The sequence below is a fragment of the Salvia hispanica genome, chromosome 1, assembly GCF_029641045.1.
Source record: "Salvia hispanica isolate PSC_SH4W2 chromosome 1, Shi_PSC_v1, whole genome shotgun sequence".
Classification (NCBI taxonomy): Eukaryota; Viridiplantae; Streptophyta; class Magnoliopsida; order Lamiales; family Lamiaceae; genus Salvia; species Salvia hispanica.
The window spans coordinates 26,300,535-26,421,794 of record NC_142692.1 but is presented as its reverse complement, the minus strand read 5'-3'; the positions used below and the strand labels follow the sequence as shown (position 1 = coordinate 26,421,794).

At 36.0% G+C, this 121,260-nt stretch overlaps 14 protein-coding genes, 1 non-coding gene and 1 pseudogene across 17 annotated transcripts; 6 read left to right on the top strand and 10 right to left on the bottom strand.

Moving 5' to 3' along the window:
• The first annotated feature begins 438 nt into the window (after positions 1 to 438).
• LOC125220973 (kunitz trypsin inhibitor 5-like) lies at positions 439 to 1,370 on the top strand. Its single transcript, XM_048123098.2, has one exon. The coding sequence runs from the start codon at positions 439 to 441 to the stop codon at positions 1,063 to 1,065; it is 627 nt and encodes a 208-aa protein (XP_047979055.2). The 3' UTR covers positions 1,066 to 1,370.
• A 1,266-nt stretch (positions 1,371 to 2,636) lies between these two features.
• Positions 2,637 to 4,012, bottom strand: LOC125223949 (translationally-controlled tumor protein homolog). Its single transcript, XM_048127270.2, has 4 exons — positions 3,933 to 4,012; positions 3,499 to 3,572; positions 3,091 to 3,377; positions 2,637 to 2,945 (listed from the first exon to the last, which is right to left on the bottom strand). Exons 1-4 carry the CDS (start codon positions 3,958 to 3,960, stop codon positions 2,828 to 2,830), a joined length of 507 nt encoding a protein of 168 aa, XP_047983227.2. The 5' UTR covers positions 3,961 to 4,012; the 3' UTR covers positions 2,637 to 2,827.
• Positions 4,013 to 6,702: 2,690 nt separating this feature from the next.
• Positions 6,703 to 12,407, top strand: LOC125222374 (RING/U-box superfamily protein). Of its 2 annotated transcripts, none has more exons than XM_048124933.2 (6): positions 6,703 to 7,059; positions 8,104 to 8,273; positions 9,578 to 9,636; positions 11,025 to 11,050; positions 11,296 to 11,500; positions 11,595 to 12,407. In XM_048124933.2, the coding sequence occupies exons 1-6, from the start codon at positions 6,909 to 6,911 to the stop codon at positions 12,061 to 12,063; spliced, it is 1,080 nt and encodes a 359-aa protein (XP_047980890.1). In that variant the 5' UTR covers positions 6,703 to 6,908; the 3' UTR covers positions 12,064 to 12,407. The 2 variants fall into 2 exon arrangements, with proteins under 2 accessions (XP_047980890.1, XP_047980889.1); XM_048124932.2 differs by having other exon boundaries at positions 6,704 to 7,059; positions 11,125 to 11,500.
• Positions 12,408 to 20,033: 7,626 nt separating this feature from the next.
• LOC125218603 (serine/threonine-protein phosphatase PP1 isozyme 9) lies at positions 20,034 to 22,312 on the top strand. The gene is made up of 4 exons (XM_048120298.2): positions 20,034 to 20,329; positions 21,008 to 21,567; positions 21,644 to 21,823; positions 21,931 to 22,312. The coding sequence occupies exons 1-4, from the start codon at positions 20,140 to 20,142 to the stop codon at positions 21,955 to 21,957; spliced, it is 957 nt and encodes a 318-aa protein (XP_047976255.1). The 5' UTR covers positions 20,034 to 20,139; the 3' UTR covers positions 21,958 to 22,312.
• A 4,477-nt stretch (positions 22,313 to 26,789) lies between these two features.
• LOC125218329 (bidirectional sugar transporter SWEET16-like) lies at positions 26,790 to 28,378 on the bottom strand. Its single transcript, XM_048119980.2, has 6 exons — positions 28,256 to 28,378; positions 28,089 to 28,125; positions 27,799 to 28,009; positions 27,551 to 27,712; positions 27,274 to 27,393; positions 26,790 to 27,197 (listed from the first exon to the last, which is right to left on the bottom strand). Exons 1-6 carry the CDS (start codon positions 28,287 to 28,289, stop codon positions 26,913 to 26,915), a joined length of 849 nt encoding a protein of 282 aa, XP_047975937.1. The 5' UTR covers positions 28,290 to 28,378; the 3' UTR covers positions 26,790 to 26,912.
• A 2,116-nt stretch (positions 28,379 to 30,494) lies between these two features.
• LOC125219828 (alpha/beta-Hydrolases superfamily protein) lies at positions 30,495 to 33,186 on the bottom strand. The gene is made up of 3 exons (XM_048121901.2): positions 32,527 to 33,186; positions 31,004 to 31,242; positions 30,495 to 30,927 (listed from the first exon to the last, which is right to left on the bottom strand). The coding sequence occupies exons 1-3, from the start codon at positions 32,992 to 32,994 to the stop codon at positions 30,675 to 30,677; spliced, it is 960 nt and encodes a 319-aa protein (XP_047977858.1). The 5' UTR covers positions 32,995 to 33,186; the 3' UTR covers positions 30,495 to 30,674.
• A 4,836-nt stretch (positions 33,187 to 38,022) lies between these two features.
• On the bottom strand, positions 38,023 to 41,529 carry LOC125218562 (uncharacterized). The gene is made up of 6 exons (XM_048120250.2): positions 41,286 to 41,529; positions 39,782 to 39,851; positions 39,627 to 39,689; positions 39,307 to 39,345; positions 39,136 to 39,192; positions 38,023 to 38,366 (listed from the first exon to the last, which is right to left on the bottom strand). The coding sequence occupies exons 1-6, from the start codon at positions 41,480 to 41,482 to the stop codon at positions 38,274 to 38,276; spliced, it is 519 nt and encodes a 172-aa protein (XP_047976207.1). The 5' UTR covers positions 41,483 to 41,529; the 3' UTR covers positions 38,023 to 38,273.
• Positions 41,530 to 45,047: 3,518 nt separating this feature from the next.
• LOC125220974 (putative pectinesterase/pectinesterase inhibitor 58) lies at positions 45,048 to 47,574 on the bottom strand. Its single transcript, XM_048123100.2, has 2 exons — positions 46,549 to 47,574; positions 45,048 to 46,473 (listed from the first exon to the last, which is right to left on the bottom strand). The coding sequence occupies exons 1-2, from the start codon at positions 47,537 to 47,539 to the stop codon at positions 45,098 to 45,100; spliced, it is 2,367 nt and encodes a 788-aa protein (XP_047979057.1). The 5' UTR covers positions 47,540 to 47,574; the 3' UTR covers positions 45,048 to 45,097.
• A 191-nt stretch (positions 47,575 to 47,765) lies between these two features.
• On the bottom strand, positions 47,766 to 49,751 carry LOC125219425 (Plant invertase/pectin methylesterase inhibitor superfamily). Its single transcript, XM_048121400.2, has 2 exons — positions 48,787 to 49,751; positions 47,766 to 48,624 (listed from the first exon to the last, which is right to left on the bottom strand). The coding sequence occupies exons 1-2, from the start codon at positions 49,721 to 49,723 to the stop codon at positions 47,954 to 47,956; spliced, it is 1,608 nt and encodes a 535-aa protein (XP_047977357.1). The 5' UTR covers positions 49,724 to 49,751; the 3' UTR covers positions 47,766 to 47,953.
• Positions 49,752 to 53,872: 4,121 nt separating this feature from the next.
• LOC125185788 (small nucleolar RNA snoR69Y) lies at positions 53,873 to 53,978 on the bottom strand. The gene has a single exon (XR_007170286.1). It is a non-coding gene; the product is annotated as a small nucleolar RNA snoR69Y (small nucleolar RNA).
• A 6,349-nt stretch (positions 53,979 to 60,327) lies between these two features.
• LOC125219008 (Tetratricopeptide repeat (TPR)-like superfamily protein) lies at positions 60,328 to 63,392 on the bottom strand. The gene is made up of 9 exons (XM_048120845.2): positions 62,996 to 63,392; positions 62,839 to 62,905; positions 62,550 to 62,589; positions 62,331 to 62,463; positions 61,955 to 62,026; positions 61,472 to 61,552; positions 61,031 to 61,092; positions 60,889 to 60,958; positions 60,328 to 60,592 (listed from the first exon to the last, which is right to left on the bottom strand). The coding sequence occupies exons 1-8, from the start codon at positions 63,275 to 63,277 to the stop codon at positions 60,892 to 60,894; spliced, it is 804 nt and encodes a 267-aa protein (XP_047976802.1). The 5' UTR covers positions 63,278 to 63,392; the 3' UTR covers positions 60,328 to 60,592; positions 60,889 to 60,891.
• A 2,377-nt stretch (positions 63,393 to 65,769) lies between these two features.
• LOC125218721 (phospholipase D zeta 1-like) lies at positions 65,770 to 75,895 on the top strand. The gene is made up of 20 exons (XM_089063212.1): positions 65,770 to 66,073; positions 66,938 to 67,039; positions 67,186 to 67,301; positions 67,394 to 67,532; positions 68,067 to 68,231; positions 68,735 to 68,908; positions 69,525 to 69,767; positions 69,849 to 69,965; positions 70,532 to 70,671; positions 70,804 to 70,953; positions 71,564 to 71,720; positions 71,792 to 72,250; positions 72,421 to 72,531; positions 73,376 to 73,522; positions 73,599 to 73,796; positions 74,002 to 74,103; positions 74,561 to 74,692; positions 74,924 to 74,989; positions 75,299 to 75,360; positions 75,448 to 75,895. The coding sequence occupies exons 1-20, from the start codon at positions 65,840 to 65,842 to the stop codon at positions 75,698 to 75,700; spliced, it is 3,267 nt and encodes a 1,088-aa protein (XP_088919338.1). The 5' UTR covers positions 65,770 to 65,839; the 3' UTR covers positions 75,701 to 75,895.
• A 355-nt stretch (positions 75,896 to 76,250) lies between these two features.
• On the bottom strand, positions 76,251 to 78,580 carry LOC125185423 (putative protein phosphatase 2C 34). 2 transcript variants are annotated; one of them, XM_048081944.2, is made up of 6 exons: positions 78,424 to 78,580; positions 77,585 to 77,866; positions 77,189 to 77,497; positions 76,955 to 77,072; positions 76,652 to 76,875; positions 76,251 to 76,568 (listed from the first exon to the last, which is right to left on the bottom strand). In XM_048081944.2, exons 2-6 carry the CDS (start codon positions 77,831 to 77,833, stop codon positions 76,353 to 76,355), a joined length of 1,116 nt encoding a protein of 371 aa, XP_047937901.1. In that variant the 5' UTR covers positions 77,834 to 77,866; positions 78,424 to 78,580; the 3' UTR covers positions 76,251 to 76,352. The 2 variants fall into 2 exon arrangements, with proteins under 2 accessions (XP_047937901.1, XP_047937902.1); XM_048081945.2 differs by lacking the exon at positions 78,424 to 78,580 and adding an exon at positions 78,110 to 78,395.
• A 25,153-nt stretch (positions 78,581 to 103,733) lies between these two features.
• Positions 103,734 to 105,706, top strand: LOC125220975 (uncharacterized; annotated as a pseudogene).
• Positions 105,707 to 109,398: 3,692 nt separating this feature from the next.
• LOC148933512 (uncharacterized) lies at positions 109,399 to 109,755 on the bottom strand. The gene has a single exon (XM_089060441.1). It carries the CDS (start codon positions 109,753 to 109,755, stop codon positions 109,399 to 109,401), a length of 357 nt encoding a protein of 118 aa, XP_088916567.1.
• Positions 109,756 to 115,276: 5,521 nt separating this feature from the next.
• LOC125220976 (uncharacterized) lies at positions 115,277 to 115,983 on the top strand. The gene is made up of 3 exons (XM_048123102.1): positions 115,277 to 115,359; positions 115,476 to 115,643; positions 115,752 to 115,983. Exons 1-3 carry the CDS (start codon positions 115,277 to 115,279, stop codon positions 115,981 to 115,983), a joined length of 483 nt encoding a protein of 160 aa, XP_047979059.1.
• Positions 115,984 to 121,260: the final 5,277 nt, after the last annotated feature.

The following is a 121,260-nucleotide window of genomic DNA, read 5'->3' as shown; positions in this document are numbered from 1 at the left end:
AGAACAATATGGTTGTTTTGGCAGCTTGTTTATGGAAGGATTAGTTAAAATATAGTAATTGGGTATTTATCTGTTACGATCGTGATCTATTTTAATTAGCAGTATTAACTTCACGGGATCATAAAATTTAGCAATTGTGTGTACGTCTATTCGAAATGGTATATCCACAAAGATATAGTAATTCAATGATAGCATCACAAATGTTAAAATAGAGTTCAATTAAATATTAAACTCATCAATCTTGTGATGCTATAAGTATCAGAAGACAATTTCACGTACCACAAATTCAACAAATATGACTACCAAAACTATAATATTATTAATTCAATTCAATGATAGCATCACAAATGTTAAAATAGAGTTAAAAATAATAAACTCACGGATTTTGTGCTGCTATAAGTATCACAAGACAATTTCACATACCACAAATTCAAGAAAATGACTACCAAAATACAAGTACTACTATTATTCTTAATCCACACCGTTGTTTATGTTGTTGGAGAAGAAGCCGCCACCGCCGTCGTAGACGTCGACGGCAATCAAGTGCAAGCCAACACCAAATACTACATTTTCACGCCACGCGGTGGCAGTGGCGGTGGCGGTCTCGGCCTCTCGGTGAGGGACCGGCGCCAGCCATGCCCTCCCAACGTCATGCAAGAGGCCGACGGAGGTTCCATGGGCCTCCCTCTGAAGATATTTCCGGCGGACGGGAAAGCGGAGATAGATTTGGAGAGTGATTTGAACTTGGCGTTCGTGGCGGCCACTACCTGCGTGCAGCGGACCGTGTGGCGGCTGGGAGACACCGACTGGAATACGGGGCAGCGGTATGTGAGGAGCGACGGTGTGGTGGGGAAGGCCGGGGCGGAGACGGTGAGGAACTGGTTCAAGATAGAGAGAGTCGGGCAGGGTTACAAGATTGTGTACTGCCCGGGCGTGTGCAGAGAGTGTAGAGTAGAGTGCGGAGATGTGGGAGTGTTTGTGGAGAGTGGAAGGATGTGGCTTGCTTTGGGTGGTCAGCCCCTTTTCATTGCTTTCAACAAACTCAACCAATCCCCCTCTCACTAGAACTATAGTACTAGAGTATCATAATAAATATCTGTATATACCATGAATTCTTATACAATAAGACTGCTCTGCTCTATCTTGGTTTTCTTTTCAAGCTGGCCCCGTTTTTCTGCACAGCTTAGGATGTGTATTTATTCTTTCCTAAAACAAGGCTTCTCTTAGCGGTCTCGATCTCGTCTCTCCGCATAGAGACGGCGATGCAGCCTCCCATCTCGTCTCCATCATGCTCCGGTTCGTGACTGACGCCCACTCGCTAGTGGGCGTCGTTTATATCCGTTTGAAAATGTTTTTTTTTTGTTTTTTTTTTAATTCAGGAAAATTCGAAATAAAATAAAAATATTGTAATTTTTAATTTTTGTATTTCTTAATATTGTAATAAAAATTGAAAATAAAAAAATAAAAATACTCCATAGGATTTCAATTATGTAATTTTCGTAATTTCGGATGTTGTAATTTTCGTAGTTTTTAATGATTTAATGAATTATTAGTATTAATTTAATATTTCAATAAAATATTAATTGAATTTGTTGGAAATTAAAATAAAAAAATGAAATTGAATGAATAGTTAAGGGATGAGATGATTAAAAGATGGAGGAATGCAGGTGTTGTCTTTTAGTTAAGAGATGGGGTGAAAAGTACAGTGGTGCCCATGAATAGTGAAGAGATGAGACGGTTAAGAGACGGATAAGAGACAGGGATGCAGATGGTCTAACTCTTTTTTTGGTTGCATATACTGCTTCTTTATGCTCAGTACCGCAGAGTCATTTGTTTGGTAATGCTACTATTGCTCTCACTGCAGTAACTTACTAGCGATTAATTTGAATTACAGCTTAACTTCGTATCCAACTTAAGAGATAAAACACCAATTCTTTACAGTTTTTATAACATTATTGTTTGACACAACGGATGGCACAGCACCAGAAACAAATCAGTCAATAAATACAATTATAGAAAGAAAGAAAGAAGTAAATATACTACTACTTGACATGGAAACCGGATTTTCTCATTATGCTGCCCTTCTAATCATCTTAAGTTCACATAGTAAGATTTATTAGATTACTATAAACAGTTGGATTCAAATTGAGCCCCATTGCAACAAGCTTTTTGTGCCCTTTTAGCCTCTGAAGCTGCTGTAAGATCAAGTTTGTGAATAATTTTCTGTTGGACAACATGAAAACTCTTTTAACAAATTAATCCATTGTCTCATCAATTTTCCTAGACTTACAGAATCCTTCATTACAGGTTTTATTTGAATTACTCTTATCGTTTAATTTATTTTTTATTTTTTGGATCACGGTTTAGTTTGCTAATGCATGTTCTGAGAGGGCAAATATGCATGCAGATACACCATTCCAAATATCAATGCATAACATCCAGAAGTCAGGATGAAATAATTTACATTCGATATATGTTTATGATAGATTTATAGACTATAGCAAGTTATTTTGGTTGTTTGTAATCAATCCATTATATAGTATTGAATTATAGTAGTATACTTTTGCTATATATATACCACAACAGAAAATTATATTTAATGCAGATGACATCAAATGCACTTTGCCATGGCTTCGAAAACATAAACAGAAATATACAAAAGTAGATATTGCTGTGCATGACACAAGATTTAGCAAACACTAGTAAATTTTTATTATTATAAACTAAAACAACACAACTCAAAAATTCAAACAAAAAATAACATCAAAACTTGACAATTAAATTAAAACTAATGTTAACTATAACCATAAGTTGAATCTCTGTTTGATCAGCACTTGACCTCCTTCAAGCCATGAGCCAGATATAGAAAAGTTGGATCAGTCGCTCCTTCCTTGTAGTATGCAAACACCATCGTCCCGTCATCATGCATGCTCTCCCCAACAAAGCTGTAATATCACCCCAAACACCGCATCATCAGACAAAAGATTAATTACGTCTATATTTACGTGTTCACTAATGAAAGAACAATATTACAAAACAAAGTCACACACATTGCAGAACTGAGCATCTGAAAAAATTGAATCTACTTACTATTGGAAGTCCTTGAGCTTTGAGACAAGGTATTTAGTAGCTCCTTCGATGCCTTTCTTGAACTGATCTTGCTTCTCAGGTTGAAGCTTGGGAGTCAAGTTCTTGATATATTTCTTGACATATGCTATCAACTGTTTCTTGTCGAAAGGAGGCTGCTCCTGAAGCCTGAAAGTGTCCACAACATCGACAACCTTGACAGCTTGATCGTCAACACCTTCTTCGTCATCAGCGCCTTCAGCAGAGGGGTTGGCCCCAATATCCACACTAACTGCCCCTTGAACAACCCACTGCAGATACAAAACCAACTTCAGTTAGATTTGTCACACCAAAAAACTAATAATTAGTATTAACCAAAACACATGCACAAACCGCATATATAGCTTTTTTAATGTAGATGAATGATCATACCTTGCCTTCTACTTCCCACAGCATTCCATTCTCAATTTCCTTGCATGTGAATGAGTCAGAGAGAAGCTCATCACCTACAATATAAAGTCAGCAGATTTAGCAAATAGACAAATTAATCAGATCAAGAATCAACTTACATTGCTTTCAAAACAGATTAGTTTGTGAACATCACATGAAACTTCTTGAAACTTATGGCAAAACATGATGTTTCAAACAAATTCAAACTTAAAACACAAATCTTTCAAGTCCAAGTTTCCACAATAGAAAATCAGCCACACAAAATAACCAAAACTCGAGTTTCATACAGAAAACGAAAAAAAAGGTTCAATCTTGAGACAGAAACAAAGCCCTTCATATAACTAGCATCCTAAAGAAATCAAATTATAGAGCATGCTAATTGCTAAAATCTGTATAGGAGATGACAAGAAAAATACCTGAGAGAAGATCCTGATAAACCAACATGATTAACGCCTTGTAGAAAGACTCGAATTTCTTTAAGGGTGGGAAACGAGAGTATGAGATTGATGAAGTAATAATGAGTGAGGCCACCATATTTTATAGCAGACCGAATTGTTACCTTTTATTTGGATTTTCCTTTTTCTGTTCATTGAATCCGCTGCATCGACTTACCATGCTAATTCGATAATTTTCTATAAATTTTAATTCCATATTTAAATTGAATCTATATTTTGTTAGTTTCTTGGTTGCATGATTAAATTAGGAAACTTTGTCCAAGTAGGACTCACGCTACATTATTCATGGCTACTTAGGATTTTAGTAATGGTCGGAGTTTGAAATTTTGAATTACGATATTCTGTTTTCGTCCATCCAAGAGTTTGGGATTTTATACTTCCTCCATAACAAAACAACTTAAAAGATACAGTAAATTCGAAATATAGTAGCATAAGAGTCTCTGAGTCTAGCTTTTTTGGTTTTATCCTTGCATTATTTATGCAACATATAGTCTCTCAGTATCTGTTTTAACCTTGCATCATTTATGCAACACACATTTACTTTTTGCAACAGAGAGTATTGAATCTATTGAAATATTGGTCATTCATTTATCATTATCCATGACCGCCATCACTCATTTTTAATTTTTTAGTAGTATTTTATCTACTCCCTTCGATACAACTAAGTCGAGTTACTTTTTTTTGCACTTGTTTTAAAAAAATCGTAATAAATTGTTAAAATGGATATACAGTAAAATAAAAACCAGAATAATGTAGATATGAAAGTGACTCAACTTAGTTGGGACAGAGAAAGTAATTTGTACGTAACTATGAACATTTATTTATATATCTTAATTAACTTGAGAAATAAATAATTCAAAAAATAATACTCAATAAAGAAAAATGAGAAGGAAAAAAACTAGACAAGTAGGGAGGATAAAAATGCTACTTTTCCATTTCTATGTTTTGTACTAGTACTACTATACTTTTCCATTACTATGTTTTGTACTAGTACTACTAATTTACAGACACTCTCACACAAATTTCGTTTGACAAAATGTGAATTAGCATTGTCCTCTCTTCTCCCCAGATGGGCAAACAAAACCTAGTTGAACAGTGCCACAACCCAAAAGAACTTGTCAACACCATTTAACCCAAGTGGTAGGAGGTATGATATGTTAGAAAAGAAAAAGATAATCTAACCAAGAATGCTTAATTAGTATCCAAGATTACTCGAGTACCGAGTACAAGTCTAATACTTGGTACCCAAGAATATTTAGAGCACAAGCTTTGTACTCCCCTGTCCGTAAATAGGAGTCCCATTTTTATACTTTGGTCTGTCCGCAAATATGAATCCCAATTCATAATTACTATAAATGGTAAAGAATTTCACTAACCCATTTCACTCGGATATTATTTTAAACTAATATGGTGACATATTATTTAATATAACCTAGCCATGTATCACAATGTAGTCTTCAAATTTCTCCGATTACATTTTCGCATTTCAATTCTATTTTTCAACATGGTATCAAAGCAGGTACGATCACATGGATCGATTCGCTGTCTCTATAGCCAAAAAAAAAAAAAACTCCCAAAATAGCCGACAAATTTGCCACAACAAGTTATCCAATACTTACCCATAGAAAAAAACAGATATCCACATCTGCGTGACATGATGACTTCAGCTGTAGTCTTCTCGACATTATTCTCTCTCTTACTTCACCATTTCTCCACTTTAACTATTTATTACTCCGTCTCCCTCCGTCCCCAATTAAGAGTCTCACTTTGACCGGGCACGAGTTTTAAGAAATGTAAAGAAAAGTTGGTTGAAAATGTTAGTGGAATGTGAGACCCATTTTTTATATTGGTTTTATAATAAAATGTGAGTGAATTGAGTTAGTGGAATGTGAGACCTACTTACTATTTATGGTAAAAATGAAGTGTGACTCTTAACGTGAGTGAATTGAGTTAGTGGAATGTGAGACCTACTTACTATTTATGGTAAAAATGAAGTGTGACTCTTAATTGGGGACGGACCGAAATGGAAAAGTGTGACTCTTAATCGGTGACGGAGGGAGTATCATTTTTATAAAATGAGGCGCAAAAGTGACCGGGACTCCTAATGGCGGACGAAGGAAGTACTATATATAGAAATGACTTAACTATGAGGGGACTTTTCAAAATAAAATAAAAAATAACTCAACTATGAGGAAATGAAAAAAACATTATAATAGATTTGAACCCTAAACATTTGGCTCCGGACATTACTACTTTACCACTAGGTTTAGCTCACATACGTGCATCTATCAGCCGGTGATACTTTGATTAAGTAGAGCTGTACTAATCACATTTCTTAATATATCAAATGATTTTGTATGACAAGACTTAGGTATGAAAAGAAATAAAAATAAGTTATACTGTACTACAAAGTATAAAATGACGAAATGACAGCAAAGCGCCTCCTTATTCGAATGTGTCCGGATACATATGTATCGCGCAAATAAATAGTACTCTGTCTCCTTCAAATATTTGAATTGGTAAACATAATTAATTGTTTCATAGGAGTATAAAATTGTCATATAATTTTGCAGGCGAATTTAGCCAATATTTGAAAGCAATGCAGTAATTGTACAATTCAAATTGAAATCAAACAAAATATATTTCAAAGTTGCGTTCAATGTATAAATAATTAGAAAAAAAAAAAAACATTTATAATTCTCTTACCGAAGAAAATAATCTTTAATTTCAACGGTGAGAGATGAAGAAAATTGATAGAAAAGAAAGGGAAAGAAGGTTGACACTCTTTATTGTTTCTCTCTCCTCTTTCCCAACTCCTCCGTTTCCTTCAATCGTTTTAGGAGTAACTTACTTTACCAGAGCTTCAATTCAATCTGGCCTACCCATACTTTGTTAGATTCTATAATTATTCAGGGTTTCTGGAAATCGGTTTAGATTATGGGATTGGGAGATGCAGATCTTCTCGACGACGGGGATAGAGGAGGATGCAAAGCGGCGCCGGTATCGTGCTCTATTTGCTTGGATGCTGTCACCGACAATGGAGATAGATCTTGGGCTAAGCTTCAATGTGGCCATCAATTTCACTTAGGTGACTTAATTTTATAATCTAGCTGATTCTATTTTCTACCTGTCCAATGTTTTGCAATTGATCAATTTCAGATCAGCATATTTGGTTGATCTTTTTTGCCCCAGTTAGGCACTGCTATTGATTGAATTTGATGACCTGGGAGTAAGTTGTTGCCTAGGAAAGTTGAATTACTACAGTTCTTCTGGGTAATTGACTTTTGGGTGCTTTAATTGTAAATTTCTGAGTTGGTCCTTAATTGGTTGCTCTCAATTTTGTTTAGATATAGTGCAGAATACACATGCAGTGCAATTTAGTTCTTCTTGGAGACTTGGTCCATTGTGGGGTTTTGAATGTACTAAAATTGTTGCAACCTTAACCACTCCTAGTTAAGTATAATGTAATTCTCCTGGTGTAAATTTGTAGGACCAACAAACAAACTGTTTATATGTGTGTGCCAGTAAATTTTGGAATCAGATTAGCAGTGGATACATATTTGCAATACATTCTTTAGAGGCAATAAGAAAAAATAATCTATGGTGATTGTTTCTACTATCCTATTCGCAGAGAAACTTTTGTTAATTGGAGCATTGATATATGGTGACCTGACTTCTTTTTTTGTTGACCGGTGAAGCCCCTAACTGATTGACAGGGGCTGAAGTTATACCTTGTTAGCTGTCTGAACAACGCGTTGCCAATAAATTAATAATGACCTAACACCCAAAGTGTGTAGGGTCTGTAGCCTAAATTTGTCATAGGTTTATACTAATGGATGGTTTTTGCTATCTTTCTAAGCTGTTGTTTCACCAACTTATGTAGCTTGATGGTAATCGTTTGTCATCTGTCTTCGCTTCTGTTTCAAAGCTCGAGTTAGCTTTAGCCATGATATTAATTAAATCTGATTTGGTACATATTTCCTTATGGAGATATTTTTGTTAGGCCTGATACATTACTCTTATGCTTTTAAGTTATACTCATCCCAAACTTTGTTTATCAGTGAGATGAATCAAATGAGAGGAACCACATTACGTTTCTTACTCCATATGTTGTTGCATGAAAAAAAAACAGATTGCATTGGTTCAGCATTCAACAGTAAGGGAGCTATGCAGTGCCCCAACTGTCGGAAAATTGAGAAAGGACAATGGCTATATGCTAATGGTAGTCGTCCACTGCCTGAGTTTAGCATGGATGACTGGGCCCATGACGAGGATCTTTATGATCTAAATTATTCTGAAATGGTAATTTTCTAGATTTATCATCTAACTTTTTTTCTTCAGTGGTACTTGTATATATATGTGTCTAAAGAGCATGTTGAAGCATTCCATGTTATGTAACTTATTTTCACCTGTTCCTCTTTTAGATGCCTTCTTATATGCCATTCATTTCAAATAAGGGCAACCATGTGTAACGTGCACTGCATTCTCTTACAGCCTTCAGAAATATATGTGCAAGTTGTGACCATATCAATGAGATTCATTTGCTTAAAATTTCATCTGTATTGGAATTGTGGGGGGTTATAAGCGCAACCATCAAATATTATCATATAGTGGAAGAATGTTATGTTGCCTGATGTTCATTCACTTTGAAGCTACAAAGCTTATTTAGAGAATGGCTTCCTTCATAAAAATTATGTAAACTTGTCTTGATTGAATATTGTCTAATCTAACCATTTGGGCTTCTTTTAGCTTGGTTTCATATTTTTTCCCCTGGCTTGAGTTTCTTCGTATCAGCATAAATTCTACCTTAGACAAACTATTTCTTTCCCTTGTTATCCATCTATCACAAAAATAATTGATTCAGCCGAGATTAGCTATTTATGTGGGATCTGTCTTGGGTTACTTGTGTTGAGTAATGTGAGGAAACCATGGGAAGAGCAGTCAGGAACGCTAGAGGACATACTTGGAGCAAAGTTTGTCTTATCCTGGGTTATTTGGTATGAACTACTTGATGGTCAGATAGAGGATACCTGTCTGTAGCATCATATGGCTGTTTCAGCAGCTTAGATTATCATGAGCTTATCCTCAATTCGCCATACCTAGAGGTTAAATGTGAAGCATTATATGGACTATGGTTGTACATATGAGCTATCAGATTAATTCGATCAAGTTTGACCTACCATTCTCTCCCTCAAGATATTCATCAGTTGACATCCCAGAAGCTTCTGTGAACTTTAGTCACTGTGTTAATGTGTTTTCAGCTATTAATGAAGTATGAACAGAATCCCTATTCATTCCCCACTGACTTTTACTCTCCTTTTTCTTTCTGCCTTGTACTTACCAGTATGTTTTGGAACAATCTTTTTCCAAGACTGACAGTTCAGGGAACAGTTTCAGTTCAGAGAACCAGTTTTTCCCCTAAAGTGGCTGTATTTCTATCCAGAATGTATACTAAATATGACTAACCTGATTTTGGGGATCTTAATTTCTGAATTAACCATGGAGGGCATTCATAGTTGGCTTCAATATTATGACTTCATGTTTGTAAATAAGCTTAATTTCTATGTTGCTAAAGTTTTCTGAACACTTTAAAATAACTGTTTCAGTCATTTGGAGTGCATTGGTGTCCGTTCAGTGGGATAACAAGGCTCCCTTCATCTTTTGAGTAAGCCTCTATCTTACCTTTTGTAATTTTTGACATAGTATTAAATGCAATTACTAGTGAACTTTATTTCTTTTCTGACGTATAGATCATGTAGGTGAAAAATATTTGAACGAATACGATATTCTCATAATTTAGCTCATATGCCTTAATAATCAAAGAAAGCTAACACCTTGTTAACCATCCATAATGTTTGGAATTCCCTAGGCACAAATTTGGCACACACATTTATTCATTTGTTTTTATGTATTTCTCTATATGTGACATTTTCAATCGTAAGTTCGGCGAAACTTTCTGAAAGACATGAAGATAATCTTTGATTAAGTTCAGGATGATTACTATTGTTTACAGCCAAATCTTATACTAACAAAATATTACCCTGGCACCCTAGGAGTGCATAGCTTTGGTCCACAGGCTAGAAATGGTGCCTTGGAGAACCTTTTGATTATTGTCACCTGATGCATTTTGCTTCGGCCTAGGGGCCCGGCTGTGGGTGGCTGCCTATGGAGACTTTTACAGCAGTGACTTCCTGGTATCTAGTATCTACCACATAGCCTGCGCCCAACTAGCTTTACCCAAAATTCACATTCACTACATCCCCTCTGAGAAACAGCGACCAAATTATGTAGGTCCTTTGTACAAGTCCTAGGTTTGTAAGCCCTGTTAACTGGTGGGCATCTAGAAAGTATAAAAGGTACCTCTAGGGGCTTGGAGCTGTCCATTTCTTCTGTTAGTTTGGCTAGTTTGTCAGCTTAACCATTGTGATCTTGAAGCTTAGGTTGGTGGGTGAGTAAGTAGCTGACTGTGACAAATAGTATTTTTTTTGTGAAGCCTTGTTTAGATCTCCAGCTGAGAAGAGTTGCTGGTTCGCTGAATAGTAGGCCTGTGCTCATCACAAATATTATGCTCTGGCCAATTCTTTTGTTTTAGTGTAATTTGCTTTTAATGTGTTACTTTGGAATCTCTAGCATTCTAGGCAAACACAACTATGTTTTCTAAAATTGTTCGCTGAGCTTCACCTGTAGCGAAATATTAGGAGTCTCTTTTGGTCTGTAAGACTGTAAAAATTTGACCTCTTGACAATGTTTAATTACCTTATTTATGGATCCTTATGGGCTTTCCAGATGTTGCTTCATAAGGTGCCGTGTAAGCCAAACTTGTAATCTGGATGATTTTATTTTTTTATCATCATTATTATCTACAATTTGGACAGACATTCTCTCAGGTGCTTGGCGCTGTATATTGTTTGACTAGCCTTAACAGATGTAAGAGAATGAGTATTTATTATGCTATATGTTACTACTATATTTTTGCTATATTTGATCTCCTTATACTTTTTTTTTTCTATTATATTCTAATTTTTCTGAGTTAATGATACATTCCTATTGCAGTGAAGGAGAGTTTTCATCAAGCACATGTAAGACTACATTTCTCTACCTTCCTGCTAACGCTTAGATCAAGTTTGTAATTGGTCTATTTGATATCTCATAGATCATGATCTTGTTGGACATACGCCTGTCTTTGAACATACGCCTGTTTCATCCGCAACTCATCCTTGCCCTTATATTGCTTATTTTGGGCCAATACATGCATCTTCTACAACATCAAGTACTAGTGTTTCAGATGGATCTAATTATAGTAACCATTGGACTGGCCCATCAGTTCCTAGTGAAGTTCCCAACTCATACACTTTTCCTTCAATGGATGTGCACTATCACAATTGGGACCATTCTTCTCAATTCGCTCCAAGCAACCGGATTGCTGGAGCAGACCAGACCCTGATTGCACCCATGTCACAGAGAACAGCGAGGAATAGCTCTGATATCCCAAGAGCTGGAATGCATCCACCCTTCATGCTTGGTCACAGGTCAGTATGTTGTTTTGCCTGATATTTCTGATCAAATCTGTTCAGCATCGCATGATTACCAGAATGAGTAAATTTTGGCACTTTTATGTTACAGTTCTGCCAGCAGAGCCCCCAGCTCAGCAACCTCCTCAGTCCTTCCACCATACCCTGGAACTGTAGCTCGGACACGTGACCGTCCATCTTTTCAAGCATACTTCCAGCAGTCTAGTAGTAACCCTTCGGCACGCAACCCTGTTTTACCCACTGGACGAAGATCCAGCAGTCATAGAGGTTTAGCTCAAGCTGCGCCCCCAATTGCCTCGTCATCCGACCAGTCTGGTGGTTTCTACTTCTTCTCATCAAACTCTTCAGGGAGAAACTTCCATGAAATGGAAAATCCCCACCGAGAACCGTTCCATGGTTGGGAGCGAGAACACCAACCTTCATTTCCTTCAAGCCAGGTCGATAGAGATTCAATCTGGGGGCCCTTCCACCCACCGGGTCCTGCATCTGAGACTGGAATCAGACACAGCAGTTTCCGGCTGAGACATGGATCCGAGAGGATGCCATCTCAAAATCGGTGATAGGGCATGTTATTATGTTCTGGTGAAAAAACTGTGACCACCACGAATTAAACCAGACAATATATGTTTGTGCAACGATCTATAATGGTTGGTATCTGCCTTGCACGGCAGCCCTGAAACTACCGTGGCATTGAAATTATCGCTTTCAATCGCCACCAGCTTGTGTGATGGACTTTGGCTTCCTCTTGTTTGTATGCCCCCTGGGGCAATAAGATCACTGTTTAACATAAAGAGGGTCGCCGGTAGCCTTCTCCGAGGCTGCCCACCTTATTCTTTTTTAAAATCTAAATTTGATACTTTTAAAGAAGGGTTTTTGGCTTTTTAAACCAAAACCTTTTCCCGAATTCTTGTTTTTCCCATGAACTATGAGATTTGTTTTTAAAACCACGAACTTTCATTTCGTTAGTATTTTCCCAACCCGACCCGAATAACATATTTCTGGTAGAGAAGTTGTCGAAAAAATGACATGGACGCCGGATATAGGAGCCTAAAACGACGTCGTTTTACGACTCAATCACATTTAAACATTACCCAACTCACCTAAAATCGAATTCAGCCAGCCAATTAAATCCTAAAATCGGATTCCGGCATCTTCGTTCATCTGCTCACTTCGAAATCAGGCGTCTTCGTTCTATCTCAGGTAGGTGGGGAAGTTGCTTTTGGGCGTCCTCGCTTTGGGCGTGCTGGCTGCGGATGTCCTGGCAGTGGGCGACCTGACCGTTAATGACAAATAGGATTAAAATTGACACATAGACAACCCGGGTTTCGCCGTTGACTCGCCAGGGGAAAATCCTAACGAAATGAAAGTTCGTGGTTTTAAAAACAAATCTCATAGTTCATAGGAAAAATCGTAATTCGGAGAAAGGTTTTGGTTTAAAAAGCCAAAAACCCTTTAAAGAATTATTTGTTGGGCTGTAATCATTTTTGGGTATTTTTTTTGTCATAGACGATGCACATAAAACCTTTGCGATGCTAACACAACCTGGAAAACAAAAAACCTTTTTATGTGCAACTACAGCAGTTTTCAGTAGTTTTTTTCGCTTGAAATATCTGATCTTTCATTTGCACCCAAAACCTCATCTCCCCAGTTTCATACCTCAAGAAATTTGTTCTTGTGTGATCCATCAAATGTGTGTGTAGACAACTTTAAATTTTTAGAAAGAGATGTATCTGGTCATATAAGAATTGGTTGGTACTTTGGATCAAGGAGACGGTGGGTGTTTGTGATAACATGACATTAATAGAAGTAGCATATAATAGCAAAGAGCAGAAGCCCCATTTAACATGCAATATAGTAGCCTATGCAAAAATATGCTTAAATCAGCAAAACACTGATCTAGCACATGTCACCTCATAACTTTCAAATTCAACACAAGTTCACTAATATAGCAGCTCCCCATCTCCTGGATCTAGTCCATTCGATGTATCTGAAGTAGATGGTGAATAAAGTAAGAGACGAGTTATTTTTTGCCAAAAATAGAAATGACTCAATTATCTTGAAACTTCTCAAAATAGAAAAATAACTCAATTAATATGGAACAGAGGGAGTATAAATTTCTTTACATGATTTTGATTTAGGTTTGTAAAATGTCCACTTGAAGTTGTTTTTAAGTTGCGATCTAGACTTAGTGATTGGAACTCATTTTTAACCCTTTGTTTCTTTCAAAACTCAACAAAAACAAATCAAACAACCAATTGGTAGAATATTAAACAAAAACATATATGCTTCAAAATTAAACGCCTAAATGCATATGAATTCCAAGTTATCATGTACAACTACAAGGACATGCTCGCCGACATCATGTACACACGTACTATTATGCTATACAATATGATCGTCGAGAACAAATGTGAAAACACCCCTAATTGGAGCCGCAAAGTCTCGTGGTGCGCCCCTGACATTTTGATAATACTATAGTATTGTGAGCCTAAGTAGATTTAATTGAAAATTTATGGTGTATTTCAATCTTCTGAACAAATTCAAATCGATAACTTTTTAAAATTTTAATAAACATTTATACTTAAAGATGATTTGCATATGAATTTAAGGTTATTTAGCATTGTAAAATGGTACTACTAATATAATGAGAAAATAAGAAAGAATTATAAAAATAAGATAAGAGAGGAAAATTTGAGGCACGCTGTTGTGGATAATAAATAATGTAAAGAAAAAAGTAAGGTGAGTGAACCGATTTGATGGAGCAGGCGTGGTGAATGGTAAAGAAAAATAATTACACACGATGCTAAAATACAAAGAGGAACTCGCGTAGAACACGCAACCCTCAAAACTCGCTCCATCTATTAGCTCTTGCTTACTCTTTCTGCTTTTCTTCTGCACTTATTTTCCCATCCATTGCTACTTTTTTTTTCCCGGTCAAAGCTTTGATCATTGTTACCAAAGTCCACTTTTTCTTCACAACTCATGCTTTATGTACTTGCTCCCCTAAATTTTAGCCACCGCATTTAATATGGCTAATTTTCTAACGACGCCCTCTCTTCTGTTGTAATTAGACGGACAGCTCACGTGTGCGTGTCTTGGCCAAGCATGGTTAATCTTTGGATCAAATCCACCGTGACGTGTCCTTTAAAATGTATGTTTATTTGTCAATCCAAAAGAAGACAGAGACACTTCTTTTTGCAAAATAATTTCATTAAAAACAAATATTACCAAGTTTAATACTACTAGTACTATAATTTGTATGATTAAGTGTGGTGGGATACACAAATACATGAACTATCAATTCAATTATTTTCAAGAAAATACATAACCTATACACTTTTTTCGTCTACTAATAGCATGCAATATTTGATGAGTACAAGTTAAAAAAAGAGAAATTGTATTAGATATTCATATTGAGGAAGTGTTTTTACTTTCTAGTGGATAAAACCACTGTAGAAAAAATGTACTTATTGTTTTTTTTTTAAAAGAAATTTTGTAAAATTGAAATGTATAAGTAGATTATGAGTCTATGTATGGACATCCAATGTAGAACATGGCATGAATTTTGTGGATAACGGATATAAGTATATATAATTATGTCCTACTAATAGAAAAAGTGTTTTTTAATAAAATAAGAAGTATTTATACTATTGTTTAATTATAAAGTGATTGTATCATGTCCTGTAAAAGATCTGCATATTTTTGGTCGAAACCTAATTAAAATATATACAGTAACAAAATATTGCATAATTTTGTGACTTAGGTTTTAGGAAGTAATAGGAGTAGTTCTTAATAAGAAACATGATTAGCTCTTATCCTCTTATGAAGAAGCATGTGAGTAATTAAAATCATTAAATGATGGAGTAGTAATTGTGCAGCGTAATTAGTAGATTCGTGGGTGGAGCTCTGTCAGAAAATTAGAGACGCAAATAGGAAGGTAAACATTGATGCAAAATGTCAAAAGAAGAAGATAAAGATTTACTGGAACAGTGTCAAGTAGAGGTCAAATCTTGAGGGGTAAAAGATAGAGTTTTTTCTCATCATTTCATTGCTCATTTTGAATTTTAACTCTGTTTCTCATCATGCAACCAAGGAAAACATTTATGAGTTTGCATGGGCAAAAATACACATGCCTTTAATTTTCCTTCACTCCAACCCCAAAACAATCAATAATGCTTGAAATCAATCAAAAGATATATATATGTAGATCACTTTTCTTGCGTGATCATGATGACAATTTAAAGAATGGCCACTCTAAGACTCCATTGCTTTAACTCTCTCTCTCTCCACTTCTCCTATATAAATACAAGTGCTATATGCCTTCCCTTTCATCTTGAAGATTTGTAGTTTGATAGTTATGGGTGTGTAGCCCTTGTTGGAGAAGCAGGGCACGTGCATGTTTATGTGATATGTTCGTATCAATTTGCACGTGGTCTCCTTCTCCAACATGTGTTGCCCACTCTCTCCGAAGACGTGGCCAATTTAGTACTTCTCTAACAACTTTATATTAATTGTGTGTTTTGATTAATCCATATCTTTAAGCTTACATGCTAGTATATCCTTACAATTTGTTTTTTATGGAACTAGTTAATTTTTGTTTTATTTATGTTCGAGCTCTCGAACTATATATATCTTAAGAAATTCTTAAGATTATTATGAGATAGCACTAGATTCTTGTCCAGGCGAATTTCTTATGATATTGTGTTGCAGTAATGATAAACAACCAAATTTTGTATAACCAAAATAAGATTATATTAAGAATTTGATGTATTAATTATATATTAAAATAATAAATGTAGTAAGTGGACAAGTTAAAAGGACTTATTAGCCTTTAATCTCATTTTTTATTTTTATATTTGAATTTTTTTTCTATTATTTTTAAAATTTGAATTAAAGTATGCACTAATTACATTTATGGTTCTAAAATATTAAAAAATTATACACAAATCATATATATATATATGACCACAATATTATGCACTTCTCATGTACTCCCTCCGTCCCGCTTTAGGAGTCCCGGTTGATCAATTTTGGGCGTCCCGCTTTAGGAGTCTCGGTTGAGATAAATTAATAAAAAATACCTATAAAGTGTTAAAAGTGGGTCCCAACATCCACTACAACAAATAAAAAAGTGTTAAAAGTGGGTCCCAACAACCACTGTAACATTTATTCATTGGACACTCAATTAAAAGTGGGTCCCAACATCCACTACAATATTTATTTATTACACACTCAAACACTTTTTTCTTAAAACATGTGTCAGACTCAACCAGGACTCCTAAAGCGGGACGGAGGGAGTACTATATATACATCCATATATTTTAATTAAGTACATAAATAAACCTTTTTCTTTTCAAATAAACTAGTTTTGATCGTATAAAATTTGGTCACGTAAATTGACGGGGTCGTACGATGCAAATTGTGATTCATTTAAATGAATCATGTAGCGTTCGCCATCTTTTATTGATGGAGGTGTCAGATGTGAGTGGTTAGCACACTTTTATTCGTTGTAAATTGCTATAAATTTAATTTATTTGTGTTTGGAAACATAATTTTCATCATGCTCCATTTTATTGTGAAGTAGTGGGACTGTTTCACAATAAAATTTCAGTATGGGCTTGTAATTATTTTTGTTTTATTGCTAATCATTGGACTTTGGGGAGTAATAATTTTTAGAGTTTATTCGCTAAGCCCAAGTTGAATTTTATGGTAGGTTATTTTCCTGCAAAAGTTTTTTATTTGGGGATCTCTCATTTAGTCATTTTGAAGCTTAATTAATTTGTTCCACTAATCATGAAAAAAAATTAGTGCATAAATAACTATATTTTCATATACTATAATGAATTAATTTAACACAATTTCTGGAGCAAAAAAAATGTTTATATACAACTAAACACCTCCAGGTTTCGACTTTCGAACAGAAGGAAAGTTATACTATAATGCATATTTGTTTTTTAAATAAATAAATAGGAACTTTCAAGTCACCATGCATTAATTGCATAAGATGTTTTTGCTGCCTTGTTTAATTAGATAATTCAATTAAATTTCGAATCTAGTATGGCACCAGATCTATTATTTGGGATTGTGTTTAATAAGAAAATGGTTTTGGATAATTATGAAACTAATCAATAAACCCAAAATTTTTTAAGACCGAATTCGATCCAAACTGAAAATTCCAAAAAGTTCAAAAACTATCCTTATAGAAATTAGAATTTTGAAGAAATTAGAATTTTGAATTAAAAAAAAATCTAATTTACAGTGTACACATTCTACACAATTGTGAGAGAATAGCAAGAAATTAAATTGCGAGGATAATAGAAATTAGATTTTTGAATGAAAAAGAGGTCAATAATAACATGCAATTTCCTGCGAAAATGCAAACAAATAACCTATTCACTCCTTTACCTCACTTAAATTCAATAAATTGAAACTTGGTGTCAGGCGGCAGGCAACCTCTAGGGTAATACTAATTAGAATAAAAAACCCAAATGCAATCTAGGCAAAACTTATAATGAACCGAAAATTCAAAAAAATATGAACCAAAATCCAAATTTTAATTTGGTTCAGGTCAAGTAGTTGATTTTCGAGCATTTTACTCGCTCTTTAACTTTCGTTATAATGTGCATCATTTTCGTGCTACTGTGTGACATGCATGGATGCTTATTTATTTTGCTAAAATAAATATTCCATTTTCATTACCACCAGGTATGTTCTGGTAATCATGTTTAGTGAGCAACAACTGTGTTTTATAGAACACGTCCTTAAAGATGATGCTTAAAAGAACCGAATTTAATAGAGTTTTATAGCCATGTTGAACTATGGTGTGTCGTTGTCCAGTCGATTTTACTTGAATACATCACAGTTAGCAGCAACTACAAATATCGAATTTAATAGAATTATAAAATCATGGCAGAACATGATATGACAACAACTTGAAAAACTGAATTTAAGATGATGATAGGAAATAAAACAAAATCAGTTCAATTATTCAGCCGGTCCCATTATAAATGATTCCATTTATTTTTGTAGACTTTTACTTAGGGCCGCTATACATTTAACTTTTGGTTCGGGAGTTTATTGTTGATAAGTGTATGAACGTTGGGTTCTGAAAAAATAAGTTCGATCGGTTATTGATTTTTAGTTTTAATTGATTGGATTAGTTTTATTTTTAAGAAATAGATGAGTATTTGACCGAGTATCATCATGAAGAACATTGTGGGGTGTGTGTCATGTCTTATTTTGCTGTGTGCTTATTTTCTTTTTAATCATTTTTGTGGAGTATTTTTTATGTTGTATTGTTGTTGGTTTTTCAAGTTTCGTCATGGGCGTCAAACTCATTTTACTTTGTAAAATCTTTCTTGATTTTAGATTTAGATTAATACTTAATCAACTAATAATTTATTAAGAAAATTTTCTAATTATTTAAATATGCATAATAATAATTAATATAACAATATAATCATTACCATTATATTTTTTGTATTAATAATTTATTGAGAAAATCTTAAATTAATATAAATTAATTACTATATTATTTTATCAATAAAATTTTATTTATTATTACATCAATTTGATAATTGAGTTATTATCTCAATTACTAGATTGAATTTAATGTAATTGAGCTATTATCTAAAATTCTAACAACTTTTCTTGATATTTTCAAACATAAGATAAATAATCTATTAGGATCAAATCAGTTGACTTTATATTGTAAATCTTAATTTGTTTTCTGTTTATTGTCATTGCCAATTTAAGGATTGTTTTGTTACTTATTGTTATATTATTTTAGTTAAATGCAATTGATAATTTCAAGTAATTGTGTTGTATTATATACGTTTTTTTAAATTTACTAAATAATTTGAAATACATAAAACCGTAACTTTATATTAATGAAATATATTATAGTATCATAATAATAGTTGATATTACTGTCATTATAAAGGTATCCGTAGTTGGGGCGTTTCTTTTGGACGTGAAATTTAAGAAATTAATGCATTAGAAGTTAAAGTGGGAAGAGTATAGTAAAAGAGAGAAAAGTATGGGTGAGGATAAAGTTTTTACCAAAAAAAGAAATGACTCAACTATCTTGGGATAACTCAAAATGAAATACGACTCAAGAGACGAAGTGATTATATCCAATACTTGTAGTATATAACAAATGATTATTATTATAATTTTAGTATAGTGTTTAATTTAAATATAGAAAATTTGTAATTTCGATAACTATCCAAGCATAAGAAAATAAAATTGTTATGATTAATGACAAACATACCGTATTGCCTTTTGATTTGGTGCAAAAATTGTGTAAAATGAAATGTTAGATTAGATGAGTGATAAAGTAAACTAAAAATAATGACAGCGGACCAATTTTAATTGGATTGATAAGAAGTGAACATTGATATATAGTAATAAATGAAATAAAAAAGAAAGCGAAAGTAATCCGCTCCGTAACGAGGAGAGCACGCATCAAATGAAAATGACAACATGTCGAATATTATGCCTTCAAATGCAAGTTTTACTTTGCTTCATAATCATTAATGTAATCATCTCTCATTTCCCTTTCAACCCCAAAAATCCAATCCAATCCAATCCAATCCAATCGACTAGATGGTTTTACATTGAATTGTAGAGAAAAGATGATGACAATGGAGGGTATGATGGATACGGGGGTGCTGGACGACATAATCAGGCGCCTATTGGAAGGGAAAGGAGGGAAGCAGGTGCAGCTCTCCGAGGTCGAAATTCGCCAGCTCTGCGTCAACGCCCGCCAAATCTTCCTCTCTCACCCCAATCTCGTCCCTGTCCATGCTCCTATCAGGATCTGCGGTCTCTCTCTCTCCCTCTCTCAATATTGGATCATGTGCTTTTTATTGGGGAATGTAGATTTCTTAGGTCGTGTTGAAAACTAGATTTATTTATTGTTGGGAATATGTGCGGAAATTGCGATGCATATGGCCGGAATCATGGAGTAAAAAACATAAATTATTACTTGTTTGGTGAAATTGAGGTTGTGTGGAGTCAATCTGATCAGCTTTAAATCTAGTAGTATAATGTGTTAGGTATAATGAGGTTTATCTTATTATTTGGTTGTTGTTTACCAAAAAATATGCTGAATGGCAATGGATTGAAATGAGGTTTAGATGAGATGGTTGCATTTGTGATCAATAGGTCTCAACATTGTCTGTAGAAGTTCACATCTTTTGGTGTTATTGAGATTAGATTTGATGTTTGTGATTTCTCAGTGATGACACTCCTATAGCTGTTATTCGGATCATTAAAGATCACTAATTCTAGAACCTGTAAATGAGGGAAAATGATTGGTATTTCCACCACTAATACTGCTTTTGTAATGTTGAACATACATACTTGTAAGATTTTATTAAGAGAAAAGGAGAAAGAATGCACTGAAACAAAACATTAAACTTTAAAATTTTATTTTCCGTCCATCTGGTGTCATTTTTTGTACTTGTATATTTATTATAGATATTTGTATCTTTTGTACAGGTGACATACACGGCCAGTACCAAGACCTTCTGAGGCTCTTGGAGTATGGTGGACATCCCCCAGCTGTAACTTACCTCTTCCTTGGAGATTATGTTGATAGAGGCAAGCAGAGTTTGGAAACGATATGCTTACTTTTGGCTTACAAAATAAGGTATCCCGGTAAAGTTTACCTCTTGCGGGGAAACCATGAAGATGCGAAGATCAACCGTGTTTATGGATTTTATGATGAATGTAAGAGGAGATTCAATGTCCGGCTTTGGAAGATATTCACCGACTGCTTTAATTGTTTGCCCGTTGCTGCACTCATAGATGAAAAGATACTTTGCATGCACGGAGGACTATCTCCGGAACTCAAAAATTTGGACCAGATTAGAGAGCTTTCGAGGCCAACTGAGATTCCTGACAGTGGTCTACTGTGTGATTTGCTTTGGTCTGATCCTGATTCCAAGATTGACGGATGGGCTGATAGTGATAGGGGCGTCTCTTGCACTTTCGGTGCTGGTGCAGTTGCTGAATTTTTGGCTAACAATGACTTGGACCTCATTTGCAGGGGTCATCAGGTATATACTACCTTTAAAGCCCATTTTTGCTGTCTCTTGTCATGTTTTTATGATGAATGATTTTAATTTCTTGAAGGTGGTGGAGGATGGATATGAATTCTTTGCCCATAGAAGACTTGTGACTATATTTTCCGCCCCAAACTATGGTGGAGAGTTCGACAATGCTGGTGCCCTTTTAAATGTTGATGAATCGCTAATATGTTCGTTTGAGATACTAAAACCTGCACCAAGCAATTCAAAGGTTCCTCTAAAGAAGGTATGTGCGTCCCGTTTCTTAAGAAGAAAATTTATCCTTTGATGGCCTCATGACATATGTGACTTAGCATGTATTCATTCCATTTTCTTTGCATTCTGTTTCGACAGCCTCCCAAACTTGGACGCAGCATGTAAACCAGAAATCGTAGATAGAGAAGTAGGACGAGGAGAAGGCTGCTTTTCTTTATCTGTTGTGTACATATATAACCTCAGCATTAAAGAAACGATCTGCAAAATCGGGAGAGAAGGAAGGTGCTGATATCAGTTGCTTGAGGAGAAACTTATTATATGTAAGCACTGTTGCATTTGGTTAAAGCGAATACTAAATATTTGGTGTTGAGAAACTTGAAAACAGTGGAATGTGTTTGTGAATCCCTTTCTGACTCATTGTATTTTATTTTTATCAATATTCTCACTCATCCATAAATCTACTTTTAGAATGTATTCACAGTAATTGTTTCGTCTTAATATATTTCGTACAATTGATCTCTGTAGTTGATTATACATTCAAGGTTAATTTGGCCTTCAAATGTTACCTCTCTTACTATCTCACAACTTTCAAGGTTAATTTGGCTTTCAAATGAATCCTCTCTTCACTTTCTTGCTTTTTATACTCCATTTTTTCTGAATTGGATTAATTGCAGAAAAATTCTATTGTGCTGTGTTATACAAATCTTTCTACACTTTGTATATCATCTTCAAGCATACCTCCAATTGTTTTAGGGTCATAGTACTCGTGTGAGCATACTTCCGCAACACATCGCCACCTGAATGTCTGATTGAATTGTCGGGGGAGCCGGAGCCGCGCTGATCGATCATAGAGCCGATAACTCTCCTCTTTGATTTGCTCTTTGCTGCCTTCACTCCAATCGGACGACGCCTCAACTCAAAGTCCACTCCCTCACTTGCACACGCAGATGCGGATCAGGACTCACCGTCGCTCGAGGTGTGCTTTGTGTGCTTCGACCACAATCTCGACTCTAGGCCACCCGATCACTTGTTGACGTGACAAACAAATAAACGAATATGTATGACTTTAGAACATTGTTGGCAATTGAAACATAAAATGAATGTAAAAAAATATCCCACATCGGTGTACTAAAAGAGCTTAATCCACTGTATAAGTCTCATGGGCCCCTCCTCCTATCACCAATTGGTTTTAGGATGGAACCCATGGATTTCTATCAAACATAATTAACATTCAAATGTATTCGAGTACTCGCTTTACGAAAACTAATGGACTTAAATACTTACCTACGATGCTAGTACATTTGATCCTGCAGCAGCAACACGTTTGCAGTGGATATGAACAAAACACTAACTGCAACTGCAATAGAAAATCTGGGAGCATAAGAGCACTTGTGTGTTAAAACTAAATTTTCAAAATTAACAATTAAGTACCACTATCAGTTAAGCTGATATAGTTACATGAGATAAATTTCAGACTAATATTACCTTACCAACATTTTTCATGTTCTATAAAATAGTCTAATATGCATACCCACATCAGTGTCTAACTCCACGTCAGCCAATCTAGACCTACTAACGAATTTGTCCGTCAGCAAATATATAATCCATAGAAATGTCTGAAAGTTGTAAGGGGTACGATTTCGTTAATAATTCCATCAGTAAATCTCTTTTTTCCCCCCCAGTGAATACAAAAATATATGCAGGCTATAAGCATATGTAGAGTTAACATTTTAGCAACCTAGTTGACTGTTGGGAGGAATGACCTAATTCTGAGGCGCGCAGCGGATAAACAAACCTCCCCAATTGCAATAATATAATAGGAGCACAATATAATAGCAACTAATGTGGACGAATCAATAATATGATAATGAGAAACGATAATGAAAATATCAACACCAAGATTTTACGTGGAACACTCTCTTCAATGTGAAGAGATAAAAACCACGAGACCCACCGGTCTATCAAATCCACTATCACCAAGGAGAGAATACAACCAAGAAGTTTACAATGATATCTAATCCTTAACAACACAACGAAGGCACTAGATAATCAATAAAACTTCAAAATGCCACGTCAGCTGCTCGTGCTCTTGCCGTCGGTACGACGGTGCTCTTGGCTAAGAGCAGGGTCGTGCCGTCGGCAAGAGCACAGCGGCGAGCAGGGTGTTGGCCGCGCCGTCGGCACGACGCTTGCTCTTAGCTAAGAGTACCGATGCAGATGCTCTTAGCCTCTTCTTTTTCAGTTGACTTTTTCTAATTTATTTAAATAATTTCAGTTGACTTTTTATCGTTTATGTTAATTTTATTACTAAAACAACTAGTGATAGACTTTCCAACTATTCAAAACATGATGCAAAAACATATGTAGGCTTTTATGTCATCCATGTGTAGAGATAGCATTTTCGACTAGATGCGACATCCTTTTAACATTGTAGATATAATTGGGTTATCCTCTCCTCGCTGGTTAGGCAGTTTCCTCTGCTCAATTACTTTTTCTAATATATTTCAATTTTCCTTTTTAGCTCACATTTTTCTCATTTATCGCAATTTTATTGTATAAAACAACAGTGACAAAATTTGCACCTATTCAAAATCATAATATAAAAATATATAATGGCCTATATTCATAAGTAGAATTAACATTTTCAACGAGATGCGACAATCTTTTAATGTAAACTTGAAGAGAGAAGTCTAATTGTGTTAGTTACCAAGCTAATTACTCGGCCACTTGTTTTACAATTGACAATTTTCTAATTCATTAACAATTTTCCTTTTCAGATGTCTTTCTCTAATTTAATCTATCTTTATTCTATAAGCAATAGGTGATAAAATTTCCACCTATTCAAAATCCTATAACAAGAAGATATGTAGGCCTAAAAGAATATCCTACTCTTTTTCAATTTAATTTTTTAGTCTCCCCCAAAACCAAAAATCTAAGTCTTTAAAAGGTTTTTATATACAAAATATTGCATCAATAAGAATCTGCAGCTTATTGCATAGAACATGGCTTAAACAGGTGGATGCAAATTGAAGGTAGGCCTGTCAGATCGGGTATCCACGCCGAAAATTTCGGGTTTCCGATCCTGAATTTTCCAAAATCTAATATCCGATCCGAAAATGATTTCGGGTACCCAGTTACCCGACTCGGGTATCTAGTCCCGAAAAATCGGGCATCCAGTCCCGATTTTGGATTTTAATTTTAATTTTGATTTTATTTTTTTTAACAAAATTAACTACAAACTTGTAATAGTTTGAATTTGATACAAACTTGAATTACTTCGATTAAGAGAAAAAAAACTACTACTAATTTTTAGCAATAAAAAAATCATAAGTTATAGCATCCATCATTTATCTATAATAAACATCACAATTCATATATTAACCCTAAATTTGACTTAAGAGTGAAAGGTTTTTGGGACTAGTTTATTAAATTTATTTTAAAAAAAAAATCGAGTAATTCGGGTATACCCAATCGGGTATTGGATAACCCGATACCCGATAATTCAAAAAATCCTATACCCGAACCCGATCCCGAAACCCGAAAAATCGGATATTGGATATCCAATTACCCGATATTTTGGGTTATGATATCGGGTATCCAATACCCGATATCCATTTTGACACCCCTAGTAGCCGGTACACATAGTTGCTTGTTTGGTTATCTGGTTCCCGGTTACTGGGGAACCGAATCGATTTTAATTGGTTATTTTAAGCATATAATCAAATACCTGTTTTTCAGTCCTAATCATATGATCCTGTACTATATATATATATATGGTTTGGATCTATAAAGACCAGATTTAAATACAGAAATGCAGAACACGGTCATACGTAAGACATTTTTAGGTCATAGTTAGTTTATTTTTAGGTCATGCTAACAAAGCATGACCTAAAATGATCTTAACATGATATAATCCCAAATCTTATAATATGACCTAAAACTACTTAATTATGACCTTCCGTGTTTTGGGTTAATTATTGACCATTAGATCATCTAATCCTAGGGCCAAGATTTGGGCTGCATTTCTGGATTTAAACACATACTTGTTTTGATCATCTCCCTATATATATATATATAGGGGAGCACTAGGGTGCCCCCTTATTTAGAGTCACAACGTACATCCAATCTGGTGCTGCCATGTGGCACAAAACATGCAATATTTTAAACACAAAAATACAATCTAGTTGTACATGCATTTTCGCATATTGCATTTTTGTTGTATGTAAATTGCATTTTATAGTGTTGAGTTTTGCATTTTCACATAAATTGCATTTTTTATTGTTAAGTTTTGCATTTTCACATATAAAAATGCAATCCGTCTATATATAAAATGCAATTTAAACAGTCAATATCTAAAATGCAAAACTTAACAATAAAAAATGCAATCTGCATATAACAAAAATGCAATCTGCCGAAATTCCATTATAGCTTCTACAAACACGTATTGCATTTTTCTGTGTACAATATTGCATTTTTCGTGCCATGTGGCAGCACGTGGTTGGATGTACGTTGTAACTTTAAAATTAGTTGTTATACTAGTACACCCCTATATATATATACATGTTTTTTATTTTAACTGAGTTAGTATTAAATTTGAATTTTATTTTTACATTTTATAAATTTTATTCAAATAAAAGTATCATATGTAATGTAATATTTGGCTTAGGGATATGTTGTTTCAACGAATTATTTGAAGGAGAAAATAGCCTTTTGAATTAAAGCATTATTAATCAAATTATTTAATTTTGAAATAATAAAATCAAAGGAGAAATCAATTTTTTTCGGTTTTTAAACTAAGCCTCTGGTTATTAACTAAACCGTTTGAACGGTAGAACCAAAACCGACCGGATAAGCAAGTCTTAGGTACACATATAATTTGTTGTTATGGTCGCTTAGAATTTATACATCATTACAAAAAAAAGGGCATACGCCAAATTAAATCTTAATTGTGACTAATATGTAGAGTTTGGTAATTAATCCTAATTGAGAGGGATATATTGTGCCAACTTTTGGTAAAAGAAGTAAAAACATAACACAAGGAAAACAGAAAGGGAGCATAAAATATCGTCATTAGTAGTAATATGGTTGTGTATTAGTTGAAGTGGGATTCAACCCCAATATTAATTGTGTGGAGCCTCATTAAAAGCCGTTTGGTCCGTTTCGACGTCTCCTTGAAGGAATTTCTCCAATTCAAAAGGTGCCAAAGAACGTGTTTTGATAATATTCTGGCTATACTGACGGATGATTGATGCCTCCGGTAGGCTAATGCCTTTGTGTAGCTTATAACTCCCATTTCTCATGCTCTCAACCCCCTCTTCCAACTCTACCGACTTCGACTTATTTTTGTACATCATGTATAATGTTAATTGGATCGACCCCAATATGAATCCAATCCCATTTGGTACCTACATTATTTTTCAATTCCCAATTAGTTAAATAAAAAAGTTGGGTGCGATTGAAATTGAGATTGAAGAAACTTACCCCAATATAGTAATCTTTAACCACTAGGGCATAGGCCGACCAAACTCCTCCGTTGAGAAATTGGAAAAAGGAAAGGAAGAATGGCATATACTTTACACTTTTCATCGCAATCACTCTCCTCTGTAATATAAACTCATTTCAATCACTAACCATATAATACTTAATTACTACTTAGTATATTGTAAATGAAAAGTACAGTGGTCTGAACATATTATCACATGATAAGTCCAACTAATTACAATTAAAGAACGATCGATGAAGATAGGTACGCGCGTACCATGGCGGAGAGAGGTGCAGCATACATCCCAATAGTTAGTCCAGTGCATAATAGTCCAACCAGTGTGATCCGAATTTCTCCCTTCAAAGCTAATAGGGTTATCATTACGACAACCCCAAGAAATCCAATATTCACTACCGCTACCAATTTCACCGATTTAATCTGTAATTCAACATGCATGTATTATTAAATAACTATATTTGATGACCCTCAATTAATTAGGAGAATATATATGTACAATTTGTAACCTTGATGTTTTGGGGGGCGTAGATGAGGAAGATGATGATGTAGATGACGTGCAGAGCAGCACCGGCCCCATTGACGGTGACCACAAGCAAACCGTCTGTCTTAAGGAGTCCGTAAAATGTCCATAAACATGTGCTCAATAATGTGGTTATGTAAGGGAGTCCATCGTAGTCCTCTGTTGATTTCTTTTTCACTACCTGCTTGAATGTTTTTCTAATACAACACCCTAATTAATCATTTGTATATACTCCATGTTTTAGTTTATATTAGGAAGAATTGAAAGAAGACTTACATTGGAGACGCAAACATAAGCATAGCGATCACATTTCCTGCATCCCAAAAAAACAACAACTCGTGAGTTATAAAATTTGATATCATCATGCAAAAATCATGGCATGTTGGTGAAAATGAATAAAAAGGAAAATTGATATACATGATAAACATAGAACCGATAATTACCAATTATCCCAAGAATTAAGCTTAAGCTAGCCATGGAGAACTATATTAATGAAAGGAACAAAACTTGGAGAATAAAAATTAATGTTTCTTCTTTCGTGTTAGTATTTTGATATATGTATGGGCAAAAATAAAGCATTACAGATTCATAGTGGTAGGATATGCAGATATGGGAGAATGTAACTAAGCTAAAAAAAAGTAAGCTTAGCAATAAATGAATGTGTAGCTCTTGTAGGGTTTGGAAGGTCTTAAATATTGTTCAACAAATTATTGCCACGTCTAACATTATTATTTTATTGTACATGTCACTAATTCCACTATCGAAAAAGTGTTACGTTTCGGCACCTCCTTTAATTTTCTACTATCTTTTTGCCTTACCTTAAGCATGTATCATTAATCACTCTCAATATTTCATGTTAGAAAGGTTTTTCTGTTTCGTGTGTATAATCATATACTATGATTATAATCTTGCTACTTATTTATTTCTAGTTTTAAGGGAAATTTTGTGGAATTGTTAATTTCATTCGACAACACAATAAAATAAAAGAATTTTATGTTGAACATGGATAACTCAAATCATGACTTGGGCTGAATTTAATTTCTCCACAATTTTTACAATAATCAATTGTTTTCATTACTCCATAAATAAGCGGTTAAGTGAGATGTGAGTCATGTGACCCCTAATAGTCCATTCTTATTCCAGTAATATCACACCTTCAACGCCCACTACTGATACATGTGAACGGCAAAATTCACTTTTAGGCAATCTGATTTTTTAAAATTGGTTTATATATTGACAATAGGTATTTTTTGTATACAATTGAGTAACAGCAAAACTATAATTTTTTACGATGATTTGCATGTAACACCAAAACAGATTATAATCTCATGTGAAAAATCAAATAATACCGAGTGAACGCGCACCGGAAATGCAACATTTGAAGTATCCTAGTACAACTAATCCCGAGCGAATGCCCCTACAAAAGAAAAAAAACATTTTGATCTATTATACCATGTTCAAGTACAAATAGTCTACCCTAAACTATAAATGCAACATTTCGCCAACACATTCAACAACCCAAACAGTACAACAATCATCTCATATAATTCATCAAATTTATAGTTTGGTCCGATTCGTGCTCTAAAACCAGTATAGTTATGCAGTTTCAACCGATTCAGCCGCGACTCGACACCAATTGTACCGAAATTTTGAATTCTTAAGGTTTTTTCAAAACAAAATTGTACTCTACCGGAATTGAACTCTTGACCTATAATTATATCTATAGCATGAATTTTCAGTGTTCTAGATAGCTAACCATGTGTAATACAAATGAAATTAAAGATAAATAGTTATGTATAGAACGAGAGTAATTCATTATCGTTATAGGTCATGATCTGTAATTGCTAGTAGTATATAATTCATCCTTATTCCATAGAAAATAGAAATTATGTTGTGCGGACAAAAGATAGACAAATGATCAACATCTTATTCTTATTTTGATATACGCTTCAAATACATCACCAATTTTCCTAAACATGAAAGAAAATATGGTTGTTTAATTAGTTTAGAAAGGGTAATTGAATTTGTCAACATATAACACCGTGGCTTTCGCCTTTTGTTTGAAGTTTTCCTAATCCACACATCATTTTTTAAATTACTTTACCCAAAAAATATAAGTACTCTCATTGTATCTAGTCACTACCATTTTAGTAAAATGGACTCGTTTAAATGTAAGTGGATTAGTATTTTTGAACAAATGTAGATATGGATCATATTATTTCTTCTTTTGTGTTCATCATTTATTGAAGATTGCATTTGTTTGCAAATCCTCCGCTTACATTCAGTTTCCTCCATGAAAATGCAAATCGAGACATGATTTGATACTGATAAAAAAAAAATGAAATCCAAAATACAGGAACTAATTTGATGCTTTGGTTTGGTGCCAAATTCGTGGTAGGCTCCCTAGTAGTGCGGATGAATCGATGCAAATAAAAAAAAAAAAAGATTAACAAGGATTATAAGTTCCGAGTTTCAAATTGAATCTGAAATTTGATTTTGGTGATGCTTTTATAGGCTGTTTCATCATGGATGCCAATATTAATTTGGATGTTTCCACTCCCACTAAGTTTTAAAATGTAGTAGTAGTATCGAAAAAGATCAAACAATTTCTTGTGATTACTCCATGTTGAAGCGAAGAGTAATAACAATAGTAGTAACAATTAAGAGGAATAGAGAATCGAAGAATCAAAGCAACACTCCTTGCATGTTGAAGCTGTGAAGTTGTTTAATACATTAATTTACCAACCAAGAAAAAAGAAAGGTCCAAAAAACAAAACAACATGGAATTGGAAAAGGTCTAGGCTATGGTAACTCAATCTGGTTCGGATAGTAGTAGAAGATTGGAGAATAGTAGGTAGCTAATTAAGCTACAAACTTGGTGAAAAATTCATGAAGACAAGCATTAACCTCTTGAGGTCTCTCCTGGTTGATGAAGTGGCCAGTATCCTCCACCACCACACACTCCTCCAGCAACGGCACATCATTCTTGAACCCGCCTCCGTGCACGTACTCCTTCACTCCCGGTGTAGTATACACCATGTCCAAATCTCCCACCATGAACTTCACCGGTACTCTCACCTTCGCTCCCGCCCATGCAGCCGTCAGCTCCCAGTTCCTGCAGCCCATAACATTTTTATTAGGATTTATTCTAAATAAAACTAATCGCGCTACTTAAGTGATTAAGCACGTACAAATCCAGTGCGCGGTAGTAATTGAGTCCGCCAGTGAAGCCCTTCTGATCGTATTTATTGGCATAGTATTTCAGGTCTTCTTCAGTAAACCAATGTGGCAGCTTGATGCTCTTCGGGTCCTCTCCGAAAGGCTTTTCTTTAGGTAGACGGGGCGGCCCGGGTGTGCGGTCCGTTAGGATCTTCTTTATCACTGCTTCCGCTCCGTATTCTGCCATTTCTGATTCGACTTTTCCGACTTCCTAAATGCGAAACATTCGACTTTGTTTGATCATTTTAAGATTTAACAATAATATTTCAATCTTAGATTATAACGAAGATGTACCTAACGTTTCAATCTCCTAAAATATTATGAATGAAATTTGCCTCCGGAGTTTCAGAAGAAAATATAAAAATTTACTCTATTAGTAGTATTTATGACTTATCAGTTCAGTTTGAAATTTGGCTAAGCAGATAAGCCATATCGAAGTTCAACTAAAAAATGCTCTTACGTTGGATTTGACACCATCCAAAAACTTATGTAAGACCAAGGTACACAATCATGGTAAATATATACAGCAAAGAAAAAGTGAAAATAATATTTAACGAAAGTAGGAGTACCTTATTATATATACTATGTCAACTTAGACGTACATGATTATTAACTAGGTCTTATAAGTAATTGCTAAATATTTAAGAGCAATAAACCATTATCAACTGCTCCACAATGAGTCATCCACATTTGAAGATTGAAACAAAAAAAAAAGAAGACGATACTTTATATGCTAGTACAACTACTTGAAGAAAATTTGCCCACACAAGTATTAATGTGAGGTAGGTAGTAAAAATTAAATAGCCAACACTAGGAAATAAGTATATGCATAATTAAAAGTGGTTAACATTTTAAATGGTTCCTGGATGGCCGAATAGATACAGGTGAATGTGAAAGTTATCAATCTGGAAATCATTAAATGTGTGTATTAGTATTATACGGGAAATTATTGAGAAGATGGTAGTTGTTGTGGATATTCATTTATTTAGCGATGTACTCCACAAAATAGAGCGACATAGACAGACAACACACAGAACCTAATTTGGCTTTGCCAGCTGTCGCTTTAATGTGGAAGACCTGCCTCCCTAATTCACCAATTACACCTTTTAACTTTTAATTTCCCAACATTAATGTCACCTATTCCAAACCATCCACTATTTCATTTTCTTTTCTTTTTTCATGAGAAATAAAAGAAAATAATGTGATTCCATCAGTTTCTATTGGTACGGCTATGATTGCAAATTACAATCATAATCATACGGAATTAAATGTTAAGAAAACGTACAAAAACATAAAAACCAAAGATCTTAAGAAATGAGTGAATGTTTGGTTCTTCAAATCTAGATTAATTATTTTAATATTGACAATTAAGACTGTCCTAGTAATTAAGAAATGCTAATTAACACCTGAAAAGAAATGGTACGTAAATTTTCATCTTAGTTAAAATATATTATTATAAAATAGGTAGTGGATTATTGAAGAAGAAAAAAAGAACCTGAAATCTGCACATGTAGTATTCATGACCAAAGAAAGCCCGCATGGCGGCGATGGGCTTGACGGTGGGATGGCGGGGGCGAAACGGAAGCGTTAGAGAGACGAATGCCCTGACCAAATCAGGGCGGAAAAGGCAGAGGTACCAAGCCACCATGGCGCCCCAGTCGTGAGCCACCAGGAAGACCGGGTCGCCGCCGCTGAGGGACTCAATGAGCGCCACAATGTCGCCGGCCACGTGGAGGCACGAGTAGCTGGGGGAATCTGGCGGCGCGTCGGAGTCGCCGAAGCCGCGGAGGTCGGGGGCGAGGGCGCGGTAGCCGAGGGCGGAGAGGGCGACAATCTGGTGGCGCCAGGTGTACCAGAGCTCGGGGAAGCCGTGGAGGAGGAGGACGGTGGGGCCATGGCCCTTCTCGGCCACGTGCATGTTTATGCCATTTACGCTCACCATTCTGTGCGATATTCCCTCCATCTCTCTCCAAAGAATGCACACCAGGACTCTGTGAAAAATCAAGATATGCCTTACCTTACTATTTATTTGTGCTGTCTTTCTTTTCTTCTTTTATTCTGCTCTACTTCGCATATGCATATGCCCTACTGCTACACTGCTGTATTTTAGGTCAAAATACTAACCTTTATATTTCATTCATGCCATAACAATACTATTCTTTTTTTACAAAACAGATACGACTACTATGTACTACTCCCCCCTTCCACACTAATACTAATACACTCATTTTGCCATTTTGGTATGTTCCATAATAATATAGTCATTTCTCTTTTTAGTAAAAGTCAACACATTTTTCCACACCATTTTACTCTCTCTTACTTTATTCTTTCTACCTTTTTCATTTTCCACTTTACTCTTCCTTTACTTAACTTACTTAACACAATTTTTTTTAATCTCATGCTAAAAAGAAACGCCTCTATTACTATGGAACGGAGGGAGTACTAATTAACGAACTAAGAAATATGAGTATATGAAAGAGAGTTTAATACTCTTATACTTTATCCACTCAAAGAAAAATTTAGTTTTATTTTGTATTCATAGAAAATTTCTCACCTTTTTTTTAATCAATAAATGAATAGAAATTTAAAGGTTATGTCACTGGACTCTCACCTACTTATAAATTTTTCTCTTTTATCTCTCATATTTTATCAACTTTTCCACTTGTTGTCTTTTACTTTACGAGTTTTGTATTGCGCACTGAAACTCTTAACATTCACAAATAAGATTATTTTTGTTGACCATTGACGTATATAAGATATAATTATAGTTAAAAATAATTGAATGTTATCGCTGATCAATTTGTATAGTGTATATTAGGTTTGATTGTTTTTATTCTAATTTTTGAAAAAAATTTATTCTCTAAGTTCATGTAAATCTATTTAAAATTGTGTAAATTAGATTTAATTATGTAAAATAGATTTGATCCTGTATATCACGTCTCATTGTGTAATATGGAATTTTAAAGAATAAGAATATAAAAAATAAGGTGTGAATGAAGTGGGAAAAACGATTATTTATAGAAGACGTGCGTAAAAAAGATTACATATGAAGGGGACAAAAGGGCGCAGAGAAAAATTGGTTAAATCAAAGCGTGTTTCGATTTAAAAAAAATGTTATAAGTATCGTTATAGCCATAGAGCACTCCCAATGGTTTGGGGATAAACTCCCTTATTTCTCCCTAACTCCTGCCACATCAGCGCCATATCAGCACCAAAATTTATCCCCAGTTTTTAGCCAACTTTTAGCCAACCTCTGCAATGGTTTCTCCCTTATTTCTCCCTTATTTCTCCCTAACTCAACATTTCATTTTTACATCATCACTAATTTAATTGTTTTATTTTTATATATAATAAAGCTAGTTTATTTAATTTATAAGATAAAACAAATAATAGTAATAAAGTTCGTTGTATTAAACACGGGTACACATTACAACGAAGAAAATTAAAAAAAAAAAAAAAAGTACACGAATGGAAAAAAAAAATCAAAAAAAAAAATCAAAGAAAAAAAAATTCAAGGGCGGTAGGCGCGGTTTCTATTTGCCCACAATTCTTCGATGATATCGTGTTGTAGTGCTTGATGGGCCTCCTTCTGGTGTATGTCCATGAACGCCTGGAACCGTTCATGTTCGTTGTGCGGTACACCCTGGCGGGCAGACTCGGTTGAGACACCGTGACTCGATGATGCAACACTTGGGTCGTTGGTGACGTCGAGGACGCCTTCGTGTTCATCATCGATGATCATGTTATGCATGATGATGCACGCATACATGATATCGGCAATATCCCCCTGGTAGAAAAAGCGCGTCGGGCCCTTTACCAGTGCAAATCGCGATTGGAGCACCCCAAATGCCCTCTCCACATCCTTGCGCGCAGACTCTTGCCGATGGGCAAAATACCTTCTTCTATCTCCGAGTGGGCATCTGATCGTCTTCAGAAACACGGGCCATTGCGGATAGATGCCGTCAGCCAGGTAGTACCCCATGTTATGCACATTGCCATTGGCCGTGAATTCGATGGAGGGGCCTAACCCGTTGATCCGCTCGTTGAAAAGGGGCGAGGAATTGAGAAAATTTAGGTCGTTGTTCGACCCGGCTATACCAAAATAAGCATGCCAAATCCAAAGCCGTTGGTCGGCAACGGCTTCAAGAATGATGGTGGGATGCGTACCTTTGTAGCCGGTGGTGAACTGGCCTCGCCACGCGGTTGGGCAGTTCTTCCACTGTCAGTGCATACAGTCGATGCTGCCGAGCATCCCCGGAAAGCCGTGGGTCCTCCAGTGCCAATCCAGTAGGAACTGGCAGTCAGCTGCGTCCGGCGAGCGAAGGTAGTGCTCCCCAAATATCTCTCGCACGCCCTGACAGAAATTCTTCAGGCACTCGTTGCCAGTCGTCTCGCCGCATTGCAGATACTCATCGAACATGTCGGCGGACCCTCCGTATGCCAACTGCCGGATGGCAACAGTGCATTTCTGTAGGGGCGATAGTCCGGGCTTCCCTGCTGCGTCTCGCTGGAGCCGGAACTCGGGGTAACGCGCGGACAACGCATTAACAATGCGCAGGAAGAGGGAGCGGCGCATTCTGAACCGGCGACGAAATACATCTGTCGGATAACGTGGTTCCTCCGCGAAATAATCGGTGAACAGCAGATCGTGCGCACCAGTGTGGTTGCGAGGGATGTATCGGCGCCGCCGGCGGATTGGCCGTTGGGGGGTGGCTACTACATTCGAGCGATCTCGCTTTGTATGCGGCGGGAGATATAGTTGTTGATTGGGTTGTTGGCGAAACCCGCTACATCCCATCCGGTGGGAGCGGGAGGTACCTCTTCTTCGGAAGAAGAATGTGATATTTCCTCGTCGGATGGAGCACGAGACGATGAATCAGAACTCATTTAATAAAGATGGAGAGAAAAAAGATTGAAAATTTGTGTGAATGAAGTTTGTGGGTGATGAATGGAGGAAGAGGATGAAATATTTATAGGGGTGGAAATTAGAATATGACCGTTGAGGAAAAAAAAAAAAAAAAAAATTGATCATCGCCGGATTATCGCCGAACAGCTCCCCACAGTGGCCGGCGATGATCCGGCGATAACCAGGCGTTAAAACGCCGTTTGGCGTAATTTCGGTAGGAATTTCGCCGGATTATCGCCGAACTCCTCCCAATGGCCGGCGATAAGTCGGCGATATCCGGCGAAAAATCGCCGGATTTTCGCCGTCGCCATTGGGAGTGCTCTTAGTGGCCTTAGCTGGGGTGCAGCTGAAAATGTGTTAATAAATGGCCTTAGCTTATTTGCAGTCAGCAATGTTAATAAATGTAGTGCAAATACGGGAGATTAAGAGGCAGCCGTGCAGTAAGCCAGTAAATGTTTCAACAGCACTGTGTATGTTTTAAATTTGTCAGGTCACGCCAACTACCATCTTACAAATACTCAATGCTACTCTTTATTTTCATCAACAAAACCATGTTCAAATGTACTACTGTACTAAATAATTAACGCAATTGATGATCATAATTATCGCACAAATTAATTTTGCAGTAACAAGTTGTTTCCATCAAGGCGCTGACTTTTGATACTCAGTACAAAATTCAAATGGAAGTACATCAACCGAATTTTTATACGTATTTCAATAATAAAAATGGAAAATATCAATATAGATAAAAAAAAATCAATACTTAGCTTGATCATCAACTTTATTTAAATAAATTGACTAATTTTAGATTTCAACCTTCGGTCAAATTACATTGTTGACTGCATTGAGCCATTTACTCATTTCTCTTTCATTCTGAAGTTTTAAATTTCCATCATAAAATTCAAAAGTCAAAATTTTATCTCTACAACAAAGGGATTAACTTAACAGATATTTGTTGGTAAATATCAAAAAATTGTTGATAATAATGATTACCGACGCATTACCCTTATAAAAGATGTCGTTAAAAAATTAACGACTTACGATAGAGTTTATCGTCATATCACCGATGAAGTTGTCTATCCGCGGTATCGGCAGGCAACATCCATCAATAAGTATATCGCGCAATGTGGATGCATCTATCAACGAGTATCGTTGATCGATAACACTGACAGATTAGTGTATGCTGGTAATTCTTTTCGAGTAACTTAATCGGTTTGTCTTAGTGTGATTTAGACTTAGGGTTGATTTGTTTGTTTATTTACCTAGTCACAATTTTAACAAACCAATAACAAACTTACAAATTGAAAATGTCAATAGATAAATCGTCAAAATAACACTATATTCGCGTATTTTAATTAAAAAGAATTGGAGTAAAATAATAAAACACTTAAAATTGGTGTATTTGTTGCATACAAGTTGCTGCAAAGTCTTTAGTAAGTTTGCTTGGTCCATTGTGGAAATTAATCCCATTCAAAGTGTGGCATAGTATGAGATTTCTTTGCTTTGCCCCACTTATATTTGAACTAATCCTATCCACCTATCATATTGATGATATAAGAAAACCGCGCCCGAGTAATTATAATGAAAATTGATCATCGAAAATTTTACAAAATAAAAATAACAAATGAAACTTCAATTGAAAATGTCAATTCCATTGAAATGTTTTTTTCATTTACCTTAGTCTTCTTTTTCAAATCTAGGAGGCAAAACTTTGGACAAATGAAGAATATAATTATTTAATAGCTTGGATATGAAATTGAAATTCTACAATCTTGATGTGCCAAAACAAATTTAAACAACCCTTCGACAGATCTCACATTATATTTGTGTGTGTATATTCACTGAATAAATGAATCAAGTGTAAAATGATCAACAATCTCACCAATTCAATGATTATTTTCATAATCCCTGTAAAAAAATCATACTTCAATATATGCCTGAAGGAAATGCAATGGCACAAAAACATGAAGTGATGTTGAAAGCATACAGAAATCCAGTTTAGTGTTACACTGTGCATAGCGAAACCATTTTTCTATAGATTGAACCATAAATCCTGCAGCTATGAAAAAAGTTTTTCACCATCAATGGCCACAAAACATATCAATAAATAAGTTTTCTTCACCAAATCAGTTTAATACAAAGATACCAATGACATTCATCCTAAACATATCGTATACAATCAAACCTGAATTGCTAGCCAAAGGCCAACAAGTTATATTCTCGTGACCAGCAAAGGCTGTATAACAATATTACCCCCACAAACAACCGCGGATACTATATGTAGGGAAAATCTGAACTGACGCCGTTCAATGAACTGAATACACTGGTTAGCATCATCAATCATAACTAGCATTCAAGAACTTCAGCAGCTCATTCCGGTTGTTCTCAGCCAACTTGTCTTCTTTTGTTTTATCTAGCTTAAGTAATATCTACAAAGGGAGTGACATGACGTTAACCACATGTATTGGGTTAATAACAACAAAATGCAGTAAATGCTGTTTGGGGGCATTAAACGAATGAGGTTAGGGGTGAGCAAAATAACCGAAAACCGAATATCCGAACCGAACCAAACCGAAATTTTGAAATTCAGTTCGGTTTTTTCGGTTTTTCGGTTCGGTTTTAAAGATACAAAAATTTCGGTTTTTCGGTTCGGTTCGGTTTAGGCGAAAAAAAACCAAATTATATTTTAAATATATTATTATATATTTTTATCCTATTAATTTAGTATATTATATCATATATATAATATATATTCTTCTAATATATTTTTATATAATAAATATTATATATATATTATTAATTTTATATTATATATATTTATATTCTATTAGTATATATAAAATAAAATAAATTAGATATATTAAAATATACTTTTTTTTTCGGTTTTTCGGTTTTGTTTTGAAATTTCGGTTTGGTTCGGCTTTTTAAGTTCGATTTTCGGTTTTTCGGTTTTCGGTTTTTCGGTTCGGTTCGCTTACAATTTTAGCCTAAATTCGGTTTTTCGGGTTCGGTTCGGTTTGGGCGAAAAACCGAACCGAAACCCGAATGCACACCCCTAAATGAGGTCCTTCCTTGGGCACCATTGTGAACCATAAAGAATGGAAGAAATCATGAATTGTGAATTTTGTTAAACAAAGATGACACATAAATGCTTGCAAGAACATGTATTGCATATGCAGAGAAAGGAATGAGAAATACCTTTTTCCCAGAGACGGCACTGCGGCGAGCACTATCGTCCTTGTCCTTTCCCAAGAACTGAATAAACATAGTATACATCAGGAAAACTAGGAAAGCTGTTCCAATAAATGTATGGCATGACTCAAAGATGCAAGTAGAGCAGAACAGAATATAGACAATAAGAATAAAAACCTTGGAAAGCTGCACAGGACCACTATTTTCCTGCTTCTTCTGTATATAGCTCACATTGGCATGACAAAACCAAGCCAGAAACATCCAGGATCACCATGTCATGGGCACCAGCTCCAATTTCGAAGAGCCATTAATGAAAGGCAGAAAGTAACATCAGAATCTCATATTCAAAAATCATTGTGTCAGTGAAGAAAAGACAACCATGATTTTATCTTAAGTATCATATCAATGGCCACTTCAAGACAATTTTTTTCATATGGTTCACAATGAAGTCTTATCATAAAATGGAGATCCTATGAGCAAAAGAAATACTTTTCTACCTCCTTATCTTTAAGTTTATGGCGTCCATGGCTATGATCTCTCTTTTTCTCTTTGTCTTTCTTCTGCAATGCAACCAACCAGTAAATGAGCACTAATGTGTGACAAGAAAACCGTTACTCAATAAAAAGTACGGAAAATTCCCCGAAAGGATCACCTTCTTTGCTTTTTCACTCCTTTTATGCCTCTTTGAATGATGGGATGCATGCTGTTCACTATCAGAAGAACTGGATTTCATGAAAGGAAACATGAATTCAGAAGCGAAGTCCATACACCATCATTCCCACTTTTAGCTGAAGTAAAGTAACAAAGCACTGGAAAATTTTTTCTAAAGAGCATTTTTCAGTAATAAAAGAGTGAAAGATCTGAAAGGATGTTGATCTTAGACATACATAAACAGCGCAACCTCAATTTCCAATGCTAATCTAGAAATCATTACACGAAATATATGCAAACTAGTTTTCAACTTTAAACATATGAGTGCGCTACAATATATATTACATGCACACTATCTTATGCGTCCATTAACTTTTCTTGCAAGAAACTGCATCCTCTGTGATTAAACTTCTAGCTGCAAACAACTTAATTTACTTATAGTGCTTTGCTAAGGCTATTCAACATGCTTAATGGGCAAGATGGACATAGATAGTTGTGAACTAGACTACTAGATACTAGATAGTATGCCTTAATATGTAATTAACTTGGTCCCCCAACACTAAACACTTCAGTAGGTGCAGAAGAAAACCAGAGTAAGACAAGTCCTCTTATTTGAAGAACTAGAAAGGAGACCCTGGACCCATTATCAAAGATTTATAAGATTATAAGAGATATAATTAAAAGGAAGAAACCCGTTTGTAATATGTGATTAGGTTTAACAAACAAGGTATCCATCTTTACTTGCAGTTATATTCGTGGAACTCAATCAAACTAATTAATGATTCCACACAAAACTAGATTTTATTTCTCAATTTTTTTCTAACTCTATAATAGCTAGATCTTTGATTTTCTAAGATAAGGAAGTCAGTACTTTGGGATTCATATTCCAAACCTATTTGTAAACCCATTGATTCTCTCAAATTAAACTTACATCATCTTCCACAATGCATTCATATCCTGCAAATACATCCACTTCAAGATCGTTTTTTAAAAACGATACGCTAATTCTGAAACACCCCAAATAATTCCCACCATTCAATAGAGGAACAAATATTTCATTCATTTCATTCCCCACAATATAATGCAGTAGCAAGGCCACGTTTTCTTTTTTTCTTTTTCACAAGTAACAACCAGCAAATTGGATCCTGTCCAAAGTTGTCTGATTGAATAAATTGCCGTGAAACTTAACCTAAAACCTTTGTCAACAATAAAAAGTAACAGAGTAACATTAGAAAATTCAGATTAGCTACCAGTCTATAAGGAAACTACAAATTGAAGTTAATTCCGAGAGAAATTATCCGACCCCATCGCTTGGGTTTCAAATAGGACCCTAAAGTTTAAAAACCCAGATATCAGCACACTCTGCAAATATAAAACCAATCCTATTATGAAGGAATCTAGCTTTGAATCAGGAAACAGAGACAAATACGAAAAAGACCTAAATTGAGATCCATTATAAAAACAGATTCAACACAGAACTATAACAAACTTTTATTAATTATGACCTGTAGTCTTCGGAGGAGGAGGTGTAGCTATCAGAAGAAGGCGAATGACGCCTCCGGCGACGTTTTGTGTGGGAGCGGCTTCTTTTGCTTACTTTAAGAGGATCTTCGTCGGTTTTCTGACGACGACGAGACCGACGTCGGCGGCGAGACCTGTCGGAGGAGGAAGACGACGTCGTTGAGGAAGAAGATGCCGCCATTGATTATTTGGGCTTGTTAATGATCGTCAACAAAAACAATTTCGTTTCAAATTGATACCCTAAACACTATTTATAAGGCTTGTGTTACGACTCATACTACGTCGTTTATCATTGATTACTTTAATTCATTTTATTTGGAGAAAGCTTAATAGCTAAATTCATTTTTTTTTATATAGCTAAATTCCTATCAATATGAAATGCAACTCATGAGGGTCATTGTATTTGTAGTTGTATCACTAACAGAGAGTTTCGTATCACAGATAAAATAATTAACTTAAGTTAGATAATTGATTACCAAAATCACAACTAACCCTAAAATATGTTCAGAATAAGATCAATGTTGATACAACGTGATATGGAATAATGACATCAAAAATCATTAGTTTAGGTTAGAGCATTATATTGGACATTACATGCTAGTAATAAGAGGAACGAGTTAATTCTAGTAAGTAACCCACGGTTTAGGAAAGGGTGTCGAAACGGGTACCCGCGGGTATTCAAACCCGATTTTGCAGGTATCCAGACCGAAAAGTTCAATATTATACTACTCAATCCCGACCCGTATGACTATACGAGTATCTGATATCCCGTACCCGCAGTTGCGGGTACCCAAACCAGTTGGTTGTAATTTTACATGTTTGTATTTTTGGGATTGTTGCTACACTACTGATTTCATATTGGTGTTTTTATACTTTGCTATGTTTGCATAATTTTCAACTATTAACTATGCATAGATGTGGTGATTTCTAATATCTTAATTACTGATAATATGATTAGAATGGAAAAAATAAAAGAAATACTCACCTTAATTGGAAGACAAGTTAGAGAGGAGATACAATGAGGAATAAAGTTTATCAGGGCAGTCTGTATTTGAAACTAATTAACTAAATAAAAAAAATTGAAAACCCCAACCATTAAATACTGGGTATTATCGAGATTATTAGGTATACCCGCGCGGGTATCAAGTATACCCATACTAGTATTTGAATTGTGAATGTATATCAGATCTATAAAGTCGCAAGTGAAATTGTAAGGTTCCTCCTCATTATCTTATTTTCTAGGTTTTACTTTACTACTTATTAAATCTACCATTTTAATTAATAATCTAGATATAAATTGGTTGATGTTGCATACTTAGATTTAGTTTACTTAGATTTTGCAATACTATAGTCTTGATGCCATAATAAAAATGTATTAATCATATTTCTGTAGATATACTATAGTAAAAATGAATGTACATTTAGTGCAAATTTGGATTATGGCATTTGACAGTTTACATTTAAATCCATATACTCCCTCTGTCCCAAGATAAACGACTCACGTTCTTTTTAAGGACGTCCCAGATAAGTGAGTCATTTCCTTTTTTGGTATTTTCTTTCTTACTTTTCATCTCTACTTTATTAACTCTCTTACTTTATTCACTTTTCACTTTACTGTCAAAATCCAATTTCCTTAAATCTCGTGCTAAAAAGTTTGTGCTCACTTATCTTGGGACGGAGGGAGTATAAGAGCATCTCCAATAGCGGCTAACCCACCGGCTAGTCGATTCGTGTCGCTAGCCGGTCGGCTAGCCGAACCATTGGAATCGGCCAGCGCGTTTTCGGCGAGAGAATAGGCGAGCGCACGTCGATTTGTGGGCGCTGGCCGATGCGCTGGGCGTCATTGTGGCATGCCGATCGGCGAGCGATCGGCCAACAGTATTTTTTATTTTTTGAAATTTTTTGAAAAACTATATATACGCGATTTTAGTTTAATTTTCATTTGCACCACTTGTTTTAACGAGTTTTCTCTCTCTCTAAATTTCTGTATAAGAGCAACATCGAGCGATGGACAACAACAACGAGTCCATTCCGGCGACGAGCGGATCTCAGACTCCCACGGTACCCGTGGGATCTGGATGGGGCTAGATGGGCTGGCAGATGGGCCAAGGGTTTAACGTCCCTTGGCAACAGTTGATGGGGATGATGGCGGGAGCGCAGGGGGGGTGCAGTGGGGGATGCCGGGCGGGGGCATGCAACGCCGGGGTGGGGAGGTCTGCCCCAGATGCAGCAGTAGATGCTGCAACAGATGATGGGGATGATGCCGGTATGGCAGGGAGGGATGCAACCCGGTATGCATCACGGGATGCAGGGGTCACCGGTGGGGGACACGGTCTATCGTCCCTCTCTTGATTATTTGACGGCTTCGTCTCACACGTCGACCCCAGTGGAGACGCAGTTCACTGGGGATGACCGTTTCTCATTGCATGAGCTGGGGATCGATATCGGGGAGGCGGACACTCCCGTTCCAGCGGGTCGGGCCGCGCCACGTCGAAGAAGAAGAAGACTAAGAGGAAGAGCATGGTGGTCGGCGAGTCGTCGCAGTCGGCTCTTGACGACACCCCCACGCGAAGGAAGTGGATGGAGGATGAGTACGTCGCCCTGGCCAAGGCGTGGTTGTCGGTTTGCGACGATCCGCTGGTTACGAACAACCAGCGGATCGTCAACATGTGGGCTAAGATTAGAGCAGCCTACAGGAGGTACTGCCCGCACGGAAAGGACTACAGCGGGGAGGAGTGCTGGAAGGGATGGGAACGCATCAGGGCCGCGGTCGGCCGATTTTCGGGGTTGTACACCAACGCCCTCCGCATGATGACTAGTGGGCAGACTGAGGAGGACGCCCAGAGGCTAGCGGAAAGTCAGTTCCCCGTGAAGGGGACTTATAAGGAGTTCACCTTCTGGGAATGCTATCTGGTGCTGAAGGACTCCGAGAAGTTCCGTACGGGGGTCGAAGCTGGGTGGGCGAAGAAGCAGAAGCTGAACTATTTCGGCGATTACAGCGGCAGCAGCGGCGGATCCCACGACCTCCGCCCGGATGCTGTGGAGTTTCCAACCCCTCCATCCTTTGTTCGTCGCCCTCGCTCGGTTGGCCAAAAGCGGGCGCAACGGGCAGCGAGGGGATCCTCCCCCCTATCGCCCCAGGAGGTCATCTCGGCACCCCCCCACACGCGTACACCTTATTCTCGCGTAAAAAAACACAGGAACAGATGTACAAGATCTTCCAAGAGTGGAGGGTCGCAACTGACCTCACGGAGAAGAGGTTTCTTCGCTCGATGCTCGACAACATGCAGGTGGATTTCGATGCCACGAGGGCACTGATGGGGGGTCAGACGCTGGCTCAGATGGCACCGATGTGGAGGTCCCGGGTGGCAGCGGCAACGGCGGTGAGGACGACGACGGCGATGAGGAGTAGAGAGAGGCGGGGCTCGTGTGTGGAAGCCCGGTTTTTTTTTATTATGTACTTTTTTTTTGTCTATGTATCTTTTTTTTATTTAAATGAAATGAATGCATTTTTCCGTATATGTCTCGTAAATTTAATTCCTTAATTTATAGTAAATTTAATTGCGTAAAATGTAGTTGTTTTTGAATTATTTTTATTGCGGCTAGCCTGTGGCTGGCCTTAGGCTAGCCTATTTGAGTAAAATGATGATGTGGCAGGTGGATTTTTAGTGCTGATGACGTGGCAGGGAGTGAGAGTGGCTAGCCTGTGGCTGGCCTATTACCATTGCAGATGCTCTAAATATTCTGAATTGGATAAATATAGTTCCAGAACAAGAAAACAGAGTTAGTACTACTGCTACAATCCGCCGGTAAAAGTGGGAGCTTCAGCCGCCTGAGGTGACAGCTTTGATTCAGGAGGCCCCGCCAAGGAAGTCCTTAGAGGAGGAGGCGCCGAACCACCGCTAGGTGAAGGAGCAGCAGCTGCCTTGGCCGCAGGCGCTGTAGGAGAAACAGATGGCACAGCACCTGCCTTGGCCACATGCGCTGTAGGAGAAACAGATGGCACAGCAGATGCCTTGGCCGCAAGCGCTGTAGGAGAAACAGATGGCAGTACAGCAGTTGGAGGAGACGATGTTGCTGGAGCGCGGCCTGGAGTGACGGCTGGTGGCGATGCAGCAGGCGTTGGAGTCAAAGCCGGAGTAATCCTCAGAGAACCAGCTCGAGGAGACTCTGCAGGAGGGAGAATCGGAGCTTCTGAAGCCGGGGCTGGAGAGAGATCTATAAACAATTCCCCAGTTTCCGAATCCCAATTGCCAACAGGAGCCGTGGCGTCTGTGCCATAGCCGAGAGGGTAAGGCGAGGCGGCTTGCATCGGTGAGGCTGCTATGCTTGAGTGGGGAGAGAAACCTGGAGCAGCAGCAGGTCCCTGATGTTGAGGTAGTGGAAGTTTTCTCTTTCTATCTGCAATAGATCCCAAATCTTTGGTCTCCTCCGTCGAAACAGGGGAGTACTTAATGTTGGGATCTTCCTTAGGCACAGGAAAGATGAATCCCGCTGCGTACGGCACCTTCTGCTTCGGTATCCACCTGTTTCCATCAAGAAACTCCCCCGCCGTGAAACGCTTGATGCGAGCCGGCGGCAGTTCCTTCACGCCCGGCCATTTGACGCGTTGTGCCTTGGGCGCAGCCGGCCCTCGGTTGTTGAATTCGGTGTAGAAGAGGGTTTGAAGACCGAATTCGCCTTCCCACGGCATCCATCCGTCGGGCTGGATGAAGTCGTCGAGGAACGACTCCATGATGATGGTCCTCGAGAATTCCTTCCACGGCCTGCCCAGGTAAGACTTGACCTGGTGCTTGACCGGCTCTAGCTCTGCATCCGCTTTGAACGTGCAGTTTTGGAGCACCAGCGCCGTCGGCTGCCTCGCGTCTTTCCTGCCATGAGCCGTCACGATGTTTTGCTGGGTTGCTAATGGCTTCCGGAACAGCAGCGTGCAGCCTTGGAAGACGGAAGCGCTGTCGCCGAAGACAAAGTCGATCGTGCCGGATATCACGCAGTCTTTGTAGTATTGGCGGTAGGCATGCGCGTAGAGGGTGTCTTGGTAGGCATCAATGTGGCAATTGTAGAATATGGATCTGTCTGAGCTTACGCGCAGAGCTACGGCTTGAAGCTTCACTGCGCCCGCTGCGTTCTCGAAGCCTATGTCTCTCGCTATGAAATCATCCCCTTGCACGGCTGCGGGTGGATTTTCTTATAAAACACTTTGAATGGAGTGGAACATAGTGATTTTTAATTGAATAACACTCGTACCAACAGTTGCGGTTCTGTAGGTGCCAACTCCGTCGACGAAATTCAAGTTTCCGGTGATCCTGGTCTTGGTGGGGCCGTCGCCCATGATCATGAGGTTCGTGAAGGAGGTGTTGATCATCACCTGCTCTGCGTAAACACCCTCTTTGATGTAGAGAACGAATGCTTTATTGTTGTTCTTAGGGATGTGGAGGAGAGCTTCATTGATGGTTTTGAACCTGCCGCTGCCGTCCTTGGCCACGATGATGTCCGGCCTAATCTTGGCTGCTGGGACGGTGAGGAACCTCCGCTTGACGGCGTCAATCCAGCTGTCGTACTCCTCCACAACAAGGTCTTGCTCGGAGAGGAGACGGCGGCTACCGCTGGCACCTTGGATGCCCATGGCGGACTCGAGAAAAATGGAGATCTCGGCAACCATAGCGAGCGAGTTGCTGGTCATCTCCATGGAGGCGTTGAGCAGTTGCTTCATCTGCACCACGGCGTCGCTGTCGACCTTCTCGAATCCGTCGAGGCAGGTCTCCTGGTGCGTCATGGAGCCGCTGATCCACGTCTTGAGCTCCATGAGGATGTCGTCGACGTTGGTGATGTCGAACTGGCTGAACTTGGCGAAGGATCTGTCGAGATCGTGGATGGCGAGGTTGGCAAGCTCGCCACAGTCATCTAGAGCAGCGCGGGCACGGGGATCGGTCTGGGCTTGTTTGAGAGCGGTGGAGTTTTGGAGGGCAGTTCTGAGGTAAGCGATGGTGGACTGCATGGCAGCCTGGATGAGCTGTTTGGGGTCGGAGGAGTTTTGGCCGTCGAGGCTTTTGAAACAGGTGTCATGGTAATCGGTGGTTTGGCAGATGGCCGCGATGGCCTTCTGCGAAGTGTTTGGTTTGACCTTGTTATTGCTAGGGGTGTTGTGGCCGGCGAATAGAACTGCCACGATGAGCGCTACCAGGAGGAGAGAACACACGCTGATTATTGCAATCTTTTTCGGCCCATCTTGGCCCATTTTTTTGTTATATTAATTGTGCGACGTCCTGTGATTATGATGGACGTTGATTGTGTATAAGATGGTTGAGTGGAGAAGGGCGTGAAATGGTCACGGCTTCTCCATCAAGAATATGAAGGGGATGAAGAGATTATTTGGTTACGTCGAGGTTATTTGCACCAGACGCGGTTGATTATTGTGGATGACAACTGAATTTTGTTTTAAGACTACTCTTATTTTTGGTATGTAGGGGGAAAAAACAATTCAACCACTCATTTCAATATTGTTGTAGTACCATCCATGAATAGTGGAGGTTACACTGCGGTGATATCGGTCACAAATTTAGCGGTACCAAAATAAATTCAGTTGATCTAGATAGTAATCTATATTTTTAATTATACGTAAATCCTTAAATTGAAATAGAATAAAGATAAACTAATTGGATAGGCCGACAGAGAACTTGACGCCGGTGGCAGGAAGCCACGCCATCCCGTCGAGAAAACGGCCGACGGTGAAGAAACCGGCGGTGGCAGCATCCCTGATGATATGGTAACCGGGCCACCTCACCCTGCCGGAAAGAGCGGCTCCTGGGCCGTAATTCCGATACTCACCATACCATAGAGTGCCCAAAGCGAAGTCCCCATACCACTCGAGCCAGCCTCTGGGCTGCACCATAGAGCTCATGTAAGTGTTTATGTAGACAGTCCGGGAGTACTGCTTCCAGGGGCGGCCGAGGTAGGTGGGGCGCGTCGCGTACACGTAGCTGTCCTGGATGGTGAAGCCAGTGCTCTGGTGCGGGTCCTTCCGCCCCTGCGCGGTGATGGTCACCTTCTGCAGCGGCAGCGGCTCCCTCGTGAAGATCTTGCACTGCTGGAGCACGGCCGCCCCGTTGCCAAATATGAAGTCGATGGTGCCCGAGATGCTGCACTCGCGGTAGAACTGCCTAAGGGAGTGAGCGTAGAGGGTGTCTTGGTACCCTTCCATGCTGCACCTGAAGAAGGCCGATTGGTCCGAGTCCACACGCAGGGCCACCCCCTGGTGGTTCTCCGGCCCTGCCGTGTTACGGAATGTTATGTCCCTTGCTATGAATCCCTTCCCCGAAACAGCTGCAATATAATTTGCTCACGAGATTTAAGAAATTGATGTTTAAAAGTTAAACAGCAAAAAAAATGTAGCGACAGAATAAAGTAGACAAGAGAACAATGTTTAAAAAAAAATGAAAATGACTCAACTAATTTGGAACAGAGAGTACTATTTTACCAACTTACCAACAGTGGCAGTTCGAAAAGTAGTCCATCCCTGCATGAAATTGCGGTCGCCGGTGATAACAGTTTGGCCAATACCATCTCCGACAAGCATAATATTAGTTTTCTTCTTCTTCATGTCGACATTCTCATGGTAAACCCCTTTCTTCACGTAGATCACAAACCTCCGGTTGCTGTGATCGGGCGCCTCCAAAATCGCCTGCCCGATCGACCGGTAGTGCCCGCTGCCGTCCAACGCCACCACTGAGTCGACGTGCATCCCAGTGGGGCCGGAGGCGAGAAGAGCCTTATCGCCGTCCGTCATCCATTCCGGGAAGCCCGGATAAATGGGATCTTCCGTTGCATTCTTCCTTGGCGGCTTGAAAGGCAGGCCGTGCATCTGTGTGTAGAGAGTTAACACATTGCCGATGAGCTGCGTGACCTGCGTGAGGCTGCCCCGCACGAAGCGCTGGAGGCGCCGGTCGGTGCCCTCGAACCCTTCTAGGCAGGTGTCCTGGTTGCTGAGCGCTGCGCTCAGCCAGGCCTTTAGGTTTCCGTCGGAGTGAGGGGTTTTGCGGCCGGCGTGGATGTTGTTCATCTCCGCCAAGGACCACGCGAGCTCGGATACCGAGAAGTCGAGGAGCTCCTTGCAGTCCTCCACGGCCAGCTGCTCGCGGTAGGTTATGGAGAGCGTGTTGAACGTCGCGATCTTGTTGATGGCGGACCGAGCCTCGTTGATCGAGTTCTTGAGGGCGGCCGTGAGGACGGAGACGGCGGGGTGGTCGTGGCTCTCGAAATGGGATTGGAGGGCTGAGAGGCATGAGTCTTGGTTGTTGATCTTGTGACAAGCTCTAGCCATGAGGGTTTCGAATGTTTGGTTTTGATCGAGTAATCCAAGTGAGAGAAGGTGACATGAAGATAATGTCATTGTAAAAATAAGAAGAAATGCGAAATTAGCCATTGATTGATGTGAAGAAAATGGTGATTGTTTTTGTTGGATTGGATGCATATTTATGTTATGGGATTGCTTGTAATAGTTGAAAGTAGAGGGAAAGGAATGTTCAGTAGATGTGTAGATAGAAAATATACTTTAATTTTCTTTATGGCAAAGTTGGAGATTATGCTATCTTTTACCAAATGTAAAAATTTGATTCTCTTGAGATCAGAAGATGTGGGTTATCATCATAAACTTTTACGTTTAATGACGTTGAGCTCTTTAATATTGATCTTGTATTTGGGAATGAATTTTGTCTTAATGTTGAAGTGAGATGGGATTCTAAAATGAACACCCAAGTCTTATAATTTTGTCGGCATACTTGCAATATAGTGAAACAAATAATCCACAAATGAAGCATGCGTACAACTTCAAACATGACAAAAGAAATTAAACAAAAAGGTTAAACAGGACCAATAAGATTCTTAAGGCCACTTTTAAGTATTTCACTTTTTGTTCCAATAGAAAGATAGATATGTTGTTTATACATTCAATTAAGATATTAGAAACGATCACACCCTACCAAAAAAAATGACTAACGATATTTTTTACTGCAAGATTTGTGTTTGTAAATATACCACTAATAACACTTTAAAAAGCATCTTTATTATTGATATTCCAACTAAAATTAAAATATACAAATAGAAATATCCTAGAAAAATAAAATATGAAGGTAATTTGTCTTTAATTTAGTGACGTTTTTTGTGTATCCTAAATTGTACAGTACTCCATAGTTATATTTCAAAAAATTTGTATCAACTTTTTTTTTGTAGCGTCTATTATGCTCATAGTCATATAGCTAGTATGACATGAATCGGTGATGAGAATAAAAATTCTAATCGTGTGACGACTTATATATACATATTACTTTGTGTAAAAATATTTTAATATGTAGGCGATCATCTTTCGATTTGCATTTAAATTGTTTCTAGCACAACACAATTTGAAAATTAATACTCCTATTGAAATATAGAGAATTCCATGCAAAAAAAATTACAAAATTTATTGAGAAAGTGGAATCCAGGTGAGTAGAGCACTGGAAAAAATAGCAAAGCATTTTTAATCAGGCTAATTAATTTAACTTCTTTCTAAAAGTTAACTAGACATCATACCAAATGTGACAGGTAGTAAATTGGAGAATAATAAAAACAGCTCTTGCTCACATTACTTTATTGCTAAATATTGTATTAGATGTAACTTTTTTTTGACGAACATGCAGAGGCAGAGCACAACTTTATTGCTCAATGTTTTAGATGTAACTCACCTTTTGAAGAACATAGAAAATGTTCATGCTTGCATTAGCCTTTGCTTAAACTATTCACATTTTGTCTCCGAATATGCATTGACATGGACTACATTTCACCCAATAATGAAGCTAGTATGAACAGCCAAATATTTACATAAACCTTTTGCAAGAGAAAACTTTTGATACTACTATCAGTTTAGAAACCACCACTTTTATCTGCAACGTTTTCAAAGCAATCTTATTTTCAATGTTCTTGCACTTTGGTAAAGTAATTCTCTCTCTTTAATGTTAGCTATGATTATAGGTTTCATAGAGGAATGCATGTGTTAGAAACAATCCCTATGGAGCTCCGTAGTTAGTTGTTGCATGATAGAAGAGGCAAAATATGGACGCGGAGGGAACAGTATCTTGCAATCGAAATACTCCCTTCGTCCACTATTAGGAGTCTCATTCCTTAGCGACACGGGTTTTAAGAAATATTAAGAAAAGTGGGTGGAAAAATGTTAGTGGAATTTGAGTCTCACTTGTATATATGAGTTTTAAATAAAATGTGAGTAAAATGAGTTAGTTTTTAAATAAAATGTGAGTGGAATGGGTTAGTGGAATGTGAGACCTATTACCATTTATGTTAAAAGTGAACCGGGACTCCTATTTGTGGACGGACTAAAATGGAAAATGTGACTTCTATTCGCGAACGGAGGGAGTATAATCTTGGATAGAGATGTCAAGTGGGTCGGGCCGGCCCGGTGAGGCCCGACGATATTTAATATTTAAGCCCAGCCCGGCCTATGCTGTGTCGGGCTGGGTCGAGCCTGGGTTTTGGTATGCAGAATGAGCCCAGTCCAAGCCCGGACCCAGTTCATAAGTGGGCCGGACCGGGCCAGGCTGGGCTGGGCCAAGTTCAAATTTTATTTTTCATCCTATATGTAAAAATAAAAGGAATGACATATACTTTTATAATTCCATATCCAAAATTTACAAAAATGTGTATACACACATAAATATTACTCTTATATAATTCCACAATATCAAGAATCATCATATACAGTATAATTATATATACAATATAATTATGAAACTATTTTTAATTTAGACAAATCAATAAACAACTAATATATGTAATTATGCAAATCAATTACTAATTAAAATCTATTAACTATGCAAATGAAATGTAATCATGGAATTCAAATTTATTACTATAAATATGGAATTCAAATGCAAATCAAATCAATTAACGATTAACAATTTGTTACTGTAACTATGGATTTAGGTTGAGTAATTAAATTTATAGATTATAACCCCACAAAATCAAGAATCATCATGTACAATATAATTATGAAACGGATTTTTAATTTAGCCAAATCAATCAACAACTAATATCTATAATTATGCAAATCAATTAATGATTAAAATCTATAATCATGCAAATATGTAATCATGGAATTGAAATTTGGTACTGTAATAATGGAATTCAAATGCAAATCAAGTCAATGAACAGTTAACAATTAATAATTTGTTACTATAATTATAGAGTATAAGTTTGGATTTAGGTAAGAGTAGTTAAATTAATAGATTAGTACTTTTTCCGTTTGCATAATATCATTAAAAATACATACATATATACATATCATACACACATAAATAATATACGAGAAAGGTTGGATTACTGGATATGTATTAAAATATTCGAAAGGATGCCTTCTAAGGCCTAATACATACATATATACTAATATACATATTACATACACATAAATAACTTATTCATTACTATATTTATTCAAATCAAAGTTATTATAACATGATTAATTCTAGGATATACTATTTTTAAGGAGAAAACTAGTTAATAATTAATCATTATAATTATGGAAATCAAATTTGTTATAAGTTTTGATTTAGATTGATTAGGTTAATTCATCTTATAACAAATAAAATAACAAATAATAATAATAATAATAATAATATAGGGTTGTGAACAATTGAGATTTTTTAGCATGCATTATTAAATGAGTGGTCCAGAATTTGCCACATGGAAAATAATTTTAAATTAATTAATTATGAAAGGGCATAATGGTAATTTCATGGTACAATTTATTCAATAAATACTTTTTAAATTTTATATTTTTAATTTTTTTTTTGTCAACTATATATTCAATTCATGTCAACTACACACATATAATGTCAACTAAATATACAATTCATGTCAACTACACCATATAATGTTAACTATGTGTACAATCCATGCCAACTATACACATATACTGTCAACTATAAGTTGTTGACATTTGATGTGTAGACTATGGACATTTGATGTGCAGACTATTGACGATAATATTGCAGTTGACATTATTACGAAAATGTTGTGGATGAGTGGACGACAATTCTCAATTTTCAAAGCTAAAAAATATCAACCTAACAATACCCTATATTATGCATAAAATAGATTTATACAAAGTATTAGAATTAAGAATATAGGACATATATGAGATTCTAGCGGGCCTAGGCCGGTCCTGGGTCTGGGTTGGGCTTCAAATGGGCCGGGGCTCGGGCCGTTCCTAGGTTTATAAAGAGGCCCAATTGGAGCCCAATTAACATACTCAGCCCAGCCTAAGCCCGCTCCATTTAATTGATGGGCTGGGGCTGGGCCGGCCCATACCAGGCCCGAGCCTGGGCCGGCCCGGCACATTTAACATCTCTAATTTGGTCTGTCAATTCGGGTACCCACAGATACTCTAATTAAAAACAAAATGTATTTGAAAAGGGGAGACTGTAACTATGATGTAAAGCATGATCAGGGCGATTAATTGAATATAATCACAAAGAAAAGCTCTCCAGCTAGAGTTTAAAACTGAAAATAAGGATTAGAAAGTAAAAATGGAGTGGCTTAGACGAGACGTGAGAAAAAAGTATTGTCCCTGACCTTACACAAAACAAAGGTCTCATAGAGCTGGGATTAGTAATCTAATCATCACTGCCAAACACCATTTTTTTTGTCTATAAACAAAATGTAGATACTAATTCACATAATTGAGATATTTGCTTTGATCTGATGAGAATCCCTGTTAAAAAATTGCGGCTTTATCTTCATGAACAGGTACGGACTAGGGCGAAGGCCGAAGGGCAAGAGTGGTTGCCTCCGTAGTGGTGAATGACAAGATGAAGCCTGGGGCTTTTATAAAACCGTTAACAAATTAGGGTTTAGTTTAATTTTATAACTGAAAATAATACTATATCCAGCGATAAGTTAACAACGTCTATAAATTTGAAATGAAATTCTATCTATGCCGCAGAGTAATTGAAATTTTATGAGTAATTGATTTTTAATTGTAATTATAAGAAATAAATAATTCAGTTGAATACACTCAAACACGTTATTAATTTTAGAAGTACTCTCTCCGTCCCAAGGAAGATGACTCATTCCTTGGTGGCACGAGATTTTATGTTTTTTTTATGTTAAGTAGAGAGAGTAGAAAGAAAGAGAAAAAAGTAGAGATATTATCTGTTTCTATTTTGAGTAATAAGTCATCTTGGTTGATACAGACCAAAAAAGAAAGTGAGACGTCATCTTCCGTGAAACGGAGGGAGTATAACTAAAAATCCTTCGTATACATCTTTTGTGCATCTACACCTACTCATTACTATTGGAAATTTTTTATATTTATATAAGCAAACTCGTGCTATTACAAAAGGTGATAAACTTAAAATTTAATTCAAAGATGCGACAAATAATTGCATCTGACTCATAATTTTAAAATCTGATTAATCATTCGTTCATATCTATACAATATATAAAAGGGGAGTTTTGAGGGTATTTAAGGAAATATTCATATTATTTTTTAAATAAATACAGTTACTTTAGATTAGTGGGTAATTTTTTGAAGTTAGTGGAAAGTTATTTAAAGTTAATATGGAGTTAATGGGTGGTTATTATTAGGGGTGGTTATTCGGTCGGTTCGATTAATAACCGAACCGATTTGTCGGTTAACCGACCCCAAAATTTCATAAAAAAACTAACTGAAACCGACCCGATCTCAAGTTCGGTTACTTAATTAACCGACTCGGTTAGAACCGATCGGTTATCGGTTATAACCGAACTAACCGAATTAAAATTAAAATTGTTTATGGTTTTAACTTTTATCTACTTTTTATTATAATAATAATAATAATAATTATTATTATTATTATTATTATTATTATTATTATTATTATTTCTATTTACAAGTAATACATAAAATTGTTTAGGCACTTTTAAAGAGTTAAACTTTAAATGATCTAAAATTTAAAAACTTTTCTCCAATAATAAGTAAAGGGTTATCCTATTTTTAAAATAGTAATAATGCTTAAGCAATTTATTGACTTTGAGATATCTTACTTTAAAAATAATATTTAGAAACTTTATAAATTTTGTGATAGTATAAGTATAATTGATAGTGATACAAATTAAAATAGATTTTTTTGACATTGCAATATGAGACTTTGACAAAATTTGGAAGTAATTACAAATTTTTCTATTGTGACGAAGTTTAAAAGTAAACTACAATTTCTTCTATTATTAATTAAAAATATAATTAAAATTAAAATTTTTTATGGTTTCAACTTTTAACTTTTCATCTACTTTTTTTTAATTACTATTATTATTATTATTATTATTATTATTATTATTATTATTATTATTATTATTATTATTATTATTATTATTATTATTATTATTATACTCCTATTTACAAGTAATATATAAATTGTTTAGACGCTTTAAAAGACTTAAACTTTACATGATCTATAATTTAAAAACTTTTCTCCAATGACAAGTGAAGGGATATTCTACTTTTAAAATAATAGTAATGCTTATGAGCTTTATTGACTTTGAGATATAAATTTAATGGACTTTTTTGACATTGCAATACGACACTTTGACAAAATTTAGATATAAATTATAATTTCTTTTATTGTGACAAAGTTTGAAAGTAAATATAATTTTTTCTAGTATTAAATAAATATATAATTGAAATTAAAATTAATTTAATGTCGGATATCAGTTATAACCGATAACCGGTCGGTTATAACCGATAACCGACTTGGAGCAAAACGTAAAACCGATACCGACCCGAACACCTTAAATTTCGGTTATCGGTTATAACCGACCGGTTCCGATTCAATTCTCGATTAATCGAATAACCGAAAACCGTTTACCCACCCCTAGTTATTATCCATAGTAATTTGGTCTAAGCAAGCTTTATGCATTTCCACCGTGATGATTTAGGTAACTATATTTGTCCATGGCGCTAAGACTCTCTTTAAGTTTTCTAGGGATCAGCGTGGTAGATATAGTAATGGTAATGAGGCAGCCAAGTTCTATAACTCTACGGGACACTACGATGGTTTTGTTTGGGGAGCTGCTTGGTTGTACTATGCCACGGACAACAATTCATATCTTCAGCTTGCTACACATCCTGGTATTGCCAAGAATGCAGGTGCATTCTGGGAAGGCCCCTACTATTGTGTGCTTAGTTGGGAAAACAAGCTTGCTGGTGCCCAGGTAAGCAACATAAATGCTAACATATTCTATTCTCACATATACAACTCAGAATGGCCTTTCTCATTTGAGTTTTTCATTTTATAACCTCTTTCTATTTTTTCAGTTACCATCTTAGGCTCGAAATAAATAACACGTTATAAGTTTTTATAATTTGTGAATATAGTTACAAATCTGATTTTTCATTGGCAGGTGGTACAAAGGATCACAAGGTTCTCATGGAAGAGTTTCATCATGTTTCTTTTGCTTTTTCGGAGCTTGGAAAAGGATATTTTTTTTAATTAGCAATTTTTTATGTAATGTTAAAAGAACAGATTTCTCATGTTACTATTCTGGTAGTTGAAGCTAATTTCCACATAACTGCTTAAAAAAAATCTGCTTCTTATGTTGTTGCATGGATGGTAATTATTGTTCTCATTTGCAGTTATCAAGAGGCAATTGAGAATATAGGTGAAGGAATGACAAAATTTATGTGCAAGGAGGTAGAAATATCATGATAACATGGTTTCTCAGCTATTTTGCCATGATTGTGAAGTTATTTGTTACCTTGTCTTTGTGCCACATCGATCTCATGAAATCTAGAAATGAAAACGGTCTACCATACCACCAAAAAATTCTAATACAAGGAATTGTGATAGAATTTTGTCTTCTTATTCCAATTTAACGTTTATACATTATATTAAAATCATGGAATAAGAAGATAAAAATCTTTCATAATAAAAAATTAAACACAATGACCCACTAATTCCTTATTAACTTTAAGTAACTCCCTATTAACTTCCTACTAATTTAACCATCAAGTGTGAAGTAACTGTATGAATAGCAAGAGAAAAAACAGTTTTATCTAAATAAAAATATCTATTTTAAAAAGATATTTCCCTAAATACCCCCAAAACTCCCCATTTATATAGTGTATAGATACATGCAAACTTGCTCACTAAATATTCTTGATCACACTATCTCATTTTATACTATAAATGAGATACTGATGATTATATATATTAATGACTATAAATTTGTTATTAAACCATCTCTAACCATTTAGAATGTCCAAAATGGAAATATCCATGGCTCTGTCCAAGCCAAAAAAACTTGGGCAAGGCCAAGAAACTTGGCCAGGCCAAAAAAAAACTTATCCACGCTAATAGTGGACAAGCCCAAGCCCAAGGTGAAGTATGCTGAATATTTGGTGGACATTTATTTGGGCTATGACTTAATTCTGGCCCATGCAGAATTGAGCCCGGTTAGCCCATTCTCCTTACCTCACTGCCTGCCACGTGGACACTCACCCGGATCACCGTTGGATTGAGAGGTGTGTTACTTATGTGTGAGACGACTCTTTCACTTCTCACTACTCTCTATTCTCTCTCTCTACTTACTCAATTCAGTGACTTCTCTCTACTCTCCTTTCTTCTCCGATGACTTATCCGGCGGTTTCTCTTTGGTCTTTCACTGCTCTATGTGTGATTGATCAGTGTGAGTGCTGGTGAAGGAAACTTCTTCGGTTGTCGATGTGTTTGTGAGATCTAGGGTTTTGTGTGTGAGTGATTTAGTGTGAGATTGTGTTAGGTGGATCTTGGTCCGGTGTGTAGGAGTTCGGTGGTGGTGATATCGACGGTGTGAGGGTAATCTCTAGTCAGTTTCAACTATGCTCCCTTGGATCTGGTTCTGGTGAATAGATCTGTTGTATAGGCGGGTGGCTGAGCTATCATTCTTTGATCTATTCGGATTTCTTCTTGACTCTTGTTCTTACTTGTGCAATAGCTTTGGATCCGTGAGGATCTTGTTCGTTGTTACTAACAAGTTTATTGAGTGTGAAGGGACCATCAACACTTGAAGGTGGTCAATCAAGAATGTGCCAGGGTTCTTAACAAGAATTGTAATAGTTAGACTGAGCTCTCTTGTATGGTCTCGGTAAATAATGAATCCGAACTGGTCTGATCCCTACAAGATGGATAGAATAGTGTTAATAATTTGAGAGAAACTTTTCATTTTTGGATGGAGCTATTGTTTATGTACATCTCGAAATGGAAAGATGAGACTATTTTTCGTAGACATGTGGAACACTTTTTTAAGAGTAATAATTAAAACTGTCGTTGTACTATTAAAATTTTAATATTTCCCTTTTTGGACTGTCCAATTAAAAGAAAATATTTCTTAAAATGGAAACAACATCATCTTACTTTGTTTTCTTTTCACTTAACAACACTACATAATCCCGTAGTGAAAAGCAAATATTTCATATTTAGAAGAATGAAGGGAGTATAATATAGTACCATAAACTTATATTCCCCCCGTCCGCGAATAGGAGTCCCATTTTTCCATTTTAGACCGTCTGCCAATAGGAGTCTCGGTTCACTTTTTCCATAAATGGTAATAGGGTACCACCTTCCACTAACTCATTCCGCTCACATATACTCCCTCCGTCCTGCTTTAGCAGTCCCATTGACTTTTCTGCCCTCTTTTTGTAAAAATAATAAAAAATAGTTAAAGTGGAGAAATGGTAAAGTAAGAGAGACAATAATGTAGATAAGACTCTTCTCTATATTATTCTCTCTCTTAATTTACCATTTCTCCTCTTTAACTATTTTTTATCATTTTTACAAAAAGATGACAGAAAAGTCAATGGGACTGCTAAAGCGGGACGGAGGGAGTAATATATAACTAATACTCCGCATATACAAGTGGAGCCCCTATTCCACTAACTTTTTTCCACTCACTCTTAACATTTCTTAAAATCTGTGCTACCGAGAAATGAGACTCCTAATGATGGACGGAGGGAGTAATAGTTACAAAATAACAAGCAATTACTATTTGCAGTGTGTTTTAATTTTACACACACACACTAAATTCTAGTCCCTTCATCTATAACTTTATTACTAGTTATATTTGTGATAAATTTCTATTTCTATTAAGTGATTCATTCTCTAAGAATAATTACTTATTTATTTTTATATCTCATATTTTACTAATTATGCATTAAAAGTCGTACCTTATACTACTACTATAAGACTAGTGGATGAAGGAGGTATTTGAATCAATGTAATTTTGAATTTTCTTAGGAACTCAAACATTTTGAATATGTTTGTTTTCATCACATAGTAAAATGTGAAATGTTCTCCAACTATCTTTTTCAAACATTTGGAATAGAGACTCCTTAGGGTCCGTTCGGTACATAGGATTGGAAATAGAATTCTACGAAATTTTAATTCAATTCTAGATCCTTTGTTTGGTAAAAATGATACACTAACTGATAGGATGTTGAATTTGAAAAAGTTTTGCAATGTGTGTACGTGTGTGTAGTAGTGTGAATGTACTCAATTTTATATAATTTTTGAAATTCCAATTATATACTTTTGATATTGAAATCAAAATGTGTAATTGGAAAGAATTGAAATTATAATTCAATTTCAAATCCAAATATTTTGAGGTACTAAACATTGGGTTTGGAATTAAACACAACAATTCCAATTTCGCTGGCCCAATTCCATTAAACATAACGAAGCCTTAGTAACCCGTCTCATTGTACAAAGAGAAATCAAATAGATCACCTCTATACAATAAAAACACCCCAATAGCACTATTTTGTAATGCATTATTATTATTATTATTTGGTATAATCTTCAAACCCTTACTTTTAATGAGGAACCTCATTTTATAACAGAGAAAAAAATTTCATAATTATAAACTTATTAAGTAAATAAAAGTACATGAACTTGGTTTATACAAACCAAAGTTCAAGAACTCAATATTTACAGCAAAAAGATCATGAAAGATACATGAAGACAAAAGACATTAGAATAAAAATCATTCTCATTACGGATAACTGGATTTGGTTATGCAGATAGCAATAGAGAGAGGGAATGTATACAGAAACAGGTCGAGTGCTTTCTTTGCTATCGTTTTTCCTTACTTTTTAGTTTTTACGCACTATTTTCAGCTAGTAAATAAGATAAAATGAAACACTGAATCGCGTGATCCAGAGTTGGCCTCTTTGACGAAGGGAAACAAATTGCTGAGAGAAATACTACAGAATCAAGCGATGAGCGCTCCTCTTATTCTGCAGGATAACAAAAGTTATGATGATCGAGAATCACTTTCATCGGGGCTTGATTTAGTTCATGCAGAATATGCACAGAATTCTCCAGATATGTCCAGTGAGACCACGTTAAAAAGGGAGTAAAAATAGATTTAAGTGGCATCTGCTGTGCTTGATAGAAAGAGATACATACAGAGTCGAACAGACCACTAATCAAGTTTGTTTTCTCGTTTTATGAGGAGTAGAAGTCTAGTTATTTGTTGAAATAATGAAAAACAAATAAATGAGTATATAAATCTTAGCGAAAGAGAGGTGACCTTTCAAGTGAGTGCCCAATTTCGGCAAGCACAATGAACCTTGGCGAGCGATGCCATGTAGTCGTCAGACCTGGGAGTCGGATTACCCACTGTTAGATTAAATGCAAACAGGGTTTTAACTAGAAAAACATCCACAACTTACCTTGAACCGTAACAAGATTTACATGCAGCAACTAGGTGGTGTTTAGCTTCATCACTTTTCTTCTGCATTCACAGATGATAGTCAGCTTCGCATGAATAAAATATCACATGGTGTTTCAATTGCCAATCAGTCTCCAATTTGAGCACTATAAACTATGGTTCCTCACTGCAGACTGCCGAAGTAAATACTAGTATATGGTCATCACTGACATATAATTGGGGTGGCTATATGTAACTTACAATCCTTATTGGTCCACAAACAGATTAAACCTCTTGTGTAATTTTTTTAACTATCAGTTATCCACTTTTGTTAATACAATTTCCACTAAAATAACTTCCACATATGTAACTCTTAACCAAGATGAGTGGTAATGACTAATAGATGCTCTTAAGGATGGTTATGTGTGACTTCTCGAGTAAAAAGAAGACATATTAGCAATACCTCAGATTCATAATAAAGGCCGGCATATAAAGAAGCATAGAAATATTCGCTCTCCCGGCCACTTGAAAATGCTGCAACAAGCTGGAAAGAGAAAACCAGTCACTATGTATAAGGGATCATGCGAGAATCACCAAGAAATATAGGCAAGGTTGGGACCTATATCATACGTTTTAGATGCCGTTGTGAAGAAGGACATGTAGCACTTGCACAGCTAATTATTCAATGAGTATACATTGGAAGAAGGATTTATTGTATGTACTAAATCATTAAGGAATAAGGGGCCTATGTATTAAGTATTGAATAATTCTCCTCTCCAACACCTAACACTTTTTTTACCTACTAAGTGCATTTAAGAAGCAAGAAGCAATTTGCAACTAAATCAAACTTCACGAACACTAGGCAAAGAAATGTTGCAGTATGCTGTTGACGAAATGGCTTAGTGAGCTACAAAAGTAGTATCATATAAGAATTCACATAAACCACCTTTTCTGGGTCCCCGCCATCTTTGAACATGCGGTAAGCTTCTCTCATGACAGGCCGGGGATCTATACCAACCTGAATGAAGAAAATGAGCAATTGAGATGTCTATGATCATCTTTTTACTTAGCAGCACCAGAGAAAGATGATAAATTCTTAGAGTTGGCACCATATTTACTAAAATCTTTATACAGCGTACATTCTTAACAAAATCTCAATTGCAAGCTTAGTATCATGTCATAAATCATACTTAAAAAATAAGTTCAGCTTGGAGTTTCAAACAAAAGATGTACAAAACAAAGCGATATCAAGTTGATCAAATAACAAATCTTAATCACATATCCGGTATCCATCATTTGCAAGGCACTGCCTAGTAATTTACCTCTAAAAATCGTTTTCTAGCTTCATCAACACCATACAACTGAGCTTCACAAAGAAAGCACCATATTGACTCTTCAGTGTCATTTGGGTTTTGTGCAACATCTAGTCTAAATTGCTCCGCACCCTCTTCAAATCTGATGGAAGGAGACAGAATCTAGACACCAATGTTAAATAACATCATAATAACTCCAAAAAATCGTAACAATAGAAATATAAGTACCTATCAAGATAGTATAGCGATAATCCTCTCTGCCAAAGATCTGATATCCAAGCAAATAATTTCATCTTATTAATCACTCAACAACAGCAAAATACTGTAGAATGGTCATAAAGCATTACTCATCCACATATTTAAATCAACATTATCTTCAAAGCGGTTAAGCCTACTGTATAAATTAAATTAACTCAATGCGAATTACTCAAATTTTAGTGAAATAGAAACAACTCAGAGAAGCACATACAATCAAAAAGTGAGAAGGTTTGTGTAGAGTCGAGTTCCAAAGGCTTACATGCTTTTTGACGAGGATCGAGGTCAATAGCCTTGTCAAACTCAACCACGGAACCTTGAACATCACCCTTCGCATAAAAGAAAACTTAATTTCCACAAAGAGAGAGAGGGAGGGAGGGAGGAAAAAGTGCAATTACGGCATAATTTTGCAATTCTACCTGTCTGAATAGAAGCATTCCTCGGCGAACAGCGGTGACAGCTTCACGAGCGGAGCCGCCACCGGATAAGGCGTCCCAAATCCCAGCAACTGAGGTCAAGACGAGCCTTCTTGACAGAGTTGGGGCCGAATTTTGGTAGCTGGTAATTGTAGAAAGACTGGCGCCGAAAAAATTAGAGACGTTATTGTTTGGGAGTTTTGCTGAAAATGGAGGTGGGGATGAGGAAGACAACAAGCCAATTGGGTTTGGATTCGAGAATTTTATGCTGTGGGTTGCCGCCATTGTACGAATTGTAAGAGGGAATTTCAGTTAGGAGTAGTTGGGCAGCAGCAGAGAACCAGGATAAGCATCGCGCTAAACTATACAGGTATCCGCATACATACCTCTTCTCTTCTAGTAGGAAACTGATTTTTTTTTTTTTAAGGTTGTACTCCCTCCGTTCCATTATAGGTGATAGATTTCTTTCGGGCACGAGAATTAAGAAAATGACATGTATTAAGTTAAGGTGGATAGAGTTAAATATGAGAGAGAAGAAAGTAAGAATGATAAAGAGAGAATAAAATAAGAAAGATACAATAAATTAAGAAATAGAATAAAGTAACTGATGATTGATGTTTTGTTTTTAGCAAATTGATCACAACTCAAAATGGAAAGTTATCACTTGTGGTGAAAAGTTGATCACTCGAATAAATACTAGGGTATTTATTCGAGTAGATTTGTAAAAATGTGTTTTGAAAATTTCTAATTTAAAGTTGTTTAATTTTAAAATTAGACCTGCATTATCGAAAAATTATCGAATTTTCGATACGATACCATATCGTAAGTTATATCAATTTAATAATGCAGGTCTCACTATCCACTAACACTATTTCAACTAGGGGTGGGTCGATACGATATATCGTATCGAAAACGTTGTACCGTGTATCGTATCGAAAATATCGATATGAAAGAATTTCATATCGATATATAGAATTTCGATATAAAAAAATTTCATATCGTTATCGTATCGATATTTCGATATATCGTACTGAAATTCGATATATCGTTAAATATCGATATATATCGAAAATATATATATCGTATTTTCGATATAAAACGATATATCGCGATATAAGGAAATTCATATCGTTATCGTATCGAAAACTTACGATATGGTATCGTATCGAAAATTCGATAATTTTTCGATATTTTTCAATACGATACGAGCGATATATCATTTTTCGGTATTTTTCCCCAACCCTAATTTCAACTACCATCCTTCTTCTCTCTCTTACTTTACCAATTTTATCTTAATTTTCATGCTATATTCATTGTCAATATTTTTATGGGACGAAGGAAAGGGAGTATTTTTTATGGAACTAAGAAAGGTATATATTGCCTCAGCAAAAATTATTCCTTTGAAATAACGGCATTGGTACCCATTTATCTTATTTTGACAATGAACAAAATTGTTTAAGAAAATAAATTCACCAGATTTCTGCACCGAACGTAATATAAATTCTTTATGATAGTCCCGTTGTTACATACATATCGGGCTTTATATGCATACTTTGGGCTCAAAGTGTTCTTTAACAAAACAAAGGCCAGGTGTTTAAGCCCATTCATTCAAAGCCATTCAAAAGTTCGATCACTGAAATTTAATGATACCTTCAATAGTTCAATATATACAATAATACAACTATACAAGGTGGTTGTGAATTTACATCATATATCAATATGAAATGAATTTTAAATTGTGATCTAATAGATTACTCCAAAAATGATGTTCTAGAACAAAATATGAATGCGTCGGGCTTTCTGTACCGATTCTAATTGTGTTCGATTGGCGCAGTGGAATCAGGAATGTGTATAATCACATTTGATGCATTACACGATAACAAGGTTCTTAAATTGAATGATTATTTAAACTTAATCTACATAAATTCCTTTTATCTTTTAGAATTTTTATTGTTCAAAAGAGATTTAAGTAATGAATGTTTAATAATCTAAGCAATATGCTAATTATCTCCCCCAAGATCGAATTAGCAACTATTTCTTGCAAGTAATTGTATGTCTATATTTATTTGCAAGTCAATGGTTTATAAAACTAAAATAAACGTAAAAAAATAATGTAAATGTGTCATTGCCGGCTCTAAAATATCATGGAGTAATCCACCAAGACCTATGAAATGTTGTTGGGACATTTCTATCCAGTGTCTTTAAAGGTTGAATTTTGAGAGAAATTGGTCAAACCTAAATATTTGAAAGATAAGTTAGGGTATTACTTATTAGTTTGTTTTTTCTTGAAGATCCAAGTTATAGGAAAAGAATTATCGTATATAGTAAGCCATACTATGTATATGGATTTTGGAGAAAAGAAGATATTCGTTTATCCGTACAAGAAAAGAAATAATTAAATACAGAGGCGTAGGACCACCCCCAAATAATAGAAATTGGTATATGGTATTGTGATGTGTAGCATATTCGCATGGGGCAACCCCCGCACTTGGATATTCGTATCAATGATGCTCCAACTTGCCAGATCCATTTCATCTCTCCTCTGTGCTTCATATTACCAAATTACCCCTATGATTAGGTGGAATCAGAGCTGTTAACAAGTTTAGGTTGTTTCATTTATGTTATTTTTGTAGTCTTATGATTGTATTTATTCCAAGTATATAATGCTTAATATCTAATAAAAACGTGGCATCATAGAAGCACAGTTCACGAATATCAGGTGCACCCTCACCCAACCAAGCAGCCGCCAAAAATACCATATTTATTTTCAGTTTTAGAAAATAGAAAAAGGTTTATTTTCTCTCTCATTTTCTGTTTCAGACTTCAGTGCGTCAAAACTCACAGAGCATGCACAAACGAATATTTGGTGATTCCGCAATGTCGACGGAGAGACTGATTTCCAGCTATGATCGGTCCGCCTTCTCCTCCTCTCACTCCCTATTCTACAGCGGCGACGCGGCCTCCTCCTCCTGGATTTTCGATGAGTTGCCCACGGCGACTGTAGTATCGGTATCGCGTCCCGATGCCAGCGACATCACGCCATTGCTATTGTCCTACAACATTGAGCTCCAGTACAAGCAGGTACCCTGAATTCATCCTCGTCACGTGCCAACTGCTTGTGCATGCGCGTATTGTGTTTTTTCAATTTTGTTCCGGGCATACGCATCCGCGCTCTTTGTATATGTATGCAATTAGATGTATATAGATATAGATTGATGTATAGTTGCTTATGCGTGATAACTTCGTAGGTGAATTACTCCCCAATTTGGGCTTCTGACTTGATTGTCTGTTGATTTGGATGTAATCAGATTTTAATTCCATATTTAGTGTTTGTTTAGTTGGAATGTTGTAGTCGAAGGTTTGGATGGATTAATTGGTTAGCAGTTCCAATTGGATTTTCCTTTTTTGGAAAATTTACATTTGCGTGGAATTTCTTTGGACTGGGGTGGAGATGGCCCTGGGGTCTTGTCTGACTAGGCGAGGGAAAATAATAGGACCTTTCAATAGAACATAAGTACTTAGGCTGCTCTGTTTTTAAATGTAAGTGTGGAGTTCAAGACTAGTTGATTTTTCCAGATACCTACTCAGATGCTACTGGAACTCTGTAACCTGGCAGAATTGAAATGAATAATGCTATTGTGCCTAATTATGTTCTACCTAGTTTGGCTAGTACGCTAATTTGGGCCTCGGGATGGTTTTCATTTTTCCAGTTTAGTGTATGATGCATTTCGCGGAGTTATTGTGCTTTCTACAGTATTTGGACTACTTGGTCTGATTTGCATAATATAGTAAAGCACCATGCATTTTCACATGGCACGCTTCTATTTTGCCATGCTTGTGTACTTTTCATTCTTTTTACTTGTACAGCTGTATTTTGATTTTCTTCTTAAGATGTGCATAATATGATTACATTAGCTTAAGTTTAACTAAAAATTTCTTTGACAGTTCAAGTGGCAATTGCGGAAAAAGGCTTCTCAAGTAATTTATTTACACCTTTCACTAAAGAAACGTGCATTAGTCGAAGAATTTCATGAGAAGCAGGAGCAGGTTCTCTTTCTTTCCCATATCTCTTCCTGAATGACATGTCCGGTTTTACATTTTTGCTATTGAAATTCATCATTTTGAAGCAGTCCTTTAGAGTGACCTGCATGGTTTTTGCTAATCCTTGTCGCAACTTGTGTTTCCTAAAATAGGTTAAGGAACTTCTGCATAACATAGGAGTAGGAGATCATGCAACTGTGTTGCATGATGAGGACGACCCCGATAATGGAGCTTTGCCGCTATATCATGACGAAAGTCTTAGGAACAGGTGGTGAAAGGTTTTTCTTTTTTTTTTTGCACTTTTGATTTAGAAGTATTATACAGTTCCTTTATTCATCTTCAAGGTATTTTCTTGGGCAGAAACGTTCCATCAAGAGCCGCTCTTTCAGTTATTCGGCCAGCCATCGGTAAGCAACAGATTTCAGACAAAGGAAAAGCTGCAATGCAAGGTTACCTGAATCATTTTCTGGGAAACTTGGACATTGTTAATTCACGAGAGGTGAAAAGTGAAAACTAAGTTAATCTCCTCTACTATATATGACAATTCCTAATCAGAAAAAAAAAACTAGGAAACTCAAATCTATCCTTCAGTTTTATTAATTGTTCACTCTAAGATCGTAATCTTTTTTATAACCATTAACCTTCATACTGTACTTTTAAAGTTCATATAGAAAGCAGCTATTAGTTTTGTCAAATTTGGCCCTTCCTAAATGAAATCAATCATTTCCAACACTGTGAAAGGAGTTGAGACTTAATACTTGGTTGCCATTCTAATGAAAATAGCTGAATCAGCGTCCTATGCTACAACAGTTGCATTTGTGAAGTTTATGAGCACATTTTTCTTTGGATCTTTATTGTAGTTTGCTTGCATAGCGTATCATATGAACATGTTCTGAACTAATACCAGTCAAAAAGTAGCTTGGATTTGCCTTTGGTCTTTCGGGGACATCTTTAGATACTTCCATGTGATATGTGATCCTACATGCAATAACAAATGATTCAGACCTTAGACTTGTTTTCTTTAATATTCCAGGTGTGCAAGTTCTTGGAGGTGTCTAGGTTATCTTTTTCAGAGGAGTATGGTCCAAAGTTGAAGGAAGGTTATGTGTTGGTTAAGCATTTGGACGGGTCTTCAGAGAACGATACATGCCCAGGATCTTGGCTATGCTCTTGTTGTTGTGGCAGAAATTGGAAAAAAGTATGTGATCTGAAACAAGTGTTTCATGTTCTGTCTTAAGTGGCAATTACACAGTACCACATTCAAGAATGAAAATTACGCTTGATTTCTTCAAATCAATTGCACTTCCTCTCATAGCCAACCTTAGGTTTAAATTTACCATGATCTTGCAACTTGAAAAGTTGTGAGAGTATGAGACTGGGAGCTGGGGAAATTGCAAGACAACTCAATCACAATATTGTCAGTTACAAATGTTTTAGAGGAAATGATCTGTTATTCTTTAAGTTAATGATTAGAAATCTTTCAATGATTGTTACCCAAATATAAGTAGGAAACTGGCAATAAAGTTTATGCAAAAAACATAGCAAGATATATTAATGGATGTTCCATTTCTGGTTTTCAGATGATATCGTGTGGATAACTTTTTTGATTTGTTGTTTTGGTTTCTTTTGGTGTGTTGGGGGAGGGGTGGGGGTGGAGGCTGTCAATTCTGAATAATTTGATCACGAATTACCTGAATTTAGGTTTGGCTTGTTCTCAAACCGGGATGCCTGGCTTTCCTTGGAAATCATTTTGATACCAAACTCTTAGACATAGTTGTCTTCGATGTCCTGCCGGATTCAAATAAGAAAGGAGATGATGAAATGCACTTGGCGAAACTGTTGAAGGAACGAAATCTTTTGCGTCATGCATTTAAGGTCAGCTTCTTTTATACATCCTATTTGGCTAAGTATAGTAGATGAAAATTTTGACACTAAATAACTCTTTCTCTAGCTTATATCTGTAGATACCCCATGTTTTGTAAATTTTTTTCTAGGCTTTGGGATTTTCAATTTATCTATGGTTTACAACGTTCACCGATTCAAGTTAAGAAAACAGCATTAAACTGGTAAAAGAAATGACACATGATTTTCAGCTAATCAAATAGGAAGGATGCAGCATATAGGTACCTCATACAGCAGGACTTAGTCAAAGTATGTGACGACCGAATCAGAATGAAATCAGTTCTTGTTATACTCAATCCCGAATATGCTCTTTTTGAATATTTGAAAATGATGGCCTATATAATCAATCTATAACTTTAATTTGGAGATTCTTTGAGGTAAAAAGTTGAACAATACAATATCCTTTCTTATATACCCATTGATATGCTTGAAGCTTAAAGCCGCCTTTATGGTCTATGGTTGTATAATTTGTCAAGCAGAGTCAACATGGTTGTAAGTTTCAGCATTCAGTTTTTCATTTCTTGCAAAATTTGAACTAATTTAATTAGAAAGCAACTTACTCAATCTACTTGGTTTAAATGGTGAACAGGTTTGTAGTGGGAATAGAAGCATAAAGATAAGGACAACAAGCAACGCTAAAGTCCAAGAGTGGATATCTGCAATTAATGCCGTCGAGTCAAAGAGTTCTGATGGTTGGTGTCATCCTCACCGTTTTAATTCATTTGCTCCTACTCGAGGACTAGCAGAAGATGGAAGCCTAGCTCAATGGTTCATAGATGGAAAAGGAGCATTTGAATCAATTGCTTCATCCATAGAGCGAGCTAGAACCGAGGTTAAGTTTCCAGACATTTCATTTAATTGTCTCACCATTTTTGGCCATTCAAATATCTAAACTAGCCAAATAAGTTTGCAGATATATATAACCGGATGGTGGCTTTGCCCAGAATTGTACTTAAGACGGCCATATCACAACAACAGCTCCTCCAGGCTTGATATTTTACTTGAGGCTAAAGCAAAGGAAGGGGTTCAGGTACAATTTAAGTATTCAGACCCAAGAGGACAATTAAAATGATACATTTCAATAACACTCTGTTTCTTTAACCTACTCTCATCTTGTTAAGCATGTCAACTACTACTTAGCAGTCATTCATTGTTTAGTTCTTGATCTTTGTTCCGAATGTCCAATTCCGGTAAATATTAATGTTGTTTGTACAGATATGTGATCTGGAACTTTAAAATTATCATTTAAATGCAAACCAGAATTGAGTTTTTTTCATGAAAACTAAGGCACAATGAAGATTCATGCAACTTCACTTTGATTTTACCGGTTAACATGAGCTGACAACCTATAAAATTGCTTACAGTGCTGAATACACTATCTTGACTGATGCAAAATATGAATGTACATGGAAATTTATACTCCCTTAACAAGAAAGCATAGCTGTTACCACTCTGAGTGTCTGTCACCTCAAGGTCCTGGTTCACCATTTTCTTGTATATAGCTGTGAAAGCAAAGATACACTGAAGTTTGTGTTTTTGTTTCTATTTCAAGAATTATAGTTCTTCTCTGAATTCTTAATGTATAATACTGTGCAGATATACATTCTTCTCTACAAGGAAGTTTCTCTTGCTTTAAAAATTAGTAGCTTATATAGTAAGAGAAAGCTTCTTAGCATTCATGAAAATGTCAAAGTTCTACGGTATCCTGATCATTTGTCAACTGGCGTCTACTTATGGTAGGTTGTTGCTTCAAAAACCCTATACTAGAGAAATAAAAGAACTTTTTTTATGGTTTTTGAGAAGTTCATTCAGAATTATCCGAGAAGCTTTAAAATCTCGTTTTAAGAAGTAAATAATGGTTCGTGCAGGTCTCATCATGAAAAGCTTGTTATTGTGGATAACAAGATATGTTATATTGGAGGGCTAGATTTATGCTTTGGCCGATTTGACACCACTGAACACAAAATTAGTGATTTGCCTCCTTTGTTATGGCCTGGGAAAGACTACTACAATCCCAGGTAAAATCATCTTGTAATATGAAACATATAGCATACATGTATTCGGAAAGTAAGTACTGGCTAAGTGTGTGACTTCTTTAAAATGCTCATATTTGTCCAGGAATTTGTTTGTTACAAGATCTAGATTTGTTACTGGTTACATACCTAAAGATTCTGTCCATTAGTTCTTCTTCGGCTATAGTTGATAAGTAAAGATTATTACAAGCCGAATAGCCGATTTTTGATTCAGTTTGCCATTGGCTTTCTTATATTGCTTGTATATAGGATTTTAGTTAGCAGAGCTTATAACACTAAATCATGTTGCTTTTGCTTTTCCACCTTACCCCCTCTATAAACAAGCATCCAATGGATGAAAATCGTGAAATACATTTAAAGCATTTGTTTTCCCAGTAAATTTCTATACCATAATAGCCTTTGTTCGTGTGCTATTATAGAAGAATCCCACATAACATGATAAACTGCGAAAACTATGGGACTTGAATGATGACAACAAAATTAGTGACTACAGAGGTGTAAACCTGTTGGTATCTATTTCCTATTTTCACGTAATTTTTTGTTACCAATGTTTAAGGCTCCATGGGATTTTGATTTTGAAACTTTACATGTGCAGAGAATCAGAGCCAAATTCATGGGAGGATACACTAAAAGATGAACTGGATAGAGAAAAATACCCCCGGATGCCATGGCATGATGTTCATTGCGCCGTATGGGGCCCTCCTTGCAGGGATATTGCTAGACATTTTGTTCAGCGCTGGAACCATGCAAAGGTTAGCCTCCATGCTTCTGGTGTAAACTAAAAAAATATTCAGTTACTAATATATTTCCCCCATCAAACCAGAGGAGTAAAGCACCAAATGAAGAGAAAATACCTCTACTTATACCGCAAAATCAGATGGTTTTACCACACTACATGGGAAAAAGCAGTGCTATAGACATTAACAGGAAAATCTCTGAAGTTGAACCAGAGGGATTGAGTAGGAAAAATTCATTTTCCTCAGAAACACCACCTGATGACATCCCACTACTTTTGCCACATGAAGCGAATGGTCCAGAGTCTCCTGTCATGGGAAATGGATGGAATGACCTCAACTCAAGTAGATATACTCCAACTGAGAATATTAGTCATAGTAGAAGCAGCTCCCTTTCCTACCAAGACACAGGATTTAGTTTCTTCGATAACTATGACGCTGCCTGTAAAAAAAAACCAACAGAGACAACCTCAGATCAGCAACGAATCCAATTCAAATCAGCCAATGAAGTAACACAAGTTGGTCCACGTAGTTTATGCCGCTGCCAGGTTTGTTATTATTACCAGTGGAAATGTATCTTATTGAAATAGGTATCTGTTTTCCAGTTATCAGACACGAGACTCCCAGCTTTGAAAAATAATTGTGGGTTCCTCAAAATACTGAGGTGGATTCATTAGCTGCAGAAGTTTCCACTGAGTTGTATATTTCATTGGTATAGGTTGTCAGAAGTGTGAGCCAGTGGTCTGCCGGGACAAATCAAACTGAAGACAGCATTCATAGAGCTTATTGTGCTCTCATTGAGGAGGCAGAGCACTTCATATACATTGAGGTGAACTTTATGTGTCCTCATTTCTTAGGACCGATAACTCTGTTCCCTTCTTCTAAACATTATAAACTTTTAAATAGCGCCAACAGGAAACTGCATTTAGAAGGCCATGTGATTACATATTTAAGTAGAAAGAAATTATCTCATTTTTTTAACATAAAATTATGATCATCATCCTGGCACGTAGTTCAGTAAATTTTACACCAAGTTGAGATTTGAAAGATATTCTTCAATTTCAGGTCTGTTGATTTTTGTTTCTCATATGCGACAAGATATGGACTAGATGTGATTCGTGTGTATCTTCATTATCTTTCATGAATATGAAATTCCAATTTCCAAATGTCCTGAAAAATTCACAGAGAGAGTCCATGCTAGACATCTCATTATTTGAACTTGATTTCTTGTGCAATGACCTACTATTATACTAGAAGCTTTATCAGCCTCTAAGAATACAACTGTATTAGCAGAGTTGCAGTAACCTCTTTGTCCCAAGAGTAATGGTAAAAAAAATGGGAGAATGGCTGCAATTTATGCAGTTTCTTGCATGATAAGGTCATTGAAGATTGATAAGTTAAGTCTTCAGCCAAAATCATGATTCAAGTTTATTTGAGGTTAACGTAAATGCTAGTACTAAAATAGGTTTGGCGGCTCCTTCTGCACTAATATGTTTCTGTTTTCAGCCATACATGGTTTAAAATTATAGAATGAGGACTCGTCTTTTGTACGTCTGCAAAAAAAATGTTGAGATCTTACATTCCTTTTATATAGTGTTAAACTGAAACATGCAAAATGAAACATGAATTTTGCAAGAAGTAATATGCCAAATTTGTTCCTTGTCTACTTCCAGAATCAATTTTTTATATCAGGCCTTGCAGAAGATGAAGTTATACAAAACCGTGTGCTTGAATCTCTTTATAACCGCATAATGCGGGCCCACAAAGAAAAAAAGTGCTTCAGAGTCATAATCGTCCTCCCACTCTTACCTGGGTTTCAGGTACTTTCCTGCTGAACAGAAGCTTCCATTTCAATGTTGTTTACTATATCACTCTGAGTAACTATTCGTTAAATAGGGTGGTGTGGATGATGGAGGTGCCGCTACTGTTAGAGCAATAATGCATTGGCAGTATCGTACCATTTGCAGAGCAGAAAGTTCAATATTACAAAAACTTAGCTCAGAACTTGGCCCCTTGATGCATAATTTCATATCTTTCTTTGGTTTAAGAAATTATGGCAGACTCTTTGGTAGTGGTCCTCTGGTTACCAGTCAGGTAAATGTATTTTGGGCTAATTTCATTAGTTATCCTTCTCATCTAAATGCAGTTAGCACTTTTCCTTGATCAGTACGATATTCCAATCACCATACATGAACCTAGCAATCCCATTCCCTCGTGGCCAGTTAGTTCTGACATGGCCAGTCCTAGCCATGTAATGCTTCTTGATCTACCTATTCTGAGACTTGTCTTTCTTTAACAGGTTTATGTCCACAGCAAAGTTATGATAGTAGACGATCGTCGTGCTTTGATTGGGTCGTCCAATATCAATGATCGCAGTTTACTGGGTTCAAGAGACTCAGAGGTGTGTGTTCCCCATTGATTCAATAATCAAATTGCCATAGGAATATTGATGTTTTCTGGAACCTAAAACTATAAACATGTGGTAACTTCAGTAATGCTTATCTTTTGGTTTCACATAAAGTCCTCAACTGCACTCATGACAATGACATTTCATTGTAATGTAAGCTTGACATGCATGGATTCAAGTATGTGTTATTGATAAAATGTATACAATCATAGTTACAATAACACAGATGTGTATAAAATAGATGGCTGATAACAAGTTTTGGTTAGTTGTTATTGAGTTCCTTTTTTATTTTTATACTCTACATTTTCTTATCCATGATCTTGCCCCCTTTTGTTTTCTTTCCCTCAATTTTTCTTGTCTAGATCTAAGTTTGAAGATCATAACATGCATATTTCGTTTATCTTAGATTCCTTTTCCATATTAAAGTATGTGGTCATGATTTGTTATCCAGATTGCTATCATCTTAGAAGATAAAGAGTTTGTTGATTCATCCATGGATGGGAGCCCATGGAAGGCTGGAAAGTTTTCTTTTAGCCTTAGACTTTCCTTGTGGACTGAGCACCTTGGTCTAAACGCTGAAGAGGTGAGCCTATCATAAGTATCACTGAAGATATGTTTTAAGATAATTGACTTGGAATCTAGTATCTTTAGAAGAGTCAAGAGGCATACGCATATGATTAGATGGCTTCTTATTCAGTTTTAATTGTCTATATTTCGAACCAACCCTATCTTTTGACATCCCACGCATTATCTTGCTTTATTATCTATAGTGCTAAATTCACTCGCAGTGCTAATTTTTTTGTCTTGATTCCAGGTTGCTAAAATAAACGACCCCATAGCTGACACAACATACAAAGATTTCTGGTTAGAAATAGCCAAGGTGAGCAAAAAGGCTTCTAGTACTACACTCTGTATATTCGGGCACAATTATGTAGGTATCAAACATATATGCTTATATATCTGCCAAAACATAGAGATACTAGGCTTGTTCTTAGAACTAGGCAGGCTAAAAATATATGATACTTTCCTCTAATATTCACGGTTGCTATTTGTTTGCCTGTGAATAGTTTTACCAAGCCTGATAGACAATCATTTTCGCCAAGATTTACTAAAACATGCTGCCCATCTTTTGGAGTTGAAGCATTCATTTTATCACTCAGTTTTCCTCTAATTCATTTTCATTTGACAGTCGAATACAAAGATATATCATGATGTATTCTCTTGCATCCCCAATGACACCATCCACTCCAGGTGCCATACTCTAAAGCTACATATATTGTTGTTTCTCTTTTACGTAAATTCATAATTGTAATCAATGACTGTTGCCATTCATTTTAGATCCGCTCTGAGACAAAGTATGAACCACTGGAAACAGAAGCTTAGGCACACAACAATTGACTTAGGAGTGGCACCTGAGAAACTTGAAATTCATGAAAATGGGAAAGTGATGACGATAGATCCAGAGACGAAGTTAGAATCAGTGAGAGGACAACTTGTTTCCTTCCCACTGGAGTTCATGAGGCAAGAAGATGACCTGAGACCAATGTTTATCGAGGGTGAGTTCTACGCTTCACCACAGGTATTCCACTGAATGTATAGATGAATATATTTTTTGAAGACTTATGTACAAAGTGTAAGTAAACATGAATCCTAATTCCGAGTGTTCACTGCTGAAGCAAGGGATCATATTGGGTCCATTTTAGGTAGAAACATCATGTCAATATATTCCATTTTCATCATTGTATACATAAACACACTCGATTGGTTTCAGATTATATTCATCTTATAGTCTATCTTGTGATCTTTCATTTCGTAATGTCAAACTTTGGTCATATATATTGCATTAAACATCCAAAAATGTGTGGTTTGAGAGTTTCCGGCGGTTTTGTATCTTCTATTAGTATTAGCCAGCTTTTAACGACCAATTATGTGTCAGCATCACGACTTTCTTAAAAAGGAACAATTTCTTTTATACGTGTCATTTACTTCGAGTTACTATTGGGTAGGTAGCATTGCCGACACTGAATTTAATTAAATTCGAATACTATTCTACTACATTTCTTTTGAAAAACAATCTAAATCATGTATGTACACGAGACATTCATTATATGCAACTTTTGCTATCTAAGATGGCATTCATATTCTTAAATTAAAGATCCGATTATAACTAAACGGGAATCTCTTGATGTGGCACTGATCATCCCCAACTTTTTGGTACAGCTCAGTAGCCAAGAATATTAAATTCAGTTGAGCTTAGGTACAAGTTCAAATTGGTGAGGAGAAGAAGAAGATGAATGAAAAAACAGTACAATTGCTGATATATCATCCATAGCTATTCCCCTTCTCTTCTTCCTCCACCCATCGGCCGCCCGCTCCACCAGCCGCTTTGCAGCTTTTCCCTGCTCCGGACACTCCCACACAATCTGCACTGCTTCTTCATTCGATACAACGTCCCAAACCTTTAAACAGAACAAAAACTAAAATATCAAAAAAAAATCTACAAAATAAGACTCATATACACGCATATAGGTTGCACACATACCCCGTCTGTGGCCAGCACCACGAACTGGTCTTTACTTGTTATATGTCTGTGGATGACTTGAGGCACAGAAATGACGCCGAAGTTCTTGATGCAGTAGTCCCCGAAAGCCCGAGACATTGCTAGCCCCGGGGAGTCTTCATGTGGCAGCCACACTCTATGAACCCCTGGCTCTTCATCCAGGCTGTATACTCTCCCATTGCACTGCGTTATTCGCTCTTCCTCCTCTGCACACACTCCCAGTTCATTATTAGCATCCACACACTGCCAAAGCCAGATATATTAAAGAGAGATCAAGAAACTCACGAGGTAGATTAGGCTTGAAATCCATGGTGAGCTGCACTGCCACCATATCCCCATTATCACCGGGCGTACCCAACACAGCACGTGAGTCTCCCACGTTGGCTAAGAACACATTGTCTCCCTGGTGAAAGCCATAGCCATTTTCAAATCAAATCATGTTATTAGTATATTATGTTAAGAGTGTACATGCCTCAAAGCAATTTCATTAAAGAAGATACACCATTAGTGTGTATGTACCTGTCTAACAATTGTCAATGCTGTGGTGCCGCTGTTGAATGCATCAATCTTGCGGTGGTGCTCCAGCGCCTGATCAATGGCCGCACACGTCTTCAGATAAGAATGCTTCCATATATTGAAGCTCTGGAGCTTCTTCTGAGACCCCAAATCGAAATCAGGATCAACTGCAGCCTCGACAAGTGTTTCTTGCCAGTTGCAGAGAAGAGACGAAGGCATCGAGTCTCTAACATTCTTCGCCACAAAATGCCCCCACTGACCATGCCCGTCGAATATCCCACAGAAGATCATGTCTTCTTGACACCCAAATTCCTAAACAACACAATTTTATGTTAACTCAAAATTCACAGAAAGGGAAACTAACTAGGCTCATTCCATCACATTAAAAAGAAACCATACCTCCCAAACAATACAGCAATCTTGATTCACACCTTTCTCACCCCTCTTTGAGTAAACAGAAGCCAAGTTGTTGGATCCCTCAACATTCACAACCCCAGATGACCTCAGTATCAACTCATTTTTCTTGGCATCCTTCGCCATAGCTTTAACAGCCTCTTTCCCATCACCATTATCCTCCAAATTCTTCGTTTTCTTTATCGAAGAAATTGACCTCGCCAGACCATTGAACATCGAAGAGAAATGCCCCATATCCCCTCCCACAGATATGCTTTAGCTCACAACCTAAACAAGAACAACACTTTGAGCATACAAATCCAAGTTCATTTTCAATCACTATATATATTAGGATGAACAAGCACATGATCGAATGAATCTTATGCAAGTTGCAATAAAACTAAGATGTAGTCTGACTCAGAAAGTTGGGGTTGCAACCAAATTAAGGCATAATATACCCAAAAAGATGAAACTAGCAAGAATGGATTATAAAAACTGGCAGAGAAAAAGCAGATTGATCTGAATTCTTACATGGAATTCCAACATCATGACTGTGTCACCATGTCAGAAGATGTCAAACAAATGGACATCAATACAGAAGATCCCAAATATTCTCATCACACAAAGACAATCAACATGAATTTAAGAAAGTAAAACCCCTTTTCCTCTCATCTCTTTTGTAAGAAAATTCCCACCATGATCAAATTACATTAGCTCAAATCTGATTTGGACAAAAGACTAAAGACAAGCATAAACATGTGACATCAAATTTAAGGAAATTGTTTTGCTTTCCAGCCAATCTTCAACCGACCAAAAGAAAAAAGAAAAGGAAAAAAATTAAACACCTTGAATGTTCAGATAGCAAGAATAAGTGGGCGGAGAGATGAGGTGGAGCGCCGGAAAAGAAGGGAATCCGGAGCGGTGGAAGTGAGAAATGGAGAGAGTGGGGAAGGATCGAAATCCATGGCTTATTTGAATGCGATGGGAGAGGAGAAGAAAACAAAGACGCACACATATGTACAACTATTACTTACTACCATACCATGTATGAGTAGTGTGTACGCGTTAAAAATATTTCACCATCACTTCAATTCAACTGTTTCTTCTAACGGTTATTTCAACGCCCTTGAATTTTGCATATGGAAATACAATGAATTTTCTCTACAAATTATTTACTTGGAATCTATTAATCCCTTCTTGCATTGCCTATGAATTTTGCATATGAAAAAAAATATGAATTTTCTTTATTAATTATTTACTTTTCATTTATGAAAGAGTCGCTGACGTCGTGCCAAGTGTCCTTCGCTTCTCCTCAATCAAGCGATGATGATAGGTCCACTTGCATGGGATCTAAGTGGGCTCACTTGTTATCAATTAAATATATATGAATTCAATTAAAATGATTTTAATAAAAAATAATTATCCTACTCAAATATAGTACTCAATGGATTTTTCCTCATTTAATTTCTTATTTTTTTCATTTAGTAGATCTCCAACCCCTTATATTCACTCCTAAACCTCGAGCTCGAGACCGAAGCGCACAAAGCACATTAAGATGGGGCAATGTTCAACAAGTGTCGGGTCCACAATCACAGGCGCAAGTGAAGGAGTGAAACAAGAGATGAGGTGACAGAGAAGTGCATCATGCGATCCCTTGAAGGTGTGAGACGTGGGTAGAAGCGGCATGACTCATGTGTAAGGTTTTGCAGAAAGTCGTGGCTAACGACACTAGCAACAAGGACACCATGATCCCAAAATAATTGGAGATACGAAGTTTTTTATTTTAGTTACATAATTTGTCGAATATTTTAGGATTCTAATTATGTATTTTTTGCTTTATTAGAATTTTAATTATATAATTTTAACATTATAATAAACTTTGTATATTAATAAATCAAAAAATAATTTAACTAGAATATGGTGAAAGGCGTGAATAGTTAAATGAATGAATGATGGATTGTATGTGTTGTGTCTAAGTATATATATTGTGAAGCACATGAATATGAATAGTTTAAAGAAAATATAGAGTTCGGTTTAAGGGACATTGTTGTAGTCTTGGAGATGACCTATTGTCTCATTTGACTTAATCTAAACATTCTTTTGGTAATGTACAGTTACATGCACTAAAAAAAAATTACGAATTAGGACACTTTTTTATTCAATTAAGGACGCTATTTTTCGTTGCTAAATATATCACTTACGCTTTAAAAAGCGTTTTTTGTCCGTGACGTGCCAAATTAGAATAAGGACGCAATGAGAGAGCGTCGGTGATTTAATTTTGAGACGCTTTTTAAAAAGCATCCCTATTAATCTTGAGACTCTTTTAAAAAGCGTCCCTATATGCAACTTAGAGACACTGATAAAAAGCATCCTAAAGTGCAACTTTGAGACACGTGTATTTATTGCGTCCCTAATTTAAATAATTAGAGACACTTGTATTTATTGTGTCTCTAATTTAAGAATGCTTTATTTTGCATCCTAAACTTTGGCTATTTATAAAAAATTTCCAACGCAAATAATTGCGTCCTTAATTTTGCGTCCTTGGAGGATATATTTGTTGTAGTGATGCTATCATCCGTTCAATAGATTTATTATTCGGTATTGATCTATGTATCAATATCACGTGAAAAAAAAAAATTCATGCACAAAATTGTTGATTAAAATGTTTTAGATTAACAAAAAGGAACCGCTTGAGAATTTCATTAATTTTTTATAAATTTGTTAAAAATGTGAAAAAATATCCCCAAAGTTTACACTGAAGTCCATAATCCTTCTTTAAACATTGATCCATAAATAATATTAATTAGAACATTAATACTTTACCAAAAATGGATACTATGTATGTAATATACAAACCGAAGTCGTCATTATTTTGTAAAGAATTGCTATCATCATTTTTAAGAGCTTGATTGAGATAATTACTTTATGTTATCTACTAGTATTGTTTAATCATTGACCCTGGGGCAGTCTTCAAGGCTCCTTAATCATAATTCGTTATATATAAAATATGGCATTACAGGAATCTTTGAGGCCCTATAATTAATTGGCATGCTTTAACAGGAAAACTGAAATAATTAATATGGTTTCTGGATCGAAAAGAATTGGTTAGAAAAAAAAAAAAACAAAGAAGATTAGGTTTGGAGGTTATGTTGGAATACGTGGCACGTGAGTTAGAAAAAAACCAGAGATTTCTTGTGATTAATAATTGACCAATTGTTTAAAATTAATGTCTAACTAAATACTTAGTCTCCGAACGTAGACTTATTTGGATTTAAAGAAACAAAACAAATGGTGGCGATGAGCACAAATTGCTGTACTTTGTATGAAAGCGTTATTTCCGCCAATCAGATTGAATTCATACTCATCATCAATGAGACAATGAGATCATAATTTTTGTGTAAAATAATTTCCAACAACACATGCACTTTAATTAGGATACTTATTTAATATTTTGTTTATGTAGGACATTTTTCATAAACAACTTTGAAATGAAGACATTTTTATTATTAACACATAATTATAATTTTATTCGTCATTTGTCAGTAAGTGAGTTACAAATTTACGACCACGAAAGATACTATCTGAAAATAATCTTAGTTACTCAACCAAGCTCTTATGATTTTCAAGCTTAATACAACTACTACTAGAAGTAGTATGGTAAGATTGTGTTAGTAGACTAAAATCTTGGGTAAACCTGTTCAATTATATGTTTAAAATTGTTATCAAATTTGATTTGATGAAGGTAGGAGGCATGGGCGGTGTGATGAAATTGTGGAGCAGGGTAGTAGAGCCCATACCTTAAACGCCACACCCACTTAGAAGAAGCCACGTAGCACACACCCAACAATCACATGTGGGGCGGCGCACCAGAAAACGACGCATCCACCGCGTGGCCATTCAATTTGGGTACGGTTAATTCCCACGCGACTTATAAAAAACGTTGCCTCTTTGAACTTTGCCTATCCATAATAATTTCAGTTCTATTACAAAGTAGAGAAACCAAACCAATGGATAATGCCTCATACTTTTTCTTGTTGACTCATTAATTACTTTACCTCATGTAGATATAATTACATCCCACTAAAATATAGTAATGCTATAATTTTGTTCAATTTTTCCAATTGCAATAATTATTTTAAAATTCTCTGATTCAAACTTATTTTATTAATATTTTGTATATGATGTAAATGAAGAATATGTTCATAATGAATAAAATAGCTATGTCATCAGCTGCAAAAAGGGGAAAGGGGAAATAGGAACAATCATTAATACCTAAGCTTTATTATTTCCTTTTGGTCCATAAATGAAGAACGATTTTATGATTTTGGGGTGTTTCATTTGATGGGTGATGAGATATAGTATAAAATTGATAAACTAAAACAGGATTGATTTATTTAGGTTATTTAATTATGTATTTTGGATATATTTTGGGTTTGAATTATTAAATAATGAGTGAACTAAAAAAAATTAGTATCCAAAAATAGCATTATCACCTTTTTTTTTGGTATTCAATGTCCAAATAATCACATTTTGGATCCAATATAACCGAAAATCAAAGTTTTAGATGCCATTATTTACCATTTTACCTCTGATATTATTAAGGGTATGACAGACTTTCATTTAGTCGGTCAAGACACCTAATTTGTGATTTTATTTAAATTATTACAAACAACTTTTACATGTAACTAATTAATAAAAAAATGGATTTACTTAAATAATTATTATAATCCACTTTTTTGTTGTTTATTTTAAACACATTAAATAATTTTCACATTCAAAAAATGCGTAAACAAAATCAAATCAATTAATTTCACAATTAGTTTTACGAAATAATTAAATCGTATGTTATACGTGAGAAATGAGTACTAAATAATAAATAACTTTTGTCGGTTTTATGAAGTCAAATCGACGTGCATAACAAAATGTCATCGCTTAGCACATTTATAATTGACTAATGTACCTTTTAAAGGAGAAAATATTCAGTAGTCCGGACACATCACGTGGCATGCTGACGTGGTGTGTCCCACTAATTAGAAGCTGACAAATGGAAGTAGTAGAAATATAGAAATTACACTATATAAGGTATCTAGTTCTTATAAATAGAATAAAATAATTTAATTTAAAAACTTTTCAAATTACAATATAAACTATTAATACACATATTATATTTATATTTCATCTTTTTTTTCATTATGTATTAACATTATTCTGAATGATTTTTTAAAAATTTGATGAGATTATTCTCTTATTTTTTTCAATTTTATGGAGTATATCTATATATGTGAATGTATTATATATATCTCCAAAATCACAATACGTTAATTTAAATTTACCATTTCTCCGTTTTGTATTTATAGATGAAAAATCAAAAATAAAAACATAATACTCCATATAGCCACGAAATTAAAAAATATATATATAATTTTATTTTACCATTACATAAAAAAAATGACTTAGTAATATATGTATCTCAAATAATCACAATACAATAACTTAAGTTTACTATTTTTTCATTTTGCATTTATATATGAAAAAATATAAAAAATTAAAAAAATAATAAACTAAATCATAATTAATCATATTAATACTATAGGCATGAAACTAAAAAATATTTATATAAATTTATTTTACCATCACACAATATAAAAAATACTTATATAAATTAGTCTTACAATTTAGTTGTTCTATTTAGAAGCTGACAAATAATTATAAGCTGACAATTTAGTTTACTAATTAGAAGCTCACAAATAAAAAAAAATGGAATTTACTATTATTGTGAATAGATTAATAAAAAATAGATAAATACTTATATAAATTAGTCTTACAAATATATAAATTTAGTGTGTCCTCTCTCAAGATGACGATGTGAATAGATAAATAAAAAAATGAAATTTATTATTATTATTATTATTATTATTATATATGTATTAATAGTTTAAATTATAATTTGAAAAGTTTTTAAATTTCAAAATTTTATTCTATTTATAAGAACTAGATACCTTATATAGTGTAATTTCTATATTTCTATTACTTCCATTTGTCAGCTTCTAATTAGTGGGACACACCACGTCATCATGCCATGTGGTGTGTCCGGACCACTGAATATTTTCTCCTTTTAAAGTTGGACAAAAAAATCTCATAATAATAAGTAGTAACACTATAGTATTAGTAGGGCATATATAAATCTTAATTAGTCCGCCAATATTTATTCAAAAACATTTTAATAATCCATGTTGTAATAGTTCTTGTAGATCTGTAGATTGAAAGGTATAAATCTAAAATTCGCTCCAATTAACTATGCAAATGATAACATTATTGTAAAATAGTATAGTTAAAGTACAAACTGGTAAATTTGAAATAAGAGCATTCACAGTGGGTTTAGGCTAGCCACAAACTCCTCATGTCACATCATTAGCACTAAAATTCATCATATCACATCATCAGGACAAACAACTGGACAAACAATAGACTAGCCACAACAAACAAAATTAATAGAAAAAACTAAATTTACGGAATTAAATTTACCACATATACGGGAAAATTACATAATTAAAAACAAAACCGGGCTTCCACACACGAGCCCCCGCCTCACTCTACTTCTCACTAATTTATTAAAAAAATACATTAAAAAGTGCAATAATTTTATATAAATTAAAAAAAAAGCTACATCCTAAACAAAATTACATAATTAAACAAAATTCATAAAAAAATACATTAAAAATGCAATAAAAAAATGCATGAAAAAAATACATAAAAAATACATTAAAAAAATGCAATAAATAAAAAAAATGCATAAAAAAATACATTAAAAAAAATGCAACCGGCTAGCCAAAATTGAGCCTACTATGGCGGCTAGCGCATCGGCTAGCGCCCGCGAATCGGCTAGAGCTCGCCGATTGGCTAGCCTAAATTGCCGCAATGGAGGCTAGCAGATCGGCCAGCGGATCGGCTAGCAAGCCCACAATCGGCTAGCCTATCCGCTAGCCTCCATTGTGGATGCTCTAATGTTTTTGCACCGTTTTAGTAACTAGAGATTATTTATTCCAGAGATAAGAGGAATGAAAGAGAATTACTACTTCAATTATGTCTCATCCATCTTCTAATTTTAGTTATACCCTCACACAATTACGTTTGCACGGATGAATAAGGAAAATCTGAACACTTACCCTTTCTGAAGGCTTGGATTATGGATTAACGATGATTATCCAAAAGCACAAAAGTTTATTCTTAATAGAAATTAAAAACCATATTGTTTCATTATTAAACTTGGCATCTTTTATCAAACAATAGAAAAACAATGTTGTAGATCATCCTAACTACTCCCTCCGTCCCGCTTTAGCAGTCTCATTGACTTTTCTGCACTCGTTTTGTAAAAATGATAATAAATAGTTAAAGTGGAGAAATAATAAAGTAAAAAAGAGAATAATGTAGATAAGACTCTTCTCTATATTATTCTCTTTTTTACTTTATTATTTCTCCACTTTAATTATTTATTATCATTTTTACAAAACGAGTGCAGAAAAGTCAATGAGACTGCTAAAACGGGACAGAGAGAGTATTAAACTCTGGCCCCATAGGGTCATCTTCTAATGAGTTTAGCCCCTTAATCCCAAATTGAGACTAAATATGGACCCTTTGATCTAAAAATCAAAGGCTGAGATTAAATAAAAAAAATATCAATACATTGAATTAACAATCTCAACGAAAGGGTAAAATGGACAATTTACATAATACTCAGCGCGCACATTCAATTTCATTTTTCAAACCATTCACTCCACCTTCAACAACCACACCATTCACTCCATTTTCTCTCTCAATCTGTCGCCCCATTCACCATTGCATTCTCTACGAATCTCTCAGAATTTTCTCTTTGAATCTCTCAATCTCATCCCCATTCACTGCATTTTCTCTCTAAATCTCTCAATCTCGTCGCCATTCACTGCATTTTCTCTCTCAATCTCCCAATCTCGTCGCCGTTCACGTCATTTTCTCTCTCAATCTCTTTCGCCGTCCAAAACCAGATTCACTACTCCAAAACACATATCTCTCACTCAAATACAGAAGAACAGTTTGAAAACTCCCCTTCTCCTACGAAGAAAAGCTCAACCTAGGGCAGATTCAAAGAAAAACGACGGTAAATATGAAATTTAAACTCCGAAATTTGCTTTAAACTTGCTAAATTTTCAATAGAAATGAAACTAATAGATTTATTTTGCAGTGAACGACTTCAAAAAAGGTGTAATGGTTTCAATCGAAAATGCTCCTGCTGAATCGAAAGGTATTTTTCAATTTGATTTACCGATTTCTGATTTTTTGCATTGCAGTTTGAGATTTCAGATTTCAATAAAGAATTAGGATTCAAATTTTAGTGAAATATGTTTATAAGCTTCTGTAGTTGTATTGTTGGTAGATTGATTTCTGATTTGATAGCATATGAGAATGTGAATCTTCATTTTCTGAAAGATTGAAGCTATAATGAATTATTTAGAAGTTCTGTTAATATTAGAAAGCTTTTGTATCTAGTACAAATATGTATATTGAGGTAGCTAAATATTGATATTGTGTAAGCTATATGTTGATGATGTGTAAGCTATATGTTGATATTGGGTAAGGTATATGTTGATATTGAGTAAGCTATATGTTGATGATGTGTAAGCCCTATGTTGATATTGGGTAAGGTATTTGCTGATGATGTCTTAGCTAAATGTTGATAATGGGTAAGCCCTATGTTGATATTGGGTAAGCTATACATTGATATTGGGTTAGATATGTGTTGATAATGTCTTAGCTAAATGTATGTTGTATGTTGTATGTTGTGAATTCAACAGCTTGTTAGAATGATTGTAGTACTTGTCATGAGTTTGTTTCTAAATTAATTATCATGGTTTTTTTATGTTTACCAAGAATACTACAGGGAAAAGATCTAGACCAGAGGAAGATGGCGATAACTTTGAAAACAATGAGACGAGGAGGAGGCAGAAACATTGAACATAAAGAAGACAACCAAAGATTTTGTCGATTGAGAATTCCAAATAGTTATGTTGAGAATTTATACACCATTTATTAATAATTCCAAATAGTTATGTTGAGAATTTATATACCATTTGTTGAGAACTTATACACCATTTATTGAGAATTCCAAATAGTTATGTTGGGTATTTATACACCATTTATTAAGAATTCCGAATAGTTCTGTTGAGAATTTACACACCATTTATTCCTAATTCCAAATAGTTATGTTGGAAAATTTTACACCATTTATTGAGACTTTCAAATAGTTCTGTTGGAAATTTGTACACCATTTATTGAGAATTCCAAATAGTTATGTTGAGAATTTATACACCATTTATTGAAAATTCCAAATAGTTTTGTTGAAAATTTATACACCATTTATTGAAAATATCTATAAATTTGTATTGATGTCTATTTGTTTACATGTAATTGAAAACGTAAGCAACACTGAATGTTTTGAAAAATCTTAACAGTATATCTATTGAATTACCAGTTAATTATTCGTACGCATGAATCATGATCTCTTTCTAAACATGACATGATCTTTCATCCCAAACAATAAACAACTTATTAATTCTTCCTCGTGAATCACATCCTAGGACATTCTTATTAACGAAAAATAATTTTTATTAATATTTTTTTATATCAACATTGTGTATTACAAATATCAACAATATGATATTAGAATATCAACACAAGGACAAGGAAATATCAACACATTTTTATTGAAATTGAATATGCATAATATTGAGATTTTGTCTACAATATATTGAGATTTTTTGTTGCATTTGTTGAAAATTGCTGCTTATCAACATGTACGAAAATTGAAATATAATTTATCAAATTTCGTCACCCGAACATCGTTGGAACATATGCAATTGAGATCTCGTTGGAATCCTTATTAAATTATCTTTAATTTGATATATTTTTTGTGAAAAAATAATTTAAATTGAGAGAGTTACGTAAATTTAAAGATTTGAGATGCTTTTGAGGAGAGAGAAAGTAGTTAGTTACAATTAATACATATAGGATTTGACACTAATACCCTTTTAATTTAATTAATAATTATTTAAATTTTAAATATATTACACTTGACATTATATTAACCACAAGATCTTCTAATCTAATGGTTGAAAATTGATCTCAATTTGGAATTGATAATTAGTTAGCAATTGATTACATCCCCTGGCCCCATAAATATAGTACTCCATCCTCTTGTAGATTTTTCGTGAATATTTAGTTTTATTAGGTAGGACCGGAGACTGGACACAACACCGTCTAGTCATTGTCGATAATTGTCGATAACTAAAATATAAATATTTGCAGAAAATTAAATTAAAGAGCATAATAAATGCCATCTAACTTTTATGCAAAACATATCAGAAAATTTTGTGCATGAGAATGTTTAGGACAATGACATTAGAATTTAAGGGAATTTAATAGTTTATAATTTAGTGTTATTGTATTCGTGTATGATAGTAAATAGACGTGGTACCTACTTATATTTTGTTTAATTTGGTCTGCGTACTTTGAAATTTGAATATTCACACGATAATTTTTTTGTATTTTTTCATGAGTACTTTGTACGTACCATTAATTCAATTTTTAAAATATCAATCAGCTTAGCCATTTTTCTTCTTCTTGGCTTTTTGGGCCCAAAATTTTATAAGTACCATTACCAAACAATTGTATTTCTTCAAAACCATATTCTTCTTTAATTTAATTAATTTACCCAACTCAACATATTTAGTATATGCTGAGAATATTGCTTTCATAATTAAGTTTAATTAACATGCACAATGAATTTAAACACAACGAACCAATGAACTTGATATATATATATATATGGGTGCGTTAAAATGACAACACTCTTAAAATGACATTGTAACACCACGCTAGACTGCAATATTATATATGCTAGACTGCAATAGTATAAAATTGCAGTCGGGAAAAATTGCAGTCTAGTGTATTGGATATTGCAGTCCGTGAAAATTTACCCTTGAGCAATTTTTATGATTGCCACATGGCAGCTTATTATTCGTGCACATGTACAAATGATTGGCTAGGAATGGTGGTATTGTGTTACTTTAAGAGGTGTTGTCATTTTAACACAATCCTATATATATATATATATAGTCCCATTATCCACAAACCCACTCTTAAAGACCGAACCACCGAACCCTACCAAATTAGGGCTTTTAGATCTAGTTTTTTATGGATGAGATTCACAAATTTATAAACTATTTTCTCCTTCATCACCAGTCTATTTTTATTCATCCGAAGGTAAATAAGTTATACTAACATGTTACGAAGATTTAACTTCGTCCAGAATATATTACTTCATTCTAGTAGGTTTTTACTTCATTCCAGTACGTAAATGTAGTTTCGCCGTCGCGTGCCGTTCTTTCTTTCTACAATATCTATCACCACCGCCATGGCACTAATATGGTTTAATAAACACATGGAATAATATAATAAATTATTGGAATGAAGTATGTGTAGAAGCATTTGAAGTCCTACTGGAATGAAGTAAAAACTTATCCAATGAAGTAATAACGTTTCTGAATGAAGTAATAAACTTACTTGAATAAATTGCATATTTAAATGTTAATCAAGCAAAAACCCACGTCAATGAATTTGAATGAAGCATATGTTGAATCATTTCAAAATCTACTGGAAGCAAGTAAAAACATGTTGTAGTTTCAAGGTATTACGTACAGAATGAAGTAATAAACCTATACAATGAAGTAAAATGGGCTAGTAATGAAGTAGAAAAAAATTTCACAGCAGCACATCTCATAAAAAAAACTAGATCTAATGGCCCAGATTTGGTCTCTAGTTCGATCTTTAAAATTGGTTCGACATTGATCACAACTCTATATATATATATATATATAGATTTGTGTTAAAATGACAACCTCTCTTAAAGTGACACCGTGACACCACTTATACAACAATATTATAAACGCTACACAACAATATTACAAACACTACACAACAATCTATAGATTGCTGTATAGTGTGTCGAATATTGCTGGACAAGAAAAATTGCTGGATAAAGACCAACAAATTGCTGGCCGTCTTTTTCAGATTTTTTTTAAATTTTTTTTGCCACTATATATATATATATATATATATATATATTATTTAGCTAAATTGAGAAATGAGATGCAATATGGGTCACTCATCCACAAGATTAACAAAATGTCAACAAATATCACATTATGTCAACAAGGGGGTATAACTGTCTTTTCATTAAATTGTATTTGAAATCATTTTCTAAAATTTTCTCTAAAATTCTAGCTACAAAGTCTTCAAATCTTCAACATTCAAATCTTCAACATTCAAATCTTCAAATCTTCAACATTCATATCTTCAAATCTTCAAATCTTCAACATTCAAATCTTCAAATCTTCAATCTTCAAATCTTCAAATCTTCAAATCTTCAAATCTTTAATCTTCAAATCTTCAAATCTTCAACATTCAAATCTTCAAATCTTCGAATCTTCAAATCTTCAACATTCAAATCTTCAAATCTTCAACATTCAATAAAATAACACTTACAATTCACATATCAATACCGAGAATATTGAATGTCAACGACACGTATTAAAATGTCAACAACTAAAAAACAACACTTACAATTCACATATCAATACCGAGAATATCGAATGTCAACCACTCGTATTAAAATGTCAACAACTAACAAATAACACTTACTATTCACATGTCAATATCGAGAATATCGAATGTCAACAACTCGTATTAAAATGTCAACAACTAACAAATAACACTTACTATTCACATGTCAATATCGAGAATATCGAATGTCAACAACTCGTATTAAAATGTCAACAACTAACAAATAACACTTATAATTCACATATCAATAGCGAGAATATCGAATGTCAACAACAAACATTCAACAACAAACTTTATTTATGTCAACTACGATGTCAACAACAACTTTATTTATGTCAACAACAAATATTTTCATGTCAACGACGTATATTATTTATGTCAACAGCAATGTTTTACTTATAATTCATGTCAACAATAATGTTTTACATATAATTTATGTCAACAACATTTTTCATAAAATTTATACCAACGATCTATATAATTCATGTCAACAACAAACGTTATTATGTCAACGAGCTATATAATTCATGTAAAAAATAAACATTTTCATATCAACAACTTATATAATTTATGTCAACAATACTATTTTAGGCAATATCACAAACACCTTATCTACACAACTCAAAAATTCCAGCAACATAATCGAATTAAAAACTGCATCCATATATTTCACAAATTTCATCGTACAATTAAACACACGCAAATTTAAATCTACAAATATTGACAAACACCAAACCCAGCATGGCTCCGAACAAATACACAAAAAATACAACCTAAACTCAACCCTTCTCACCATCACCCACAGCTCCATCTCATCCACAACTCCCACACCTTCCACAACATGACTCTCCACATCTTTCACCACCACCAATCACACTATTTCTATTCAATTTTTACAGTGAACAAACACTTCATTTATTGCTCAACATATGAACACAACAATCACTTATTATCTCTTTGCATCATCAACAATCATATACACAATAATTAATGTCAACCACAAATATTTTCATGTCAACAACCTATATTATTTATATCAACAACAACGTTTTACGTATAATTCATATCAACAACAATGTTTTACATTATAATTCATGTCAACAACATTTTTCATAAAATTTGTGTCAACGACTTATATAATTCATGTCAACAACAAACGTTATTATGTCAACAAGCAAATGCAAGTGATTTACGAAGCAGATTTGAGAGGCATAAATCGAATTAAATAAAAAATTGCAAGATGCTGAAGTCGCGAGATAAAAGCGAAATTCAGCATTGAAATGAGCAGAAATCAGTATTTTCAGATTTTTCCCCAAATGTTCAAGCATTTTGATAAAAACAGTGAAAATCGTGAAGATGAACCTCAAAATAGTCGACTTTTACACAGAGCTCCGGCGAAAAAACAGAGGTAGCAATTTCTCTCACTAAAAATCAGTTCACATCCAACACAATTGATAATGCAAAGCTTAATACCTCCAAATCCATACTCGAATCAACAATTAAGCTTTCGGCGAAGCGACGGCGTGAGAAGCGAAGCTGTTCGGAGCTTCGTACAGTAGGAGCGGCGAAGCGCGGTGAACAGCGGCGGTGTTAAACCGCGCGCGCGAGAGAGAGAGGGCTTGTCTGGAGGCGTTGAGGATTTTCCTTTGATTGTATTTCGAGGATTTCCTTCGGATTGGATCCGGCGGAGCTGGATTTGTCGCCAGAATTCGGCCACCTCGCCTCCTCCTCTTCCCGCCACCGTCCACATCATGATCCTCCGCCTTCGCCGCGCCGATCTCTATCTCCAGTTTTGCCTTCTCTGCATCGTCTTCTTCGAGCTTCGATTTCAGCTCGCAGAGATGCTCAATTCAACACAAATTCAAAAATTGAAGCTCAGTTTTCCCTGCCGCCATACAGATCCTGATCATCCGCCTCCGCCGCGCCGATCTTGATCTCCAGTTTCGCCTTCTCCGCATCGTCTTCTCCGAGCTTCGATTTCAGCTCGCGGATCTGCTCAATTCAACACAAATTCAAAAACTGAAGCTCAGGTTCGTGAGATTGAGATCTTCGTGTAATTGAGAAGAGGATGAATCTAAACCCCTTTCCTAACTAAAACATGGAATTACTATTCTACCCTTTCATAATAAATTAATCTAAAATTATTTTTATGTGGCAAAATCTGGACCACTCATTTAATAAAAATGAGTGGCTGATATTGCATCTCATTTCTCAATTAGCATAAAAAATCTCAATTGATCACAATCCTATATAGAGGGGTATGTTAGGGTGCCACCACCCCTTAAAATAACACCATACATCATTCCTAGCCAATCATTTGCACACATGGACGAATAATAAGCTGCCACGTGGCAAAAAATAAATAAATTCAAGGATAAAAAAAGACGGGCAGCAATATCTTATACCTTATATAATAATTTTTCTTGTCCAGCAATATCCGACACACTATACAGCAATCTATAGATTAATATAGATAGGTTTGTGTTAAAATGACAACCCCTCTTAAAGTGACACCGTGACACCACTTATACAGCAATATTATAAACGCTACACAACAATATTACAAACACTACACATCAATCTATAGATTGTTGTATAGTGTGTCGATATTGTTGGACAAGAAAAATTGTTGTATAAAGACCAACAAATTGTTGGCCGTCTTTTTCAGAATTTTTTTTTTTTTGCCACGTGGCAGCTTATTATTCGTCCACATGTACAAATGATTGGCTAGGAATGGTGGTATGGTGTTATTTTAAGGGGTGGTGGCACCCTAACATGCCCCTAGATATCTAGATATATGCTTAGTTTTTTTTAGGGATTAGTGATATATGCATAATTAATTTATGTTTAATTTACAAAGGCACAAAATATGATTCTCCCAAATTCTTCTACATAATTACAAATGTGTAGATCCCTAGTTTCGAGCTATATAAGTACTATAACAAAATAATAAATAAATTCTAATTATTAAGTTAAGTGGATGGCTCCTGCAAATAAATATTTCAATTAAGACTAGCTTCGGTGGAAGCAAAGCAGACAAAGTTTTAGATGTTATAAAAGTAAAAGTTTGAGATTTGGATGTAACAAAATTTGTTCGTTGAATGAGTCAATGTGATTATGTGACCACGTAAATTATTTACCGACACTTCTGCCAAGTGGAACGAACCTAGTCGACTAAAATAAAACATAAAGAAAAACGTGTCCTACTTATGGGGAGGACCTAATCCTGTCTTTCTTCATCATTTTTTTTAACCATATATTATTGCATGTATTTAATTATTTATACAATGAAGAGGCACAGGGAATCTCGTCGTCTAGATTGATACAGAGATTGGGAGATTTTGAGATCGATTTTTTATATAAATATAAAATAAATAAATAAATCATGAGTTCCATTGATTTAAAGTCGTTCTTGAGCTTTGCTGGAATTAAGAAGGGATCAGATTGTATGATATCGATGCAATATTTTGTCAGTACAACCAAAAAGTATGTACATGAAACTCAGGTCCACATAGGCACATACACTATGATAAATGTGCTAAGAAACATGTGCTGTCTTGCAGATATTTCATCATATCAAAAAATTAAAAGGTAATGCTTGGTGGTCATAGCGTAAAAATTAAAAGGTAATGATAACGGGGCGGTCACTAACTACATCTATTAAAATAATAAGAGTAATCAGTGTAGTTATTAGTGCTGCAGTATTTTTACATAATAAACCTTGCCTATTGAAATGTGCTGGAGTACTTCTTTTTAGCATTCTATTTAGTTTCAATCTAATTTATAGCTTTAAAAATGAATCTAACAAGAAAATCAATAACCCTCTCTCTCGTCTACTCTTTCCCTTCACCAGAAAAATCAACAAAGAGAATGCTTCTTTTTTTTCTATTTCCTATACATATCAGGAATGCTTTTTATTTTTTTTTTTCTACTTTTTTCAATTTATCAGTTGCAATCAAAGAGAATTTGTTCACCACACCATAATACTCCATATCTTATAAAATGACAAGAACAGTAATGTTGATAATAATAACTTTAACATTTATATTGAATCACACTTATCGTTAAAAATTAATAGCTTCTAAAATATCATATAATAATATTTAAAATTTATCAATTATTTTATAATTGTGTATTTCAATAATATTTCATGGATTGGTATCATAATTATTTATTTGCGTATTATGATATATTCGTGTGTGTACTAATTAGAGAACTATATACATTGTTGTATTATGGCATCACTATGTTTGCTACTACTTCAGTCCCTGAAAATTATGAAATCATTTCTTTTAAGTTTGTCCTTGAAAAATATTAACATTCTAATTTTGGAAAATATTTTTTCTTTAATGAGGTGAGACTCATTCTCAACTAATAATATTTTAAAATCTTTTTCTTTCTCTCTACTTTACCAATTATGCATTAAAACTCGCGTCGAACCAAATGTTAATACTTCATCCGTGCCACCATTAGGTGACCTTGTATTAGTATATGATTAAAATTTTAACCCGTCGAATGAATTTTAAGAATTATTTTGAATTCAAATTAATTCATATCTTAATTATTCAATGGAACCTAATATCAAATAAAATTATTAAAGATTATTATCAAATAAAATTACTAAAGATTATTCAATGGAACCTAATTATTTAAATTTTCAATTATTTTGAATTTAAATTAATTTATATCTCAATTATTCAATTGAACTTAAGATAAAATAAATTATCAATTGAACCATGACCAGCCGAATTTTTTAATAACAATTGAAATTTCCAATTCAACATTCAATTGTTCAAATACATATGGATTTAGTATTAATTGAAACTACTAAGGTATTTGATTAAATCAAAATTTATTTAAATTTTTCGACTACCAAAAATGGTAAAAAAAAATGTGACAAATTTTATGGGACAGACATAAATGGAAAATTGTGACAACATTTGAGGGACGAAATTATGATAATTTGTTATGACATGGAAAGATATAATTGATATGCTATATATCTTCTATAAATTTTTGGTTCAATATATCTTTGTACAAATGTATTTTGTTTAGTTGGGTCTTAGAATTAAAATAGTTGGACATTTCAATCCATCTTAAATTCAATTAAAAATTTAATCGATATTAGAGTCACTTTCCAAATTAAGGTTTTCAATTGAAGATTTTAGTTGATATTCGTCGGAGTTGAAATTTAATTAATTTTTTACTCACCAAAATTATACTTCATAACTAGACTATAACACTATTGTTGCCGTAAATTATTATTGATTTGCAATTTCAAATCATTATGTTTTATAATTTTTTATTCGCAAATTATCTAAGTATTATTAAATTCAGTTTAAGTTAAATAAATGAAACTACATTTAATAATGAATTCGTCTTATCATGGAAAATTCATAAAATAGTTTTAAAATAAATTGTACTGCATATTAATATTATAGTTTTAATTTCAATAGATTTTTTATTTATTATAGACTACATAAAAGTGTCGCAACTAAGTTAGGACTTAGGATATCAAATGATGTAATTCACTTTCATTGTTAATCTTATACTATTTCACTTAAACGTAATATACTACTATTAGTTTTGTTTGTTTGTTTTTTTTTTTTTGTAATTTTTAATATTGAAAAGAAATTCTTTGTAAAAATATGTATTACTCGTAAATCTAAATATTTTATATTATTATGGTTAAATGTATGTTGTTTGTAATATATGTAATAAAACATTGAGAATTAGTATAATAACAAAATTAGTGAATAGGTAAATTAAATTCGTATAGAAAATTATGTGAAGATTAAATAATTTTTGTTGCATTATTTTGAATTACTAAGAAAAAAAAAAGACTCTTTCCGCATTGAAAACAATGTATTTTATTTTCAGAAGTATGGATATGGATACATATAATTATATTTTACATAAAATAATTAGTTAAGAGTACAGTAGTCTTAAAAAAAGAACTTACACTTCCAAGGCGAGCTGATCTCATTAAATGAGTACTAATTATACAATTTTTATTAATATTTTAATATTATGGCCGGCCATAATATGGCCATTTAGCACTACTCAAAATTAAAATACACTCCGTATATTCTATACGTGGATGTAGAAATTAGCACAGTGTTAGCTAGTACTAGTAATAATTAGGGCTGGGGAAAAATACCGAAAAAATGATATATCGCTCGTATGCGTATTGAAAAATATCGAAAAATTATCGAATTTTTGATATATCGTAATTTTCGATACGATACGGTATCGTATCGTAAGTTTCCAATACGATAACGATATGAATTTCCTTATATCGCGATATATCGTTTTATATCAAATATATCGAAATATATTGAAATTCAATACATATTGAAGTTTAAAATTATAAATATATATAAATCCATTTAATTCATTCATATATTTTGAAAATATATATATGAAACCCTAATAAGAAAACTATTTATTTTATTGTGTTGAAGTTTTATTAATTTTTGTATTATTTTTCAGTTTTGAAATTATATTTTTCAATATATAGGTATTCGATACGATAACGATATTGATATTATCCATATCGAAAGTTCGATATATCGAAACTTTCGATACGATAACGATATGAAATTCTTTCATATCAATATTTTCGATACGAAACACGATACAACGTTTTCAATACGATATAAATAAATGTATTGTGAGTTGTGATAGTGTTTATAAATAAATGTACGACTAACTTTTTTGTATACGCACCAAAGTAATGAAAACTGATTATTTAGCAACGAAATTAAGGACTATATTTTATATATGTGCTTTGGATATGACACTCACTTTCCTTTAAAAATTTTCCTAGAATATTGTATGGATGTGAATACATGATCCCATATCAATAACCTATGTTATTTTCTTAGTTACGATTCACATGCTCTACACACAATCACAATTTGAACAAATCAGACCTATTAAGAAAAAAACATTTTCTCAACAGCATTATATGAGACGAGATACTATATATATGGATTGTACTTATTCATTGGTTAGCTATGTATTATGGGATTATGTTTTGTTAACAATCTACACCATAAAAATAATAATATCCATAACAATAATCAATAAACCTTCAAAATAAGTGTAAATATTTCATTTAGTTATTTATTAATCACGATGTGTACGTTATTAATTTCCATAATAACTAATGTCTAATCCTATCGCATTAATTCGTAACTCATAAGTTGGTATCAATTCCCATGCAAATAGAGTCGAATCTAAAATTATGGGGTGCAGAAAATGCCAATTGGCTGACCTAAGTAGTACTCCACGTACGTTTATCTTTAATTAAATATATTATCAAAAGTAATTATTTTTTTTTTCTCATAAAAGTACGTCGTTCGTGACAGGAGAAAGGGTCCGCCGTTACAAAATACTATTCCCTCCATCCCACAAAAGATGTCACACTTTCCTTTTTAGTTTATCTCACAAAAAATGTCACATTTCTCTTTTTGGAAAAAGTTATCTCTCCCATGAATATTAAAATTATATTTTCTTTCTTCATTTAACACACAAAACAAAACCTTCTAAAATCTTGTGTTGTCCTACAAGTGTGACATCTTTTATGGGACGGAGGGAGTACTTAGTAACAATGCCAACTCTACTAAAAGACACAAAATTTGACATATTTATTTGCATTTAAAATTTTAAAAAGTGCCAAATTTTAGGACAGCAAAAAAAATGTCCATAGTATAAGTTGAAGCTACATTGTCAATTATTCTATTACTTTAAATATTTTTTTTACTCTTCTATTGCTCTCCTTAATTTTAGTTGAGCGTTATTTGAAACGTAATTGATATATTTAGAAAAATTAACATATTTAATTGAATAAAAAGTATCCAAATATTTTTCTCAATATCAAATGCCATTTAAAATCGACATTAATAAAAAGCATATTGTATATAGATGCTAATGAAAAAAACATATCTGCAATGAGGCCATACATTTATGACTCTTGTTTTGAGATTCCAAATTATAAGACCAAGTCCCCACCCAAAATAATGTTTGGATTTAATCCTAATTTCATATTGGCTTCACTTCAATAATTAATTGTGGTCGAATTGTATATATTGTCTGACTACCCCACCTGTTTGTCAGCTAGTTTATAATACTACTAGTTTATATGCACATTAAAATTAACCAAATTTCTACAACTCTCTGGACATCTTCAACGTCAGTCAGTTACGCACACCACTCAATAAATTAAAATTATTAAATACTTCATTATAAAATAAATGTTTGACAAAATAATTGAGAACTTGATAAAGGCAAAGTTACCAAACTGTTGTGGCTATACCCAATCGATTAATAAAATTCAGTGATACTTCCAATATTTCTTCTAGTCTTTCCACTTTCAACTACCTTTAACGTACGTGGTAAGTTGTTAACACTTTGAGAAACAAATCTAAATTTAGTACTAGTACTACTTAAATATTCGATACAAGTACCATTAGCAAATTTTTAGAGAACTACCCCGAGGAAATTATATAGAAGTTCCATAAAAGAATTAAATAATCATATTTTTGCACAAGAATGTGTAGGATAATGACATTAAAAAGTGAATGTACGTAAAGCACATATTATAGGAAAGTTATTTAATTTAAAAAGGAATGCGTGAATATATTTAAATGTTTATACATGCATGGCGAATACTCAGTCAATGGAGTATTGGAGTTTGTAAACTAATAAAAGCAAGGGGCTAATTAAATAACTAATTTTCAGTTATGCTCTTTCAATGAATATAAAGGGCAAATTAGAGGGTACCAACATTTCATTAGTGCCCTCAAGACTTCATTGAATTATTCCCCCTCTCCCACCCACATGAATATAAATTTCGTTTGGTCTATAATGTTTTTTTTCCTTAAAGAAAGATTTTGGTTTAGTTGGACTATAATTAAGATTTAAGGAGTATGTCTTTTTTTTCATTTGCTAGAGTTTTTGTCTACCTTAGATAGCTACAATGTCTTGTTCTTGTTTTTTGTCGTCTAATGCTAATTAAAGGAAGGCATATCTTCGTTGGCTATGAAGGTGCACATGTAATGTAAGTTTAAAATAAAATATAAAGATTTTCATAAGTACGTTAACATTTTGAAATAATCTAATTATTGATATGTCTCTATATTTATAGCTATTTTTTAATCTTACTAATTAATTGTCTATCACAAGACATAGCCCTTGTGCAAAAAATTAAAATCGTCAAACATGTCAAATTTCTAATTAGATTCATATGCAAATTAAAGCTATATATTTATAATTACACTAATATTTTATCATATAAGCGCCTATGATGAGGTAAATAATATGCCTTAGCCCCACCTCATATTGGGTGAATTGTGTCTGTCTCCTAGATATTTTCAGACAGCCCAATCTTGCTCGTGCTTTAAATAATACTACTACCAATATATATCTCGCACAATAATTAAAAAATTCAAGATGTTTCGTACATTTATATCATTTTTATGTCTTAATTAATTAGAGAATCGTCATAATCCAGACAAAATCATTGACAGCTAGGCTAGCAATTAAAAACGCATTTAATTAATTTTCAAAAGCTTATAATTTACGACCCGAATTGTTGTATTCCCATTAGTTTATGGAATAATAATGATGATTTGTATAAGAAAAAAGTATGTATCATGTGCTAATAATAATAATAATAATAATAATAATAATAATAATAATAATAATAATAATAATAATAATAATAATAATAATAATAATAATATTGTGCTTAACAACGGTCGGAATGGTCACTTATCATTAAATATCAAGAATATAAGTGCATAGAAAAAACTCAAAGAAGTATCAATAGAAAATAAAATAGAAATTAAAAACAGAGGCAGTACCCATCTGCGTACGAAAACTTGTCAGCCCAACAACTCCTTATTATTTTGGGCTAATAAGCTTTGACAATTAAAAGGCCCAAGAACAAAGTATAGCTTTCATTCTGTTTTAGCAAATAAATTTAGCTTTTTTCTCAAAAACAAAAAGCAAATAAATTTATCTTATATGAATCTTAGTGGAATTAGAGCAATTTTTGTAATAGGAATAAATCAGTAAATTCTCTATCCAATGAAAAAAATAAAATCTTTAAGGACCAAAAAAAAATGGGGCGCAATTCCTTGTTTTGGAAAAACTTAGAAAATAGATATTTAGACGCAAATAGGGGTGGCGAAACGGGTTACCCGCGGGTATCCGCACTCAACAAGTCGGGTACCCATACCCGATTTTAGCCAAATTTGTTGTCCCAATACCCGCCCCGCGACATATCAGGATTACCCGATACCCGTGTTGGGTATCCCGTACCCGACATTGCGGGTACCCATACCCGACCTGAAATCCTAGAAAAAATTGAAAACCACAATAACCGTGTTCCCTATATTACTTTATTAATATCGATGGTAAACATTAAATAGATTGAGAATAAAAATGAGGGGACACTCTATAGCTAGTTCCGGTGAGTTTTCAATTGTACGTTCATTGGAATATAAAAATATTATAAAAGAAATCTTAGATTATATAAAGTACTCTCACCGTTCCACCTTAATAGAGGCATTTCATTTTCTTCACTCATTTTGGAAAAATAATAATATATAATCTTCTCTACATTATTATCTCTCTTACTTTATTTTTTTCTCTGTTCTAACTATTTATTTTTAATTTTTCAAAATGAGTGCATATATAACTATTATAATTTAACTATATACCTTTTTTTCTCCACTTTAACTATTTGAAACACCTTTATTAATATGGAACGGATGAAGTATTAAAAGATGAAATATGACTAATACTAATACTAATACTAACGGGTATTATCGGGACTAACGGGTATACCCGCGCGGGTAGTGGGTATACCCGCTACCCGCAAAACTCTAAAACACTCTATCCGATCCCGCCCCATTTTCCGTTATCGTCGGATAACGGGTACCCAATACCCGGCGGGTAGCGGGACGAGATGGGAATTACCCATAACCCGCTACCCATTTTGCCACCCCTAGACGCAAACGAAAATGTCACTAAGTTGAGGACAAATTAACTTAATCTTTTGCTATTTTAGGACGCTTTCATTTGCATCCCCTAATTTTAGTTAGGATGTCAACAATTAAAACGTTTTTTGAAGTTTTGGTGGGATATTTATAATTATAATCATAAATTATCGTCCTTAATTGGAATTAAAACATCCTTAGAGCATCCACAATGGTCGCCCTAGTGTTCCGCTCTAGTGGGCGGACTAGTGATTGCAACATTAGCATTTCTTAGTTCGGCCCATCCTTTTGTAGTGGTTTCACCCTAGTGTCATTCCTAGTGTCTGCCCATTTTTCATTTAATTTTTAATGTTATTGTTTTTTTTTATGTTTCACATATTATAAATAGCAAAATTAAATATTACATTAAAGAACAAGCAAAACATACATTACTTAATTTGAAAAAAGAAGTTACAACGGAAATTATTAAAAGAGATACAATTTCAACGACTATTACGTGCCCAAACTTCTTCAACCATGTCGTTCATGAGTTGAAGATGGGCTTGTCGGTTGCGTATGTTCTCCTTTGCCTGTAATCTCTCATTGACTCCATACGGTAAACCTCGAATGACCGGCGGGGTCGCACGACCTGCGCTCGGTCCGGCTTCGTCATCGGATCAATCGGCTACTCTTGGACCTTCATCATCAACAATCATGTTGTGCAAGATGATGCACGCGTACATGACATTGGCGATATGATGCATGTACCAGGAACGAGCCGGGCCTTTCACTATTGCCCAACGCGCTTAAAGCACACCGAATCCTCATTCCACGTCCTTCCGTGCAGACTCTTGCCGTGTGCAAAAAAAACTCCCTTCGAATCCGTTGGGCATGAGATCGTCTTCAGGAAAAATGGCCATCTAGGGTATTTGCCATCGGCTAAGTAGTACCCCATATGATGTTGTTGTCCGTTGGCAGCGAACTCGATTACAGAATCGTTGTCGTTGCATTGCTAGGTGAAGAAACTCGACGTATTCAGCATGTTGATGTCGTTGTTTGACCCGGTGATAAACTCGTAGTTTAGCAAGTGTTTAGGATGTTTGGAAGTGCATAATTGAGAATTTTGTAGCACTTTACTTGAGTTTTGATCTATGATCCCTTATTTTAGTGTTTTGATAAGTTTGTCGAGTTTTTATAGTCACAACAGATGGAAACGGACGAAACTGGTACCAAAGCAGGAGGCCGGGCGTTTTACTACAACTGGTCGGGCGTTTTTATACGCAAGCCCGGAGGTTTGGCCTCCCAAACCGGGCATATCCACTGTGACCGGGCGTTTTTGCCCGAGCCGCGTGTTAAGAAGAACGCCCGGTCGGGTGTTTTGTTACTCAAAAATCGCCCGGCCGGGCGAATTACTCGTAACTGCTGAATTGCTTCTATTTTCGCCCCGGGTATAAATAGGACCTAGGGTTCGACTCCAGGACACTTTCCACACGCCCCAGAAGCAGTTTCCACATTTTTTAAAGCAGATTGAAGCGACAAAGAGTCCGATTCATCAAAAAGTTTGAAGACGAAGACGATTTGCCCATTCAATTCACCCTTGGGAGTATCTTTATTAGTTTTACTATGTTCAAATCTCTTTCTATGGATTTCTCTTGTGAATTTGCTTTGGATATGAGTAGCTAAATCTTTTGTAGAGTTTTGGTGAAGACTACAATGAATACTTGTGATTAATTCAAGGACTTTTGATTACCTTTGCTCTTGTGATTTCTTTGTTTCGTTCTTGTGTCTTTTCAATTCAATTGCTTAGCTACCAATTGGGTTTGTTGGCCTAGTTTTGAGTAATCGAGAGATACCTAATTAGGATTGATAAAAGAATGAACAACACCTAGATAATTTGCATTCGAGAGAAGGAATTCTAGAGTGAGGGCTTGAGCCTTTTGTTTTAAGGAGTTAATTGTGACGTATTAGAAGGAGACTTCAATATTAATGATTAATCAACTGGTTAAGTGCGCTCGAGAGAGGGCTTAGTCTAGACTAGCGGCTTTCCTAGTAATCCTAGAGACTTCAAATGGGTAATCGAAGTTGTTGAGTTGTTCACATCATGTTCGTTGTAGTTGGATCCAAGACTCTACCTCGTTCTCTTACTTGAAACTCGTCTTTTGTTGCGTGCTTTTGTCTTGTTTATGTTTAATTATTTTTCAAAATCAAAACCAACCTTTCCGGATTTTCTAGATAGTAGTCAAAATCGGTTCGTGGTACTTGAGTTGTACAATTTGTCTTCGTGGATACGATACTCATACTTGTTTATTGCTACACTAGCCCCGTACACTTGCGGGTAATTCTCGTGTTTAAAATAAATCGAGTCAAGTTTTTGGCGCCGTTGCCGGGGACAATTTGTGTTTTTAGCTTAATATCGTGGTAAAGATAGAGATTACTACTCTAGATTTTATTGTTTTAATTTTTATTTTTATTTTTTTGGAGCTCTCAGATTTGTGTTGTCTTTTTCAGGTTGTATGCAAACACGCTCTAAGGGTTTACCTTTAGAGCCTATTGATCTTGAGATCGAAGCATCCAACAGAAGGAGAAACGCTTTGAAGAGGCTAAACCAGCGGATCCGAGTTTCTTCTCCGGTCCAGAGACGGTCACCTTCACCAGTTCAAGAACCACCGTCACCTACTCTATCACCAGTTCACTCTCCTGTTCAGTTTGAGCCACATCCTCCTTTTCTGATGGACGGAGGGAACGGGGGGAGGGGGGGGGGGACAAACAGGAATAACAATCCACCACCTCTTCTAACGAATGCTCAACTTCAAGAGAGCAACTCGCAGCATTGCAGAGGCAGTTAGATCAAGGGCAGAATGGGATACCAGTGCAGAATATGTTTGCCTATAATGGGGTGTCCCATCCAACAATCGTTAGCAACAACGTGGATGCTAACAACTTTGAGCTCAGGAGGGGGCTCCTTTAGATGGTAGAGAACAATGTTTTTAGAGGCCGATCCACGGAGGATCCTAACAAACACATCACCAAGTTCATCCAGATCTGCAACACGACGAAAATCAATGAAGTACCGGATGAACAGATAAGATTAAGGGCATTTCCTTTCTCTCTAGAGGATGATGCCCGGGATTGGCTGGACAGCCTGGAGCCCAACTCCATCCGTACGTGGGATGCATTGGTGGCCAAATTCTTAGCAAAATACTATCCTCCGAGTGAAGCTTTGAATAGGCAATCAGCGATTCTAGCATTTGAGATGACTCATCAAGAGAGTATCCGAGGAGCTTGGGAAAGGTTCAAGAGCCTTTTGAAGCGGTGTTCTAATCATGGTTTGAATCCAACCCATCAAGTCCTCGTATTCTACAAGGGGTGCTTGCCTGATGCAAAGAGCGAGCTAAATTGGAGAGCAGGAGGATCACTGATAAAGATTGGTGAGGCGGCAGCAATGGAGGTGATCGAGAGAGTTGCCTCGAATGATGGAACTTGGACTAATGAGAGGAGCAAGATGCACAGAATAGCTTCTGCCTCAGAAGTCAGTCCCGACAGCAGCTTGGCGAATCAATTGGAGCTCATCCACAAGAAGCTGGATCTTATGGGAGTGGGATCATCGGTGCAAGATAACCTAGAAGGTGTAGAAGATGTCAACTACATACACCAAGGGGGCAACAGATACTATAACAACTCCCGCCCCAATCAAGGGGATGGAGGTTTCAACCACTTTGGGAATAAGCCACATCCCAATCTCTCCTATGGGAACCCCAACAATGCCTTGCAGCCACCTCCGGGGTTTACAGTGTCTCAAGGAATGATCAATGAGCCGCAGAAGAGGAGTTCAGAGGACATACTGAATACCTTCATGACCCAGTCTCAGAAGAATATGGAGCATTCAAACAAGAGGCTCAAGAAGGTAGAGAATGATGTGCACATCATGGCGACACATATGAAGAACTTAGAGGTGCAGATGAGTCAGATCGTTCAATCTGTGAGCGGCCAGCATAAACCAGGGCAATTCCCAGGGCAGCCAACGATAAATCCCAAGGATTGCAAGGCGATTCACTTGAGGAGTGGGACGAGTTATGAGGGTCCTTCCATGCCAGAGACTCCATCAAAACCTGCAGCTGAGCCAGAGAAGGAAGTAGCGACTGAAGTAGAAGAGGAGGAACTCGAGACATCATCTCCTGCAGTTCACCCTGAGGTGAACACACTAGTCAAGCCAGCAGAGGTTAGAGTGCCATTCCCCCAAATGCTGCAAAGGAAGAAGAAGAATGATCAGTTCGCTAAATTTTGGGAGATCTTTAAGAAGGTGCAGATTAACATTCCGCTGATTGAGGCACTGCAGCAGATGCCCGGATATGTCAAGTTTCTCAAGGAAGCTGTCGCCAAAAAGAAGAAGTGGGAGCATCATGAGACCGTCAACTTGACGGAAAACTGTAGTGCGATCTTGCAAAGGATTCGCCCGAGTGGAGCATCGGAGCATCACCAGAGATGAGCTGTTTCTGTTGTGGCAAATCTTGTATAGACAACCAGCGCTGAACCTGGGCCACTTCATGATTAAACATCTCAAACCGGCCGCAAAGAAGAAGAATGGGACGCTGTGTGTTGGTGCGGTGGTGGCCGCCATTGCCCTCCATCTCGAGGTGCCACTGAATGGCATGATAGCAGACGTTGGAGAGTCGCCGAGTCCGGTGCTGGACATCACGTTCTTAAAGAGAACGACTGTGATAGCCTCAGACAAACATGGCTAGATATACTTGAAGCAAAAGACCGGTGATCACTTCCCACTTCCCAACTCCGACACCACTCATGTCCACGGACCGGAGCAACGGGAGAACTGGTTGATGAACAACCTAGCCCACCACCACATCACAGCAGGGAACCCACCCGGATATGTGGCGAGCCCGGGGCCAAGCGGTGATGAAGCAGCAGATGAAGACGAGGAAGAGGAGGAAGAAGAGCATGAAGAGGGACCGACCCAACAAGGAAGAGATGGGGCCGAGCCAAGCACCTCACGACGGAGGAACCGTGGGGTCAGGATTGAGGAGGATATTGATGCCATCAACAATAGGCTGGACAGAGTGGAGCTGAACATGCAGCAGCTGCGGGAGCACAACGACGCTCAATGGATTCAGTGGCACCAGCAGAGCAATGATCAGTGGGCGAACATCAATGCCCAATTTGGGAATTTCTATGCCCGGCAGGATGAAAGATGGGCCACTTTTGTGCAGCAGCAACAAGATTTCATGGCCATGTGGCGACCACCTCATCACCCATCGAATCAGTAGAGGTCCGCCCCAATTCCACATTCTTTTAAACTTATCCTTGCCTTGGCTTGAAATAAGTTTGGGGGGGGGGGGGGGGTGTCTAGTGGAATTGAGCCTTTTTCTCTTTCCCCTCTCCCTAAATCGTGTTCCCTGTGATGTAATTTGTGGTGACTTGAGTGATTCTGGCATGTACCCTAATTTGATATGATGGCATCTTATGTGGTGATAGTAGGACAGTTTATTTGCTTTTATTTGATTTTCTTCTTTTGGTGTCTAACTTTTGTGGTTGTTGTTGGTCGAGTCTTTCCTTGGATGAATTCGAAATGGGAAATGGGTGAGTTGGCAAGATAAACTAAGCATGATGAACTAAGCATGTTTATTGGATGAGTTACCTATGATGATTATGATAAAAAATATTTGCGAAAACTTGTTGATTTAGCTAAGTGACTTGTGTTCCTATTTGTGATTTGCCTAAAGTGAATTGCTCGTTGCCTTGTCTAGTGCCAAAAACTACCTTGTGAGGATTGAGACATCTAAAAAAAAATTATGTATGATTTTTCATCAACTATGCTATATGTTTCTAGAACTTGCTCGCGGTCTGTTTGAATCTGCAAAGTGGTTATAGTGATAGGAGAGGACGTTAGGCCATCCCTTGAAACCTTATCTTAACCTTGAACCAAATTGCGAATCATAATCCTTTGTTAGCCTATTTTGAGTTTAAGCCTTTTTCTTTGATAGCCAAAAATATGGATTGAATCTTTGTTGGGTCATAGGAAAAGAGATTTTTGGAAGAAGGAGATTGTTGTAGCAAGAAAGGATTAAAAAAAAAGAAAAAAAAAAGAAAAAAGAAGAGAGTGAAGAAAGTAAGAAAGAAAGAAATGGGAAAAGTATAGGTTCGATTGAATAAGGAGGTTGAGTTGAGATTGAATAAATGTTGCTAAAGAAAAACATGAGGATTGAGAAGTTGAGAAGAGTTTAGGCAAAGCCTAGTCTACTGAGAATTGTAATACACATGGGCAGAGTAGTTGTAGTTTCATCTTTGGGATTTTAAGTCACTTTGGCCAAATGTTCCTCACCTAACCAAAAAGCCTTACATTACAACCGGAAGAAAAGACCTTTCGGATCCTAAATCTATAGTCACAACATAGCAGAGGAGAGTCTAGACTTCGAGCAAGCCTATGGTAAACTATACATGTTTGATTGACTTGAGAGTTACATACTTTACCCATACACTTTGAGCGCGAGAGCATATTGAAAAAAAATTACACTATATACATCCAGTGAGGGTAATTGACAAGGTGGAATACGTGTTAGTAGTTTGAAGCAATGTTCGATATGGTTCTACTTGTTTGCGAAGTTAATGATGCATGATGACTTGTTTTTTTTTCTGAGGTAATGATGAAAATCCAACACACTTGCAAGAGTTTATTTTTCTTTGTTTTCTTTTTTGTTCGAGGACAAACAAGTGTTTAAGGTTGGGGGAGTTGATAAACTCGTAGTTTAGCAAGTATTTAGGATGTTTGGAAGTGCATAATTGAGTATTTTGTAGCACTTTACTTGAGTTTTCATCTATGATCCCTTATTTTAGTGTTTTGATGAGTTTGTCGAGTTTTTATAGTCACAACAGGTGGAAACGGACGAAACTGGCACCAAAGCAGGAGGCCGGGCGTTTTACTACAACTGGTCGGGCGTTTTTATACGCAAGCCCGGGCGTTTGGCCTCCCAAACCGGGCATATCCACTGTGACCGGGCGTTTTTGCCCAAGCCGTGTGTTAAGAAGAACGCCCGGTCGGGCGTTTTGTTACTCAAAAATCGCCCGGCCGGGCGAATTGCTCGTAACTGCTGAATTGCTTCTATTTTCGCCCCGGGTATAAATAGGACCTAGGGTTCGACTACAGGACACTTTCCACACGCCCCAGAAGCAGTTTCCACATTTTTAAAAGCAGATTGAAGCGACAAAGAGTCCGATTCATCAACAAGTTTGAAGACGAAGACGATTTGCCCATTCAATTCACCCTTGGGAGTATCTTTATTAGTTTTACTATGTTCAAATCTCTTTCTATGGATTTCTCTTGTGAATTTGCTTTGGATATGAGTAGCTAAATCTTTTGTAGAGTTTTGGTGAAGACTACAATGAATACTTGTGATTAATTCAAGGACTTTTGATTACCTTTGCTCTTGTGATTTCTTTGTTTCGTTCTTGTTTCTTTTCAATTCAATTGCTTAGCTACCAATTGGGTTTGTTGGCCTAGTTTTGAGTAATCGAGAGATACCTAATTAGGATTGATAAAAGAATGAACAACACCTAGATAATTTGCATTCGAGAGAAGGAATTCTAGAGTGAGGGCTTGAGCCTTTTGTTTTAAGGAGTTAATTGTGACGTATTAGAAGGAGACTTCAATATTAATGATTAATCAACTGGTTAAGTGCGCTCGAGAGAGGGCTTAGTCTAGACTAGCGGCTTTCCTAGTAATCCTAGAGACTTTAAATGGGTAATCGAAGTTGTTGAGTTGTTCACATCATGTTCGTTGTAGTTGGATCCAAGACTCTACCTCGTTCTCTTACTTGAAACTCGTCTTTTGTTGCGTGCTTTTGTCTTGTTTATGTTTAATTATTTTTCAAAATCAAAACCAACCTTTCCGGATTTTCTAGATAGTAGTCAAAATCGGTTCGTGGTACTTGAGTTGTACAATTTGTCTTCGTGGATACGATACTCGTACTTGTTTATTGTTACACTAGCCCCGTACACTTGCGGGTAATTCTCGTGTTTAAAATAAATCGAGTCACCCGGCCATGCCGAAGTGAGCATGCTAGATCCAACGACAGTGGTCAACGATGGCTTCAAGGATCATCGTCAGGTGGGTACCTTATACCCACCGGTGAATTGGCTTCTCCATGCTGTAGGGAAATTCTTCTACTCTCAGTGCATACAATCTATGTTCCCTAGCCTTTCAGGAAAGTCGTGCACCATCTCGTGCATCTCCATCAGGATCTGGTAGTCAACGGCAGTCGGCATGCAGAAATATAGGGCGCCGAAGGCGTCCACCACGCCCTCACAAAATTTTTTGCCACACTCCCGCCCAGTTGTATCCCCGACGTGAAGATACTCGTCAAACATGTTCGCTGTGGTACTGTAAGACAATTGACGAAGCGCAATCGTGCACTTCGTAAGCGGGGGATAGCTTGACTCTGAGGGCCGCATCTTGTCGCGCTGCTGAAAGTACTCGTCGCACGCCTCCAGCATTTGAACAATGTGGAGAAACAGTTCTCGCCGCATCCTAAATCCCCGCCGAAAAATCGTCGATCTCACCGTGGTTCAACGGCAAAGTAGTCTTCAAACAAACGTTGATGAGCTACGTCATGTTCTCAGTTGACGGATGGGCCTCGAGACTTTTTTTTGGCCTAATCTTGCGCTTGTATTACACGAATACCAACGAGAATCTGGTACCCTAAAGCAAAACATTATCCATTCCATAGTCCGATTTGGATCCTCGTCGGGAACATCTTGGAAGAGTGAGTAAGTGAGTGAGTGAGTGAGAGGGATGTTGTGTGAGAGTTGTGTGAAAATGAGCGAAAATGAGGTGTATTTATAGATTGAAAAATAAAAATAAAAAAAATAAATAATAAAAAAAGAAAGAATAAATGTGTCGCTCGTCCTCGTCCGACCTTACGCCCGCAATGGGCGGATGTCGCCTTGTCCATGATCGAATTTTCGGTCGACTCACTCGTCTGGACGATCTTCTGATAAGCTGCAATGGTCGGACGATCGTCGGACAAGGGCGATCTTGAGAGATCGGTCGGACGATCTCCCACCAGTGTGGATGCTTTTAGTCAATTTTTTTTGTAATGTTCTTTTAAATATTTGAAAGTAGACACTCTTGGGATCATTGCAAACCATGAAAGTGTATTTTTCCTAATTTCATGGAGAGTATACTCTCCTTTTGTTTGATGTTTAGTTCAACTACGAGATCCTTGCTTAATGGTGTTGCATACACAAGTAAGAAAAGTAGAAAAGTGGAAGAATAAAAAAAAGGTGAGTTGACACTATTTTCCTTTATTATTTTTACTTCCTCTAGAGATTCTAATTACAATAAGATTTCATTGCTATTGGGTCAGTATATACTAAAACGCCAAAGAAATTACAATATTTTGTTTTATGGTTACGGAAAATGGAAAAAAAGAAATTGATGACTTTGGACGTATTAAAATGTTTAAATAGTTTTATATTTCCTCTATTCCACCTTAATTGGCATAAATTTCATTTTTCATCTGACCTCAATTAATTGGCACATTTACTTTTTAATGTTTTAGTAATAGACTTCACATTCCATTGACACATCTCACTTATATTTTACTATAAAACTAATATATAAAAGTATAGTCCATATTCTATTAAATTTTTTCATTTATTTTTTGTTATATTTTCTTAAAAATCTGAACCAAGTCTAATAGGGTGAATTAATATGGGAAGAAGGAGTAATTTAAATAAACATTTAACTTGATACGTGAAAGTATTGAAAATTTGTTACTTAATTTTTAATCAAAGGTTGATAATCAAATTTTAGCCAAATAAGTTGATTTTATAATCAAATTTTAATATTCAATGTCAATAGACATGTGTTCTTTTTCTCACTCTTTATTTACAAAGACTTCTTATCCACAATTTGTGAATTATCTCCAACAACATCAAACTACATGTTGTTCAACTCTTAACAATTAAATTCAATTCTTAAATATTATTTCTGATACTGTTCTCTTAAAATCAGTGAGCTGTTGGATTCGGTTATGTTCGCACCATAAGCGAACCCAACAATCCTCCTGAATTGTTCTACTACAAGAAACATGTCTTATCAATCATCTGGAGAAACATAGGTAAAAACAATTCCTACTACAAATTAGAAATAATCCAGAAATTAGCTACTGTGACATCCTTGACCCAGCCTATGCATCTTTATACACTAGTGTAATTTATTAGATTGATAGGTATTATATTTATAGCAATTATCAAAATTAGTATTTATATTCAACATCATTATACAATTGGTTAACTAACTAAATTAGCCTTATCATATGATAAATTAAATATATCATATTCGTATAAATGTGTTAGAGTTTGGTTACAAAGTAAATATGTTACACGTATACAACCCTGTTTTAGTGTGTGCATGGGAATATTAATATAGAAGATGGTAATAAGGAGCACTATTATTTAATAGTTTAACACTACAGCATTACATAATAAGTATAAATAATTGGTGGCCGGACATATGGCAAAAATGTATATACGTGTAAGTGATTTAGGTTATATACAATTTGTATATTTATTAAATAAAGTTCCGAAGCTTATCGATTAAGCTATTCTTTTATTTGTATAAGTATGTGATGGAAATTGTGATGGAAAAAAAGAAAAGAAAAAAGGGGGGCAAAAATGAAAAAGGGCAAAAGAGATTTGCACACTCCAAAAACCCAGAAATTCGAAAAATCCAAAACTCCCTCTTATAGCCATTTTAACACACTCCTACTACTAAGAAGTAATATGGAGAGTAGCTAATTGATAACCAAGTCAGTTTGGTAGAGAAAGGGGACATACAGTATGATATGGAATCGGAAATTAGATAGATTATCTATCATAATCAAGTGGCTATAAATCACACTTTTAATTTTACAAGTGTTATGTGATTGATTTCTTAGTGTTAAAGTGGATGAATATTTGAATTATATGATGGAATATGATACGAATATATGATTGGTGCAGAAGATAAATTTATATATTGCACTGGAATTATTTAATTGAAAATAATATGAATTTGTAGTTGATAGAATTGATATATGTTACATATTGTTTGAAAGTACATGAATCATATGATTAAAGAGGATCTGTGACGGTCTTACCCTGGATCTGAAATACAGAGGGACCTATGAGTCCATATACAGAGGGACCTATGAGTCCAATTATAGAGGGACCTTCGGGTCATAGAGGAATCCCGGGCAGATACCAGGCTTGATTTGTCACAAAATAATAAATTGATCAGAGACGCATATGCATATGGAGATGAAATTATTTATGATATATGCTTTGCCTTGTGTATGATTATATATGTTGTTTTGTGGGTTAATGAAGAGAAAGAGAGTAAAGTAAGTGAAAGGAAAAAGTAGAGATGATATTGTTTTTTATTTTTATGAATTTTTGTTTGTGGAACAGAAAGAATTTTTGTTTATTACAAATGTGTACGGCAAAAGAGTTGAGGTGTGACAACTACACATGTCTTGATAAAGAAAATCTAAATACAAATACCACAATCGACGACTCTTCTATTGGATGAGATAGAGACGTCTTCAATCATCTTTTGTGTGGATCCCTATGATTCTCCGTGTGGCGGTGGAACGAAAGATGGACTAAAATATGTGACTTGTGAACCAAATGGACCCTTTTATATAAATGTGGAGTAGGTTGAGATTTGATCGCTTTTGAATTCTTGAAGCCTATCTGTACTGGTAGAAATATAGGGTTAAACCCGAGTTTTTGCAAAAATTTTGTCACTTCTTGACTGTACTGCGCAATTTTCGTAAAACAACTATAACTTTCTTTACCAGATTCCGATTGAGGCGTGCGAGGTACCTACACAAAGCTCTTTCGAAGTTGGAGATATTGATAGTCTTATAAGAGCATTTGGAGATAATCGTGATAGGTCGATTACAGTTTGCGCTTGGACTTCCTTTCTTTGTTCAATTTATCTTGAGTTACTTCCTATAATTATAAACTAATATATGACCCAATAAATCTATGAAACACATGAAAGTGCATAGGTAAAAACCATGCTTATATAATTCACATCACTATAAAAATTATCTGTAATCAATCTAGCAAAAATTATAATAGTTCGGGCGTATTGCACATGGTGTCCAATTACTTAAGATTAAAGAAACTTTACTTCTTTGGTTATTTCTCTCTCTTATGATCGGTAATAATGTCAAAACCACTAAATTTTCAATTGTAATCGATCAAGCCAAATTGCTAATTGACTTAGAGCATCTCCAAGGGAAGAGGTAAATAGAGAGGTAAACGAATATAACTACCATATTTACTTTTTTTTTTAATGAAAAATCATTCTTCAAGGGGAGAGTTATTTGAGAAGGTATTATACCTTTTCCTATTTTGGAGAGGTATCTTTACCTCCCTTCCATGGAGAGGTAAAATCTTATAACTACCATATTTGTCTTCTTTTCATGAAAAATTCTTCTCCAAGGGGAAAGGTATTTGAGAAGGTATTAAACTTCATATTTTTTTAATGCATTTTGTACTATTATTTTATTTTTTTAAAATAATTTACCTTTCTAGATACTTTTTTCTTTTTGGAATGTGTTACTTTTTAGAAGGGTATATTTCCCTTTTTAAGAAGGTATATGCATAATATACCCTTTTTCTTTTTGGAATGTGTTACTCTTCCTAAGGGAATCTTGGCTTATTATCCTTGCTAATTCATGCTTCAAACACATAACCTAAAAAAAACTCTTAGACCTAGGGATTTTTACACATGCTGAGCACACATTGCACTAACTCTCCTACCCCCTCCCACTTCACTCCAGCTTGTCTCCAAGCTGTCCTAGTGAAGGGGGGAAATAAGGGAGTTGGGGCACACAATCAAAACAAATAACAAAAACTTCTCACACTTAGACCATGCAACGGGCTAAGTGGGAGAAGACACAAATACAAAACAACATGCTGAATAAACACATAAACTTCTCACACTTAGACCAAGAATTGAGCTAAGTGGAGGAAGAAAACACATTGCAATAGACAGATAGCATGCTCTAGTTACACAAAAACTTCTCACACTTAGACCAAAGATTGGGCTAAGTGGGAGAACACACAGAAAAACAAGTACACATGCTCATCACAATTAAAGTATAAACATAAAAAAACTAAACGACTGAAATTAAAATTTACTTGGTCAATGGGGGGGGATTTCAATTATGGGTCTGGCTCCCCTGGGAGCCAGACCTGGGTGGTACGTTGGGGCGGTTCACTTTCAACTTCTTCTTTGTCGGCGACGCCGGCGCTTCCTCTTCAGTAATCATTGGGGTTTTTGACATGGGTTTCCTCACAGAGACAGACGCAAGGGCTGAAGACGCATGGGGGGCTACCAATGGCTTGGATGGAGGGGTGGAAGCCGCTGTTGGGAGGAGCTCCCCAGACCGGGCTGCCGGACCATTTTGCTGGGTCCAGAGGGCAGCTTCTGCTGGGTCTGGGGAAACACCTCTCCCAACCATTCTGCCATTCTCTTCATAATCTTGACCGCATCGGTCATCCTATCATTCTGGGCAGATGACCACTCGGCTAGGGCATCCAGACTCCCCTTAATTTCCTGCAGCTCTTTCTTGACCCCCCCGATCTCTTCTCTCATCATGGCCATCTCTTTCCGTAGCTCTGCCACGTCCACAGTCACCACATCCTCCACCAGCTCCGGTTCACGCTTCACCTAGTCCACATTCGCCCCTATATTGTAGAAGCACAACTCCTGCCCTTCCATGTGTAAGAGCCCCTTGTTGAAAAAATATTCCATGCTAAATAGCTCCGGGGGCTCGCACATCGTCACACTGGGCTCCGCCTTCCCAATCTTCATCACGAAGTTGCGTTCTATATAGGCGCCCAGGAGATGGCAGGTGTACATGTGGCGGGTGGGGTTGGCTGTCATCTGATGGCAGGCTTGGGCTAACCAATACCCAAGGATTCCTTCGAATTCTGTCAATGCTGCGAGAGATGCCAACAAACGGGAGTAATTTCAAGGAGGGATGAAATGCCCCAAGTTCCAGTAATCGTCTGCGAGATCTTTGATGCATGGGGAATGGATTTTATGGGGACCCTTCCCATCTTCCTATGGTAACACTTATATATTGGTCGCAGTGGACTATGTGTCCAAATGGATAGAGGCAAAGGCTACACCCACCTGTGAATCGAAAGAAGTAGCAAAGTTTCTGAAGGCATATTTTCAACAGGTATGGAGTGCCTCGAGCTATAGTCTCAGACCAAGGAACACACTTCTGCAATTGCACCATCGAAGCATTGATGAGGAAATATGGTGTCCACCATAGGTTATCCACACCTTACCACCCTCAGTTTAATGGCCAGACAAAAATTTCTAATCGGGAAATCAAAGCAATATTGTAAAAGACTGTTAACCCGTCAAGGAAGGATTAGAGCAGGAGGCTCGGTGATGCATTGTGGGCCTACAGGACTGGATTTAAATCTCCTATTGGGATGTCACTTTACAGGTTGGTCTTTGGAAAAATGTGCCACCTACCATTGGAAATAGAACACAAGGCCTATTGGGCCATCAAGGAGATGAATATGAAGGCACAGGCATGTGAAGAAGAGAGAAAGCTGCAATTGCAAGAGCTGGAGGAATTGAGACTGGAATCATATGATTCGGCAATGTGGTACAAGGAGAGAACAAAACTCTGGCATGACAAGAACCTCCGGGTCAAGGAATTGCAAGTTGGGTAGAATGTACTCCTTTTTTAATCTCGGCTCAAGCTAATGTCTGGGAAGTTGAAGTCTAAGTGGATAGGTCCATACACCATTGCTAGCCTTCGAGCAAGTGGAGCTGTGGAAATCCAGGGAAGTGCCTCTAATTCTGTTCATTTCCTTGTTAATGGTCATCGAGTGAAAGTCTTTAGGGATAATTCGGAGTTGTGTGTAGTGGATGAAGTGCCACTACACACACCCTCTATTAACTGGTCAGGCAAGTGAATATTCTCGACGAATTTCTAGGTCAGGTAAAATGGGAATAAATTTTATCTATACACTGACCTAGGGGATCTCAAGAATACTCAGATGCATGTGTAAATAGTTTAAATGCTATTTCAAAAAAAAAAAATCCAAACAAAGAAAAAAATTAATCTTCTAAAAATATTTTCGAAACACCAAGCTCCTCAAGGAAATTGTTTTGTCTCATCTATAATCCTTGACCTGGGAACTTGGCGTTTCGCCTTTGTTTTTGTGTGGTATTGTGAGTTGCATGGGGGAGGCATGAATTTCGGATCAAGTATTTTTGGAGAGAAATCGGATAATTTTTGAAATTCAAAATCCACTTTTCGAGAAGGCGTACGGTTGCTTACATCATCCTGCAACCGTTCACATTCCTTATCTAAGAAAAAACAAAAAAAAATTAATAATCTTTTCCTTCCAAAAATCAAATCACACCCGACTTTCTCTTTCTACTCTATTCTCTCCCAAATATCTTCTCTCACAATACCCACACCCAAATTCTCTCTAACCCTAACCCAAAATCTGCCTAGTCTTAGTGATTTTCTGCAGATTAGGCAATGAAGAAAGCACCAACGACCACCATAAAGAAGGGGAACCCTACCCCAAAACCACCAGCCGGCGATTCGTCCAAAGCGCCGGCGGAACTGGTCGCGAAACCACCAGTTGTTGCACAAGCAACTTTTCCAATCCATGATATACGAACCGAGTGGCGATTGACTTCAATTCCGGAGCACTCAACGGAAAAGCCCATTACCGCCGCATATCCCAAAGAGGCAACGTTCTTGAGGGAACTAAAAGAAAAATTTGGCAGCGAGGAGGAGGCCAGGAGAGTTTTCGCCCTTTTCTCGTCAATGCAACAAGAAAGATCAACCGGAGTCACAGCCGCAGTACCACCGCCGCCGACTATTCCTGACGAAACGACGGCCCAACCTTCAATCGCACATCCCGACGAGCCTCAAGCCTCAATCAGAGCGCCCGCTCATGATCAATCGCATACAGAGGAGGAGGAGGCCAGTGGACAGAAGGACGGTGGAGATCTGGGGACGGAGTTGGACAGGATAGTGGTGGATGATATGGGAAAGAGGATGCTGATGAAGGGGAAACCCTTGTGGATGAGAGTGTGGAGGGGGAAACCCCTGTGTTAAGGTCTGCTGAGGGGGAAACCCCTGTGTTGAAGTCTGCTGTGGGGGAAACCCCAAGAAATTCTGAGGGGGAAACCCCATTTCTGTATGTTGAGGGGGGAACCCCGTTTACGTCTGTAGTGGGGGACACCCCTGGTCTGGTTACTGATTGGGAAAACCCCGAAAATTGCTGAGGGGGAAACCCCGTTAATGTTTGCTGAGGGGGCAACCCCAGGAATGTCTGTGGGGGAGGAAATCCCCGGTTTTACTGAAGTACAGGAGCCCGAGGAAGGAGGGCTACGGGAAATTGTAGATCTGTTGGATGTGCCAGAAGGAGATGACTCACCGATAAATCCGAGGGAGTCCGGAGAAGGACACGAAGAAGCGTGCTGGACGAGGTGGATGACCTCGACCAGTCCAGAGGATCGGAATTTCCTGCCCCGGGGTAGGAAGTGCACATGAGGAGGACGTTCCTAGGTCTAACGAGGAAGTAGATACTGCGGAAGAACGCTGCATGGCCATGGAACGCAAGCGCAAAGGAAAGCATGTGGCCACTTCCCAACCTAGGAAATCAAAAAGAATTTCTTCCGTCAAGGAAGCTGAGGCGCCACTCCCTGCACCAACCAAGGTTCCTGAACCTGGTAGTCCAGCTGCTGAGAGTGAACAAGACGAGGAATCAGAGGAGGAGGAGATACCCAACTATGAGCGGACTGAGATATGGATCACCAAGAAGCTGCTGGGATCCATGGCAAAGTTTGATGACTCTAGGAGAGCACAGATTTACAAGGAAAGGAGCGCAGTTGGGAAGTTAGCAAAGTCGGGCAAGTGCTATGATTCAAAGTCTCTGAGGCACATCGAGTCGGAGGAAGAGTTCCTCGCCCATATTCAGGACATCGATTTTGAGTGGCTGCTGAATCATAGTGAACATGAGGTGCCTTTGGTCGCAGCAAGGGAGTTTTTCTCCACCTTCCGATTCAAGGCTACTACAGACCCAGACCCTGAGTCAATCTCCTTCCGCCTGTTCAACATCGAGCATGTGATGAGTGTCAGAGAGTGGTCCCTCCGAATGGGATTGTTCACGAATGCAAAGGACGACGAAGGAATATGGAATGAGAGGATGTTCGACCCACCGAGAAACACTCCGGGATTCACACCACAATCGGCATGGGAGGCTATAACGCATGGCAGGAGTGGAAACTTCAAGACCAGTGTGTCAAAGGGGATCCATATCACAAACCACCTCCTCCGATTTGCGCAGGAATTCGTCGGCTACAACCTCATGGGGACTGCTAGTTCAAGCCTCACCACTACCGAACTCTACTTCACCTCGTGCATGTCGAAGAGAATCAAAGTCCATCTCGGCTACTAGTTGGCCCAAGCTTGCCACCAGATGACTGTCAATCCCTCCCGCCACATGTACACATGTCATCTACTGGACGCCTATATGAAGAAGCCCCTATCAAAACAACCCCTGGTAGATGAAAGAGAACCGGTGTCGACACCGTCTAAGAAGAAAGTGAAGACGAACTGCCCCAACGTACGACCCAAGTCTGGCTCCCGAGGGGGCCAGACTCAGAATTGATACCCCCCAATGACCAAGTAAATTCTACATTTCGGTTTTTATTTTTCTTTCTTTTCGTATTTTTGAATCCAACAACTGGTAAGGCTATAGGCTATCTGGACGAACTGACAAACCGATTAGGTGGACGAAGGGAAGGAGAGGATTTGGAGAGTGTAGACTATTCGATTGACCTTAAGCTTGTGGGGACAACTGCTTAAAAGTTTGAGCTAGTTCATGCCTATGTGTTTTGTTTTTCTTTAAGTATGTGTTTTCTTTTTATGACAGTAGTATGTCTAGGTCTAGGTGTCTGAGTGTCTTTAGGGGTCGGTCATGAGATAACCATGCATTGAAATTCGCCTTATATCTTTTTCTTGTCTTTATACTTGAGGACAAGTATGGTTTAAGTGTGAGCAGTTTGATAAGGCTAATTTCATGCATTGGTTATGGGGTTAAATTCAACAATTTCCTGAGTCTAACATAGTTTTTAAGCCAGGTGTGTAGAGAAAAATGCCAGATCCAGGAAGAAGGAAGGAATTACCTGGTAAAGGAATCTGGCAGGAAAAGTGAGCAGAAAAAAGGGAAAATCGCTAGACGGAGGAGAATTCTAGAAGAATGACAGAATGGAGAATTCAAGGAAGATTCTAGAAGCTCGACTCCACACTTATAAATAAGAGCATGCAACACGCCTGAGGGCATCCATCATCCATTTTTGCTCTTAGCTCACTTCTCACACTCTACATACACATTAGGGGTACCAATTTGGGGGTTCGGGGTTCGTAGTTTGCATCATCGTGGTGTACCACCGTCTCTACGAGTGGCGAAGAAACAATTTATCGCTTTCTGTTTTTAATTTCTGTCGTGAATTCCCCGAGTCTTCGCTGTTCGAAGCTCGGCTTTATTTTGTTGAATCTCTGTTGAATTCGTACTTATCTAGCTATGGAAGTTTACGCTATGTTTTCGTTTCGTGTTTACATTGCTTGTTGTTTCACTTTGGATGCTTTTCGCACTTAATCTGAGTTGTTTGAGTTAAAGGGTGTTGAATTGTAGTTGATCAGTTAATTTTGGTTGGATCGGTGAAATCGGAGATGAGAATTGTTGTGGTTTGTTGTGGATGACTTGGATCCGGAGTTGATGAAGCGTCCGGTGCTTAGATCTGTTAGATTTCTGCATGGTTTCAAAGTTTAGTTTCTGTTTTCTTATTTGCCTCGTCTAGTAGTAGTAGATCTGTTTTATTTCCTTAGTTAATCGTAATCTGATAGTGTAATTTGACATGCTCTGTTTTGATTTATTGTTTACTCTGTTTTCTGCATTTTGTGATTGAGAATCGTTGGTGAAGATGAAGCTAGTTGTTAGTTAAATCCTTAGTTAGTTAATTGCAACTTTTCATTCGTACTTTGTTATTTTAGGAAATGGTCCCCACGGTCTGTTCTTCATCTGTCTGGGTATTTAAGGAAAAGTAATTCACTAGGTCTGGTAAATTTTCGTTGCTGGAGTGTTGTTCTGATTGCATCTCTGTTTCCGTCATGCATGCTTTCGTCATGGTTTCCTAGGTATAGCTGTTAGAATAGATCATTTACATTTCCCGAGTCTAGTAGTTTAGTTCTCAACCCAAAGTGCGTGGCGGCAGCCAAAACCCTTGTCCAAAGTCTCTTGAATGCTTTCTTACGCTTCCATTTCTGTGGGATTCGATCCCTACTTCCTTATACTAGCCTTTAGTATTGTGGGTTGAGGGTTTTGAAAGGGCAGATAAGATTGTGTGCCCAATGAGCGACGGTTTCAAGGGTTCTCTGAGTTCCTAGACCCTGTGATCTAGCGGATTCTCTGGATCTGAGAAATCTGACCATTATTTCAAGTGCATACAATTAAGTAGATCTGAGACCTCTTCAGTATTTGTTTAACACCTTTCATATTTAGAATTGGTTTAGAATTTTGGTTTAATGTCACCTTGAGCTGTAAAATGGTCTCGTGTATATGGCCGGCATGCGGGCTACTACTGGAGAAAGGTTTTCTCCATTTAAAACACGTTCTTCGATTATACTCCCTCCGTTCCGCGGTAGTTGAGCCATTTTGCCATTTCGGTACGTTCCATAGTAGTTGAGTCATTTCCTTTTATAGCAAAAATCAACACATTTCTTATCTGTTACTTTACTCTATCTTAATTTATTCTTTCTTCATCTCTCTACCCTTTTCACTTTTTTCTTTATTCTTCCTTTATTTAACACATTTAACACAATTTTTCTTAAATCTTGTGCCGAATCAAGACGCATCTACTGTCGCAGAACGGAGGGAGTAGTATGCCAAAGCTTTGAGAATTAAAGCAATGCTTAGAAG

Bases quoted from the DNA above. Each gene is read 5' to 3' on its own strand.
- LOC125220973 (XM_048123098.2), top strand. From the start codon at position 439: ATGACTACCAAAATACAAGTACTACTATTATTCTTAATCCACACCGTT.
- LOC125223949 (XM_048127270.2), bottom strand. From the start codon at position 3,960: ATGTTGGTTTATCAGGATCTTCTCTCAG. The intron at 3,573-3,932 runs GTATTTTTCTTG...TTTATATTGTAG, and splicing joins TTATCAGGATCTTCTCTCAG to GTGATGAGCTTCTCTCTGAC. The intron at 3,378-3,498 runs GTATGATCATTC...TTGTATCTGCAG, and splicing joins TGTGGGAAGTAGAAGGCAAG to TGGGTTGTTCAAGGGGCAGT.
- LOC125222374 (XM_048124932.2), top strand. From the start codon at position 6,909: ATGGGATTGGGAGATGCAGATCTTCTCGACGACGGGGATAGAGGAGGA. The intron at 11,051-11,124 runs GTAAGACTACAT...GATATCTCATAG, and splicing joins AGAGTTTTCATCAAGCACAT to ATCATGATCTTGTTGGACAT. The intron at 11,501-11,594 runs GTCAGTATGTTG...TTTATGTTACAG, and splicing joins CCCTTCATGCTTGGTCACAG to TTCTGCCAGCAGAGCCCCCA.
- LOC125218603 (XM_048120298.2), top strand. From the start codon at position 20,140: ATGATGACAATGGAGGGTATGATGGATACGGGGGTGCTGGACGACATA. The intron at 21,568-21,643 runs GTATATACTACC...AATTTCTTGAAG, and splicing joins TCATTTGCAGGGGTCATCAG to GTGGTGGAGGATGGATATGA. The intron at 21,824-21,930 runs GTATGTGCGTCC...CTGTTTCGACAG, and splicing joins CAAAGGTTCCTCTAAAGAAG to CCTCCCAAACTTGGACGCAG.
- LOC125218329 (XM_048119980.2), bottom strand. From the start codon at position 28,289: ATGGCTAGCTTAAGCTTAATTCTTGGGATAATTG. The intron at 28,126-28,255 runs GTAATTATCGGT...TTTGGGATGCAG, and splicing joins CTTAATTCTTGGGATAATTG to GAAATGTGATCGCTATGCTT. The intron at 28,010-28,088 runs GTAAGTCTTCTT...GTGTTGTATTAG, and splicing joins CTTATGTTTGCGTCTCCAAT to AAAAACATTCAAGCAGGTAG.
- LOC125219828 (XM_048121901.2), bottom strand. From the start codon at position 32,994: ATGGAGGGAATATCGCACAGAATGGTGAGCGTAAATGGCATAAACATG. The intron at 31,243-32,526 runs GTTCTTTTTTTC...TTTCGCATTTAG, and splicing joins ACTACATGTGCAGATTTCAG to GAAGTCGGAAAAGTCGAATC. The intron at 30,928-31,003 runs GTACGTGCTTAA...TATGGGCTGCAG, and splicing joins TACTACCGCGCACTGGATTT to GAACTGGGAGCTGACGGCTG.
- LOC125218562 (XM_048120250.2), bottom strand. From the start codon at position 41,482: ATGGCGGCATCTTCTTCCTCAACGACGTCGTCTTCCTCCTCCGACAGG. The intron at 39,193-39,306 runs GTTTTTATTCTT...ATGTTTATTCAG, and splicing joins GTCCTGTGCAGCTTTCCAAG to TTCTTGGGAAAGGACAAGGA. The intron at 38,367-39,135 runs GTATTTCTCATT...CTCCCTTTGTAG, and splicing joins GTGCCGTCTCTGGGAAAAAG to ATATTACTTAAGCTAGATAA.
- LOC125220974 (XM_048123100.2), bottom strand. From the start codon at position 47,539: ATGGGCCAAGATGGGCCGAAAAAGATTGCAATAATCAGCGTGTGTTCT. The intron at 46,474-46,548 runs GTACGAGTGTTA...ATCCACCCGCAG, and splicing joins CTACAGAACCGCAACTGTTG to CCGTGCAAGGGGATGATTTC.
- LOC125219425 (XM_048121400.2), bottom strand. From the start codon at position 49,723: ATGGCTAATTTCGCATTTCTTCTTATTTTTACAATGACATTATCTTCA. The intron at 48,625-48,786 runs GTAAGTTGGTAA...ATTATATTGCAG, and splicing joins TTTTCGAACTGCCACTGTTG to CTGTTTCGGGGAAGGGATTC.
- LOC125219008 (XM_048120845.2), bottom strand. From the start codon at position 63,277: ATGGCGGCAACCCACAGCATAAAATTCTCGAATCCAAACCCAATTGGC. The intron at 62,906-62,995 runs GTAGAATTGCAA...TTTTATGCGAAG, and splicing joins GAATGCTTCTATTCAGACAG to GGTGATGTTCAAGGTTCCGT. The intron at 61,553-61,954 runs GTGGTTTATGTG...TTCTCTTTCCAG, and splicing joins ATGGCGGGGACCCAGAAAAG to CTTGTTGCAGCATTTTCAAG.
- LOC125218721 (XM_089063212.1), top strand. From the start codon at position 65,840: ATGCACAAACGAATATTTGGTGATTCCGCAATGTCGACGGAGAGACTG. The intron at 66,074-66,937 runs GTACCCTGAATT...TTTCTTTGACAG, and splicing joins TTGAGCTCCAGTACAAGCAG to TTCAAGTGGCAATTGCGGAA. The intron at 67,040-67,185 runs GTTCTCTTTCTT...TTCCTAAAATAG, and splicing joins TTCATGAGAAGCAGGAGCAG to GTTAAGGAACTTCTGCATAA.
- LOC125185423 (XM_048081944.2), bottom strand. From the start codon at position 77,833: ATGGGGCATTTCTCTTCGATGTTCAATGGTCTGGCGAGGTCAATTTCT. The intron at 77,073-77,188 runs GTACATACACAC...GGCTTTCACCAG, and splicing joins CATTGACAATTGTTAGACAG to GGAGACAATGTGTTCTTAGC. The intron at 76,569-76,651 runs GTATGTGTGCAA...TTCTGTTTAAAG, and splicing joins TGGTGCTGGCCACAGACGGG to GTTTGGGACGTTGTATCGAA.
- LOC148933512 (XM_089060441.1), bottom strand. From the start codon at position 109,755: ATGCGGCGAGAACTGTTTCTCCACATTGTTCAAATGCTGGAGGCGTGC.
- LOC125220976 (XM_048123102.1), top strand. From the start codon at position 115,277: ATGCCCCAAGTTCCAGTAATCGTCTGCGAGATCTTTGATGCATGGGGA. The intron at 115,360-115,475 runs GTAACACTTATA...TATTTTCAACAG, and splicing joins ACCCTTCCCATCTTCCTATG to GTATGGAGTGCCTCGAGCTA. The intron at 115,644-115,751 runs GTAAAAGACTGT...GTCACTTTACAG, and splicing joins CGGGAAATCAAAGCAATATT to GTTGGTCTTTGGAAAAATGT.